Below are 144,179 nucleotides of genomic sequence, written 5' to 3'. Positions count from 1 at the left end.
GAAATTCAGGACATAGAACTGGAAGCTGAAGGAACAGGGGAAGCTCAAGGTCCCAAAACCCGCACTAGAGGCAAGAGGAAGGAAAAGAAACCGAACAAGGATCTGGAAGACCTGAAAGTTGTCGGGGCCACCTATGATGAGATGGTGATTAAGGCAGAGGATTTGTTGAAGAAAATTACTATGTAGTGCCTTCTCTGTTACTTTGTTGTTTTTTGTTGTTAAACTGTTCTTTCTGTCTGCTGGTCTTTTGGCCAGTGTTTTTGTATGCGAACTTTAAAGCACTACTCTTCTTAGTGCTTTTTCTCTTTCTATGTTGTAAAGGTTTTGGGTCCTGAAAACTTGTTTTTTAATTAATCAGAACAATAAATATTATGATTAAATAAACAATAAATGACTTAGAATTGAGAAATATAAGACCACCACCAACAATTTTTTAGGTAGTAGATAGATCTACTATATATCTAGGAGTAAGTGATAATTTGGTGATAACTCTAGATTCATGGGAATATCACGTTGATTTTGGGGTTTTGTAGCCCAAAGCCAATTTAGGAGGTTATCCATTAATCCTTGGGTGACTGTGGTTGGCAACCAATAATGCTTTCATTGGCTACAAGTACAACAATATGATCATCACTAATGGGAATGTGACCAAGAAATTGGTACTTTACCCTTCAGCTTGACTTCATGCTAATATAGAGCAATCTATATGGTCTACACTAGAGGATGAAGATCAATATTCCCTTCAAACTCTCATGATAATAGAAAGGAATCCTATGATGGAAAGTCAAGATGAATATTCAGTTCTTGTTTGCATTATGCAAAAATCTTACAGCTTGGACCCGCAACAATAAGAATTCTTATTGATGGGTTAAAAAGTTGTCCTTAATTATACCATGAAATTACTTAGTTTTGTGTTCACCTTAGCTTGCATATTGGACTTTCTCCTCCTAAGTTGCTATAATAATTGTAAAGAATTTGAATAATTGATGTGAATTATGTTGGAATCAGGGATCAGTGAGAGTGGGGGGGTGGGGGTGGTGGTGAATTAGTGATTTACTGGTTATCAGATTTTCAAACTTAACTTAGAACCACCAGAAGAAAATACTTGAAATTGAAATGCAAAAACATAAAATAAACATTCACAAGATCATACACTGATATTTTTATGTTGAAACCAAAATGGGAAAAACCACGGTGGGATTTGAACCCACAATATTATTCCACTCTGGCTAGTAGAAAAATAATATTATAATATGGTAATGCACAGGCGTTCAGGCACATTGCCTAGAGCTCACTTCTCATTTACAATAACCCAGAAGGCTACAACCCTCAGGGAAGGCTCACAGCCTTACAAGATAGTTACAATGATGAATAAAATCAGAAGTAGCATCTACAATGCCTGGATGAGTTCTGGTTGAGTTCTAAATACACTGACTGGAGATCAAGAGTATGGATGTGAAACTACACCAAAATGGATTCTCAATCACCTCTTGCTTGCATACAATTGTATCATTCACCAAAAAATCATCCACACCAAACTTATATACCAGCAACCACAAAGTAGGTCATTTGTCATGTCGACCTGCTAGTGTAATGTGTAGTCTCATGTCGGCTTGACCAGAACACCAAAGATAAATACAAATCACCAAAGCAATTATAAAATGATGTTTCTAAGTTGACAAAATCATCCCGAACATGATTCAATGCACCAAAATCTTTGGAAAGCTTCCAGCCCCAAAAATGTTCTGTTATTCCTGAATACCGGTTAACAAGCTAATGGTTAACACTTGCTTTTGGATAAGAAGAGTTATGATCACTAGATCGAGTCTCTATGAAGATTTTCCATCAATGACAACCCTAAACCAATAGTCAGCCACCAAAAACCACTGAATGAGTGTTAATTGCCAACAATCTCCCCCTTTGGCATTGATGGCAACACCCGTGAATAATGGCTAAGTGTTGAGCACTGTACACTGGTTCAAAAGAATCAAAATAATTTCTAAGGCTTCCCCTTAGACAAAGAATTCCACTCTTCAATACTGTACATTTTTCATGGTTCCTCTCCCCCTTTGACAACAATGCCAAACATGGGGTGTTGTCCAAAATTTATATACAAAGATATTTATAAATACTTGAAGATGTTAGCATAAATAGTCTTAAAAAATCCTAGGTGAGTATCTCACCCACTCTTCAAGTTATCTAAAACTGTGATGAATGTACTAAGTACAGTGACACGAATCTCTAGTTCCCTTAGATAAGATGGCACAGGCTGGGCCATTTCCTTCATACAATCTATCTTATTACTCAACATGTTGTCCAACTGGTGGAGCAATTAGGTTCCGGAGTTCATCAACTTTCTTCAAAATTTTGTCCTTGTTCACTTAAAGGCTTGAGATCTGATCATTTAGAGCTATAATCTGGCGTTTAACACTTCTGGTTAAAGTTACACTTGGATCAAAGGACTATGAAATACTAGAAAGATTTCCTTGGAAAATACCTATCTGTTTGTTGATATCTACAGTGAATTTAGGCAAAATTAGGAAAGACTTGTACAATTTACCGCCTTCTGATAATGTATCAGAAATAATCCGCAATCTCTTATTTAGTCTCACTCTATCATCCTCAATCATCTTCCAGAATGTTTGTATCCTAACATCCTTAAATTTATCCAAAACTTTCTGAGTAGCAGACTTCTCTAAAGAATCAAAACTGGTATTTACACTGTTAACTAATTGCAACAATTTACCAGAGGTGATTTTATTGGAATCTAGATGTACATTTGGATCCACCTTCTGCAAAACATCAACTGACATCAAAATGAGCTTTTTATCTTCAAATTCAAACTTCACCAGATCCTGGTTGTCTTGGGCTTGCACAACAGTTGTGAGCATACACTTTTCTATAGGAGACATCTACCCAAGATTCAATGGACCATCTAGATTGATAGGGATCTAAGGTGGGGTCCTTGTAACCGAAGGAGTGACAATCGCTGGATCAACTACTCCTTTGCCTTTGTCTACCTCAGTGACCTCTGTCTCTTGGTGTAGAAGCACCTAGTTTTGAGTGCAATTTCTTCATTTTAGTGTGGTTCTTCATAGTTTGGTTTGGGATGGTGAATAATAGTCTTGTATTAGGTCCTCATATGTTTTTGTAATGCTTTGGTAGGTTGAATGTCCATAGGACAATGCATTTGCTCAATTTTGGCTTGTAAGCCATTGTAAGCCTAAAATGGCATAATCTTGCATTTTGATGTAAAATGTCTTGAATAGCCTTGTTTAGAATTGGGATATGTTAATTTAGTGGTTTTTAGTCATTATAGATGGTTTGGAGGAGAAAACAAAGCATGTAAGGCAAAAATGCACTTTTTGGCAAAAGTTGTCAAAGTTGCTTGACAACTTTTTGCAACGTTGAGCAACTCTTTGCATTTTTGAGAAAAAGGGGTGGTTAGGAAACTGATGGAGAGTTATTTGGGCCAGAAATGGCATATAAATTCCTTGAGCATGAATGTAAGAAGGTTGGTGAATGCATGGAGAAGATTGGAATACAAATTAGAGACCATTTTTTTTTAGTTTTTACCTTGTGTTTTCCAAGAATAAGAGCAGCAGTCCGTACTTAATGGATTTATTGCATTGCTGTTCTTTTATTATTGTTTTGTACATGTTCTTGTAGTTCTCAGGAAGCATCTTGATTATTTTTGTGCAAGTTTGAATTGAGTTGTTAATTTTGGAAGCTCTCGGCCTGAGTAGGGGTTTGAGAGGCCAAAACATGGTTCCAACTTGAAGTCCTTTGAGTTCTTCTCAATAACCCTTGGGAATTGAGCCATGCAACCCTTTTATAGTTTATATAGTCTTTATTTTTCTTTGGAGGTCATTGAAAGGCCAATGAGCATCATTTTCTAGGCGAGCTCAGTCATAGCCCGGTTAGGAAATGAGTGAAATTATGCAAGTGATTGCATGGATGAGCAGGGTTAGAAGTGCAGAGTATTTGGAATGAACAAGTGGGGTGTGGAAGAGCATATGTGTGAGTTTGGAGGTGTGGAAGATCAAGGAAGACACCAAACCCTTGGAAAAAGACCAAAACAAGCCTAATACCCCCTAAAACAAGCATTTCTCAGGTTCCGTACCTGTATGGTTAGACTGATATTTCTCATTTCAAAAATTGTAAAGTACTTCCAAAAGGGTACTCGGATCACCAAAGAGTTTGTGTGGGTCTTTGGGGAAATTGTGAGAAAATCCATAAAAACCGGTTAGGTAGGGCTAATTGGGGCTCTAGGGTGAGTAGGCCTAGAAAATAGGGAAATGAAGGAGCGATGGGGAAATGAAACAAACCCATACTCAAAGTGAGTTGATTACCCTTGGAAAAAATCATGAACACTTAATACAACCTCTGCAAGCATTTGTTAGGAGTTTTAGAGTGAAAGGTTGGATTTACCCTTGTGAATCTCAACCATACTTGAGCAACCAGTGAACACATCTTGATTGGGAGCACTCCTAGAGAGTTGAGATGCCTAAGTTGAATAGTAGACTAGATGAAAAATGAAGGGATCCCACTAGGACAACTCTTGATTGCCTTTTGACAAAGGATTCACTCTCTTTGAGTACACCTCCCCATCATAGTGGTATCAAAGCAACCAAGATTTGGGAATTAGCTAGTACATGACAAACACTAAATCAGTAGGAGAGAATAGTCTAAGGATGGTGACCAATGGAGAGCTATCCAAGAAGGTAGAAGAACAAGAGGAAGAAAATAGGCTCCTCAGAGAAACATTACTACAACTGGAGAGCAAACTAGACGTAGTTGAAGATAAAACTGAGAAAGTGACAATCAAGGTCAATGAAGGGAAGGGTAAAGAAGTTGTAGAAGAGGATAGGACACCTGAAATAGACCATGTTCTACCTGAAGAACCTTTCCTTAAAGAAATCAAAGCCTTAGGAGGAAAATCCCTAGAAGGAGTGCCACTTTTTTGTGGAAAAATGGAGCGTGCGGTAGTCCTGGAATGGAGAGAGGGATTGGAGAATCATTTTGAATGTGATGGAATTAGTGAGGCACAAAAGGTGAAGGTGGCTAAGTCTAGATTGAGGGGAGAAGCATTGACTTGGTGAAAATTTATCCAAGAAGAGAGGCAAAAAGAGGGCAAGAACCCCATAGCTACTTGGAAGGGCATGTTAGCCAAGGTGAAAGAGGCATACATCCCTGAAGATTATGAGATCCAGTTGCACAAGAGGAGACACAATTTGAGACAAAGAGACTTAGATGTGAGTAGCTACACTGAGGAATTTCAAAAGTTGTGTCTGAGATCCAAGGTGGTAGAGGATGAGAGCATCAAGGTATTCAGATACTTGAATGGCTTGAGATGGAATATTCAAGAGGAATTAATCTTGTTATTCCCCAACACTATGCACAAGTGCTATTAGTTGGCACTAAAAGTGGAGGAAAAGAGCAAGAAGAAACAAAAACAAAGCAATAGAGGCAGAGGTAGGGGAAGAGATGGCAGAGGTCAGAGAGATAGTTTTGGTGGAAGAAGTGTAGACCAAATATCCCAAGGGGAATCCAAGTTTGTTGAGAAAAGTGGGGATTCCAATAGCAAGAGCAGCTATAGAGGAAGGGGATCTAGAAACTCTAGTAAAGGAAGGTCTAGTGGATTAGGAAGAGGGTCCTATTTTTCCACCATGAAGTGCTACAATTGCCATCAACTTGGACACCCGACCTATAGATGCTTTGAGAAATATTCTTCATCCCAAGGAGGTGAGAGGAGAATAAATTATGCTCAAGAGGATGCATAAAACATGGAAGCATCAGAATTAAGTTTGGATTCAGAGGTTGGAGAGAACCTCATGATAAGAAGAGTCTTGATTAAAGAACTGATTAAGGAGGAACCTAGCCAAAGGAGATCCTTGTTCAGAATAAAATGTAAGATCATGGGAATGGTATGTAGAGTGGTGGTGGATTCAGAATCCACAAACAACATAGTGTCAGAGGAAGTGGTGAGTAAGCTCAATTTGCCAAGAATACCACATAGTGACCCTTATAGAGTTACATGGCTCAACAAGGGGAAGCATGTTCTTGTAAATGAACAAACTTGGGTGGAATTCACTATAGGAGGCTACAAAGACAATATCTTGTGTGATATCTTGCCCATGGATGCTTGCCACCTACTCCTAGGTCAGCCATGGCAGTTTGAAAAGAAGACAATACACCATGGAGAGAAGAATGCTTATACCTTCCAAAAGGATGGAACCACCTACAAGATCCAGTCCATAGGAGACCAAGTAGAGGGTAGATCAAAGGTCCTAATGTGCTGCTAGTTGGTGAGAAAGAGTTCATCAACACACTCAAGGAGGGAGAAGGAGTGGGATTTGCCATTGTTGTAAAGCCAAAAGAGGACAACAAGGAGAAGAAGGTGAGCATTCCTAAAGAAGTGCAGCAGGTCCTAAATCAGTTTGAGGACATCATTAGTGATGGAACACTAGCTACATTGCCTCCTCAACATGCCATAAGTCATCAAATTGACTTTATACCCAAAGCTTCTTTTCCCAATAAGGCAGCTTATAAAATGACACCGGATTAGAACAAGGAGATAGCCAAGCAAATACAAGAACTCCTAGACAATGGAATAATTAGGAAGAGCATCAACCCATGTGCAATACCCACCATTTTGGCTGCAAAGAAGGGAGGTTCTTGGAGACTTTGTACTGACTCTAGAGCCATAAACCAGATTACTATCATATATAGATTTCCCATTCCAAGAATTGAAGACTTGATGGATTGTTTGGGAGGTGAAGAATACTTCACCAAGATAGATCTTAAGAGTGGTTACCAACAAATCAGAATAAAGGAAGTTGATGAATGGAAGACAACCTTCAAGACTACAAAAGGACTCTATGAATGGCTTGTTATGCCATTTGGACTCACAAATGCTCCTAGCACATTCATGAGACTCATGAATGAAGTACTCAAGGACTATATTGGTAAATTTGTTGTTGTTTACTTAAACAACATCTTAATTTTTAGTAAGGTTAAAGATGAACATATTAAGCATATAGAAATTGTATTGAGTAAACTATATGATGAGAAACTAACCATCAATTTGGAGAAATGTGAGTTTATGAAATAGGAGTTGGTATATCTTGGGTTTGTAGTCTGAAGAGGTGATGTGAAGATGGATACCTCTAAGGTGGAAGCCATAATAAATTGGCCCACACCTAGGACAACAAGAGAGGTTAGAAGTTTCCATGGCTTGGCTCAGTTTTATAGGAAGTTCATTAGAGGGTTCAGTGAAATATGTGCACCCATGCTTGAGACAATCAGGGGAGGTATGAGAACTAAGTTTGTATGGACAAAGAAAGCACAAAGAGGTTTTGATCTCTTGAAGACAAAGGTGGCTACTCAACCGGTTCTTATCCTACCAAGCTTTGACAAGCTCTTCACTGTTGAATGTGATGCAAGCAATATAGCGGTTGGAGCAGTTTTGAGTCAAGACAATAGACCGGTTGCCTTGTTCAGTGAGAAGCACAATGATGCAAGGAAAAGGTATTCCTCCTATGATTTGGAATTGTATACACTTTTCCAATCTCTTAGGAAATGGATGCATTATTTTTTTCCTAAGGAATTTGTGGTTTGCACTTATAATCAAGCTCTTAGCTTTCTTAATTCTCAAGAAAAGTTAAACCATAGGCATATTAAATGGGTAGAGTATTTGCAGTCATATACCTTTACCATTAAACACAAGAAGAGACAATGTAATAAAGTAGTTGATGCATTGAGTAGGAGGTTACTAACAGTGCAAGAAGTGCAGCTTAAAAGAATTGGAGTGGATAGCTTCAAAAATTTGTATGAAGAAGATGAAGACTTTGCTGTTGTCTACATGGTTTGCCAAGGGTTTGGAAACCATTTTCACAGTGAATATGCAAATTACACCTTGCAAGATGGCCTTTTGTTCAAAGGAGCACAAATATGTGTGCCTAAAGATTCCATGAGAGAAAACTTGATGCAAGAGAAGCATAATGGATGCTTGAGTGGACATTTTGGCTTGAACAAGAATTTGGAACTTGTCCAAAGGTTCTACTTTTGGCCTAAAATGCAAAGAGATATCAGAAGATATGTGGAGCAATGTGTGGTTTTCCAAAGAGCTAAGGGTATATCTTCTAATGCTAGTCTTTATCAACCTTTACCTATCCCCAACCGGCCATGGGAGTGTGTAAGTATGGACTTTGTTGTTGGTTTGCCTAAACCCAAATCAGGTTTTAATAGCATCTATGTTATGGTAGATAGGTTTAGTAAGATGGCTCATTTTATTCCATGCAAGTTTACTCATGATGCTAGCCACATTGCTCACTTGTTTTTCAAAGAGGTTATTAGAATTCATGGTTTACCTAACAACATTGTGTTAGATAGGGATGCAAAGTTTATTGGTCATTTTTGGAAGACTTTGTGGAAAATATTAGGTACGAATTTGTCTTTTAGTTCAACCTATCATCCTCAAACAGATGGCCAAACTAAGGTGGTCAATAGAATACTTGGAAATCTACTTAGATGCCTAACAAAAGAGTATGGTCAAGCTTGAGATCAGATCATCCATGAAATTGAATTTTCCTACAATGATAGTGTGAATAGGTCCACCGGTAAAAGCCCTTTTATAGGTGGTGTATGAAATTAATCCTAGAGGAGTTTTGGAGCTCAGAGATGTGAGAAAGATGGGACATCAGAGTGGACATGCTTTAGACATGGCTCAATCTATGCAAGCGATTCATGAGCAGGTTATGACAACCCTATTGGACACTAAAAGGATCATGGACAAAGTGGAGGAGAAAAGAAAGGATATCCAATTTGTTGTTGGTGACATGGTGATGGTGCATTTGAACAAGGCAAGACTTTAGAAAGGTGTCCCTAGAAAGCTTCAGACGAGGAGGATAGGTCCTTGCAAAGTTTTGGCCAAATATGGCAATAATGCATACAAGATAGACTTACCCAGTGATATGGCTTTATCACCCATTTTCAATGTGGCAGATTTGGTGCAATATGAGGGCACACTTACAACAAAAGATAGAAGAGTCTCAGAGGTCTCTCAAGCACTTTCAGACCTGCCCTTACTAGCTGCACCCATTCCCCAAGCTGAGAAGGTGTTAGATTCTAAAGTTTTGAAGAAAACAAGGCATACCACCTATATGGAGCACTTGATCAAGTGGAAATACCTTCCAACATCGCAGGCTACTTGGGTACCTGAGGCAGACTTATCTAAGCATGGAGTTCCACTTTCTTTGCTGCCTCAAGGAGTCACTTGACTTCTTTTCATTGGGGGAGTATGGTGCAGGAGCACCTAGTTTTGAGTGCAATTTCTTCATTTTGGTGTGTTTGTTCATAGTTTGGTTTGGGATGGTAAATAATAGTCTTCTATTAGGTCCTCATATGTTTTTTTAATGCTTTGATAGGTTGAAAGTCCATAGGACAATGCATTTTCTCAATTTTGGCTTGTAAGCCCTTGTAAGCCTAAAATGACATAATTTTGCATTTTGATGCAAAATGTCTTGAATAGCCTTGTTTGGCATTGGGACATGTTAATTTAGTGGTTTTTAGTCATTTTAGATGCTTTGGAGGAGAAAACAAAGCATGTAAGGCAAAAATGCACTTTTTGGCAAAAGTTGTCAAAGTTGCTTGACAACTTTTTGCAACGTTGAGCAACTCTTTGCATTTTTGAGAAAAAGGGGTGGTTAGGAAACCGATGGAGATTTATTTGGGCCAAAAATGGCATATATATTCCCTGAGCATGAATGTAAGAAGGCTGGTGAATGCATGGAGAAGATTGGAATACAAATTGGAAACCATTTTTCTTGAGTTTTTACCTTGTGTTTTCCAAGAATTAGAGTAGCAGTCCATACTTAATGGATTGATTGCATTTTTATTGTTTACTTATTGTTTTGTACATTTTCTTGTATTGTTCAAGAATCATATTTATTAGTTTTTGTGCGGGTTTGAATTGAGTTGTTAATTTTGCAAGCTCTTGGCCTAAGTAGGGGTTTGAGAGGCCAAAACATGGTTCCAACTTGAAGTCCTTTGAGTTCTTCTTAATTAACCTTGGTAATTGAGCCATGGAACCCTTTTATAGTTTATATAGTCTTTATTTTTCTTTTTAGGTCATTTAAAGGCCAATGAGCATCATTTTCTAGGCGAGCTCAGTCATAGCCCGGTTAGGAAATGAGTGAAATTATGCAAGTGTTTGCAGGGATGAGCAGGGTTAGAAGTGCAGAGTGTTTGGAATAAACAAGTGGGGTGTGGAAGAGCATATGTGTAAGTTTGGAGGTCTGGAAGATCAAGGAAGACACCAAACCCTTGGAAAAAGACCAAAACAAGCCTAAAACCCCCTAAAACAAGCATTTCTCAGGTTCCGTACCTGTACGGTCAGACTGAGATTTCTCATTTCACAAATTGGAAAGTAATTCCAAAAGGGTACTTGGATCAGTAAAGAGTTTGTGTGGGTATTTGGGGAAATTATGAGCTTATCCACAAAAACTAGTTAGGTATGGCTTATTGGGGCTCTAGGGCTACTAGGCCTAGAAAATAGGGAAAGGAAGGAGCGATGGGGAAATAGAAACAAACCCATACTCAAAACCAGTTGATTACACTTGGAAAACATCATGGAAACTTAATACAACCTCTGTAAGAATTTATTAGGAGTTTCAGAGTGAAAGGTTGGATTTACCCTTGTGAATCTCAACCATACCTGAGCAGCCAGTGAACACATCTTGATTGGGAGCACTCCTAGAGAGTTGAGATGTCTAAATTAACTAGTAGAATAGATGTAAAATGAAGGGAGCCCACTAGGAAAACTCTTGACTACCTTTTTGACAAAGGATTGACTCTCTTTGAGTACACCTCCCCATCACCTCTGCACACTTAGCACCCTTCTTCTTTTCTCCATCCCCTTTATCTTTTGCACCGGTGTTGCCACTTGGTGCAGTATCAACCTATTGGATCTCAAGGGTTGCAATGATATCCACCACTGGAGAGGGGTATCACCAGTCTCAACATCAAGTGTTGTGTTACCTTGATCTTCCAGATGTCCCTCAGTTTGAGTTTCATCCTTTTGACTACAGGAAACACTTTTCTTTTCTTCCAACTGAGAGGACTTAAATGCATCTTTGTAAAAGGGATCATTTTTAATGATTTCCCCATATATCCTTTGTTTATTTCCTCAATTATTCCACCTTCCCAATCATTAGTCTGTTAACCCCGTTCTTGCTTTTGAATTCTTTCTTATTAGCCTCCTCAATCATCCTCTTGGCTTCATCTTGAGTGATACAGGTACAAACATTTATTAGCTCTCTCTCCTTCATCTCATTGTCAATTTTGGTGGTTGTCATCCTCCTTGCATCAATAAGACTGTACAGATCCTTGGGAATTCTCTTCTGTAGCTTAATTAATGTTTTGCTAAAATTATGCAGATATAATACAACTGCTTCTTCTACCTTTCTTTGATCAGCCTCATTCAAATTCACATAACACACTCCAATATTATTTAGATTACTGTCTACAATTATCTCATCAATCAACTGATCTGCTAATAATTGAGGAACAAATGTAGATTTACCTTGTTTATTACCGAACTCAGGTTGAGTTTTAACCTTTCTTTCTCTCTTAGGTCTTCCAGTAGGGGCAGGACCAAATTTTGCCTTCTTGCTCTATTGACCTCCACCGGATTGCGGCTTCCTCACCACTCTGACAAATTATCCTTTCTTCTTCGCCTTTCCTACTTCCTCCTCAGACTCTATTTCAGAAGCTACTAGAGATAATGCAACATAGGTCCTTTTAGGCTTCCCCTTTTGCTTCAACACACCTTTCCTGGATGGACTAGGTCCTACAGATCGTGCCACCAGAGCAGGAGTAGACTTGGTCTTCTTAGGTTTGACCTTGGAGGGAATTGGATCAACCTTCATTATCTTCATTATGGAGAATGATGTAGGGTACTGATGAGAATGCACCTTCTGCATTATCCTCAAATGACTTTAAAAGGTGTTTCTTGAAAATAGGTCTAGCCTTGTCCTTAATCTTTACCACCAAAGGGGTAGCAACACCACAAATTGAAGCCATTTCGAATGCTAGGGTTTGTGGAGAACAAATAATCTGAACAGATAAATACCTTAATTCTCAACTGGGTGCTGAAATTCGCTTTAGAATCATTGAAACTACTGTTTGAAATTGGTAAATCACTTCACTTTGCTTCTCTGTACTATTCACTTGATCGCATTGTGACAAAAGAAACTTCAAAAGGCAATTTTATCCTTGAAAAACCTATTTTTTCACTGCAATAAATGTTGCAACCGGTTACCATGATTTTCACAGAGTCGCTTACTAGAGGATCGAACCCTTTCTAAAACTTCTCGATAACATCTGCACATATGATTCAATCCTTTTACAATATTTCAGAATCAACTGCAGATCACCGAAGAGGGGGTTCTTAGAATTTGCATGAAAAGCTCCCACTATTGCATAAAGCCCTAGTTACCGGATAAAGATCATGCACCGGATTTGGTTGTAGATCCATTTTCTACTTTAGATTCATCTTTTCTAACCCACATATTCTCATGTTTGTCTCTGATCTCTTCTACCTTTTCTTTTCTTTCTCATCTAATTTCCTTTTGTCTACCAGACCATTGTTCTTGCTTCTGTAGTACATTGCAATGTGACCCGTTTTGTTGCATGCATGATAAAAATTATTCTCTATAGGTCCAAAGTTCATCTGATTTGGTCTCATCCTGCACTAGTTAGAGATATGTCAAAACATCCCACACACATAACACTTCTTGTTTTGGAAGTTATTCATTACTTCTCTACACATATTTGACTTATGACCAAAATTATTGCATATGAAGCAGTGACCAGTAAAGGTAGGAACATTTTTCATGTTGTTCATTCTATTATTCATCCTACTTCTACATTGATTCACCATATGGCCAAATTTATTGCAAGTAAAGAATCTACCATTGAATTTATGAGCATTAAGTTGTCTTACCAGAGGATTCTTGCTCTTCTTTTGATCAGATTTTGCATTGCCTTGTCCAGATCTAGAGGATTCTCATTTCTCAAATCTAAGTCCTCGCATGTTCTTTCCATGTCTTCGACTTTCCAACATCTCATCAAGACTTGCTGAACTAGCTTTGAATTTATCTTTGTAGTCATTAGCAGTAGCAAGTTCATCTCTTAAGGTAGAAATCTATCTTTCAAGATATTGACCATTATTCCTTGATTGTGTCAACTCAAGTTTCAATTGATCATTCTCATAGGTAAGCCTGAAGCATTCATCAACTCTTTCCTTCAATGATTGTGCAAGATTATCTTCATTCTTCTTTCGGTCCTCAATCTCCTTAGTTAACCTCATCACAATAGATTTCATCTCATTCTTCAAGGCAACATTTTCTCTCTCAAGCTTGTTAAATTCATCAACTTTACCCTGATATTCCATGATATGATCTTCTTTATCCTTTGGCTTGTCCATCAATTCTTTCCTCTTGTCTCTTGAAGTGTTCGCTTGATCCTTCAAGTCATTGATGAAATCATCAGCAACATTCAAGTTTTTTTTCAAGGTACCTATCTTATTTCTAGTTGCATCAAGATCCTCAAGTGCTACACTGAGCTATCTCTACCAGTTATCATATTTTCAAACTTAACTTTAAACCGCCGGAAGGAAATACTTGAAACTGAAATGCAAAAACATAAAACAAACAACCACAAGATCATAACACCAGTATTTTTAGGTGGAAACCCAAATGGGAAAAACCACGGTGGGGTTTGAACCCACAATATTGTTCCACTATGGCCAATAGAAAAAAATATAATAATATGGGAATGCATAGGCATTCAGGCACACTTCCTAGAGCTCACTGCTCATTTACAATAACCTGGAAGGTTGCAACCCTCAGGGAAGGTTCACTACCTTACAAGATAGTTACAGTGATGAATTACAATGAATGAACTTTAAAGTAGAATCTACAATTCCTAGATAAGTTCCAGTTGAGTGCTAAATACATTGACTAGACCTCCTTCTTTGTTGTGCCTTGCTCTCTGTCTCAATCAGCTATCAGATCAAGAGTGCACACATGAAACTGCACCAAAATAGATTCTCGATCACCTCTCGCTCGTATACAACCACATCATTCACCAAAAATATCATCCACATGAAACTTATATACCGACAACCACCAAATAGTTTATTTGGCATGTCGGCCTACTAGTGTAATGTGCAATCTCATGTTGGCTTTAATTGATCACCAAAGATAAATGTGGATCACCAAAACAATAGTAAAATGATGTTTCTAAGTCAACCCAATCATCCCAAACACGATTCAATACACCACAATCTCTAGAAAGCTTCACCCAAAAATGCTTTGTTCTTCCTGAAATACCAGTTAACAAGCTATCAGTTAACACTTGCTTCCTGATAAGAAGAGTTAAGATCACTGGATCAAGTCTCTATGAAGTGTTTCCATCAACGACAACCCTAAACCAATAGTCAGCCACCGAAAACCACTAGAAACCACCAAATGAGTGTCAATTGAAAGCAAATTGAATAATATAAATTACTCTAACAATTAACCAATTACGAGGCATTAATTTAGGTGGTTATGTGAAATAGGGAACTTGTGATCACAAGGAGAGACCATGAAGACTTCTTGGGAGATTTCTGTGTTCTTTTGGTTTATTAGTTACTCCTTTCTTAGTATATGATTAGCATATAGTTAGTATAAAGTTAGCAGTGGTTAGTAATCGGTCTTCAGATCTAGAAAATATTGGTCGTAGGCCACTCCACTATTTTCAAACTCATTCTATATAATCTTAGCCATAAAATTGAAAACTATATGCATGCATATATTTAGATAGTCAATTTACTATTTGGATATATAAATATCTACTCTTTTCTATGGACATTAAATTTTGATTAGTAATCAATATAGACTTGAAAGTATTATCACTATGATTGAGTTACTATTGCGAATTATTTAAGATCTCTTCAATTGACTGTCTAGGAGGAGGACCCACTCCTTAGCCACTGATTGAATTTTCTCTTTGTTAGTTTTGTGTGAGGTATGAAATTTATTTGTTCAATAATTTTGTAAGACATTAGTTTATTAAGCATAAAATATATGTATTTAATTTACTGAAAGTATGATGTGATTATAAGTTTTGTTTATGTAGAATTAATGGACCATGAAAACATATCGTCACTATCCTGTCACCAGAATATTGCAGATCCTATCGCTAGGTTGTTGCAACTCCCATCACCTGAGAAATTCACTATAATCTTTGCATTATCTTTCTTCAATATTTATCACTATGTTGTGAATAGCTTTACAATTTTTTTGAGAATTAATTGTGTTTAATATAACAGAATTCAAAGTGTGAATATGTGTATTAGCTAGACTTTAAAAATGTGTGTTTTCACATTAGGACTCAAAGGTGTGTTGTGAAGATTGAAAGATTAAATTGTATTTTCAGAACTAGTATTGTATTTCATAATACTTTCCTTTCTACCTTCAACCATTAGGTATACATCTGTAGACATCTAAAAATGGTCAACGCTTGCGGAGTCATACTTTAACATTTGCGCATTGCCTTATTTTAGGGTTTGTGCGTCACATTAACATTTCTCCTATGTTGCGCACTTGGTCTTTATCATTTGCAAGCATCGAGTCCTTCTTCTGCATTCTTCATTTGTTTTGCTTTCGAATTTGGTCTTGTCGATAATAATCTTCAGTCATGATTTTGGTCGATCTTATCCTGTCGCATCAATGTGCGTGCTCATTTGTCATATTTTGGACATCGTCAATCCTAATCAATGATAGAATTAGGGTTTTGTCCTCTTGTCAATTTTGCGATCGATTTGTCATCGATCTTTGCTCTTTTCAATCTCGTCAATTTTGCGATTGATTTGTCATCGATCATTGTCCTTTTTCAATCTTATCATTTTGTGATCGATTTGTCATCAATCGTTGTCCTCTTGTCAATCTTGTCATTTTGTGATCGATTTGTCATCGATCGTCGTCCTTCTCAATCATGTCAATTTGGATCAATTAGTCATTGGTCCTCGTCAATTGGTGCATTTATCAATCAAATAGTTTGTCAGCATTGGTCCTTTGTTAATCAGAATCATGATCGAATCAACATCAATTATCTTTTGTCAAGACCTAATTGTCGTCCTTGCATTTCTAATTCATCTTTTAGGGTTTTATGATTTATTCATTTAACCTTGTTTGTCATTTTCCCTCTAGGTTAAATAATTTATTTATTTATCCTAAGTCTTCTTGTCACAATTAAATATTTATTTAATTGGCTAACTAATTCCTCCTCTCTTTGTGAATTAATTAATGAATGAAAAATTATTACCTAATTTTCCAATTTACTAATTTCTCCTAATTCCTAATTTTCTAATTTTCATCAATTTTCTAATTTCCTAATTTCTAATTCATCTAATTTTCTATTTTCTCTAATATTTCTCCTAATTTCATGGGAATGACATGTCAATTTTGTCGTAATTTGTCAATCAATCAATTTTGACATAGCAATTTGTCATAATTTGTCATAATTATCAATCAATCAATTTCGCATAGAAAGTGTCAATTTGTCATAATTTGTCATATTTGTCATTCTTGATTTGAAATTTCCTTTCAAATCTCTTCATGCTAATCTTGTCTTTTCTCCAATTTATCTATAAATTGGATGAATTTCTTCAATCATGACCCCCGATTGATCAATCAATCATGCTTCTAGTATCCTTATGCTATCTTGTCAATCTTGCTTTCATCTCATGCTCATGCACTTGTAGGTGAGATCCACAAACAAAGCAATTTGAAGGAGAAAGAAGGACAATGGAGAATCATGGAGGAGACATCCGCATTTGTGATGGTTTGCATTTGAATTGAATGTTTCATTTCCATATCTCTATTGAATGTTTGTAGGTTTTGTTATCATTGCAATCTGGTTTTGTGATTGAGCTAATTTAATGTTTCTATATTGCTTTGATGATTTCCAAATTCCTATCTACAACATCCATTACACTTTTCTAAAGATTATGATCCCAAATTGACATTAAAGAGCAAACTAAGGAAGACATTATGAGGTCTCTAAGGATAGTTTTACCCCAACTTTAATCCATAGTTTTGCCCTACATTTTGGCACTATTTTTGGGGAAAGGTGTTAAAATCTCAAAATTGTAGTGAGTTAAGTTAGGACCAGTGCACCAAAGCAAAAGTCTGTGTAATCATCGACCTTGCCTAGGTGATTAACTTTGGTTTCTGTTGTTATAGTGCATATAGGTGCATGAATTTCCATAGGGATAGTAAAGGAAGATTCATTAAGAAAGATATTGCAAGTATTCCCAAACAAGAAAAACCAAAATAAGAAAAAAGGTCATTGGTAGAGAAAGTGGTAGTTGAGCCTAATCTGGAAAAGTGTGTTGTAGAGCCTTCTAATATTTCCCCACCTCGCATATCAAACACAATTTTTGATTTCCCTCAAGAGCCCTTAATTACTCCATAGTTTTCTAGACAATTTGATAATTCCTTTAACCTACGCAGTGGAAATTTTGTTGACAAACTATTTTCAATCATTTACGCTCCTTGGGCATTTGAAGACAATATGGGTGTCAACAATAATAATGGGGCGATACTTGCACGTAATAATCTTGTAACTTTTGAGTTTTGTATAGTCGACCCTACTAAAGATGTTCCCATGGAAAATATCCCTTACTCTACCTTACCCAGTATTTAGAGGACTTACTATATAAGACCCTAACATGTTTTTGTTCAAAATTGACGTGTTGTTTCATATCTATCACTATCAGAGTGATGCATAAAAATTCAAGTTATTTATGACTACCTTGAAAGATGCAGCATTACGATGGTTCATGGGTCTTGGGTCACAGCCAGTCTATACATGAGAAAACATGAAGGGAAAGTTCCTTGCAAAATATCAAAAGTATTGCAAGACTAAAGTGGTAAGAGATTAAATCTTTCACATGATGAAACTTGAGGATGAAACAATGGAAGGTTATTTAGAGTGATTCTTGTTTAGTCTCGAATGAACCCGTCAAAATGGTTTGAATAACGAAACCACAAAAATGTTGTTTCTTAGAGGAATTCATGATAATTGTATGGATATTTTAAAATATTATGGCTAGAGGTGATGTTTCTAAATTATGGTTTGAAGACATTTCTAAAATTTGTAGGAACTACTCAAGGTCTGTTAGATCCATACAAAGTTATCCTAGAAAGAAAACCTCAAGAGGTGCAATAGGTATCATTAAGAGAGAATTAGGTGCATTACTTGGTGACTTAAAAATAGATCTCTTCAGTCATATGAGAAAACAACTAGACATGTTATATACATGTAAGAAATAAGAGGAGGATAAAAAGGCCCTAGCTGTGTTTTGTCTAATTTGTTGAAAGAAGCATAATAGTGTAGAGTTTCCCTACAATAAAACCAAGATTTCATCTTTAGAGCTTGCTAGTAGGAACACCACCTTGAGAACTCTTCCTATAGATATGGTTGATATAGAGTATTCTGAGGACCTGTCTATTTCATGGCTTGATGAAAGCCTTGGCCACCATGAGCAATGCATCCAGGTATAACAAGTGATTATCTTGCACCTAGATGTAGTCAACCTAATCCCTTTTCAAACCAATTTGGATGGTATGGAGGATGAAAACAACCTCCATCCTATTACCAACAATGACCAAACCAGTATGCTTCACAATCAAGGAAACAAGCATGGAGGCCACAATAATCACAATATCTAGAGTAACCATAGTATCCACGATAATATCCATCTTATCCACCACCACCAATAATTAATCTATATTAGCCCCCATAGGTTATAAAGGAGGTCTCTCCACTTGAATTTGATTTTATTAATGAATTAAAGAATGTTAACATTAAGATTCCTCTTTTGTAGGCTACAAAGGACATTCCTGTCTACACAAAAATAGTTTGAGAACCATGTACCTGAAGCAAAAAGAATAAACAAGATCCCAAGATAGTCGAAGTCATTGGATAAATTACAGATTTGATGTTGGGAAAAATTTATGCTCCTAAATATGTTGATCTGGGAAGTCGAATGGTGAAGGTACATACTGGAAATATTGTAATTCTTAATAAACTTGTTGATCTAGGAGCTGATATAAATGTAATGACAAGTAAAAATAAGGAGAAATTAGCTCTGCAAGGACTTAGGCCACACCAACAGTCCTTTAGATGGAAGATAGTTCCTTGGTCAAGCTTGAAGGTATGATAGAGGACATAGTTATTTTTTATTGGTTCTTGGGACTACCCTAGAGACTTTATAATCTTACAACCTAAAATTAAGCTGGGGGGATACCCCTTGATTTTGAGGAGACCATGGTTAGTTGTTACTGACGTCTTTATTAATTGTAGGTCTAGAAACATGGTCATCTCCAATGGTGAAGACAAAAAAACTAACGCTATACCCACCGTCACAACCTTTATTAAAGATAGAAGATCCTCTGTGGGTTGACAGTGACTTGGATGAGTCACTACTAGTGTTGATAATTGATCAAGGCCGAGATATTGCAAGACCATCAAAAGATAGTATTCTTGCAAACTTTTTTGAAAATCATTATTTGCTTAATATTGTTTTAGAATATTTGATCTCATATTAATAATGATTGTCCATTTGGAATTTTTCCTTCAGTATATGATAGATGTTTACTTTAGCATTTTATTACATTATATCGGTTGTTGCCACATGATTGTCTATACAACCAGTTCTTGATTTTTGAAAATTGTAATCCTTCATTGGCCATTGCACAAATGTTTTCTATAAGTTCACCTCTACAATCACAAGACATGGAAGTATTGGATGGTAAAACACTCAACATAAATCCAAGTTTAATTGTCTCTCAATTACATGATCTTGTTGCTATGTTGCGCTCCCATAAGGATTATTTTGCATAGGAATATCAGGATATGAGAGGCATACATCCTACCACTTGTATGCATCACATATATATTGAGGAAGGTATTTGGCTAGTAAGACAACCACAGAGGAGGATGAATCCAATCTTGAGAGACATTGTTAAAGAAGAGCTTCAAAAGATACTTAATGTGGGGTTTATTTACTCCATCTTTGATAGTCGATGGGTTTCTCCTCTTGTGGTAGTTCCCAAAAAGAATGGGAAATGGCAAATCTGTGTTGATTATAGAGCCCTTAACAAAGCCACAAAAAAAAGCCATTTTCCTTTACCATGTATATTAATCAAGTTCTAGATACTATTGTTGGGAAGAAATTTTTCTCCTTCCTCGATGGATTTAGCGAATATAATCAAATCTATATAGCCCCAAAAGACCAAGAAAAAATAACATTTACTTGTCCTTGGGAGACATTTTCTTATAATGTTTTACCTTTTGGGTTATGCAATGCTCCCACTACATTTCAGAGAAGAGTTTGGAGTATTCTCACTAACCTAATTCATGATTGTGTAGAAGTTTGCATGGATGATTTCATTATTTATGGTAACACATATGAGGAAGCTAAAGAAAATCTTGAGAAGGTGCTCCACTGATGCATTGAAACCAATCTATCTTTAAGTCATGAAAAATGTCACATTCTTATGACAAAAGATATAGTACTCGATCATTATATTTGTTCAAATGGTATTGAAGTGGATCCCAAGAAGGTACAAATACTTCAATATTTACCCACTCTAGCCAATCAAAATGATGTTTGTAGCTTTTCAAGACATACTGGATATTGTCATCAATTTATTCTAAATTTTAGTAAAATTGCTTCACCTCTTTTTGTATTGTTAAGTAAAGATGTTATTTTTTCATGGACATAAGAGTGTCAACAAGCCTTTGATGAAACCAAAAGGAAGCTCACTTCAAATCCAGTGTTACATAGACCAAATTGGGAGTTACCATTTCATATCCACATAGACACCTTAGATAATTCAATGGGGGTAGTGCTTGGATAGAAGGGGGATTCACTCTTTTACTCAATATATTATATTAGTAAGAATTTTACTAGTGCTGAGGTAAACTATACTATGACTAAAAAGGAATTTTTGGTTGGAGTATATGTAGTGAATAAATTTCATCATTAGATTACCAGTTATAAGATTTTTATTCATACTGATCACTCTGCAATAAACCTATAGTAATAAGAAGAGTGATCTGATGGTTATTATTATTGTAAGAACTTGGTATAACTATACTTGATAAGCCCGGTTGAGAAAATGTGGCTGTAGAATTTTTATCTAGGTTGCAACAACAAGATGAAACCATACCAGTTGATGATACTTTTCCAGATGAACATCTCTTTTCTATTTTAGTAAAGAGTCCATGGTTTGCAAACATTGCAAACTATTTAGTCACATGTTGATTTCCTATATTTTTTTCACCAAGGGAACATGGAAAGATTGTTTCCCTCAGTGGCCAATACATGTGGATCAATGGGATTCTCTTTCATATCACAATTGACAATGTCCTACGATAATGTGTAGCTAAGGATGACATCTTTGATATACTTCGTGCATGCCAAGATAAACCTTGTGAAGGTCATTTTATAGCCCAAAGGACCACCACCAAAATCTTTACTATAAAATATTATTGGCTTACGATCCACAAAGACTGCAAAAGATGTTTTTAGCATTGTGACAAGGGTCAATGCATGGGTTGTCCCATGTGTTCAAATAAAATTCCTTTGCATCCTTAGTTATCCATTAAGCCCTTTGAAAAATGGGGTCTCGATTTTGTGGGACGAACTAATCCTCCCTCTAGAAACAAAGAATATATCTTGGTTTGTATTGATTATGTAAATAATTGGGTAGAAGTTGTTGCACTAAAATATGCTTGGGATAATAAAGTAGCTGACTTTTTGTATTTCAAGATTTTTGCTAGGTTTGGTGTTTAGTAAGAGATTGTTACAAATCAGGAACCATAATTCACATTAGAACTCATCTCTGCTTTAGTACATGAATATGAAATCCGACATCGTAAGTCTTCACCATATCATCCTTAGGCCAATAGACAACTTGAAGTGACCAACCAGGAGCTTGAGAACATCATCACAAAAACTATGAAACTCCATAAGAGAGATTCAGGAGTCAAACTCTCTGAAGAAGTATGGGCATATCACATAATATGGAAGATCACCACAGGTCTTACACTATATGAGCTTGTTTATGGTAAGAAAGAAATTTTATCAATTGAATTTGAAGTGAAGACTCTTTATATTTCCCTTTAGATGGGTATGAATTTAAATGATGCTAAAAAAGATTGAGTTTATAGCTACACTCTTTGGATGAACTCTGACAACAAGGTCTCTTTCATGTTGAAGTTGTTCAGAAACAACATGCCCTCTAGAATGACCTCTTTATTTGCTAATGCTTATTCCAGCTAGTAGATTGGGCTCTACTTTATGATTCATGATTTCAAGACTTCAAAGGTAAATTTCACACTTGATGGCTTGGTCCCTGTGAGATAGAGATTATTTATGATAATGGTGTTGTCTAGAGATTTGTACTAGTATAACTTGAATGCATGGCTCTCATTGTCAACGAGCATCATCTCAAGCTCTATAAGCAACCTCTCTCTAAAGAAGCTTTTACCTCCACTATTACAAAGGAACTCACTATCATTAATCAAGCTCCCACCACCTCCATAGGCGCCTTTTAGGTACGTGAATAAAATAAAAAATGCAATAAAAGATCCAACAATGAAAACTTTCGGGCATTGTTGGCTAGTTATTACCTAAAAAACTAGATTTTTGACAGGTTAAAACTGTAAAATAAACCTAAATATGAAAACCAGTTTTTTCCAGCACCTATAGGAAATATTAGGGTTAAAATTAAGTACTTAGTGATCTAATGTTGGGAAAAAATAAAAAAACATCCTAAAATAAAAAACTCATCATGTCGCCAAAGCGACAAGATATCATCTTCCTCTTTCTTCGTGTCATTCAGCGCCACAAAGACCTCTATCTGTTGGCCTATGTGGCACCTTTTATGTGTTTTGGTGCTATAGGGCTTGATAATCTCACCCTCTTGTTAGTGCATCAACATTGACACCCACCTTTACACTTTCAATGCCAGTTGTCATTGCCTTCTCACACTGACCAATGACCATTTGTTTCATTCTACCTTTGATCGTCTCGATGACCTGCCATGTCACCAATCCTATCGACTGTTGACTTGTCACATCATCTTGACATGCACTTTATTACTAACCCATATTTTGTTGGAAATTGGAGGAATTGATTGTGTTGCATTGATGTTTTGTCATTGCTGGCAACACCGACTATTTTGGTTATTTTCCAGTTTTCGGTAGGTTTCGATAGAGAGATTAGATTATGATATTGATTTGATATGCTTTGATATGCTTCAGTTTGTGGGATTGGTTTGGATCCATCATTCATTCTATTCAGATGTGTATCACGATCTGTTGGTTCAGGATTTGATGACTCAGGAGCTATCATTTGTTCTAGTAAGCCTTTTGGTCATCGGTAAGGGTTTTAATGACAAAGATTTGTTGAAGATCTTTTGATGCACTTGATAAGTGGTGTTGGTGTTGCTTCTAGATGGATTTCAGGATGCTGTTGGTTATCTTGTTCGTGTTCTTGTTGATCGGTGATGTTGCATTTAGGACCAGACCTAATGCTGCTAGTTTATGGACCGGTTTATGTAATGTGTTGGTGGATGATCCCGATGCATTTCCAGTTGTATCTATTGATTGGATTATGTTATTTCAGTCTTAGGCCAACTTGGTTGATCATTGGATTGTGGGTTTATGTTATAAATTTGTTGTATTATATTTTAGGTGGCTAACCTAATTGTTTAGGTCCCGTGTCGGTATAAATATGATGTAAGAACTCTTTGTAGATCTTAGGTTTTTGGGACATAGGATTATCTATGTGCGAGTAAGGTTGTAATCATATGCAAAAATTTTGGTCAATTATAGGTTATCAAATTGGGTGGTGGATGAGGTTTAAGACCTCCAGTACTGAGCTTAACCAGAATTGTATTTAGGCATAGGATATGCTATTCTTGCAGTTCACTCTTCTTTCTAGATTGTAGTCTGGATTTATTTTGTAGTGAGTGAGGCTCCTTTTGTGATGAGCAGTGCATTATAGGTTGTTGGCCTTCCTGCATGTGCAGGCCCCTCTTTTTGTAATCACATACTTACTATAGAAGTATTATTTGACTATGGGTAGGCTTCCCACCGTGGTTTTTCCCTTTACTGAGTTTTCCACATACAAATCTTGGTGTTATCTTTTGTGGATGGTTGGTAAATGCTTCTGTGGTTTATATCTATGCTTAATTGTTATATCTGCTATTCTGGTATTTGGTTTATGTATTCCGATAATAAGGTTTTAATGCTTAAATTTCTATAATCTATTGACAACTGATTCACCCCCCTCTTAGTTGTCCACTGGTTATCTGAGTTGTCTAACAATTGGTATTAGAGCTGGGTCCTCTCTATAGAATCTTAACCATTTGAGGAATATCCTATGGCATCTAATAGTTCAAGTTCATCAAGTTTATCTACAACTATTTTCTGGAGAGAAATTCCTAGGCTTGATGGAACAAATTACAGAGTATGGAAGATTCAGATGGAGACTTATCTGAGATATCTTGGTAAGGAGATTTGGGAGATTACTGAGAAAGGATATACACCTCATAATCAGACATCTGAGAATCCTCCTCCAATAGGTTTGGATAAGGACATTGAAAATGATTGTAGAGCTAGAGAAGCCCTTTTGTGTGCACTTTCTAATCAGCAAGTTGTAGGACTAACTGTCAAATCAACTACAAAGGCTATATGGGATAAAATGGAGACTTTGAATGAAGGTGACCCTACTGTTTTGATTAAGTAAAAATAGGTATTTGAAAGGAACCCAAACCTTTTACATAACAGGAAATAGATAAAGCATTAAATCAGAATAGAACCATGCCTGATCACCCTAACAAAAAATAGTTCCCATCCAAACCAAAAAGGGAACTCAAAACACATAGAGCCTCATAAAGACAACAAAAGGATAGCAAAAGGACATCACAAAGACAAAGACAAAGACCAAGACAACTAAATATTTTTCATAATATCTTCTGCATGAACCACCATCTACTTCATGTTGTCCGCAGAGGTCCTCAAATCATCTAGCTCTCATCCTTTGATATCACCCTGATTCCTGGTGTTGGCCCTAGTTATCTTGTCATGACCTTTTTTATCCATCTAGTCCTTGTCGCCCTCTTTATCTTTAATTTTATCAAATCTGTTAATCATAATATTCATGTTGTCCACAGAGGCCTTAAGAATCTGGAAATTATGTTCAATAATCCTCTTCACAGTTAATTCCATCTTGTCGACTCTATTGACCAGGTTATTCATGGTAGTTTCTAACCACTTCGCCTCTCTATTCCCTTCCATTTCCTTAACCTTTTTTTTCTGTATCAAGAATTTTATCAACCATGGCTTCAATAGCTTCAACATTGTTGATTGCAACCACTAATTCTTTAACATTTTCAGAAAGAGGCTTCTCACCTATCGTTGCATTTTTGATAACATTAATATCATTCTTCAGGTTGCTGATATCTTTCACAATTTTACTGATAGTATCACAAAATCCCTTAATACTATCATTATCCCCATGATAGTCATTAGGATTTCCCCTTGATTCTCTTGGCCCTCATTCTGCAATCCTTGAGTACTCATATCCTCACCACAACCCACATCCAAAATCTCATCCTCTTCCTTACCCTTCACATTGTCATTTTTTTCCTCCTCTGCATCCTCATCATAAGCTATCAAAACCTATTTTTTAGCCTTGTTAGCTCCCCTGCTAGTATTCTTGTTCCTTTGGGTTTTTTTTCCCTTTCCCTTTCCTTTCTTACTTTTGATGAATTTTTCCTCAAAGGACTCATCCCTGGAGTCCGAAAGATCAAAATCAACCATAATCCTCTTTCTTTCCCCCTTATTCCTCCTCTTTTTGCTATTATCCTCCGATTCTCCTTTAGTTTCCAAATCAAATTTGAAACCACTATCCTCACTTTCTATGTCATCATCCCTAGTATTTTTACCTTTAATTGGTTTCTCTATGGATTTCCCTTTCAGCAATTTGTAAACTAAAACCATAAGACCCTGATGAAGAGAATGGTCCCCCTGAGGGTCTTTCTGAATCTCTTTAATGGTGTGATCCATGAAACAAGCTAAATAATAGGGCAAGCTGACCTTTTCACCATGGCGGAAGTGGCTGAGCAACACAAAATGGTACTTGTAAGCCCTTGTAAATCTTCCATCCAGCGTAACGTAGGTTATGGTAGCAAACAAAATGAACCTCCATGGCTTATAGATGCACTTGGGGGAGTGGTAGGAGTTATCCACCTTCACCATTTTCTTCTTTTCGCCATTCGTGATAGGAAATCTATCCGCTACCTTATCAGAGACACTACGATCTCTATAGAACTTAATACCATCTTTCACCATCCCCGTAGCTTCTACAATGATGTCTTCATCCACCATCATCATCTGGGTGCCCACCAAACCTTTTCCATTCTTCCAATTCTTTATAAAATGCTTGGTAACTGTTGGGTCTTTACCACAGAGCCTCTCCATGAAAACACTTAAGCCTCCCTCTTGTAGAATCTCCCAAACCTCTTTGTTCTTCTTCCAATCTGAACATGAGGTTGGTTCAAACCTCTTTTTGGTCCCTCCCATTTTTCCTTCAAAATCACTAGAATTCCTAATCTTTGCTATGATATTTCTTCTTTGGTTTCTATTCTTGCTCTGAAAAACAACCCAGTATCCATGCCCTGTTAATATGATAAGACTATTTAATAAATGCTCATTATCACTGTTGTGAACCTTCATCGAAAAAAGGGGAAAAAGCATTAGGAATTATGATTGATGATGCCACGTTGCCTCATCTAAATACGGTCCAGTTTGAACAATGATTTTGCCTCACACACAAGTTTACACTCCCCATTAATGGTAATGATTTTCTCAGATTGGAAGGCCAGGTTGGATGCCCAGTCAACACACGAGTTAGCTTCCCTGTAAACATGTGTGAAAATACACATATCGAAGGTTTCACTTATTTTCTTCGCTCCTTTGATAGTATTTTTTATAGACCATGAGGGCATGAACACGTTATTGAAACAATTTATGATATTCAAAGAGTTACCTTCACACCATACTCTGGTACAATTGGCTTCCTCTACTAGCACCATCCCATGATAACCCACCATGGACTCAGCAACATGATTAGTTTGACTACCAATAGGAATACATTTAATGGTTTTGCATTTTCCCCATTCATCCCTTAAAACCATACCACACCCCACATTGCCAGGGTTACCCTTTGGAGTGCCATCAAAGTTGATTTTCATCCAGCCATGAGGAGGGCTTTCCCATTTCACACCTTCTCTAGGATTAGCCTGAAAGATGTCTCTTCCCTTTAATCTCCAATTCTTGAAAATAATATGATCATCCTGATCTTTGGGGTTGGCTATTCCACCCATGATGTTGATATTCTCCACTACATTTCGTTTGATTTTTTCAAAAATTATTTGAGCCTTAGATGCCTTCTCTCTGAACACTCTTCATTTCTCTCTTTCCATATTCCCCAGCAAATATGAGGTAAAGCCAATCTCCATATCAAAATTATAGAATTATTCCTTGAGGGGTGATGCCAAGAATTAAAAAACCTCTTGGACAGATTCTAGAAAGAACCAACTGATATTGAAGTAGTCCAGACATCTAGCCCATATATCAGTAGAGAAGGGACAATGGATGAACAAGTGGTTAATGGTTTCCTCATTCTGCATGCAAAGAAGACAAACACTAGGCATACAAAATCCTCTAATTTTGAGATTGTCAATAGTAAAAATTTAATTTTTAAGGACAGTCCAGAAAAAAATATTAATTTTGGGAATTAGGCCTTTCACCCAAGCCTTAGCCCAACAAGGACTCTCCAAATTACAAAACTGCTGATTATAGAGAGAGGCAACTGAAAATTTACCATTTGTAGTGATTTTTTAGATTAGCTGATCATCATCATCCACCACCACCATGTAATTCATAATTTTGTTCAGATTACCAAGGGAGGGATCAACTGGGGACAATTCCTTCCACTGTCCATTATTCCAGTAGTCACCCAACATAGTGCCATATTTTTCCTTACACCGATTCTGAAATTTTCCCCAATAAGGACTATCACTCAACGGGGAGTCAAGCAACCAAGAATCTTCCCAGAATTTAATGAAATTACCTTTCCCCACCTTCCATTTCACACCTTTGGCAATTAGATCTCTAGTTCTAGTAACATTTTTCCAGATATTAGAGCCAATCAAGATATCTTTAGCATTGAGGAAACTTTGAAGGGTAGGAAATTATCTTTTATACTTGTTGTCCCATATCAATTTCCATTCTCCTTGAGTGTTATAACCTCTCCATATCTTCTTAGCCATGAGAAACTCATTCATGTCTCTGATTATTCTAAGGCCGAGACCTCCCTTTTTCATAGGTTTACAAACCTTATCCCATGCAATCAGATTCATTCTCTTCTTCTTGTCAACCCCTGTCCACAGAAAAGTTCTTTGAATTTTTTCAATAGCCTCCACAAACTTTGCTGGAATTCTAAAAAGGCTAATGGCATAAAGAAGAATACTCTAAAGAGTAGATTTCAAAAGCTGGACCTTACCAGCTTGGCTGAGTAGAGAGCCTTTCCATCCAGTTAACTTCCTATGAAATTTATCCACAAGAGCTCCTTAGAAAGTATCAGGAAGGACTTGAAATAAAGGAAGCCCAAGATAGGAAGCAGGAAAATTCCCCAATTGACATCCCAAAATGTTACTAATTTTTATCTATCTTCTTTCCGGAGTGTTGATGAAATAGACAAACTTTTAGACCAATTTATCAATTGACCGGTAGCTGTCCTATAACTATCTAGTGCTTTCTTTAAGATCCTAGAGTCTTTCATTGAAGCATTCCCCATAATAATAGAGTCATCCACAAATTATTGATGGGAGCAAATTTGGTCTGCCAAATAAGGTTTCAACCCACAAAACTCTCCCTTCTCAACAAGATTGCCAAGGTGAACCTACTGTTAAAATTGCTAAACTTGATGGTTACCCGAAGAGATATGAGAACCTGAAAAATAGAAGAAGATGAAAGGATTAATTATTTTATGGAGAGAGTTAATGATTTTGTTTTGGGAATTCAGTGTTGTGGTGGATCTCTCAGCAAAGATGAAATAGTTTATAAAGTATTGAGGGCTTTGTAATTGACTTATAAGATGAAGGCTACTACAATTACTGAGTTGAGAACAATGGAAAACACCTCTGTTAATAGGGATACCTTGGTTGGGAAGTTACCTTCTTTTGAGCTTGAGGAATTTGGTCCTTCTGGAGTTGCAAAATTTGAACCTGATTTTCATGCATCTATATCATCTATCGACAAGAGTGATTGGAAAGCCTTATATGCTAAGGAATTGGAGGAAATGAAGAAAGAAGATGAAGAATTTGAGAAACTTGAAGCCTTATTTTCTATAAGAGTACCTAAAGGTCTGACAAGAAGTAAGTATGAAGGAAAATCATTTTTTAAATGTTTTACATGTAATAAGATAGGTCATTTTGCATCTAGATGTCTTGAAAGGAATTCAAGATTTGAGAAACGAGCTAGAAGATATTTTAGGCCTAACCACGATTATCTAAAAAACCAAGCACAAGTATAGGAGGAACAAAGAAAAATCATGCTACTATGCGGATGAGGAAGGTGTTACTGATTCTGATGATGAATCGATACAAGATTTAGTTAGTGGATCCGACAATGGAAAGGAATGGGTATTCTTGGCTATCAAGGAAGATGATCCGGTACCTAAAGAAAAGGCCCTTGCTGCTAAAGTTGAAGACAAGGATGAATCAGTGATAGACAGTGGATGTTCACATCATATGACTGGAGATAAAAGGAAGTTTCCATCTTTGCAAAAATTTGATGGTAGTCTGGTTAGATTTGGAGATGACAAAGCATGCATGATCAAGGGAAGATGATCTATATCATTGGATGGTAAGCATGATACTGATAATGTTTATTATGTTGAAGGTTTAAGGAATATTATTATGAGTGTAGGACAGTTGGTGAATAAGGCATTTCAGTTATAGTTCAAGGATGGAAAATGCAAGATTATCAATAAATCTGGATTGGAGATTGCAACCGCTACTCAGACCAAAGGTAACATCTTTCATTTGAACTTCGATGAGAAGACATGTTTGATTGCACAAATTGATGAGAGTTGGCTATGGCATAAGAGGTTGTGCCATGTAAATTTTGATTGCATTGCAAAGATCAGTTCTACTAAGGAAGTTAGAGATATACCTAAGATTGTGAAGCCCTATAATTCGGTATGTAAGGAATGTCAAATGGGAAAGAAAGTCAGAACTTATTTTAAGAGTATACAAGACAAATATAATGATGTTCTTGGTCTTATTCATACTAATTTGTGTGGTCCTACTAGAATCAAAAGTTTTCAGGGTGATAGATAGTTTATGCTAATCATTGATGACTTCTAGAATGATATGGGTTACTTTTCTAAGGGAGAAATCTGAAGCATTTGAAAAGTTTAAAATCTTTAAAGATAAAGTTGAGACAAAGAAATGATTGATGATTAAATGCTTAAGGTCAGATCAGGGTGGAGAATTCACATTCGGTGAATTTAATAGTTATTGTGAAAAGAATGGGATAAGGAGACAGTTATATGCACCCTAGACACCTCAACAAAATGGATTTGTGGAAAGGAAGAACATAACTATCTTAGATGTGGCTATAACTATGATGATGGAAGCTAATTTGACTCATATCTACTGGAGAGAAGATATGAGTATGGAGGTATACACATTCAATAGAGTTCATATCAAAGGAGAAATTGGTAAGACACCTTATGAGTTATGGTTTGGTCATACACCTACAGTTAAGTATTTCATAATCTTTGGTAGTAAATTCTATATCAAAAGAGATGATTCCATTGGAAAGTTTGATCCTAAATGTGATAAAGGGATATTTATTGGTTATTATAATGAAAGCAAATCATATTGTTGTTATAACAAAATATTGCAGAGAATTGTGGAGAGAACTAATGTCAAAGTGGATGAAATGAACATAAGTCAAATAAGAACTTATGAGAGAGAAATGATAGTAGAAATAATCATAACTAAACCGATAGCGCCTACACCGGAAAAAAATGTTGAACCAGTTAATCTGATAGTATCAGAAAATTCAACAGTAACTGAAGATTAGAATAGAGGAACAAAAAATCAGAAGATCAGATTATTGAAGACAAGAATAAAGGAGTGATGATAAGAATAAGGTTGGCAGTTGATGAGGTATGTTTAATTTTTCAAATTGAACCGGCATCAGTAATTGAAGCATGTAAAGATGAAATTTGGATGAAAGCTATGGAAGAGGAATTATATCAGATAGAAATGAATAATACATGGACTTTAGTTCGTCAACCTAAAAATAAGTGTTATTGTGACTAAATGGGTTTGTAGGAATAAATTGAATGAAGATGGACAAGTTGTGAGGAATAAGGCTAGATTGGTTTGTAAAGGATATTCTTAGATGGAAGGAATTGATTATAATGAGACTTTTTCTCCAGTAGCTAGGATTGAAGCTGTGAGATTATTTCTTGCTTATGCTGCCCATAAGAACTACAAGGTTTATCAGATGGATGTTAAGTGTGAATTTATGAGTGGAGATCTTGAAGAGGAAGTTTACATTAAGTAACCTGATGGATTTTCACTTTCAGATGACGAAAACATGGTTTGCAAGTCAAGGAAAGCTTTATATGAATTGAAACAAGCCCCTAGAGCTTGGTATGCAAGATTGGATAAATATCGTTTGAAGCTTGGTTTCACTAAAGGTAATGCTGATAGTAATTTATATTATAAGATCACTGATGATGACATATTGATTGTTGAAGTCTTTGTTGATGATATCATTTTTGGAGGCGAGGATAAGTTTGTATGGGATTCTCTGATAATATGAAGAATGAATTTGAGATGTCTATGATTGGGGAGATGAAATTTTTATTAGGTTTGTAGATTACTCAGACTGATAAAGGTATTTTCACCTGTCAAACTAAGTATGCTAGGGAGTTGTTGAAGAAATTTGGTATGGAAAACTCTAAATTGGTTGGTACTCCTATGGTTACAAGTTAGAAATTGACAAAGAAAGATGCATCTACATCGGTAAATCCTACAAGGTACAAGTCTATGATTGGAGGTTTTTTATATCTGACTCAAACCAGACCGGATATAATGAATGCAATTTGTATTGTATCAAGATATTAGAGTGATCCTAGAGAGAATCATGAGAGTGCGACGAAAAGGATTTTTAGGTATTTGCAAGGAACAACTGAATATGGTTTGTGGTATCCTAAAGATGATGATTTTAGACTATGTACATATACAGATGCAGATTGGGCTGGAGATGTTGATGACCTGAAGAGCACATCTGGTGGAGCTTTCTTTCTTGGAAAGAATTTTTTTTCATGGATCAACAAGAAGCAATCATGTACCTCTTTATCTACTGCTGAAGCTGAGTATGTTGTTGTTGCTACTAACTATACACAAGTTCTATGGATGAAGCAAATGTTGAAGGATATAAGGGTGGATTGTAATGAACTGGTAGTTATTCACTGTGATAACTCTGATGCTATTGACATATCAAAGAATCTGGTATTTCATTCTAAGACAAAGAACATATCTATCAATTACAACTTTTTGAAGGAGAAGGTGGAAGTAAATGAACTCAGATTGGTTAATGTGAACACTAAAGAGAAGATTCTAGATATCTTCACTAAACCTTTGCCTAAGGAATCATTTCAGTACTTCAGAGATAGATTGGGGGTTTCTGCCCCTTTGGTAGAGACCTGAGTGATGCTGATTGACATCAGTCCGGTATGCATTTACAGAGCTACTATTCATTCCAGATTGATGTATTGTGCTACTACTCAGGGGGAGTAGTCAGCTGCATGGTTCAGTGTATTTATGATTTTTCTTTGATGTTTATGTCAGATTTTTGGCATTGATGTCAAAGGGGGAGATATATATATATGAAAAAAAGAGCTTAACAAAATATCAGTCAAGGGGAGAGATTAGAGCTTAACACAGATATCATTCATAGGGGAACTTTGTTAACTTCATTGTAATATCATCTTATGGGAGATTGTTGGCTATCTTCCTTTGGAGGAGACTTGTTTGGCATTTCTTGGCACTTGGATGTTTTTCATATCTAGTGTTACCATCAATGCCAAAGGTGGAGATTGTTGGAAATTGGAGGAATTGATTATGTGTTATATTGATATTTTTTCATTGATGGCAACACCGACTGTTTTGGTTTTTTACTGGTTTTCGGTAGGTTTCGGTAGAGAGGTTGGATTATCATATTGATTTGGTATACTCCAGTATGCTTTGGTTTGTGGAATTGGTTTGGATTTGTCATTCATGCTATTCAGATGTGTATCATGATCAATTAGTTCAGGATTTGATGACTTAGGAGCTATCATTTATTCTAGTAATCCTTTTGGTCACCAGTAAGGGTTTTACCAGTAGAGCTTTGTTGAATATCTTTTTATGCACTTGATAAGTGGTGTTGGTGCGGCTTCTAGATGGATTTTGAGATGATGTTGGTTATCTTGTTTGTGTTCCTATTGATTGGTGATGTTTCATTTAGGACTGGACCTAATGCTTCTAGGTTATCGACTGGTTTATGTAACGTGTTGGTGGATGATTCCGATGCATTTCTGGCTGGATCTATTGATTGGATTATATTGTTTCGGTCTTAGGCCGACTTGGTTGATCATTGGATTGCAGGTTTATGTTATGAATTTATTATATTATCTTTTAGGTGGCCAACCTAATTGTTTAGGTCCTAGGTTGGTATAAATATGATGTAAGATCTCTTTGTAGATCATGGGTTTCTAGGACATAGGATTATCTATGTGCGAGTAAGGTTGTAATCATATACAGAGGTTTTGGCTGATCATAGGTGATCAGATTTGGTTGGTGGAAGAGGTTTAAGACCTCTGGTACTGAGCTTAACTGAAACTGTATTCAGGCATAGGAGATGTTATTCTTGCAATTCACTCTTCTTTCTGAATTGTAGTCTGGATTTATTTTGTAGTCAGTGAGGCTCCTTTTGTGATGAGCAATGCGCTCTAGGCTATTGGCCTTCCTGCATGTGTAGGCCCCTCTTTTTGTAATCACATACTTACTGCAAAAGTATTATCTAACTATGGGTAGGCTTCCCACCGTGGTTTTTCCCTTTACCGAGTTTTCCACCTACAAATCTTGGTGTTATCTTTTGTGAATGGTTGGTAAATGTTATGTAGTTTATATATGTGCTTAACTGTTATATTTTCTATTCCAGTATTTGGTTTATGTATTCCAGTAATAAGGTTTTAATGCTTAAAGTTCTATAATTTGTTGACAACTGATTCACCCCCCTCTTAGTTGTCCACCGGTTATGTGAGCTGTCTAACATCTTTTGCCCGTCTGCCTCCTGCCACTTGTAGCTACATGGTATTCTTGTATAGTGGCCCCACTATTGTCCCATGGCACATTGGTCATGCTTATTCCTCCATGTCACCATGTTGGTTGTGGTTTTTGATAATTCTCTTCACACCATCTTGATCCTTGTCATTGGATGCCAACACCAGTGACCTTTAATGGTATAATTGTAGAGGTTTGTGTTATTTCTTTTCATGGTTTTTATTTATTCTTTCTAATTATTATTGTGACATTGAGGATGATGCCATATTCTTAGCTGGGGGGTGTCATGTCATGTTGATTGTTCATCATGTTAACCTTGTATTTTTCTAGTAACTTCTCATGTGAGCACATGTTTCTGCCATTTACACTAATTTGTTTTCCTTCCTTTTGAAGAAAACCTTAGTCTTTGTTTGTAAACCCCATTTCTTGTTGTTGTCACGGTAAATACCTACTTGTAACTATTTCTAACTGCCATGGGCGGCTCACATAATTTGCAAGAACCCACCAGTGTGATGAAGGTTGAAGCTGACCCAAAAGGTGTATCAAGTTTTTAAGGATTCTGGGTGGGATGTGTTCTTTAAAAGATTCTGTGGATACGATGACAATGTGGAATTTGAATTTTCCATGGGGTTCAATGGTGATGATAATTTAGTTACAATATGATGTCTTTTTTTCCCAATGAATGAGAAAATCATTGTCAAGGTTACAGGGTTACCAAAAATTGGTGAAGCTTAGTTTTCAAAAGTAGCAGGTAGAAAATCTAACCTCAAATTGTATTCTTAACGCTTTCTGGAACAAGGTGAAGTTCTATAGACAACTTTCAAATATGAAACCTTGAGGGATCATTGATAGAACACTAGATAGATGTAGCTAAAGTGGTAATTTAGTATATCACGGGGGAAGGTATGTATACATATTTGCACACTATTTTAGACTCTTATGTCATCTATGACATAAAGACCTAGTAAATCTTTCATTTTATTTCCTTTGGTCAATTAAACAAATGAGTTTAGAAGTGAAAAAGGGGCATAAAAATTTATTGGCACACCATGGGTTGATTAAATTGATTGTTATTGGGGGTTTAAAATAAAATGTACCTCCAATTTGTTGGGCGATGTTTTTCAGGAGAAGAAAAATCCTTAGCTCCAGAAGATGACCTAGAGGCTCATGGATCCAAGAGTGGTAACGATAATTCTAAAACCCAATTTGATGAAAACCTAAAAGAGGGCGATGAAAATGAGGATATTAAATACATTGAATTAAGAAACCATGGGGAAGGGAACCTTGAAAAGGAAACTGAGAATACACAAAAAGGCCATAAAATGTAAATAGAGGATAGTGGTGGATATCAGATTAAAATCAGGAGTAGGGTGAAAAAGGGTAAAGAAATTGAGGGTACTAGTACTGCTCCAATTAAACCCCCCTACAATACCAAGCTTAAGAAGAAAATTAAAGATTAGGGAACCCTTACACTAGAAACCCTAGCTAATGTCACCTATACGATGTTTCAAACACAACAAGAAGTATATGTTATCATTTTAGCTACTTCCAAGGGAAAATATAGATAGAGTTAGGAACAAAGGAGGTAAAATAGGGAAAAGAAAAATGAGAAAAAAGAAGGAATCAAATGGGGATTGAGAAGGATGATATGGAGAATCATTAAAAGGACATACCCAAGTCTCCTTCTAGCCTAGGAAAATAAAATGAATAAATAAATAAAGATTGTAATCAACAAGATTTTCCATCTGATAAACCCTCACAAGAATTACCTAGTGACTTCCTTGTTTCAAGGTGTGAACATATTTGATCAACACCCACTCAAGGAATCTTTACAAAGGAATGAACATGGAGTATTAATGCAACACATTGACATGTCACAACATATCTATGAATTTGATCAAACCACTAAAGGACACACAAGTCTTGGAAGCCCAATTAGGACCTTCCTTGTCCATGATCAGTTTCAAGATAATGCACAGGAAGGTCCACATGAAGACTCACAAACTGAAGAGGAATATTCTATAGGAGAAGTTGAAATACTACAAGAGAAGGTGCATTGATTGGAAAAATAGATGACATCCCTTTAACAACAATTGTAACAAATGTGTGACAAAAGTTAATAGCAGGCCGAGGAATTAAAGGATTTGAGTCATCAATTGGGGATATTGACTAAGGATCAAGGATAGGATATGGAACATTACATAAATTTGGAGGAGCATCAACAAATAGTGGAGAGTTTAAGAGGGATTCTATAAAGAGAAATCAAGGATACTCATATGACTATGGGAGAGCATGAACAAGGAATGAGTAATTTAGATGAATCTTGGGGATATAGAATTGTGGCAAAATACATACCCATAATGGAGCACCATAAGATAATTAAAGACTTGAGAACTTCATGGGAAGAGAATATTATTAAACAATGCATATCTATAGAAAATCATAAGGAAATACCCAGTAAATTGAAAGTTTCATTGGAACAGAAGGTTACCACAGATTACATCTCTATGGTAGAGCATCAATAGATAATTCAGTTAAAAGATAATTGGGGAAAGGAAATACTGACAACATTCCATAAGTTGACAACTGACTAGCTTGATACTTTAAGTAGATTAGTACATGAGGACATGCAATGTCTTGAGTTGGGGGATGGGTTAAAAACCCGTCCTTAATTCTTGCATGAATTACTTAATTTTGTGTTCACCTTAGCTTTCATATTGGTCTTTCTCCTCCTAAATTTCTATAATAATTGTAAAGAATTGAATAATTGATATGAATTGAAGAATACACATTACTCTACCAATTAACCAATTATGAGGCACTAATTTAGGTGGTTATGTGAAATAGGGAAATTATGATCATGAGGAGAAACCATGAAGACTTCTTGGGAGATTTCTATGTTCTTTTGGTTTATTAGTTATTCCTTTCTTAGTATATGGTTAACATATAGTTATTTTAAACTTAGTAATATTTGGTAAGTAATCAATTTTTAGATCTAGAAAATAGTGGCCATAGGCCACTTACTATTTTTAGACTCATTCTACATAATCTCATCCATAAACTTCAAAACTATATGTATGCATATATTTAGATAGTTGGTTTCCTATTTGGATATATAAATATGTAATCTCTACTATGGACATTAACTTTTGATTGAGAATCAATATAGACTTGAAAGTATTATCACTGTTTAAGCTCTCTTCAATCAACTTTCTAGGAGGAGGGTCCACTTGTTAGCCACCAATTGGATCTACTCTTTGCTAGTTTTGTGTGAGGTAGGGACTTTATTTGTTGAGTAATTTTGTGAGTAAGATATTAGTTTATTAAGCATGGAATTTTTATACTTAATTTACTGAAAGTTTGATGGGATTACAAGTTCTATAAAAGTTTCCTGTACACAAAATTAATAGACTGTTAAAACAAATCATCATTGTCCTGCCACCAAAATATTGCAGATCATGTTGCCAAGGTATAGCAGTTCTTGTTGCCTGAGTAATTCACTATAATCTCTGCGTTATATTTCTCCAATATTTTTCACTATGTTGTGAATAGCTTTAGAAATGTTCTGAGAATTAATTGTGTTTAATAAAGACAAAATTCAAAGTGTGAATATATATATATATATATATATATATATATATATATTTAGGGTAAGTGCTATCAAGTATGGGGATAGCGCCCTCTATTAAAATGCTGAAAATTACATCATCAAGTATCATCACCCACATATGAAAAAAGGCAGGTGAATCTCTTGTCCATACTACCTTAGGACCTGACATTACGATTGTTAACAACACCTAAATCAGAGACAAAGACCAAAGTAGATGACCCAAATGACTAACATATACAGGGACAGGACAATGACCAAGTGCAGAGCAGTTATTCACCGCGAATAGCTTGGAGAATCAAAGCTGCATATTCTCCAAGGCTAATAACATTCATAGTAGAGGCAGTAGGGAACCACCATTCATCAGAGTTAGTAACACGCCTGAAGGGATCTATGATCCCATTCAAGACCGTACACCTGAATATCTCCCAAATGTTTTCTATGAAGGTCTTCATTCACTCCCTTTCTTCCGCCTTCTCCAATTTTCTTGCATTGTGCTGCCCTAATCGCTATTCTTAGAATCTGACCCATCCACCATCTCTTCCTCTTCAGAGTCATTTTCATCCTCACTAGAATCAGAAGGAAAATAGTAGTCTGGCTGGAAATATGTTTTCAATAAGATGACCTTTGTGTTTTCATCTAAGCTGAGGATGCCATTGGCAACCGTATTTCCCATGGATGGCTTCAAAAAATTGCACATTAGCTCAACAAACTGCTCCCTTGAGTCGATGATGTCAACTATGTGAAGCACCATTGCTTCATAAACTAGTGCATCACACCAGTGCATGTTGAAATTTAGAGTAATCCCCATCAGTCCCTGGATTGTCTCATACACATACTCCTTTGTTATGAATATACTTCTGATTTGGGCGCTCCCATGCCTTTCATAGTTCACACAACTGATTTCTCCAAAGTGAGCCATTTTCCAAGCTCATCAATACTAGCGGCATCCAACTGTGAGGCATTTCTTTATAGAGCCAAATGTCTCTTGAAGTTCCTTTTTGAAAATCCTGAAAAAAATAGAGTTTTGATATTGTTTGCCCAATTTTCTCAGAGAAGTATAATGTGACTGTGCCGCCACTACTACAAGAAATCAAAATTGAATCTTCTTTTTGGGATATAGATTGCAGTGACATCCAATCACAGTACCATGTGACTGATCCAGAGTCTAGTCTAAAGCCACCTCCATCCCGGGTGCTTGTCTCAGCCGATACCATCACATGAAGCATCCATTTTAATGTGATTAATTATATCATTGCTTGCAGAATGCTGGTCAAAGATAGTCTTGTTATCATTGCATACCACACCCAAGTTTGCAAGGTAATTGGCCAAGTGATTCCATTCCCGGTACACATGCTTAATTTCAAAAGTGCCAATCAGTTCCAACAGATGTGTTATTCAAGGGAGCCATTTGCATAACTTCTAGCATTGGAACTTTGATTTGATAATTCCATTTATAATTATTTGGGAATCTCCCTCAATGAGTACCTTGGAGATGCCATTTTGAAGATAGAGATTCAATCTAGCCTCCAATGCTCTGATTTCAGCCTTGTTGTTAGTAGTCTTGCCTAGTCTACCATATATACCATGAATTATCTTACTTGAATTGTTCCTAATTATGGCTCCAAATCCAACATCTCCCGAGTTACCCTTGCTAGCTCCATCAAAGTTTAATTTAACCCAATCCTGCGGTGGGGCCATCCATTTGATATCCCTCCTTTTCACTTTGTTATTGTTGTATATGATTGTAGGAGGTTTGAAGAGCCATATCTTCTCCACGCTCCGGTCCCAATCATTATAGGATCTGATTCTCCTTGAGGTAGATTTATCATTTCCTCAACAACTCTTTTGATGTTCTCAATTATTTTGCCAACTCAGAGTGAGGTTTCTTTGAAGATCCTCCTGTTTCTTTCTTTCCAAATGTGCCAAACAATTAATGAAGGCCCTACTAGCCATAGGTCCCAACACCTTGAATTGTAGATCCTTGGCCAAGAAATAAGAAAGTCCTTGAGTACTTCATTTTTGACATTTCTAAGATTGGTATTGTCCAAGAAGCAATTCCAATAGGCCTTCGCCATGAAGAAATTGAAGAGTAGATAATTGGCAGATTCTTCATCTACCTTGCACATGACACACATGTTAGGTCCAGAGATACCTATTAATTTTAATCTGTCCCTAGTGAGGATCCTATTGTGAAGTGCCAACCAAAGAAATGCCCCCACTTTAGGGAGTAACATGTTGCTCCAATATAGCTTATATGGCCAGTCCGTGCACATACCCCTTTGTCTTTGTACCTCATACCCCAATTTGACAGAGTATTCTTTTGATTTGGCAACACTCCAAAATATCCTATCCTAATCATTAGACAGAGGGATACATCTACTTTTTAGCACATCTTTTAGAGACTCGCATAAAATCAGATTTCCAATGGATATCTGTTTCCACACCCTCTTCCCATCCAGTTCCTTATTCTGCTCAAAATAATCCTCAACAAACACACCATATTTAGACTCGATGAGCTCAATCCAATCATGACTAAAACTATCAGATAGTGCAGGAGCACCATCCCATGAGTCCCTCCAAAATTTTGCAGATTTGCCATTTCCAATGTACCACGAAATGTGATCTGTTATAATGAATCTACAATCCCAAAGAAAGTTCTAGGAGGTGGATCCTCGCTCAGTATTTTCCATAGTGAAGATTCGACAAGGGTTGTCAGAATCCAAATATTTCTTCCTGAATATTTTGCACCATAATTTCTATGGTTCTGTGTACATCTTCCAAGTTAATTTAGCACCCAATGCAATATTTTGAAGTGTCATTTTTGTAAGTCCAGCTCTACCATCTTCTTTCAATAAACAAATGGTGTCCCAGTTAATAAGTGGTATCTTTTTTTTTTCTTTTTCCCCCTCCTAAACAAATTTTCTGAGTAGGTTGTCAATGTTCTTACCAGCAGCAAAGGGAATTTTGAAGCATGGCATACTATAAATGGGAATGGATGATAGGACAAACTCAACCATTGTCAATCTGCCAACTTATGTAAGCCATCTATTCTTCCAAAGTGTTGTTTTGGTCGAGCAAGATTTCAACACATGTTCCCAAATCTGAGTTTGCCTACATCCTTTCTCAATTCTAACCCCCAAATATTTGATTGGAAGTTGAGAAATTTTAATTCTCAACAGGTTCAAGATCCTTTGCTGATCCTACATTTTAGTATTAAAGAAGAAAAGTTGTGGTTTGTTTTTGTTCATCACCTGCCCAGATTGCTCAGAGTATACATTCAGTGAGGTCATGATGTTCTTGGCTTCAATCAATAAGGCCTCCCTAAAGATTATTGTGTCATCAGAAAATTGGGAATGAGTAATAGTGTCCAATTGGTTGTGTAGTTTTATTCCTTTCCATTTTCTATCTGCATGTCTTTTTTCTATCAATTTCCCAAGAACTTTCGCCATAATCACAAACAGGGTAGGTGATAATGGGTCTCCCTGTCGCAGGCCATTCGTGGCTCCGAAGAAGCCACACACATTTCCATTGACTATAATCAAGAAGTTAACGATGGATATGAAAAATTTGATGCATTTGATCCATTTGATAGGAAAACCAAATTTTTCTAGTACGCATGTTAAAAAGCCCCATACGACCCAATCGTATGCTTTGGCAACATCTGGTTTAATGACCATACCTTTCTATTTCTCTTTGTAAATTGAGTGGATGACATCTGAGACCAGAATGATGCTATCAGAAATCTCCCGTTCGGGGGTGAACCCAATTTTGGTTCTCTAAGATGAGCTTTAGCAATAATTTATTAAGTCTTTCTGCCATTTCTTTGGAGATAAGCTTGTAAACTATGTTGCACAGTGAGATGGGGCGATAATCCATCATCGATTCATAGTCCTACTTCTTGGGAATTAGTGTTATCAGGGCATGGTTGATTTCTTTGATGAATTTCTATTTTTTCCTAAATTCTTTCACTACCAACCAAATGTCCTCTCCCATGAAATCCCAACATTTCTGAAAACATTCGACAGTTATACCATCTGGTTTGGGCACCTTATGTGGGTGGAGGGAAAAAGTTGCACTACTAATTTCTTCCAAGGTATATGGAGCTTGTAACATAGCACAATCTTTATCTGTTATGAGTGTTTCAATAACCTCATCAATTAATGAATATGTCAAGTTGATATCATTGTTTCTACTCCCCAACAACTTAGTGAAATATTTGATGGCAGCATGTTCAATTTTATTATTTAAAGTGCATACATTGCCATTTCCATTCTTTATGGACCCAATTTTATTGTTTATTCTTTTGGCCTTGGATGAGGTGTGGAAATTTTTTATGTTCAAGTCCCCATCTACAATCCATAATTCCCTAGATTTTTCTTTCCAATACAGCTCCTCTCTTTTAAGGATCTTCGAATACAGATCTTTTCAGGGTTTTTCAGCTTTGAACTCTTCATTTGTCATGCCCATTGCCATCACCTGATTATTGATGTCCTCCAATTCTTCCTCAATCCTCATTTTCTCCATGAAGATGTTTTTAAAGGATGATTTAATCCATGTTTTGAGCTTATTTTTCAAAAAGTGCACGCGTTTACTGAATCTGAAGCTTGGGAATCTAGAGAAGATATTGCTTTCGAGATACCATTCCCTTAGATTCCTCAACAATTTTGGATCCCGCCACCACATGTTAAGAATTTTGAAATAGTTTTTCTTACAAGGATTATCTTGAGCAATAGAAAATAAAATTGGAAAATGATCCGACCTAATCTGAGGTATGATGTTAGATTCCAATGAGAGGTTGCCATTCATCCACCGTTCACCAACCAAGAACCTGTCAAGTCTTTCAGAAATCTTGGAGAAATTGAGTCTTCTATTTGTCCAAGTGAATCTCTAATTTTGGGGAATTATATCAATCAATTTGTAGTTGAGAATAAAGTCCCAAAAGTCCTCCATTACCTTGGTAGGTTTCCTTAGACCACCCGCCTTATCATCAATATCCAGGATGGCATTGAAATCACCAAAAACTATCACCTTATCAGATGCTAACAAATTTATCTGAAGGGAATTCTCATTCCAAACTCTCTGCTTCTCCTCAGTTTTGGTAGGTCCATACATATTAAACAGGGGAAATCGAAGATCTGATCTCCTACATTGAATGATACAAGCCATCCAATGATCGGATGAGGAAATTGGGATAACATCAATGAGAGATGGATTCCATAGCAAGGCCAGACCACCAGCCAATCCCTTAGCATCTTGGAAAATTCCTTCCCATTTATAGAAATATTTTATAAAATCCACTACCTTCTCACCATTGAGCTTTGTCTCTTGCATCATTATTATTCCCAAATTGAGCTTGGTCAAAGATCTTTTGACCAAGCATTTTTTGTCAGGGGCAGATAAGCCCCTGACATTCCATGAGGAGATCTTCATTTTTCTCCAAGGGAGGGGTTCTCTCCCTTGGATACTTTCATGTAATTCAAGACACTGACAATTCCTTTTTCATTAGCTCTTTGTTCTCTAACCATTCTATTACTCTTCCTGCCCCTCATACCTTTGGATCGACCAAGGAGGATGTTGGTGGATTGGGTAATGCATCTGGGGTCAAGCGTATCCATATCTTCCATTTCCTCAAATGGTTCAGAGGTCTCTGAGCAGGAATCCACCAGATCATCCTCAATACCATGCTCATTCTGTTCCATCTCCTTTGGAGGATCTTCATGAATTGGCCTATCCAACTTGGACTGGATGTCATTTTCCCCCATATTGAGGAATGGAACCTAATTCTGCATATATGGGTTATCATTCGTATGTGTTATTGGGGGATTGGTTTCATTTTTTGGTGCTTCTAACATAAGTATGCCCTCATGTGAATTCTCCTTCTTTTTCCTCCATTCTTGTTTGGGTTTCCTTTGTGGTCTGTTAAATGCTCTTCTCACGAACATTTTGCATGTCATATAGGTGGAATTTACTACTGCATCTGTGACATGCCCTAATTTCTTTCTCAACCTCAACCTGCTGATTCCATTCACCATTCGATGTTATGATTGTGACAGAATGTGGAATGGTCTTAACTGCCATAATTTTTAACCTTGCGTATGTGTACAACTTGCTTTCAATAATATCCTCATCGATTTCTAGAAGTGTACGCAGAGTTCACCCAATTTTCTCCAAACTTGATTCACTGCAATATTCAATTAGGAGATTAAATAATTGGACCCAGACCGGTTCTTCATAGACTGCTAGCGTGGTGGGATCAAAGTTAGGGGTCCAGGGTTGGATGTATAATGGGTGATTATCTGAGTACCGATTTTCTTTTTCTAGGATATGATCCCTTTTAGTTTCTTCTGAGAAGACAATGACGAAGAAACATTTTGGGAGGAACTTAACTATAATATGTTTTCCCCATTTGTTATCAACCCAGTTGTGAATGGATTTCCTGGACATCTTTGGTCCTATGAATCTGGCGATGATCGCTTGTTTCTCAAAATAGACTCTTTCATCTGCTACCTCCTCTGTTAGGTCAATTTTGATATTGGATCCAGATCTTTTTGTGCCTATTTCCTCACAGTGTCTGTTTTCAACGGTTAGATTGCTGTTGCCCTCCTTAGGATCTTTCTATGTTGTAGTCTGCTCATCCCAATCAACCTCTAGGATCCTCCATTTGATGGGGTTTACAAACTGTTGCTTGTGCTCATGTGATTCCTTAGTGCGTCTGTCTATCTGATCTTCGGTGTTCGTCTACTCCTTTCAGCTCTTCTCCTCTTCGCTTGCCATTTAGAATTAATTAATTTTGTTTCAAAGTGTGAATATGTGTATTACATAGACAAAAAATATGTTTTCACCTTAGGACTTAAAGGTGTGTTGTGAAGATTGAAAGATTAAACTGTATTTTTAGAACTAGTGTTGTAATTCATAATACTTTCCTTGCTACCTTTATCCCCTAGGTATACAACCATTACACCCTTCTAAATATTACAACCCCAGATATACATTAAAGAGAAAACTAAGGAAGACATTCCAAGGTATTTAAGGGTAAATTTGCCCCAAATTTCATCCATAGTTTTGACCAACACTTATCTTATCTAACCTGTCCACTTCATATTCTCTTGACTATTGAAGATGCAACTTTAAAACACATGTTTTATGATGTTTTACCTCACAACTCCAACCTCAATATTTTTGGGCTAGACATTGCCTTACTCATAACAACAATCAGCCCCATAGAAATATATTTGGTAAAACACTCAACATAAGCAATGAACTAAGTGCATCCCAACATGATGACCTCTTGCAGATGCTCCAATCTAACACTTCAACATTTGCATAAAACTATCATGAGATGAAAGACATTGATCTCATCCTACGTGTACATAGGATATGGGTTGTAGACCAACAAGACAACCACAAAGAAGGATGAATCCAACACTCAAGGGCATACTAAAAATTGAACTCCAAAATCTTCTAGATGTATGGTTTATATATCTTATATCATATAGTGAACATGTGTCACCCCTAGTAAATATACCTAAAAAGGAAGGAAAACAATGAGTGTGTTTATATTATAGAGAGTTGAATGCAATAACCGAAAAGACCACTTTCATTTGCCTTTTATTGATCAAGTTTTGGATTCACTAGCTTGAACAAGGTATTCCTCCTTTTTGGATGGATTTAGTGGCTATAAAAAATTTAAGATAGCCCTCGAGGATCAAGAAAAGACTAGCTTCACCTACCCATGGGGCCAATACATCCATTCCGTACTACCTTTTAGAAAGTTTCCTTGAGAATCTTCTCAAACTTTGCCCACTATACAATGGAAATTTACACGAATGGTTTTAAAACTTATGGTAACTCTTATGAGGATGGATTATAAAAATTGGAGAAGGTACTTCAAAGGTGCTAGTACAATAACCTTTAACTTAGTAATGGAAAATATTTTATGATGATGGAAGAAGTTATGGTTGGATATTTTGTCTCAGCTAATAGAATTTAGGCTGACCCTACGAAGATTGAAATAATCTGAGAGCTTATAGTACCATAAAAACATAGAGATGTCAAAAATTTCCTTGGGCATGCTAGTTATTATAGGTGCTTCATCAAACACTTTAGTAAGACTTTTGCACCTCTTTTCACATTGCTCACAAAGGAAGTTGCGTTTTAGCAGATTGCAAGTTATCATCAATCATTTGAAGCACTCAAATTGGCCCTCACTCAAGCACCAATACTTCAAGGACCTAACTAGACTCTTCCCTTCCATACACACATAGATGTCTCTAACTTCTCAATTGGAGTAGTGCTGGGTCAAAAGGAAGGTAATGTAGAATATACAATTGATTACATAAGTAAGATTTTCCAAGGTGTTGAGTTTAAATATACGTTCATAGAGAAAGATATGCTTGTTGTCATCTATGCCATAAACAAATTTAGGTGCTATATGAATAGATTCTATATTTATTCACACTAACTATGCAACAATACACTATCTAATGAACAAACTAGTGGCAACTAGATGGCTTGTCAGATGACTACTCTTATTACAAGAGTTTGACATTACAATTGTTGACAAGTTTGGGAAAACAAATGTAGTAGTTGACTTTGTCTTAAGATTAACAACCTCCATAGTATATCAAGTAGTGGACGACTCCTTTATGGATGAACACCTCTTTGTATTATCAGTCTATATCCCATGGTATGAAAATATTTCTAATTACTTAGTTGTAGGGAAGATGCCTCCACATTTGTCACCTAGGGAGAAGAAGTAATTAGTTCACCATATCTCTTCCTACTCATGGATAGTGGTTACCTATTTTACATTGGGTGTGACAATATCATGAAAAAGGTGCCTGAAGGAAGATGAAACATTTGATATCCTCAAAGTATGTCATGATGAAGCATTTGGAGGACACCTTGTAGCTAAGATGACAACAATCAAAATACTCAATGCAGGTTACTATTGGCCTAATATACATAGAGATGTTATCCATTATACAAGGAGATACATTGTAGATGTTAGAGGATAGGTATACCTACAAGGAGTGATGAAATTCCTCTTTTACATCAGCTAGCAATCACACCATTTGATAAAGAAGGGCTTTCTTTTATTTCACCAACAAAAGCTACATCTAACAATACAAAATAGATATTGGCGTGTATTGAATATCTCAATAAATGAGTGGAAGTAAAGGCTCCAAGAAATGCAAGGGATACTAATGCTGCACAATTTTTTTATGATGAAATCTTTATAGTGTATGGAGTTCCATGGGAGATAGTAATAGACCAAGGTCAATAATTTACTTATGATTTGATTACATAATTGGTGAAAGAATTTGAGATCAAACATAAGAACTCCACACCTTACCATCCACAATCAAATTGATAGGTTGAGGTAACTAACAGGGAGCTTGAAGCCATCCTAACTAAGACAATTCAATTGCAGAAAAGAGATAAGGATGATAGATTTTTTGAAGAAGTTTGGGCTTACAAGATAACATGGAAGACAACCACAAAGTTTACAACCTATGAGATTTTCTATGGTAAAAAGGTAGTCCTTCCCATTGAATTTGAATATAAAACATTGAAAACAATAGTGGAACTGAACATGGATCTTAACAATGTATAGAAGGATTATTTACATCAGCTAAATGCACTTGATCAAATACAGATGGAAGTCATTGAACATAAAGAGATTATTTAAAAATAAAGGAGTAAATGGCATGATTAGTACATAAAGACAAACTAATTTAATAAAGGAAATTGGGCACTATTATATGATTTAAGATACAAGGACCATAAGGGAAAAGTATATACATGCTAGTTAGGGCTCAATGAAATTCAACAAGTGTTTCCAAATGGAGTTTTTCAACTCACAACCATAGATCCAGTCCATTTTCATTAATGATCAATGGGTTTAGGCTCAAATTCTATAAGAAACCACATAATAAAGATGGTTTTTTACTCAACACCTGCAATAACAATTCATGTCACCACCATAATCCCAATTGCCATCCACTCCATCTGATGATGCCATTCCAACACCAACACCATCACCCATTTATTCACCATAATTGTTATAATCTGAGTATGAACCATCTAGTTCACTCGTAGTTGTTTCGTCAGAATAAAATATCCTAGAGACATCACATGCACACATTGCATCATGATAATTCACTTTTCTTTTCCTTTTAGCAACATTGCGGTGCATGTAAGCACACATATTAGTCAAGACTTGAAGCATTGCACCATATTTGGTACCTAACTTTGTGCACACACAACCACTATAGCTAGCACACATATTAGTCAGGACTTGAAGCATTGCACCACAGTTGGTACCTAACTTTGTGTACACATATCCACTATAGCTCTTCAAGCATTTGTCAGTTTCGTCATAATGCATGCAACCAAATAAATAAAAAATTTACATGCAATCATTCACATATTGATGGACCCACATTAACACTTTTTATTCTTTTTCATGAAGCAATATTTTTGTTGCCAAATTTAAATTTTCTTCCATGTGGTGCAATCATAATCTTGCAACCCACTCCACTCCACAACTTTAGTCACATTAGTCACATCCAATTCACTTGTCATACCATCTACTTTGATTATCGCTAATTATTAGTGTGCCAACTATCAAATTTTAAATCTTACGTAGGTATTTGATGCATTATCTCATTTATTACATACTTTATTTTATATTGACTTACAAATTCACATGTTTATTTATTAATTCACTTGTCAATTATCATTACCATATCCCAAGTTCAAATCTTTTGTATCACTTTTTTCCTTCCAATTAATTTGAGGATAAATTAACACCTTAAGTTTGTGTGTGTGTGTGTGGGGGGGGGGTAGTTGTAATCATTATTTTTGTCTTCTGAATTGCTAAATTCATTTTCATGATTATTCAATGAGTCTGGTAAGTCTAGACCCTGTCTAAGTTGTACCACACAAACAAACTAGTCACAAACATCATATCCATATGATTACCTCATGATATGCATAACAAAAGAAATTGAAATAGTAAGTGAAGTTGATAGATATTAGTTATATACTTTGGTAATATGGAAGTATTGAGCTAAAAAAAAATCTATAGTGAAGTGTTGGTAGAACAAAATTTATTGGGAAGAAGCTCAATTGCAACCGCAAGAGAAGAAAGAACACAAGAAGAGAGTAAAGAAAAAAAAAAGGGTGGCAACCTTATCATACAAGAGCCTATAAATAATACTCTATTTCTTTGAAATGTAGAGTTCCTGTCAATTTTTGAAAGGTCCAAATTAATACATTACCATCTATTGTTAACAAATTACAATGATAAAATGACAAAATAGTTTGTAGAAATATTTCACAACAATTAGGCAATTATCAAGGGATTGGCATCGAAAGAAACCATATCAAATATTTTTGGCCTTTTGTTTACCATAGAAGAATACCCAACATCCCCTGTCACTATCTCTATAAGAGCACAATTTTCTAGACTTCAAGAAAGACTTGGTTGTATACTCAGGGTAATAGGTATGTTTCTCTACCTATTCTATTGAAGGATGTAGCATCTTAGATAATAAGGTATTTCACTTATGATGAACATCATTCTCTACTTTATACTATTCATTTAAAGATATTAAGCCATCTTTTTCATAATAGGTTAGTGACTATTCCCAATTATTTTCATCACATGTTAACAGGAATAGTTGTGGAATATAGAAGGAAGAGGACATCTTCCTCTTTGTCTCATCATCATTTAGTTGTTCTTCTACTTGAAAGGAATTTATTTTCCCAATTTCCAAACATTAGATGGGAATAATTTAAGGAATGGTATAATATCTAGAATAGGCTCCTAAGAAATATTCTAGAAAATATTAATGTTAGGGTTCAAGAGGAACTTGGTAGGGTTGAGGAAGAAATAGAGAAGACAATAGATGGGGAAGAAGTTGAAACTCTCACAAAAATGTGCCAATGAATAATGAGGATGATTTACCACCTTCTATATCACTTTCCCTATTCTCTAAGGAATGTAGAAATGAAGAACTCAGACAAGGAAATAATAGTGAAAATGTGCCACCAATCTCATATGCAACATTAGAGAGATCACTTGTAGATTTTTTTAAATCCTTGTTCCATATCTACCTGGGATACCTATACCTCGATCTGTAACAAAAACAAGAAAAAGGAGATATTTTTCCTCTTCCTCTTAAATACCCAAGAAAACTTGAAATAGAGGATTGGAGAGAGTATTGAAAAACATGAAATTAGGAAGGAATCAAAGAAGCTAAAGTTTGTGGAGAAGTCTTGGAGAACACCTGCAAAGGAGACAAGCAACCAAAAATTTAAAGAAAAACCAAGGACATTGAGGTTAGGATAAAAATACCAATAGAATAAGAAAAATAAAGGGAAACTTCATGAGAAACATAAACCAAAGAGATGTTCTCATTGCCTATGAGGAAAAGGGATTGCAAGCCAATAAGAAACCCTTGAACAAGATAACATTTTTTATCTTGCTATTGAATTTGAGAGAGAATATCTATTAAGGATACGTAAAATTTCAATAAGTATTATATGGAGAAACCATTGGAGAGGACATACAGAGGGGCCAAGAGAAATATGACTCAAAGAATGATATAAACATTGATGACCCCTTTGTGGTGAAGAAAAGAGCTAATCAAACATTGAGCCCAAAATAACAAGAAATAATCCCTCCAATGGGGACCTATTTTGATAATAAAGAGATTGATACAAGGTATGGAATTTTCATTAGGACACATAATGTCCTTGAAGAAAAATGAATGGATGATGAGCTATAGATATCTCTTAACAAGATCAAGGACTTGGAAGAAAAATCAGAAAGTTAGAAAGAAATAAAAATTAGTTTGCAAGAGTAAAGGATTTGTAAACATAGTCAACACTCCAACAACAAGAAGAGGGAGGTTTAGACATGTTAGCTAATTTGGCTATATTGGAATTAAAAATGAATGAACCCCTGACTGCTAAAGAAAAAGACACTCCAACACCTCTTATAGCACTTACCCTTGGCATTTCTTTGTGGTGGGCACACTTAAAATTTGAATGAAATAAGAAATAATGTGAAAGAGAAAAGGAAACACTCAAGGCTAACTATGAGGTCAAGGATATAAAAGTCAAGAAGTTGATAGAGAATCTTGAAAAGATAGTTGATTAAGGAAACTAGCTTAGAAGTTGTAGGCCTCCTGCTAGGGTGTACGCTTTATATTTGTAGGACAAATTCTTATACTTCCAAATACGTTAGATCCTTAATAGTGCACCAATTTATATCATGGCACCTAGGTAATTCCTAATTGCATATCCAAGGGCAACACATGAGACATAGGACCAAATATGTGAATCCTATCTCCATAACTCAGTTTTCCCTTATAATAAAAATTATAATCCTTTGATTAACATGGGAAATGTTTAGTTGAAAGTATTGACATATTACCCAAGGAATGCAAAAGAATGAGGGGAACTATACCAAGTATATTTAGAGAGGGAGAAAGCATATCCTTTGTAGATAAAAGACAAGACAACCTAGATTGAGAAAATTGTGGATAAATAGGTTGAGTTAATCAACAAACCAGATGTAGCTACAAAGGGTAATGAGTGTGGAAGATAGGACTATAACAACTTCATAATTTAAATGGCTAGATTAGATAAGGGAATTACAAAGGTACACTATCAAAAGAGATGGAAAAATTTGACCCCCGAGATTAAGAGAAGGGAACCACACTCCATTTATAGCTATATTTTCTGGAAGTTGAGAACAAGTACATCAAAGCCTCATAAAACATCAAATAATCATGGCTTCCAATAATGTTTCATCCTCCTCTCCTCCTATACCTAATTCCACACTAGGCAGGGAGGAAGGTGATGAATTTGGTCAAGTAAAGAGAACAATGGTAGTGGATCACAAAAGATAAGGGTTTTTATATGCGTAACAATATAGGTGTCACTAAGTCCATGGTGTTGGAATCTAAGAACATTGAGAGGGGGGGCGTGAATCAATGTTCTGCTAGTTAGAATATTTTTAGCCTTATTAACAAATCCACCTATTAACCAATATGCATAAAAGAAAGTAACATCAAGTAATATTAATGCAACTACATGAATCAACACCATAACACAAATTTATATGTGGAAAACCTCAAAGAGGAGAAGCCACGGTGGGATTGGTGACCAAAAATATCTATCCACTGGCCAACTAAATAAATATTACAAGAGGGGCCTACACATGCAGGAAGACACACTACCTAGAGCACACTGCTCATCACAAAAGGAGCCTCACTGACTACAAATCCGAAGTATTGGATTACAAACAAAAACTGAACTCAGAATGTGCATCTGCTATGCTAGATGAGTTTTGATTTAAGCACTATCTGTACTAGTTATACTGTAACCTTACTGGTAACTTAGATCGCCTCCCAAACCTCTAGACAAATAATCAAGACCAATTATAAATATTTACATGCACATTCTATTGATCAAGATGTTGTTCACATAACATGACATAACCTACTGCTTCCCTTATATGTCATATCCATAAAATGACCTAACCCAGATTGACTCATATACCCATTTATATGAATAAACACAAATGCCTTATGTCGGCTTACAATCATATTCTAAAATATAAGACACATGTCATCCCAAACAAAATATAAACATGAAATAATATGACCTTTGCCGCTCCACACTTGTCGGATCAATCTTCTATGTCGGCCTTCGAATACTGGTTCCAAGTTTGCTGGTTACATGCATGTCGGTTCCCTGAATGCTGGTGAAGTGAATGCTGGATCTACCATGAAGTGTGTTTCCATAAACGAAAACACCTATAACCCAGATGAGTGTCAATTTCCAACAATCTCCCCCTTTGGCATTGATGGCAACACTCATGTGAAAAATAGATCATTGAAGTGCTGTACCAATTCCTGTCCAAAATTTGATCTCCCAAAATTGATATTAGAAGGCTGCTCCCCCTGAGCTATACATTACTTCTTATGTACCTTAACATTTTTCACATCCACCTCTCCCCCTTTGACAACAATGCCAAAGGCCGAGGCAAAAAATAAGAAATCAATAAAATTCTATACAAAGCAAAATTGTGATTACCGGATCTAAATGTACTTGAAAATATCTGGATAAGCACCCTTCAAAAATGCCAAATAAGTATCCTAGCCTGATTTTAAAGTTCCCAAAATTAATATAGACCCATTTAGAATGTAAGTTTGTAGTTCTTCTTCTGTTAGGGTTGCCAGTGTGGGCATATTCATCTGGTCCATACATTCCCACTTATGAAGTAACAAAGTATTAAGCCGAGGACTTACCAAACCTCTCAATTCTCTGGCCCGTCGGATTAACTTGTCCTTTTCCTTCTTCAGGGCTGAAATTTCAGACTAAAAAAGAAAAATTTGACCATCGACAGAGCTGGTCAAAGATTCAGTACCATCAAAAGTGACTACAAGTTGTTCTAACTTGTCCTTATCTACCTTAACTTTATTATCCAGGTTTGCTGTAAGTTTTGTCATGTTAGTGTAATACCGGTATATGTGACTACATTGATGAAGAGCTTCATCAATCCTTGTGATTTCCTCTATTAGCTTATCTTTGTCGGATGTGGTCACATTATCATAGGTGACCTTCCTAGCTATATTGTACCTTTCCACCAACTGCTAGTTTGACACTTGTTGAAGAGTTTTATACTCTTTTTCAATGTGCCCAGTCAAACCTTTCAACTTACCAGATGGACTAGCAACCTGATCTATCTTGCATTCTGGTGCAAAATCAGAATAACCACTCAATAACCTGCTTATCCTTCGATCCTTCCTTCCTCAATTTATGAGCCACAAAAAACATCAATTCAAAACTGCTCAGTTGCTCAATATTCTTATTCCCAAAACGACCAAAATCTTCTTGAATGGATGAGTCAAGTGCTAACAATGAGGGACCAACATCTATGAGGGTGCCGGTACCTTGAATTCAGTCTGTTCAACTTGATATTTCTCCTCTGCCTTCTATTCAACTGCATCCTTTACCTTCTCCTTAGTACTGGTGGCTTCACCACTTGGTGCAGTTATTTTTGTAGCCTCTACCTCATGAATTTAAATTGTGTCAATATCAATTACCAGAGGAGGATTGTCTTCTACCAGTATGTAGATCTCTACATCTTGTACATGTGTTACTACCGAAGGAATGTCAGTTAGTTTTTGTTCCAAAACCAGTGGATCTCCACCTAGTATACCTCTACCCTTAGCATCAACCAGGATGTCTGGAATATCAGACTTAGGCGGTGTATCCGGTGATGTAAAGAAACTTGGTTTATCAACAAATAATTTAACCCAATCATCATGAGTGTCCTTGATAATTTTATTTACTCTACCCAATATAAGACTTATATGCCGATGTCTACTCTGGAAAATTGTTTTGTTAGCAAAATCTAGACACTGCTGCATCTCATCTCCAGTAATAGCACCACAAATAGTTAATAATTCCTGAACCTTTATGTGTTTGTCTTCCTCAATAGCAGACAATCTCCTAGCATCTAACTTATTATACAAATCTTTTGGTATTTGCTTCTCAATCTCAAGTAAAGCTTTCTTATATATGTCTAAGTATAATTAAACTGATTCCTCTATTTCTTTTTGCTATTTATCATCCATATCGACATAATAATGTTGTATGTTACTCAAAATACCATCCTTTGTAATTTGATCAATTAGTTCAGCAACAGAAAGAGGACCAATAACCTCAACACTTCTACTAGATTCGAAAGTTTTATCTATATTTGATTTATTTTTCTTACTGGGGGTGGGAGCAGACTCCTTGACCGATTTCCTTTTCTTAGTAGGCTTCCTCTCCTTCAAAAGTTTCTTCTGTGCTACCAGAGGGGTGACTTTGGTTTTCTACAGCTTCCCTTCCTCGGGCTTCTTCCTCTGAATTCTCACGTAGATCTTATGAATTTTCAGGGGTTCTTCCTCAGTCTCAGAATCAGATTCAACATGAGCAATAAAGGTCTCCAATTTCTTCCTCTTTGTTACACCTTTGCTGGTTCTTTCTTTTGGAGAAGCTTGTATAGCTTCCAGAGGAGATGTCTCTACTAAACCAATGATTTGTTTGATCTTAGAGGACATCTTCTGGACATCTTGTCCAACCTTCTTTATTTGTCCTTCCCTTTTCTTCTTACTAAAACCTATATTCACTTTGGATTCCTTTTTCTTTGTAGTACCAAAAGTTTTCTCCTTCTCATCAATTGGGGCATCTATAAGCATCTTGGAAAAAAGATCCAAGATTTGTACATCAACTTCATAGCCCATTTCAGTAACCCAAATAGTTCTAGGTTGCACTGCCTCCATTAAGGTTTCATCCTTCTTCATCATAAAGCATATGTCGGTAAAATATTTATCAACTATATGCTTAGATATCCTTTCCCTCTTCTTCATTACTTTCTAAAATGCTTTGGAATAATCCCACATAATGGAGTCTTTTCCCTGTCCCAAATTCCTCAAGACATCCTTAATCTGTTTTCCTACCGGTATATCAAAGGCCCATTTCCTCTTACCAGATCCTGGTATCTCATTTAAAAAGAAAATCATTAAACATACAACGAGATTCCCATACCGAAATGTACCTTTCTTTTTTCCCTTAATATTTCCCAAATTTGAAATCAATTCATCACACATCCACTGGCATAGATCATATTTTGCATTTTCCTTGACCATCTTGTGTGCACAGTAGATACAAGAACTAGAAATAGAGTTCAACCGGTTGGATTAAGTTACCTTGTATCCGATTACCATGCTTGTAAATTGAACATCTTTATCTCTGATGGTGCTAATTTGCATCGACTGGTTGTCAAAGGTGGCACCGGTTAGCTTGTTCACTTCATTGTTCAGAATCTTCTTCCTACCCAACGTCTTTTTGACTTGGGGTAAACCGGTGATAGCACGAATCACCTCCTTGGTGATTTTGTAGGGTCGGTCAAGCCACATGAACTCACCATGGACTCAGCTCAACACATACTGAATCATCTCATCCTCAAACTTGGGCATCTCCAGAATATCCATGAAACCCTTATCCTTCAAAATTAAAATTTTTGGTTTGATCAATCCATTCTTGTTCAAAAAATTGGACAAGTACATTTATTTAATCTCTGATGATCCCAGATCCTCCAGAGTACAGTGAATATATGCTCTCACATCTTCCACATAGAGAACTCCGTTAGGAACCCTAGAAAATGTGCTGATTGAGTCATCGACCTTTGCAATTTGAGAGCATTGCTTGAATTCTGGACATGGACGATCCTTAATGTCCACCATAATAGGGGTAGCCACATCTACTGGAGTGGGAGCAGATCCATAAGCCATCATAATTTTAGAAAAGTAGCGTGAAAAACAGAGAAACCACCTCTCAATCTAAGCTGGTGAAAACCTTTGAAAATCCACTCAGACAATACTGGAAATCATTGGAAAATGCTCTTAATCGCCTTGATCTCCTTAAAATTGCTCTACTTCACTTTGAGTGCTATGAGATCAGAAATGAAGCAACTTATTCTTTTTAATCCTGTGAAACCCTAATTTCTTATTGGCGTTAATGCATGCCGACATATCATATTGGATTCAAAATCCAATATCTCAGCACCGATTATCCTTCAGACTAACTTCACCAAGATCTGAAACAAGCTTTCAGACCTCTACTGAGGGTAATGTAGAATTTATCATTAATTTTCCTCCCCCTAAGGCTAATGCCTTAGTTATCAGATGTATTTCCTATCGGTGCATGAACAGTCAGCTCTGCCGGTTGAGTAACTAGTGAATTTGCCTTTGCCAATCGATCATCAAACTTCCTAACCCACTATTTAGCATGAGCTTTCTGGATTTCATCAACCTTTTTCTTTTCCTTCTCATTGGATGTGTCATTCCCTTCCAGTGTATTCTTGCTTCTGTAATATTTAGCAATGTGTCCTATTTTTTTGTATGCATAGCAAGTGACATTGTTCTTCTAAATTGCCTTGTTGAGTCCTTGACCATTATTTGACCTACATTGATTAGCCATATGTCCAAAATTTCCACATGCATGACACCTCACATTCATTCTACAATCTTCTATCCTATGACCATACTTTTTACAATTTGAACACTGACCGAGAACTACATTATGATTCTGATTTGGTCTATTCTTACATTGAATTGCTCTATAACCAAAATTATTACAAACAAAGTATCTACCATTAAAATTGTGTGCATTGGGTTGCCTTATCGATAATTTCTGATTCCGGTTGTCTGGTAGATTCCCCTGATTTGTAGTACTAGATCTTTCTCCATACTCAAATCCAAGACCTCTAGTGTCTCAAGTGTCTCTTTGATTCTTCAATAATTCATTAAGCTTTGCAGAACTGACCCTGAACTTTTCTTTGTAATCATTTGTAGCATCCATATCACTTCTTAGGACTGTCACCATTCTTTCCAACTCTTGCTCATTGTTCTGTGATTGCACCAACTCAGTTCTCAACACATCATTCTCATGCATCAACCTAATACATTCCTTAGATATATCTTTCATAGATATAGCAAGATTTTCTTCATTCTTCTTCCGGTCTTGAATCTCCTTGGATATCCTCATGGTCATGGCTTGCATTTCATTCTTCATAACATTATTCTCCTAACTCAGCTTCTGACATAATTCTTTAAGGGAATTCTTCTCTTCATCATCCAAACATTATAAGAGTTCCTTCCTTTTAGCTTGAGTAGATGATAACCTCTCCTGTAGGGTAAGGATGAATTCCTTTGCAGAATTCAACTCATCTTGCAACTTCAAGTTCTTCAACCTTTCCACATCATAGTCTTCAAGTGCTACTTCAAGTTCCTTATGTAGACTCATCTCCATGGATTCCAGATACACAATCTTCCTCAAATTGTTAGACTTATTCTGAGGCACCATGCTCTGAAACCAATTGTTGCAATCCAAGAACACTAAGAGGGGGGTTGAATTAGTGTTCTGTCGGTTACAATATTTTTAGCCTTATTAACAAATCCACTTATTAACCAGTATGCATAAAAGAAAGTAAAAAGTAATACTAATGCAACCACATGAATCAACACCATAACACATAGATTTATATGTGAAAAACCTAAAAGAGGAAAAATCACAGTGGGATGATTGGTGACCCACAATATCTATCTACTGGCCAACTAGATAAATATTACAAGAGGGGCCTGCATATGCAGGAAGGCACACTACCCAGAGCACACTGCTCATCACAAAAGAAGCCTCACTAACTACAAATCCAAAGTGATGGATTACAAACAAAAATTGAACTCAGAATATGCATCTGCTATGCTAGATGTGTTTCGGTTTAAGCACTATCTCTACTAGTTATACTGTAACCTTCCTTACTGGTAACTTAGATCGCCTCCCAAACCTCTAGACAAATAATCAAGACCGATTACAAATCTTTACATTCACATTCTATCGATGAAGATATCGCTCACATAACATCACATGACCTATCATATCCCTTATCTGTCATATCTACAAAATGACCTAACCTGGACTGACTTATATACCCATTTACATGAATAAACACAAATGCCTTATGTCAACTTACAATCATATTCTAAAAGATAAGACACATGTCAGCCCAAACAAAATATAAACATGAAATAATATGACTGTTGCTGCTACCATGCTTGCCGGATCAATCTTCTATGTTGACCTTAGAATACTGGTTCCAAGTTTTCCGGTTACATGTCTGCTGGTTCCCTGAATGCGGGTAAAGTGAATGTCGGTTACCATGATTTCCAGATCTACCATGAAGTGTGTTGTCATCAATGATAACACCTATAACTTGGATGAGTGTCAATTACCAACACAAGGATTATAAGATTGATGTCTTAAGATGTAATATTAGGCCCTAGTTTGTTTGAGTACAGGAAAAGGTATAGTTAGGGGGGGGTGACGAGTCCTATAATTTCCACTATTTCACTTGCTTTATTTCTACTTTTATTAAAATTTTATGTATTTTAAACTATATCTTGAACTATACTTTTACCTAGTTAATGATATATGTGACAAGTGGATATATGAATATGTTATGAGAATTTATATGGATGATATATTTTTAATGTGTTGTTAATTATGCTAAAGTGAAACATGCTTATCTTGAGAAACTAACATGCACCTTAAGAATTTACAATCAACCTAAAGCCAAAGCAGGTCATGCCCTGTTGTTCATGTGGAAGAAGTTAGAGGGATATCAACCATAATGTAGCTATAACAAAGTTGTCCACATGCATTAATTCTTGCACATTCTTGTCTTGTCATTACCATTTTGAATAAAGAGTTCAATTTGGATTGGGACTCATGCTAGAGTTAGTTGTTATTTCAATTTATCTTTTGAATAAGTCATTCTCAATACTAGGGAGGATCAAAACATGTTCTTGGTAGGATTAAGTAATTTCTCCACTCTCACCAGTTATACCTGAGTTGAGGATCTTCTTGAAAACACATACATATGTAATCCATAATAGATTTCCATTTAGATTTCTAAGTCTCTTCTAATACTGATGTTATGCATTGATCAATGTGAATAAAGTGAATGATTAGCAACATTTTGAGTTAAGGGTTGTTTGTAATTCGAGGTTACATCTCCTCAAGCAAGGACCACTTAAGGTAGTGTAATCCTCCCTTAGGTTAGTTTCATTTGTTTAAAGCATTAGTTAGATTGTTATTACCTTTCTAGATGCATTGCCATGGTTTATTCAATTTATATAATCTATTTATGTAATCCGTTAACATGTTAACAATTAGAGTCTAGGCTGGAACTGAGGCATTACATTGATTACCCACAACCACTATTGAATAAAATTACCAAGTTACTTGTAGCTAATACTATACATATATAATTTCTATTAAGTATTTTTTATGCTTTTATTAGTTTGTAGTTCCCATTACGCAACTAATAGATAACTTAAGAGTTTTTTTCTACACATATAGTGCCAACATGATCCGAGTATATATGTCCCTGGTCGATAAGTAAACAAGCCTCTACTAGGAGATTAGGTAACTCCATGTGGGATTAGTTTCCAATCTAGAGAGTGCATTGAGTTTTTTGCATCAATCTTGTGTGCTTAGTAGAGACCACTCAAGGAGAAGGTTGTTCACAATGCTAAATAAACTAATTTCCAACAACAACAAGATGAGTTTGCATGTTTTACGAATAAATAAGTTGAAATGATAAAAAACCTGACATCCTTAGCATGACAAAAAAACTCAGTGGTAAAGATCAAATAGTTAGGTAAATATTGGAACAAGCAAAAACAAGTTAATCAAATTTAGAAGACCAAATTTAGAAAAATAGTCCATTGTTGATAAATGTCCATGTAAATGACCATAAAGTAAAATATGTTATGGTTGACCTTGGAGAAAATTTTGAATATTATACAGGCAAGAGCTTTGGAGAAATTGGGGAAACCAAAACTAGTTAAAATAACAAAAAATATCAGTCTTGCAAAAGGTTCAAAAATAGAAACTCTTGGAACTTGGAAAATCGTGGAAGTTAATGTGAAGGCCATAAAATAGTTTGTTGATTTTGAGGTTATAGAAATGGGGGAACCCTTTAATAATTTCATAGCCTTAATTAGTTTGAGATGGGTTTAAATTCTAATGATCTTATAGATTCCAAAAAAGAAGAAATTTCTTTTGTCGATGAAAAAATTAAAGTACACATGTCACTTAGCATTGAAGATAGATCCTTCATAGAATAAGTGTAGCATAATCAAACCCAACCACTATGGATGGTGTCTAAAAATTCCATCCCCACCCTAGCCCCATAGCATACATTATTTGGGTTATGACAAATATTTATGTTTCAAAGTCATTCTATGAAATCGTTAGAGAATAGGGAATCATTACTAAAGACACAAGACATCAAACAAATAATTTTACACATAAAACTACCATGATTTTTTTAGAGTGGGAGATGTTTTTTATTACATTTTTGATATGGAGAAAATATTAATGGAGGAATAAATAAGGATAGTCACACTATAGGACAATTTAGCTTGAAATGTTGCTTGTTGGTGGAACAATCATAGGCACACTATTATAGATTGACCCGCTTTCATAATTCTAATCAAATCCCAATACATACAAATAGAAGGAGAATATCCCACTATCCCTAACTATACAAGAACAATCACTCTAGAGGATCATATTTACACTTGTGTAACCATATGGAGAAAATATAGGGAGTACAATCAATACCTTTATATACAACCATTCCACTAGACTTTAACACCCATCATCCAGACTTGGTACATAAACCAAGAGAGGAGAGTAGAAGATAAAGGAAATTAATAAGGATTTCATTCATACTTTTTCATTCTAGGATAATAACATACACATTCATAGTAAACTAGGCAAAAAAAAGAGATTATATTCATACCATACTATAGAACATTTATTTAGAACCTAATCCTCCACCTTGAAGTCAAGGAGTATGGAAACTAGTCGAATGGTTGGATAAGAAAACAAAACCAATTGAAAATAGGTGTTATAAAGTACACAAAGATGATGAGGAATTAGACACAAAATTAGAAATCATGGTGGCATAGGGAGAATGAGTGTTGGAATTTCATAAGGATTCCAAACATTATTATTATAACCAATCACATAAACTCTAGGAAGAGAATACAACTATTGTTGATAGCCTAAAAATGGCCAAAATAGGAGACTATTGGGAAGAACTAGTTGTTGCATTAGTGATTGAATTACTTATTGAGTACGCAGAGTTATTTTCCTAAACCTTCACAAAAATGAAAGGTATTGATGATCCTTAAAGCTTACACCTCAATTAAACAGTCTTCTAGGAAGCTGTGCATATGGGGGACTAATTGCACTATGTAGAGCAACCTCCAGGATTTTAGAAGCCAACTCTTTATTTTTCTTTCTAGGAGGAGAAAAGGGATAGTAAGAAACAACATAAACAAACCTAAACCTAAGGGATATTCCAGCGATTGTAAACACTTTAAATTCCTCTTCAAGATAATAAAAAACATCTCAAAAGAGCACATGGTAATACAAACATCATTGCTAGGAGAACAAAATTCTTGAGTTCAAAAGATGCCGAGCATAGCTTTCAAATATTTTTGTGAGAAGCAGCCACTAAGGCTCACTAAAATGTAAACAAGCATAATATGATTATTGAACATAAAATATTAAAACCTTTAATATTTATGAATATTTATAACCAACAAGCATAATATGAAGACTGAACATAAACTATTGCAAACATTGAAAGATTGCAAGATATCTAGTTCAAAATCTACAACAATATGCTAGGAATCACACAAGCTTAAACTTAACACATAGTAATCACCTTCATATCATTATACCACATAACATTTAACAAAACATGGTACTAAGACCAAACTCACAAAAGGTAAGCTAGGCACAATCTACTTTGTTTGATTTTAGTTCTACAAAAGTACAATGATAAGGTTTGAAATGAGTTGACAATTACCGAATATTCAAAGTATTTTTTTTTACAAAATATTATGAACCCTTATTGAATTGTGTCCACAAACTTATATAGAAAAAATTCTTTGAATTGAATACAAGTGCTATAACTAAAATAGTCTTTGCATATTTTTCATGTGTCCATCATCATCATGGCAGTTTTTATAACTAATTTGCAGGTGATGATTCTTGCTACCTCCTGAAGAGGGGAAAATAGATTGGAAAGGTAAACTGATCAAAACATAACGAAATAAACATGCAAAATGCTAAAATACCATGAAAAGACCATTTCACCTTGCTATTTTACCTTCTCCTTTGGATTGAGCTTGATGAAGTGAAGGTGCCCCTTTGATAATGCTCCACTTGATGTGCTCCTTTGATTGCTGGATGTGGATGGCTCTCCAATATTGTGCACAAATGATAGGGATGAATGATAAGGATGAGATGATAAAGTTGCCAAGATGATTTCCTGGGCTCAAAAGGGCAGTATAAACTTATTGGATTTCAAGATGTTTTGAATGAAGGGATGGAGCCCTATTTTATAGGAAGAAGAGAGGAAAATGAATGGCTAGGATGAATTCGAGATGAAGGGCTAAGATTTACTTGTGAGCTCACACAAGGTCCAAGAGAGGGTGTGGAGACCAAGAAATATGCCTTAAAGGCATTTCGTATCTCCACACTCCACAAGATGCATTGGAGGAATTAAAAATTCTCCAAAAAAGGATATCATGGGGATTGGAGGAACAAAAAGGAATTAAAAATTCCTTGGGAGAGGGGATGCCTAGAGGAATGTGTGATTTTGAAAATCTTACATTCACCTAGGAAAAGAGCATTTAAAGCTAGTGGCTGGATGAAAAAGACAAAGAGTTGACTTTGTGGCTAATCATGATGATTAACCATTAACGACTCATTAGGAGAGGGATTAGAGGAAATGTTAGTTGGGATTAATATTTGTAGGAGAATTTGACTAGGAGAGAGAATGAGTGGAGGGAATAAAAAATTAGAAGAATAATGTAAAGTGAGTTTAGGGAGTTTCTAGAAGAATTTATTAGGTTAATGATGAATTAAGAAGATGATTTGTAGGAATCATGTAGGTTAACTAATTAATTGAAATTAATTAGCTAAGAAGAAGATTTGTGAGGATTTGATTTTTTAGAAGAATAAAGAAAGGGATTGATTTATTAAATAAATCAATCACATGCTATAGTGACAATATTAATTATATTTAATTAATATTGAGAGGAATTTGAATTAACATGATTAATTAATTAATTATGCGAGGAATTAAAAATAATTAAAATAATTATTTTTAAGTGTCTACATTTTGCCCCTCTTTGAAGCGAGGTGTGATGACACATTGATTCAAAGAATAATCTTGTTTTGATGCTGATATTGGTTTGATAGGATGCCCCAACTCTTGATTGATAGATTATGGTATGGTGATGCCCCCTCGGGAGATCAATTGAGGTATTTGATCTTTGGAGTTTTTGTGAAATTGATATCCCGATAGATTTGATTCGATTTGATTGATAAGATCTAGATTCAGTCTGGTTTCAAGAAGAATTCATCCTATATAAGACAAAGATGATCAAAGTGTCTGGTTTCAGGAAGGATTCATCCTGTATAAGACATGATTGATCACAATATCTGGTTTCAGGAAGGATTTATCCTGTATAAGACATGATCGAAGTGTCTGGTTTCAGGAAGGATACATCCTGTATAAGACATGACTGATCACAATGTCTGGTTTCAGGAAGGATTCATCCTATATAAGACATGATCGAAGTGTCTGGTTTCAGGAAGGATACATCTTGTATAAGACATGACTGATCACAACGTCTGGTTTTAGGAAGGATTCATCTTGTATAAGACATGATCAGATCACAACGTCTGGTTTCAGGAAGAATTCATCTTGTATAAGACATGATTGATCACAACGTCTGGTTTCAGGAAGGATTCATCCTGTATAAGACATGATTGATCACAACATCTGGTTTCAGGAAGGATTCATCTTGTATAAGACATGATCAGATCACAACGTCTGGTTTCAAGAATGATTCATCCTGTATAAGACATGACTGATCACAATGTCTGGTTTCAGGAAGGATTCATCCTGTATAAGACATGATCAGATCACAACATCTGGTTTCAGGAAGGATTCATCCTATATAAGACATGATTAGATGGTCTGGTTGCAGGAAGGATACATCCTGTATAAGACATGAATCAGGATCAGAATTGATTGTGAGGAAAAAAAAAAAATAGAGGAAGAAAAATTAAGGTGGAAGGGATAGATGAGGAACAAATATGAAGCAGTCATGAGGTATTTGGAAAGAAGAATACGAGATGCGAGACTGCGGACAAAAATGGGGGCAATTGAGAACTCCATGGGATTATTGAGTTTAGGATTTGATGGAATGATGGTGAGATTTTGTGCACAACAAATGTGGAGAGCCAACCTAGTTTGATGTTGCCCTGAGTGACTTGCACCATTGATTATAGAAATCAGGATGCCATGAGAAACACAGGGCGTGGACTGACTCTGCAGACAAACGGGAATTTTTTGCACACAACAATGCAAGTGTTAAGAAACACTAATACAAAGTTGTGGGTTCGTGCAAGGAAACCCTCAAACACACCGATACCTCTTGTACACGAGAAGGTAAGTGTTGATAAACACTAGTACTAGGTCACCGGTTTATACAAGAAGGATCCAAAACATGCCATACTATGAAATATGCCCCAATATGCACCTATCATAACATACTTGGATATGGAAGAATCAAGGTAGTCGTAAATAGTGGCAGTCGTAGGGCAAAAGATGCAAGCCTATATGAAAAGATCTAACAAAATCTAACAAGTCTCTTCCTTTCAAGCAAATGATACCTCTTGCCAAGAGTAGAACTAGGATGGACTTGGGATTGTTTCTCAAGACTTCTTGAAGCTTACATAGAGGCATAAAAGCTTAGTTTCACTAGGACATTTCTTGTTCATGACTCAGGCGAAGACTCATCATCATACGCATGTTTTATTGGGAGGTGGAAAAGAAGGAATGTTGTGCATGGGTGGGCTGGATGGTAGATGATTTGTAGTATCGACATGATAGTTCGTGGATCCGGTTATTTACCTTGGCACCTACATAGAGGTTTTCACCAAGATACTTGCCCATAGCGCCACGAATTGTTTTTCTTTCTTTTTCTTTCTTTTTTTTTTGTATCATAAGGTGCCTGTTTGCCAGGTTTGCACCAAAGTGACGATTTTTTCAGGATCTTTTTTTTTCATTTTTTTATTTTTTTGTCAATTTAAAACTTTTTGAGGACTAAGCATAAAACCTTTTGAGGTGCATGATATTCATTGGATCATCCAAAAGATCACCTTCAAGAGTAGCCAACTGATAAGCTCCTGATCCATATTTCACTGTGATTACATATGGTCCAAGCCAATTAGGCTCAAACTTGCCTTTATTTTCTCTTTCTTGTAGATTTTTCTGATTCTCCATGAGGACAAGATCACCAACTTGGAATTCTTGGGTTTTGACTTTTTTATGATAACTCATGAGCAGATGGTTTTGATATACCCGGAGATGATTCAAGGCCTTGAGGTGCCTTTCATCTAACAATTCTAGCTCTTGTAAGCAGGCAATTCTGTATTCTTCCTCTGGTAGGATGTTTTGCAATGATACACTTAGAGAGGGGATCTTGATCTCAAGGGGAAGGATGGCTTCGGAGCCAAAGACCAGGGAATAAGGAGTGGCGCCTGTGGGGGTGCGGATGGAGGTGCAGTAGGCCCACAATGCAGGATGGATTTGGAGGTGCCAATCACGGCCCGCTTCATTGACTGTCTTTTTGAGGATTTTTATTAGGGTTTTATTAGAAGCCTCAGCTTGGCCATTGCCTTGGGGATAATATGGAGTGGAGAAGCGGTGTTGGATGTTGAATTTTTGGCAGAGTTCTTTGACATCCTGGTTTTTAAATTGTTTACCATTATCTGTGATGATAACTTTTGGGATGCCATATCAACAGATTAGGTAGTTCAGGATGAATTTGGATATTTGCTTGCCGGTGGTGAAAGTAAGAGGGATATCCTCTACCCACTTGGTGAAGTATTCGGTGGCAGTGATAATGAATTTATGTCCGTTGGAAGATGAAGGGTGGATTTTCCCAATGAGATCAAGCCCCCACTGCGAGAAGGGCCATGGTGTAATGAATGGCTGCAATTCTTGTGATGGTGCATGAATCTTGTCACCATGTTGCTGGCAAGGGATGCATTTCTTCACATAATTGTATGTATCTTCTTCCATTTTAGGCCAATAGTATCCTATTCTCAAAAGTTTTTTAGCCAATGTGAGTCCACTTGAGTGTGCCCCACAGATACCCTCATGTACTTCGCGTAATGCCCATTCTGTTTCTTGTTTATCTAAACACCTTAGGAGGGAACCATCAAAATGCCTTTTGAACAAGGTGTCTGCAAGGATGGTGTAACGGGCACATCGGCGGATGAAGGTTTGTTGTTGGGTTTTGATGAGATGTGGGGAAATGGTGTTGTCTTTGAGGAAAGCGAAGGTTTCTTGGTACCAAGGGGACTCGAGACCAACAAGAACACACACCATTTCAGACTCTGGTAGGTTGTATGCCGGTATAAATAATTGCTCGACCAAGAACTCACACTTCTGACTGTGTGCTGGCATTTGAAGGAGGGAGCCAATGGTGGCCATTGCATCTGCAACCCTGCTGTTTGTTCGTGGGATTTGGTCAAACTTGATTGCCATGAAATTTTGCTTAAGATCTTCAACCATGGTATGGTAGGGAAGGAGTTTATCATCTTTTGTCTAGTATTCATCATTGACTTGTTTTATGATGAGTTGGGAATTGCCATAGACTTGTAATTCCTTTATTTTCTAGTGGATAGCCAAGCGTAAACCTGTGATGAGGGCCTCGTATTCTTCTATGTTGTTGGTACATGCAAAGGCTATCTTGTATGATTTTGGGATGCCATCTCCTTGAGGTTTGACCAATAATATTCCTACCCCTGATCCATTTTGAGTATAGGAGCCATCAAAATACAATTTCCATGTGGAGGATGTGGTAACAGTCATAATGAACTCATCTGGTAATTCTGTGAGAAGAGGATGATCGCCTAGAAGTGGAGCTTCAGCCAACTGATCTGCAATGACTTGTCCCTTGATTGCCTTTCTGTCCACATATTCAGTTTCAAACTCACTTAAGAGCATGACCCATTTGGCGGTTCTGCCAGTGAGAGCAGCTTTGGACAAGAGATATTTAAGTGGATCAATTTTAGCAATTAATTTTGTCTTATTATTTAGCATATAGTGTTGTAGTTTCTGTGTGCTGAACACTAATGCCAAACATGCTCTTTCAATGGGGGTGTAATTGAGTTCATATCCTACCAATGTCCGACTAATGTAGTAAATGGAGTGTGCCTTCCCTTGATCATCTGTTTGCACCAATAATGCCCCTAATGCCACTACAGTAGCACATATATACAAAATAAGGGGTTTTCCTGGAGTAGGAGGCATCAATATGGGAGGTGATGCTAGATATTCTTTTAATTTCTCAAAGGCCTTTTGACATAGGCAATCCCATTTAAATTTTGTGTCTTTACGCAATAGGTGTGCAAATGGATGGCACTTGTCTGCTAGTTGTGAAATGAAATGCCTAACAGACCGAAGTTTTCCCTAGAGACTGTGCAATTGTTTGAGAGTTTTTGGTGGAGGCATTTCCATAATAGCTTTTACCTTTGCGGGATCAACCTCAATGCCTCTGCGGGAAACAATGAATCCTAGTAGTTTTCCCGATGTGACACCAAACACACACTTTTTGGGATTTAGGCACAACTTGTATTTTTCCAATCTTTCGAAGATCTGTTTTAGAATAGGGATGTGTTCTTGTCTTGTCTTGGATTTTCCTAGCAGATCATCCACATAGTCCTCCATAATTTTGTGCAAGAGGTCATGAAAAATTGTTGTCATTGCCTGTTGATACATAGCTCCAGCATTTTTAAGGCCAAAAGGCATGACCCGGTAATAGAAAGTACCCCATGGTGTTGTGAATGCAGTTTTATGCTGATCCTCATCTGCTATCCTAATTTGGTTGTATCCAGAAAACCCATCCATTAGCGATAACATTTCATGTCCTGCTGTAAGGTCCACAATCATGTCTATATTGGGGAGTGGGAAATCATCTTTAGGACAAGCTATATTTAGATCTTAGAAATCTGTGCAGATGCGGATGCCCCCAGTAGGTTTTCCGACAGGTACAATGTTGGAGACCCATTCAGCATAATCTATTGGTTTGATAAATTATGCGTCTAACAACTTTTGGAGTTCCGCCTTGACCAGGAGTGCAATATGCGGGTGCATTTTGTGTAATTTTTGTTTTACAGGTTTTGCATCTGGGCGGACGGTGAGATTGTGAACCACCAAGGCAGGATCCAACCCTGGCATATCAGAATAGGACCATGCAAAATTGATTTTTACCTCTGTAAGGAAGTTGATGAAGTCTTGTTTCTCGATTTCTGTGAGGGATTTGGCAATGAGCACATTTTTCAGAATGACTTCGGTGCCCATGTTGATGCTGTCTGTTTCTTCTATCAACAAATTTTATTTGTCCTGTGGAAGGTAACCAATGGTAGGGAGGTCAAATCCCTCATCGTCAAGTGCCTTTTCTAGGTTTTCACTTTCAGATATGCCCTCTGTTTTTATTTCTTGTTCATCCAAAGGCGCCTCAGGGAGGTTTTCACCTAGGGAATCATATCTTTTTCTTTTATTATCTTTTTTGTGGCTAAGGGAATTGACTTGACTACCAAAGTATCCCTTTTCATGTAGTTGAATACCCTTGATTCGGCTACAATCTTCCATATTATGCGCTGTTAGGAGAGCAATGAGAGCATTATCGTCGGCGCAGATATCTAAAGTGGGTTTGTCTCATTGGCCCCAGTCAATGAATTCAGGATGGACAAGATGTAGCTCATGTGAAGTGGGAGGGGTTGTGGGGGTGATGGTATTGATGTAAGGGTCCAAGAAGATATCTTTCTCATATTTATAAGGCATTTTGTGGAATTCCTTTTTGTCAGCGCTTTCGATATCCGAAGAAGGACTAGAAGGGGCACCAAAGATAGTAATCTTAGTCACCAGGGTGTACCCCAAGCCTCTGTTGTATTTGTAGGAGATAGGATTTATGGGTGTTTTTCTTCCTTTCTCCTCTGGTCCTAGGTCGTGTCCTTTGTAACTCATTTTTTCAACTATGGCAGATGCTTTTGGGTACATTTCTTTGGATATTCTTGCTGGCTCTTCATCCTCTTCCCTATACAGCCATGAAGAGATATCTACTTCAAGGCTCTCGTTATCAAGTGGGCCCCATTGCTAGAAGATGGTCTTTTGGCTTTGCATGACTAGTTTTGGGTCCTTTTTGAGCTCTTTTGATTTGCTAAATGACTTAGGAGAGAGAGGGAGGTTGCCTATTAATAAGACATCCTCCAATTTGTATTCTCCATAGCCATTGTCCAAGATCTTGATTTGATTATCTGGTTGGGATGATGTGGAGGCAACATTTGATGTGTTAGATGGAGGCATTGGTGAGGGTCTATTTAGTGGGCAATGATACAGATGCTTCCCCTCTAATAGTTTGCAATATTGAAAAGGTTGGGGATCACCTTTGATAGTGATCTCTCTTCCGTTATAGGGGAATTTGATGCATTGGTGATAGGTCCAGAGGGTACGGCCTGCAAGGAATGAATCCATGGCCTCCTGAGGAGAATGTTGTAGGGGAGATCAAGATCTAGTACTTGGCAAGGGGTTTTAATTATAATAGGGCCCACTTGAAGAGGTAAGGTGATCACGCCCTTTGAAATTCTTTCTGCATCATCATATGCCTTTATTGTGATCCTTCCTGATGTGTCTATCAGATCCTTAGAAAGTCCCAATTGTTTTATTAATTTGTATGTGCACAAATTGAGCCTGGACCCACCATCTATTAGGATACGTTTGACCTTGTGCTTGTGGATAAGAGCTTCGATCTGTAAAGGTTTGTTATGGTCTTCATCTATGGGAGCATCTTTGGAGTTAAATACAATGTGCTGCTGGGCAGCAAGGTTTCCAATGAGGGCTTGGAATTGGGTGGCGTTGATGTTATCTGGAACGCGTGATTGGAGAAGGGCTTGTTCCAAAATTTCTTTATGGACTAGGGAGGTTTTGAGAAGTTCCAAAATGGAGATCTGCGCGGGTGTCTTCCCAAGTTGATCAAGAAGGTCATATCGGCAGGTGGAAGACATGGGTGGGGGGTTTGGTGGGGGAGGGACTCCTTGGATGGTGACTCTTCCTTGGTGTGTAGTTGCATTGTAGTCATTCTGGAAATGGGAGGTGGAAGGCATGGCACCTTGAATGACTATCTGAGCAGGGTTTGGTTTGCTTTGGGAAGAAGGAGGATTAACTCCTTGGATGGTTATGACATTGACATTATTGTCTGCAGGTTCAATGTGACCTACCAAAAAATCAAAACCGGTTACATGATTAGCATAGTCCAAACCCATTGCATTAGATGATGAGCCTTTTCCTTTATCATGCTTCAGGAAGGGTTCCTGGTACATTTTGAGTTTGTCATTGTTATTACTAGGTTTTGTATTTGCTATCTCAATCTCCCCTCTATCAATAAGATCTTGTATTTAGATCTTCAGTTTCATACACTTTCATGTATCATGTCCCTTGATACGATGGTATTCACAATACTCATTTTCATTATGCCATCTTGGTTTAGGTTGATTGGGGTCAAACAGGCAAGTGATTGGAAAAACCACTATACCTGCTTGGAAAAGTTTTTGAAACACCACTTCAATAGGCTCAGCCAGAGGAGTGAAATCTCTTGGAGTCTTGTTTTTCGATCGGGGTGGTCATCCTTGGATTGAGACATTGTTGTGAGGTTTTTGGGATTGATTTTGGTTGTTGAATTGATGATTATTGGTGGTGGATTTTGGGGGAGCGGCCACGGTTTGGACCCGCTTTGCATCACTTACACCATCATTGACCACATTTTTGTTTTTGGAACAGAATTTTGGCTTGTCATTATAATAAGAGGAAGAACTTTGTGTTGATTTCTAGTAATGTTTCAAGGTTCCTTCCTCTAACAAGACACGTTCGAGGGCGAGGCCCTTATCTGTCAATTTTTGGAAGGATTTGATACATTGAGATATTAAAGGTCTTGAAAGTTCAGGCACTAAGTTCTTTTGGAATAGCTCAATTTGATGTTGTTCTGGCATGTCCCACTAGAATTTCTTGATAATATGTCACCATCTTTGTAGGAAATTGGTGAAGGTTTCTCCGGGCCTTTGTTTTGTATTACATAAGTCCATCATAGAAACATCATTACCCATGTTGTATGCATAGTGGGCCACAAATTTTTTTGCCAAGTCTGGAAAAGAGACAATGGAACCTCATGGTAAAGATGAGAACCATGCCAAGGTGTCTCCCGTGAGACTCTTGGGAAAGAGTCTGTGAAGATAAAGGTCACTATAGGAGACTTCTTGGCATAAGATGTGGAATTCTCGGACATGGTCGTGGGGATCTCCTTTGCCTTCATACTTGGTGAATTTAGGGATCTCAAATCCTGGGGGATATGGTGCAACTGATATAGATGGGTCATAAGGACAAGGGAAAAACTCTTTGAATGATTAAGCTTTCCTTTTATTAGTCCTTTCTTTCATGTTCTTGATGATATTCTTCATGTCTTGAATTTCCTTGAGGAGGTCTTGTTGTGGACTTTGATATTGATGAATTGTATTTTCCCCAAGAATTGGATGAACCAAAGAAGGTGCACCACCACCAATATATTGATATGATGAGGAGGTGGGAATGTGGGATGTGATGACCGATGTCATTGGGGTTTGAGTGACAGTTGGTTGCGGTCCGCCAACTGTTGTGACGGGATTGAATACGGCCCAGATAAAATTTGCGACATTGTTGGGAGGAAGGGAAGTTTGTGGAATAGAAATTTGTGGTTGAATAGAAGGAGGTGGTATAGAAGTTTGTTGGAGAATGGATGAGATCGGATTTGATAGTGGTATGGATGGTAAGGAGGAAGAAGGTGGGATGGAGACCACGGTGGGAGGTACCGTGGGTGGCATTGATTGAGCCCGGATGATTGATGGGGCTGTAATTGATTGAGTTCGAATAGTAGGTGCAACACTTTGTGTGGGAGCGAGGTCTCCTTGTGGTTGTTGGGTGATAGCGGATCTATTAAATTCAGGTGGAAGTTGAGCTCCATGTTCAAGGAGAGTTTTCAGAAGTGCAGTAGGTGTTTAATAAACTTTTCCATCATCTCTTGGTTATAAGAATCCGCTAGGAAAGTTTGCACTTCTGGACAAAGTTCATCTTGGTTAACCATGTCAAGATTTTGACTTTGATCTTGATCGCTAGGTTGCCCACTTTGTGTATGATCTTGCGTGGGATCTTCATATAGGACACCAATTTCTGGCATGCCATATTGTTGTTCAACCATCTTTTTCTTTTGGGATCGAGTTGCGACCATACATGATATTTGTGATGAAAAGACTTAGGAAAAATGTGATGAAAGGACTTAAGAAATTTGTGATGAAAGGATTTAAGAAATTTGAGGATGAAAGGACTTAAGAAATTTGTGATGAAAGGATTTAAGAAATTTGAGGATGAAAAGACTTGAGAAATTTGTGATGAAAGGATTTAAGAAATTTGTGATGAAAGGATTTAAGAAATTTGAGGATGATTGATGAAGAAGGTATGGTAGTGATGGTTTAGAAGAAATTTGATGACTAGGTTGTCTTTGGTATGAACATGAAGGATCAATTCGAATGGCAAGTTGTATGGAGGGATATGACCTCCTTGATTTGGATGATAGTTGGTGTTTCAAAGGACAAACTTGAATGTTGATGGAGATGACGAACTCTTAGCTTCTCTCTTAGGCTTATGAAAAATGGGATAGACAGAGTTTTGATGCAAATTTTGGACTTTGTGTGGGTAATGACTTGGACAATTGTTTATGTCTTGACAAATATTTTTGCAAAGTGTTTGGGGATAGTGATGTGTTTTTAGTCTACTCTTGGCAAGTATGTATCAAACAAAGCAAACACAATGATCAAATGCATATTATATCAAAGACACTCATGCTCATATACAACATTCTTAAGGCGGGCAAGGACAATAGTCATTGAATCCCAATTGGTTTCCCATCTACGCTAACCCAGAGTGAACACTTAGATGCTTGACCCCACTAGCTCCCCTCCACGACACTCACTTCCTGGGGCAACCAAGCATCAATTCCCATGAAAACTCCTCATGGCGAACTTTGTGTCTCTACTAAGGGCCGTAAGAATATGGGCCACTTTAGAGGTCTGACCTCCTGCACCAATGACTAGAAGGTTTTTGGCCACTACGAACAAGGTGTTTAGTAAGTCTTCCTATTAGAAGCTACCCTTCGAAGTTGCGCAAGTGAAATTGAGGCCTATAGCCCAATGAAGCACCAAGAACTTAGTAGTCACACAAGCATGATTGAGATCTCTAGGATCCTACTAAGCACCCAATGTGAGAGTGAACTCTCATATAGCCCCAACCATTAACCCTTTCGTAGTCAATGGCCTATTTATTATAGTGAGTTGGGAACCCCAGGTCCGGGTGTACTCACTTGGGTCATTCCCCTCTTACCTTCTCAAAGAGCAAGTTGGGAGGGCAAGCCCGCTAGAGTTAAACACACAATCAAACAAGAAAAGGTTGGAGGGTCTGGATTCTTGATCGTCTAGTAAGACGAGAGCATACTTTCCTACCTTTACGCTTTTCTTAAAGACACATAAGACAATGGTTCATTCCATTTTAATTAATATCTAGGTGCCTAATTTAAATAAATGCACAATATTTGGTTGAATCAGCTAGGCAACCTGCAAAACCACTTGATTAGTAGTTTGAAAAATGGAGTCTTCAAAAAGCGTCCTGCAAAACAACTTGATTAGTAGTTTGGAAAAATGGAGTCTTCAACAAGCGTCCTGCAAAAAATAACAAAATGACAAAAATATTAATTTTTTTATTTTTTGGGAATGAATAGAAAAACATGAATAAAAACTTTTTTACTAATGACAAATGTGGATTTGAAGAAAGCTTTGATGGGTAAATGGGGTTTGACTAGGTTTTTGCCACTTTCCAAGGGATAGGCAAGCGAAAAAATGGGGATTTTGGAGGAGAGATGAAGGAATGGGAAAATTTGTCAAAGAGGGGCAAAGAAGCAAAAGTTGGAGATGGATAATATGGGAAAAATTTGGAGGTGATTGGATAAAAGGGGAAGAAGTTATGGCAAACCCTAAAAGTAGAGAAATATGGGATTTAGGCTTCAAGAAGTGGATTTTTGGGATAAGGCCCCCAAGGAAGAAAATGTGGAAAATGGCAATGCGGAGAATCTGGTGGAGTTTGGAGGAAGATGGAAAAATAAAATAAAGAAATGCAGACTACAGTTAGCGCCTAAAATTTTCAGACAAATTAACAAAGCAGACAGTAGCACTAAACAGATAGAAAAGTGTCAAAGGTCTGGATTTCTGATTGTCTAGATAGACAAGAGCATACTCTCCTATTTTCACACTTTCCTACGGTCAGAGTATACAGTCGCGCTAAACAGAATAGAAAAGTGAAAGGTCTAGATTTCTGATTGTCTATATAAACAAGAGAATACTCTCCTACTTTCACATAGATTATAATTAAACAGAGCAGATAACAGAGCAAATAAAAGATCGGATAACAGGAATTCAAATTCCCACAGAACGCTCACGCTAATCGCAGAGCTATCATGATGAAACTAAAACTGAAATAGAAAAAGAACAGAAACAAAATGAAATAGAATCAGAAAAGAAGCTGTTGCGTAGAAATATAGAGCCGCTATTCTGGAACCTGCAAAAAAGATTTTTTTTTTTTGCAGTCGCGCTATTCTGGAACCTACGTCTCACAACTCACAAAAACCTAAAAAAAAATATTAGTTCTTAGGGATGTGGGTCCCACCGGGCATGCCAAAATGAAGAGGGGAAAACAGATTGGAAAGGTAAACTGATCAAAACATAACAAAATAAACATGCAAAATGCTAAAATACCATGAAAAGACCATTTCACCTTGCTATTTTACCTTCTCCTTCGGATTGAGCTTGATGAAGTGAAGGCGCCCCTTTGATAATGCTCCACTTGATGTGCTCCTTTGATTGTTGGATGTGGATGGCTCTCCAATATTGTGCACAAATGATAAGGATGAATGATAAGGATGAGATGATCAAGTTGCCAAGATGATTTCCTGGGCTCAAAAGGGCAGCATAAATTTATTGGATTTCAAGATGTTTTGAATGAAGGGATGGAGCCCTATTTTATAGGAAGAGGAGAGGAAAATGAATGGCTAGGATGAATTCGAGTTGAAGGGCTAAGATTTACTTGTGAGCTCACACAAGGTCCAAGAGAGGGTGTGGAGACCAAGAAATATGCCTTAAAGGCATTTCATATCTCCACACTCCACAAGATGCATTGGAGGAATTAAAAATTCTCCAAAAGAGGATATCATGGGGATTGGAGGAATAAAAAGGAATTAAAAATTCCTTGGGAGAGGGGATGCCTAGAGGAATGTGTGATTTTGAAAATCTTACATTCACCTAGGAAAAGAGCATTTAAAGCTAGTGGCTAGATGAAAAAGACAAAGAGTTGACTTTGTGGCTAATCATGATGATTAACCATTAATGACTCATTAGGAGAGGGATTAGAGGAAATGTTAGGTGGGATTAATATTTGTAGGAGAATTTGACTAGGAGAGAGAATGAGTGGAGGGAATAAAAAATTAGAAGAATAATGTAAAGTGAGTTTAGGGAGTTTCTAGAAGAATTTATTAGGTTAATGATGAATTAAGAAGATGATTTGTAGGAATCATGTAGGTTAACTAATTAATTGAAATTAATTAGCTAAGAGGAAGATTTGTGAGGATTTGATTTTTAGAAGAATAAAGAAAGGGATTGATTTATTAAATAAATCAATCACATGCTATAGTGACAATATTAATTATATTTAATTAATATTGAGAGGAATTTGAATTAACATGATTAATTAATTAATTATGCGAGGAATTAAAAATAATTAAAATAATTATTTTTAAGTGTCTACACCTCCTACATGTGATGGCATCTTTAGTTGATCTACCATTAATTCCTATTGCAATTTCTTGAACATGCCAAGGCTTTCATTTTTTTTACATTTGTGCCCTTTGGTTCAACAATACCTCACTCTCTAGTGTCTTTCTATTTTCCCAATAGCCAATGGCACGGTTTTATTCATCTCTAGGCACACACAATCTCCAGGATTTCATGTTGCTAACAAGTGGTGTTCTCTGCTCACACTACAAGTTCATTTGACTTCCTTTTAGAAAGCCTATACCTTAGACACGTGGCACACTGATGAATATTTTTGGAGTCTTCCCTTTTTCCTTCTCTCAAAACTTTGCAGTGCCAACACATGGCATTTGTAGCTCCTTATTTTTGATCTGACTAGAAATTGTGTCTTGTTGGCACTTAGCTCATTCCATGATGAACTTATTACTTAAAGAATATAAAGGCCCATATATTACTTAATCATATGAAATAAAAAATAAAACTATAAGGCTTTCTTTAAACTATGAATCAAATAATATATGGAAGAATTAAGCTTGTGCTTAGGCCATTATGGATGAATCTACAAATTTGGTGACTCTTAGGGGGCTTGTGCTTGTAGAGGCATGGACACCAAAATATCTAATTTTGCATCAAAGAATGAGAGGAAAAAACAAAAACTATGAAACATTATATCTTGGAGAGTATGGATTACAAAAGTGTCCAATCTACCTCAAAGGGTTGTACCTACACTTGCAAATCCCTAAATACCTAATCTAACTCGATCATTTCCTTGAAGGAGACATCACTCAAAATAATCGAAGCAACCTCTAGATGAAACTCTAATTGCAGCAAGGGATGCAAAACTACCTCAATCTCCATGGCTCTTAGGGTTGGACTAAGGGATTGAAAAGCTAATTGACCTCTTATAGTTATTGTATGGCTTTCTATTGCAACCATGCAATATAAAAAGAACAAAGATGGGAGCCCTAAGTACACAAATTGCTCAAAATATTCTTTCATCTACTTTACTGTAGCCTCCGAGGTGTAGTGACATTATTTACCTTTCAATGCTACTTTACTGAAATTAATGAACTCATTGGTCTTCTTTATGGCTTCTCTCCTATCACTAATTCTTGTGGCTAAACATCATCATATAGTATATAATTTTCTAATCAAGCATTCAGATTCTACCCTTTTCAAGGTGATATTCGGCAAAATTTTCTCGAGTGTTGACCCTATGTTTGCACTCAAATCATAAGCACCCAAAATTAATTGAATGTCTGACCTCAATAAGGCAACGATAGCTTTTATTTGTCCCAATAGGAGACATATATCTATTGGAGCATGGGGAGAAAAATTGCTTGTTGAGTGAGAATTGACACTATAATTTGCAGTTGTTAAATTTGTAGCTCCTTGTTTTTGTATTCTTCTTGCAATTTATTAAATTCAATCAAACAATTAATTCTCTTAGCGCAAAGGCACTAGCTCTTGATCTTTTGCCTATAGTGCAAACACCACTATTTGTTTGGCCCATTTTTTAGTATTTGCCAAAACTTGAGCTTCCTTGAGCTCTTTTTGAAATTAAGCCTCCTTATATTACAAATCCTATTCCTTTTTATTTTCTTTCTCCATCATCCTCATCAAAGTGTCTTCACAGAGATTCTTGAGACATTTCTCCTATGATTCGCACTTGGTCTTTATCATTTGCGAGCATCGAGTCCTTCTTCTGCATTCTTCATTTGTCTCACTTTCGAATTTGGTCTTGTCGATAGCAATCTTCAGTCATGATTTTGGTTGATCTTATCTTGTCGCATCAATGTGCGTGTTCATTTGTCATAATTTTGGACATCGTCAATCCTAATTAGGGTTTTGTCCTCTTTTTAATCTTGTCATTTTGCGATCGATTTATCATCGATCGTTGTCATTTTCAATCTTGTCATCTGGTGATCTATTTTGTCATCGATCCTTGTCCTCTTGTCAATTTTGTTATTTTGCGATCGATTTGTCATCAATCGTCGTCTTTCTCAATCATGTCAATTTAGATCAATTAGTCATTGTTCCTCGTCAATTGGCACATTTATCAATCAAATAATTTGTGAGCATTGGTCCTTTGTCAGTCAGAATCATGATCAAATTGAATCGATATCAATTATCTTTTGTCAAGACCTAATTGTCATTCTTGCATTTTCTAATTCATCTTCTAGGGTTTCATGATTTATTCATTTAACCTTGTTTGTCATTTCTCCCTCTAGGTTAAATAATTTATTTATTTATCCTAAGTCTTCTTGTCACAATTAAATGTTTATTTAATTGGTTAACTAATTCCTCCCTTTTTGTGAATTAAATTAATAAATGAAAAATTGTTAATTAATTCACTTAATTCCTAATTTCCCCATTTTCTAATTTTCCTAATTCCTAATTTCCTAATTTTCATCAATTTTCTAATTTCCTAATTTCTATTTCATCTATTTTTCAATTCTCTCCTATTTTTCTCCTAATTTCATGGGAATGACATTTCAAGTTGTCATAATTTGTCATAATTGACAATCAATCAGTTTTGACATAGAAATTTGTCATAAATTTGTCATAATTATCAATCAATCAATCTTGCATAGAAAGTGTCAATTTGTCATAATTTGTCATGTTTGTTATTCTTGATTTGAAATTTCTATTCGAATCAAATTCATGCTAATCTTGTCATCTCTCCAATTTGTCTATAAATTGGATGAATTTCTTCAATCCCAACTAATCACTTTTTTGAATCGATCCCCGAATCAATCACGCTTTGAGTATTCTTGCGCTACTATCTTGTCTACTTGCTTTCACATCATGCTTATGCACTAGTAGGTGAGATCCACAAACAAAGCTATTTGAATGAGAAAGAAGGACAATGGAGCCACATGAAGGAGACATTCAAGTCTGCATTTGGTTTGCTTAGTTTTCAATCTTGAATGTCTTGTTTTCATGTCTTTATTGAGTGTTTTTAGGATTGTTGTCATTGCATTTTAGTTTTTGTGATTGAGCTAGCTTAATATTGATTTTCTTTGATGATTTCCAGATTTCCTAGCTACATTAATTGGTGAACCTGACGTGAACTAACCCCCTAATCATGCTTTTGAGTGCTTTTGAGTTGATTTGCAAGTGAAAAACCCAAGAAACAGGGTAATGCAGGGTTTTCTAAGAACTTCTGCGCCTGTGTGAGACAATCTGCACCTGTGTCAAGCATTCTGCGCCTGTGTCAAGCATTCTGCGCCTGTGTCAAGGACAATTTGCGCCTGTGTAGGGCCAGAAACAGAGGTAAAAGGCAGTGTTTTTTACTTGCAAATTGTTTTGTTTTGCATTCTATTTCTACTTTTTGGTTTTTGGTACTGATTCTCTGTGCAGCACCTTGGCATACACATGACAAAGACAACAAATGAAACTACTAACACATTGTATGCAGGTTCGCTAGTCAAAGACTAAGAAAATCAAACTTCTGACTTGGTGGTTTTGCAGGTTGCCTTATACTCCAACTAAACTTGGTGTTTATAATTCATAATTAGGCACTTAGTATTATTGCTAAATAGGATGGAATGAATGTGTGTTTGCTTTGAGTGTTGAGTTTGACATCAGAGTAGGAGAGTATGCTCTCATCCTTCTTAGGGTGATCAGAAATCCAGATCTTCGATACCATTCTCTTGGTTCAGATTGTGTGTCACCTTTAGAGGGCCTGCCTTCCCGACCATTTGCTTTTGCAAGCAAGTGACAATCGTGAGAAGGGAACGACCCAAAGTGAGTACGGCTAGAATACCTTGTCATTCTAACTCACTATAAATAAATACCTGATGAGAGAAAGCTTTGAAGGAAGGGTTACGTGGGAATTGTAGTTACTTGGGAAGTGATGACCCTTGAACTCTTCCTCATATCAACATCTAAGTAGGGCCTCATGGTCTAAATCATGCTTGCGCGACTACATTTGTTTAGTATCTTGGTGGGCTTAATGTCTCAATCACGCTTGCATGACACCAAGGAGTAACACTTAATAGAAATGCTTACTAAACACCTTGTATTTAGAGGCCAAAAATCCTTCTAGTTGCTTGAGAAGGACAAGTTTGGATACTTGGAAGAGATACTAAGTTTGCCATGGGGAGATTTCCATGGGGACTGATGCTTGGCTGCCCTGAGAAGTGAGTGCCGTGGAGGGGAGCCCGTGGGGTCAAGCATCTATGTATTCTCCTTGAATCTCATAACGAGTCTACCTCTCAAGTACCTAATGTCCTTGCCTACCATAAGAAATGTGTGAATGAGCATGATTGTCTTGAGTCTAAGTTGAAATATCTTGTCTTCTTTGTTTGTCAAAAGTTGAATTGTATCTCATTTCAAAAACAAGAAAAATTGATTCAAAACAAGGTTAAACACAAGAACATTTCATCCAACAAAGTTCAAAACATCTTCAAACATGGTTGTCAAACATTTTTCTAAATCTTGTCTCAACATTCATGTCACTTAGATTTAGGTTCATCTTAGGTTTGCATTTTGCAAATTCATTGTCAATTACCAGGGTTAAGTTTCACCTAGGTCATACTCCTTTGCATATCAATAAGGGTCATCCATTTGCATGTGTCCTCTTGCATTAGAGTAATACCATTTCATAATTCAAACTTAGGTTGACATTGTCATACATTTGCATTTGTATACCCTAGGTCTCTTCATTAAGTTTAGATCATTATCATATCATATTAGGGTCATTTGCATAGAAATTGTCCCTTTGCATATAGTGTCAAAACTAGGTTTTGTCATACTTGAGTAATCCAAATCTTTGATAAACCCTAAGTCATTGTTAAGAAGTCTAGACCTTATCAAACCTTCTGTCTTCTGTCATCAATGTCATTTTGTCAAACCTAGCTTAGTATCCAAGCATATAGGGGAGACATTGTCACTTTGTCCTTTGTCACTTGGTCCTTTTGTCCTTTGAGGTCTAGACATCATTTCAATTTCCTAAGGGTCTCTTTTAGATTTGCATTCCAAAAAGTTTGTCAAAATCTTGAAAAAAAACCAAAAACATAGGTTGCATTCTTGCCATAGATTGCATTCTCATCTATTTAGTTTGCATTTAGTTGCATATCATACATTATCCTTGAAAAATTCCAAAAATATTGCATTTGCATAAGTGACATGCTTGATGAGACAAGATCAAAACCTAAAAAGATGGGCGAACCAATGTATCAACCCATTGACAACATATCAAATTCACAGTTTCTAACTAGTCAAATAGTACAAATTGAAGGTTCATCAAACACATCATTACCACCATATGGAATGGTTCAACTTGGACCACCTCCATTATATGAACTAGTATTTGTACCTATGAAACCAGGATATGGGAGTGTTCCACCAACACCAAGAGGAAACACACCTTTCAATTGGAATCAACCAAACCTGCAACATGAAATTCAAACATTACATGAGGAACAAACTCTTTCACAAGGATTTGGTTCAGATCAAGGTATTCAACAGGAGGAAAATCCAAATGTCCAACTAGATTATTCATCAGATTCTGATGCTTCTGACGATGTTGATATGTTCCTTCAAGATCCAAAGTTAACAAAAAAGATGGATAAATAATTGAACAAGGTCTTTAAGATGTTCCCACAGAAATACCTTGACATGATGAGTAATGTAACCTCCTCAAGTGAGCAAATCAATGTGCAAAAACAACAAGGCGGTGAGATGTTAAGTTTCTCTCCGCATCCAAATGAAGAACATGTGCAACAAGAAACTCAACCTACTTTGATGAGTAAACGTGCTTCAAAGGCATTGACAGTGACTATTCCTCAAAAGTCACCATTTGAGACAATAAATAATCCATTATTTAACACAACACCTGTAACACAAGATCAAATGAAGACCACACAAATATTGACAGCTATCCCTCAACAAGAAGTGGTTCCTCACATGCATAAAATTGGATCAAAATCTAAGATGCAAGAAAGCTTCACGACTAGAATGCCTGATCTCACCAATGTCCAAAACAATTCCACAATGCAACAAAGTTCCTATGTCCCACTAAGTTCAATATATTTTCCAAACACTCACGTACTTGTTATGCAGACTATTGTGATAGATCCTTCGATAATGGTGACACAAAGAGCTACAGATAGTGGTTTGCACCAACAACAAATGTTGCAACAATTGAGTAATACACAAAAGGTACAATCAAATGTGCAAACAAGCAATGTACAACAACAACAATACCACATTCGACAACAAATTGCAGCGCCTTCTGCACCATTACAAATTAATGCAAACTTACAACCATCACAATGGATTGGACAAACAACACAGCAAGTTAATGCAAGTGCCATACCCCATCTTAAGGAGAAACAACAAAAACCACTCAAACAAAGTTTTTTGCAAATGATGGGATTTACACCGTGACAACAATTAGCACAAAGTCAACAAATTCCGATTCGTCAGCATCAACAACAACATGTGCCTCAATACGTGCCAAGACAAACAAGCTATCATACTTCACAACCGCAATTGACATCTGTGCAATATCAACAACACCCTCAATTGGAATATCAACCTAGACTACAAACGATAATTCAACCACAAGAAGCACAACAACAAGGTCAATATCAAGGCATGGCACAACCACAACAACAAGAGGTGTACCAAGAACATTATATGCCAGAGACACCAAAGATGACAATTTCAGAGCATCAACAACCAATCGGAAACATGATGTATGGACACAGAGTACCCACCAGGATTAATGATGGACCTCCAAAATCTGACACAATTGCGCAACAACTTGAGAAGTTGCAATGACAAGTTGACGCATTGGAAACCAAAGGAACAAAGAAGTTGTACATAGATCAAGATTTATGTCCTAATCCATTTGACAAGAGCTTATACATGCCTCCATTCCCTAAGCATTTTGAGGCACCTAATTTTGAGAAATATAAAGGGAATGGTAATCCAAAAGATCACATTCGGGCATTTTTTGCGGCATGTACTGAAGTGAGTTATGAGGAAACATATTTAATGCACTTATTTGCACGAAGTCTCACGGGACAAGCCATGGATTGGTATTCGCATCTGCCAGGAAATATAAAGACTTGGTCAGAACTGGCTCAAAAGTTTATATCTCACTTTGCGTTCAACATCGACAGTGACGTGACCATGTCAGATTTATGCAACACCAAGCAAAAGCAAGGTGAACCATTAGTGACTTTCTTGCAACGATGGCGAAGCTTGTATAGTCGTTCTTCCCTAGATATACCTGAAGAACAACAAGTGAATTTGTTTATCCAAAATTTGGTCCCAGAAATGATGTATGAACTCAAATTGAAAAGTCCCAGTACTATTGAGAAACTCATTAAGAAAGGGATGAACATTGAAACTGCTCTTGTAGCCAAGGGAATCATTAAGCTCAATAAAGACAGTGACAACACAAACAATTCAGGGGACAGAAATAGATTTTGGTATAAAAACAAGAATGTCACTAATGATGGAGTTGTTGATGCAAGAACGGTGAATGCAAATCAACCCCTATTCACAATCAAGAAATTGAGTGTTCCTAATATGTCAACTATAAAACAAAATCAAACACCAGCGAGCAATGTTACTCAATAGCCGCAATACCAACAACATACTCAACAATACACTCAACAATATAATCAACAACAAGGTCAGCCACAAAATCAGCAACGCAAACCTTTTCGATCGAGGGATGGGCCTCCGAGAAAATTTACGCCATTGGGAGAGCCTATTGAGTAAGGAATGAAATAATTAATACAAGCAAAATTTATCAAGCTACCAGATATCAAGGCAGAACCAGTCGTAAAGCCACATAGGTGGAATGATAATGCATATTGTGAGTACCATCGGTCAAAAGGACATAAAACTGCGTCATGTTTTCAATTGAAACATATGATTCAAGACTTGTTAGAGCAAGGAGTAATTGAGGTAGATCTGCCCAACGTGACCTCTAACACTGATCATACAATTTTCAAAACTCCTTTGCTTGATCATGACAAGGGTAAAGCATCTTCTTCAAACTCTACCCAAACAACAAATTATGCAAACACTCGTTATAACAATGTCAACAATTGCTTTCGAGCGTCAAATGAGTATGTTTCCACCCTAAGAGTAAAGGGACAAGATCCTTCTTGCGCAGTCACCACTCGTCGATCCAAAATAGTCCTGAAAGGAGCTCCTGCAGTTCCTCCCAAACCAACTCCTGCAAGTCAGTATAATCTCTTGGATCATCTGGGAAAGACACCTGCACAAATATTGATCCTTGAGTTGTTGAAAATTTCCCCCTTGCATCGCGTAGTTCTAGATAAAGCTTTAATTGAGTCCACTATCCCGACAGATATTGATGTTGACCAGTTTCAAGCCCGAATTGGACATCTAGCTGTTTCCCAAAATGTTGCATTTTCTGATAATGATATTTCACCTGATAAGCTCCCTCATAATGATCCTTTACATCTTGAAGTCTTTGTCCATAATTGCAAAATCCGACGAGTCTTGATAGATGGCGGAGCAGGTCTTAATATTTGTACCTTGAGAGTGGTCATTGGCCTTGGTTATACAGAAAATGACATTGATACTTCCAGAAGAATAACAATCAAAGCATATGATGATGCTGAGTGCCCATCTAAAGGGATAATTACATTTCCTATCAGAGTTGGTCCAGTAATAGAAAACACTTTCCTACAGGTCTTAGACCTTGATCTCCCTTACAATATGATTCTTGGCCATCCATGGATCCACGCAATGAAAGCAGTTCCATCCACCTATCATCAATGTTTAAAATATCCTTACAATGGAACTGAGATAACAATTCCAGGAGATCCTAATCCATTTCAATTTTGTGCTACCCTAAAGGACTCCCCTCAGCAGCAAGTCCCAGTCAATAGAGAGGCCCATTCACATAGTTATGTGGATCCTAAAGAATTGTTAGATGCTGTCAAAGGAAAATTGAAGATACAGGACCAAGGATGCGGAGAATATTCAATGGATCAAACCTTCCTCATCGGGAATTTACCAATATCTCCAAAATCATATGGCAAACCACATTTGTTGCAAAAGGAACCCAAGGTAGTTATTCAATATCAGCCTCCCACTATATTTACAAGATGGGGTGAACTTGACAAAGAAACTTTAGATGATGATGTCATAGATTGTCTTTATAAAGATCCAACTGAGACCCCACCTATCAAGTTGCCCATGGAACAGTACGGCAAAGGATTTACTATGCTGCAGTGGCTTAGGCCCGAACAAGAATGGAAGGCTAGAACCTATTATACCTGAGATACGACCTCCAACTTTAGGGTTAGGTTTTGTACCATTGCGAATTGGATCCTCATCTACCAAAGTGACCACGTGTGGAAAGGGGCATGACTCTGATGATGAAATAACACCGGAGGATACCCGACCCAAAACTGATTCCAATGAATAGGAGTGGAGTTCTTTTTCTTCTAGCTTCTATGCCCTTGACAATGTTTTCCTTGACCCTGAGGATTTGCCTATGAAAGACAAACATGAAATAACTCCCCCTCCTAAAACATGTCCTAATGCTTGGATAGAGTCATTCTGGGACCCAAGCTCTGAATCAGATACAAGCAGTTTAGACAGTGATACCACAGATGTTTACATCTTTACCATCTCAATCCTCTCCCTCCTTAAAACCGATGATGACATGCCCCTCGTCTATCCCTAGCTTATCCAACATGACCAACAAGAACCACTCACATTGGATTGTTTTCAAAATGACGAAGCAATTGCAGAATTCTTTGGACTACGGGAAGGCATACCACAAGGTGATCATAAGGCAGGATTTGCTATTGATCTAGATTCCACAACATATTTTGGGGAGTCAACTCCATCTTCTAGTCATCCAAATGAAAAAAGAAAAGAAAAAGTAAAAAATCAAAAGAATAGGTCTTTGAGTGAAAACCGTAAGGCATTCTCTGATCATGCAAAAGTAAAAATAAAAGACGTACCTGCGGGTGAAAACCTCTCTGAGGCACCCAAAGGTGGAAGAGTGGACATACCCCTATCAAGTCAGGATAAATCAACATTGCTTGTGGAAATGACCGAAGAGATAAATTTGGGTACACCTGACAACCCTAAGGTCATTCATTTTGCTGCTTCTCTATCAAAATAGGAAAAGATAGATTTTGTCAACTTCTTTCTTGAGAAGAAGATCAGCTTTGCATGGTCCTATGCAGATATGCCTGGCCTTGATCCAGAATTAGTCCTTCATCACTTGCCATTAAAAGCAGACGCCAAGCCTGTCAAACAAAAACTCAGAAAGATGCATCCCGAGGTGGCTCTTTTGGTCAAGGTGGAACTGAAAAAATTACTAGATGTGGGCTTTATTAGACCCATTGATTATGCAGAATGGATTTCAAATTTAGTACCAGTTAGCAAGGTAACTGGGGGCATCAGAATCTATACAGATTTTAGGGATCTCAATAAAGCATGCCCTAAAGATGATTTTCCACTGCCAAATATAGACATTATAGTTGACATGACTGCTGGATATGAGATGCTCTCATTGATGGATGGTTTCTTCGGCTATAACCAAATTTGCATTGCTCCTGAAGACCAACATAAGACTACATTCACCTATGCTTGGGGTACCTACTGTTGGAATGTGATGCCCTTTGGTCTTAAAAATGCAGGCGCAACATATCAAAGAGCGATGACGACAATTTTCCATGATTTCATGCATACTTTGATGGAGGACTATGTTGATGACTTATTATGCAAATTTGTCACAAGAGATAGTCATCTAGCCATCCTGGGCCCAATCTTTGACCGAATGGAGACCTACAAGCTCAGACTCAATCCAAAGAAGTGTGTCTTTGGTGTCACAACCGACAAATTACTAGGGTACATTGTTTCTCACCGAGGCATCGAAGTCGACCCAACCAAGGTTAAAGCAATAATGGACATGCCTCCTCCTTCTAAGCTCCATCAACTAAGAAGTCTGCAAGAAAAGCTACAGTCAATCCGCCGCTTTATAGCTCAATTGGCAGACAAATGTCATCCATTCCAGCATCTATTGCATAAAGGAGTCGCTTTTAAATGGACTGAGCAATGTCAATCAGCATTTCAAGCTCTCAAGGACTATTTGCTGTCGCCGCCTTTTCTAATGCCTCCTATAGAAGGAAAGCCATTTATATTGTATATTTCTGTAACTGAAATGGCACTAGGAGTTCTCTTGGCCCAACAAGATGAGAACGACAAAGAGCGAGCTATTTATTATATCAGCCGGACACTAGTAGGCTATGAGCTGAATTATTCAACTATTGAATGGGCATGCTTAGCAGTGGTCTGTGCAACACAGAAACTTCGACACTATATGTTAAATCACCAAACATTGCTGGTTGCAAAAATTGATCCCTTAAAATACTTGCTTAGCAGAGCAGCTTTGACGGGTCACCTAGCAAAGTGGGTTATGATCCTCAGTGAATTTGATATTGAGTATATGGAGCGAAAGGCAATAAAAGGGAAAGTCATAGAGGATCAACTTGCAGAGGCTCCTATTTACGATGATCATCCCATGTTGACAGATTTTCTGGATGAATCAGTCTTTGCTCTTACATCTTCTAATGAATGGAAGTTATACTTTGATGGATCCCATACCAAGTTCGGCTCTGGAGTAGGCATATTGTTTGTCACCCCTCAAGGTGATGCTATTCCCAAGTCCTATAGAATAACTTTTCATTGTACCAATAACATTGCAAAGTATGAAGCACTGGTCACAGGACTCTGAGTAGCGGTCCACTGGAACATCACACATTTACAAGTCTATGGAGATTCTCAGTTAGTCATCCGACAAGTGAATGATGACTACGAAACAAAAGATGAAAAGCTTATTCCCTACAAGCATATGGTAGATTTCTTCAAGACAAAATTCATGGCTATCCATTTCAGTCAAGTTCCAAGAATGCAAAACAAGTCGGCAGATGCGATGGCTACGATCGCTTCCATGTTAAATATGCCCCACAATATGGACAAATGTGAATTTTTGGTCGAGCAGTTGCTTGTCCCTTCTTTTGACATTTCGACAGCAGATGTGATGTGTGTTCTTGTTGGTCCTAACTTCGTGTGGTACAATGATGTATATCAATATTTGAAATCCCAAACCTTACCACCTAACCTTTCCACTAACCAATGATGAGCCTTCATCCGACAGATGGCTAAATATGTCATCATTGCTGACACCCTTTACCGTCGTTCCTTTGACCATACCCTCCTTAGGTGTTTGGATTCTGACGAAGCACAAATGGCTTTACACGAGGTTCACGATGGTATATGTGGGGGCCATTTCAATGGTCTGAGCTTAGCCACAAAGTTGATTCGTGCTGGGTATTATTGGCCCACTCTGGAAAAAGATGTTCACGATTTTGTTAAGAAGTGCTACAAATGCCAGATCCATGGAAATTACATTCATGCACCAGCCCAAGAGCTTCATTCTGTCATATCTCCGTGGCCCTTTTCTCAATGGGGATTGGATCTTATAGTGCAAACACCACTATTTGTTTGGCCCATTTTTTAGTATTTGCCAAAACTTGAGCTTCCTTGAGCTCTTTTTGAAATTAAGCCTCCTTATATTACAAATCCTATTCCTTCTTATTTTCTTTCTCCATCATCCTCATCAAAGTGTCTTCACAAATATTCTCGAGGTTTTTATGCAATTCTAGTTCATAAATATTATTGGCATTATCTATTACTAAAATCGTATCCTTGTGGTTTGTCTACTTTGGAGAATTGGTATTCTCCATGATTGGCTTATGAGGAATTTGGGTGGAGGCATAGGATTTGTTGTTGAAGACATCTACTAACTAGGGTGGAGCCTATGCCTCTCAAGAATCCACATCAGAGCTTGTTCCTTCTACACCCATGGTTTAACCTTGTTTGAAAACACTGCTTCTGCTCTGCTCTATTTCTCTTTCTTGACAAACTCATGATCTTGCTCAACTTCTTCTCCTTAAAAATTATCTACAAATTTTCTCTTATCTCTCTATTTTCTATCATTTTCTTCTTTAGTTTATAAGGTGAATGTAAATGATCGACAAAGTTAGTATTTCTATTGTGGTTGAAAATATCTCTTGTGCGAATTAACGACTTGCCTTTTCGAAAATGCCTACCATTAAGTAGGACATACATACAATGCATTATGCCACTACTTTAAGAATCATGTAGCCTAAAAGATGGTGTGAGAGTGAATTGCAAGATCTGCATTAAATTAAGCTAAAAAATAGTCAATAAGGGTGACTTCTTTCCATGAATCCCATTAAATGGAATCCTCAATAGATTTCCCTTCAAATCCTCTAATTCACATGTGTTTGTTTCTTTGCCATTAATAATGCAGAACGAACCTTTCTAGAGGGAATCAAATTTTGTGTGTTGGCCTAGCTTAGCAGCGTGTTCGTCATATGTGAGGACGAGGTCACTCTCTTTAAATTCAAGATTGAATGCTTTTTTTGTCAAACCATTTCTTCATGAACTGTTGGTGATTTGTTAGGGCATCAAAAGATTTCTGTCAAGATTCTCTTCACGAACCTTACTTCATGAACTATTAGTGATTTGTTAGGGAATCAAAAACCTTTTTTGTCAAACCATGTTTTCATGAACCTTACTTCCATGGCCCCATTCTCTTCAACCTCTAATGAATTAAGCAATTGTAGTATTAGGGTTTCTATAGATATTTGCAACACAACCTCTTTTCCATATACCAACTCATAAGGAGATGCTTTTAGTACTTGTTTTAACATGATGTGGTCAACCCCCAATACTATTTGTAGGTTATTATGCCATTCTCTTTGATGCTTTGAGCCTATCCACTTGATCAATTTGATTAGATTGTTGTTTGTGGACTCTGTGAGCCTATTTCCTTGTAGATAGTAATTCGATAAATTTTTGAGGAATACCCTTAATGAAAAATCTAACATGTTAAATACTATAAAGGCCCACATATTATAAAAAATGATGGTTTTGAAAGAACTGGACCTTGCTACTAGCTCTTCAAGAAAACATCACAATTTCGTTCTCAGTGGCATTCCTCAATAGTGGATCATGACCATCTGGTGAAATAGCCTATTGTGGTCAAGATGAAATTTTGTCTAGCACTGCATGTTGGATTGATCATTTCAATGAAGTCTAACCCCCACTAAGCAAAGGGCTCTTCAAATACAATTGAACTCAAAGGCATGACAAAATTCTTGCATTTTTTGACAAAGAACTGATAATTTTGGTATTTTTTAACCAAATGATGGCAATCATTGAATGTAGGCCAGAAGTAACCTACCCATATGATATTTAGGGTGGTGGTATTTTTTGAGAAACAACCACCTGCGAAGTTGTTCTATAATTAATCTAGTATCATTTACAATTGTTCCTTGTCCATATAATAGAGGATAACACCATCAAATTTTATTTTGAAAAACATACCTTCAACCAAGGCATATATGGTGCACTGCAATATATAAAATCTCCTTTTATATGAAGGAGTGCCAGCTAGGTACATTTGTGTTTACATAAAATTGATTCTATCCGCTTTCCAATCCTTGGTGGATTCAAATTGGATAACCAAAACCAATTCTGGGGATTGTTATTCTATTGGAGCTTTGTTTTCTTTTGCTAGGTACTCACAGAGTCCCTTCCTATGAATTAACTTGGTGGGTCATACTTGCACATCATATTCAAGGATATTTATGATTCTATTAGCCCTCTTTTGTGTAATTTCTCCTTCCATTATGTACTCATGCACACTTGAATGTGCTACATAAACCATTACTTTTTTTCTCGTTATTGTGTTGAAACTTCTTAAGGCCTTTGAAAATGGTGGAGGCTTGTTTTTCAACAAAGTTGTATTTATCTTCATATCCTTTCAAGGTCCTTAAATGAAAGGCAATTGGATGCTCTTCTTTTGAGTTTTCATTCTTCTATGTAAGCACCAAAATAATGTTGTGCTCGTTACCATAGATGCACATAGTAAAATATTTTGAAAAATCTAAATTGATCGATATCAAAGTTAATGGAACAACTTGGTTAATTTTATAAAATGCTTTTCTTCCCTTTGGATTCCACTTGAATGCTTGATATTTCTACTTAATGAGAGTGATTGGCTTGACCAATCTAGTGAAATCAGATATAAATTTTCTTATAATTTTTTTTCAAAAGAAGGATTGCACTCCCTTATCATTTATAGCCAAAGGTATTTCTTTAATAGTTTTCACCCTTTGGGATCAATGAATATCCCTTCCTTGGACACAATGTATGCAAACAAGTTTCCTTTCCGGACTCCAATTACACATTTCTTGGGGTTCAAGGATACTCCAAAATCTTTGCACCTTTGAAGGCCTTCTCAAGATGATTGAAATGATCCTCTTTTGATATAGAAAATATTGTAAGATCATCTAGATAGATAAGGATTATCAAGTTTATTAAATCCTTAAAAGAAATTACCTTTGCATGTTGGAAAGTAGCTCCAACATTTTAAAGGTCGAAATGCATCTTGGCATATGCAAGGGTTCCCTACTTCATGATGAACATTATTTTATGTTGATCTTCCCCCTTTACCAAAAATTGATTACACCTTAAGAAACCATCAAGAAATGAGAACATCTCAGATCTTTCAACTATTTGTAAGATTTAATCCATGGAAGGCAATGGATAATGATCTTTTAGAGATTCTCTGTTGAGGTCATGAAAGTCTATGCATAAGTCGATATCTCCATTCTTCTTTCAGGCTGAGACTAGGTTATACACCCATGTACTATATTTGATCTGGTATATAATCCAAGTATCAATAAGATTTTTCAGTTATCGAGCCACAAGAGACTCTACTTCTAGGTTGAATGACCTTTTCTTTTGTCCAATCAACTTAGCTCCTTCAACTAGCTCAAAATTATGTCGAATGATACTATGGTCATATCCTTTGATATCATCATAGGTCTAAGTATTACTCCTTTATACTTATCATAAAAGAATATCAATCTATCCTTGTCCCTTTGGGGAACATCTTTTCTGACCTTTAGCTTTTTTCTATTCCCAACATCATAGATCAATATAGTATCCTCTATTTACAACATACTTTTGTTTGTTATTTCTTGCATCATCATAGTAAAAAATATTTTCAAGGGTAATTATCCCTTTCTAAAGCTTGTTGATCTTAAGTTGGATGATTTAATCTTTGTAAGATTCCTCAATATTGGGCTACCATTTCTCTACAAATATGTGGGCTTGTTGAATGAACATGAAGATTTTAGCATCACTCTCAAATACTTGCTAATTCTGGTAATTTTCTGGAATCTTTAGCCCGACAATTACTTGGATTGAGAGTTTATTTTTTATGAAGTCTTTTATAGGATCAAATTGAGAACCAATTGTTTCCGATTGGTCCACTTCAAAAATTTTCTTTTGGGGAAGCACTTGGATATTGAAAGTGTAAAAGCCCTTGATCAAGTCCCAGACTCCATGTCTATAAGATTACATTCAACCATTATTTGTATCTAAAGTACCTCACACTTGTTTGATCACCAACTCAGGATATCTGAAAACCTTTAGTTGTTTCATTCCCATCAGCTTCGTGAGGTTTAATCCTCAGAATAGACCTTTGTATTTAGTTTCATTGTTCATACAAGAATAGTGGAAGTGGAAATCCATTAGAGTTTGTTCTTTGGTCAAGGATGTTAAATAAACTCTAGCTCTGGAGCCAAATATACATCTCACACCACCAAAGTACAAGGTCCATAATTAGATGCACAATCATTATTGCTCCTAGGAACATTTCTTATGTTCCTAAGTGATCTGGGGAATGGCTTGATCTTCATCATATATCACATATGTTCCTAAGCAAGTAGCATGATAATTCTTGAAAGAATCACTATCTATGAATTGGTTTGGAAAAATCTCTTATTCAAAACTTCTATCTCTAGTCACATCTTCATCTTCTAGCATCTCAACACAACACATCTCGTTCTTAGTGAAGGAAGTATGGGTAGGCTCATGGCATCTCATAGTTGGTTCTCATGATCAAATGGGACCAGTCTAAAGACACATATAATCCTATTTTTATAGTGAAATCCTAAGATAGGCAAAGGCCAAAATGGGTAGGATATCAATTACCACTACTTCTCGTGGAACAACGATGTTAGGACATATATACAAATTAAGTGAGAGATATTTAAATAAACTTGTGGCTTGGACCTTCTTCCCATCTAATTTCATGACTCCTCTATCTAGAGGCTCATATTATAATATAAGGGCCTCAACTATTTTTTAGGCATGACTGTTGTACTAGCCCCATAATCAATAATAGAATTATGTAACAATTTATCTCTTACAATAACTTTTTGGTGCAAAAGTAGTTTCTTATTTTTACAAATTTTAGCTTGTACTGACCCTAGCCAAGTTATTAGTAAATAAGGACTCCAGGAGGGTCCAAGAGTGTGTAATTTGTCCATGTAGGCCTAGGTGGAGTTCATTTTACCTAGGTTTGCATTTTTGTGTAAATAGTGAGTTTGAGTAGGTATTTGGCCTTTTTGTTGGTCAACAGTGTCAATAGTTGGTAAAAGAATTAGGGAGGGTTAAATAGGTCTTAGACATGTTTGAAATGTCATATGTGATGACTGGACATAGGTCTCTTAGGTTGGAGAGGTCAAAAGTGCAAAAAACATAAAGTTGCAAAAAGTTGTCATGACAACTTTTGTCCTGAAATTGGTTAGCGGTGGATTTAGGGATTTCCCAACACCATGAAAGGACTCCACACATGGGGAATATATATAAACCCCCTCTTGCATGTTTATCAAGGTTGGTGTACTTGGATTTTGAAAGCAATAATCAAAATACAATATTTTGGACTGCACTTTTCATTGTTTTTGTCAATTTTTACATTCTTTGAAGGTTTAATGGATTGAATCCAATGATGGATTGAGATTTAGTAGTTTGTTTTAGGGTAGGATTTTCATTTTCAAGCTTTGTATTTAGTATTTACTACTATTTAGGTGATTTGATTCACAAGTAGCCAATTTTGGCTTGTAATTAGCAATTTCCTTGTAAATATGGTTGCCCCATGACTCCCACACATGCTGCCATCACAGCTAGTTGGCGAATGGTTGACAACCTCTTGTAAATTGTAAATATGTAGGTTCAAGTTCTGGATAAGTGTTTGGATATGACTGTCACCTCACTCTAGGTGTGTCCAGGAGCAACGCGGCTAGAGAAGAAGAAGTGAAAAAGTGGTGAAGAGTGCAGGGGTGAATGCAAGATCACCATTTCTGAGTTTGGAGGAGTCCATGGGGTTGGGGCAGACTTGTATGTACAAGGAGGAGCCTTGATAAATCCATTTGGTAGAAAAAACCCAACTTGCCTACTCTCTTCTGGTTAAAGGCCATTAAAACCCCACAAACCCTCATTTTTGGGGTTCATACCTTGTACGGTTAGACCAGGGCCTAAAACCACAAAAAATTATTAGGGATGGGTGTATCATTGAAGAAAAGATAAACTTTTTTGGGGGTTCTTTGAGACATTTTCCTCGAAGCCCTAGAAAACCGGTCTTGGAGGCCTAATTAGGCCTAATTCCTTGTAGCTCTTTTCCGAGCAAGATTGTGAAACTGGTAAGAAACATAAAGGTTGCAGCGCATTAATGTACTCCATATGAACAAAAAACATGTTAGAAGACCTCACTACACCTCTACAACATCTCACAACAATTGGAGGTCATTATGAGAAGTTGAGGCCAAGAGGCCAGAATTGAGCACCTGAGAAGCATAGTGAATTGATAGGGTTCCTATCCAAAACACCTAAAGAAAACACCCTAGTAAGGACAAGATTCAAGCCCTAGAAGAGATTGAGAGGGACTTGGAGGTCTAGAAAGCAACTAGGCCTGGTGAGTTGGTGGAATTGAGCAACATCAACTTAGTGAAGTGTTGAGCAGGCTAGGTGAATCCCATCAAATTGGTATCAGAGCCTACAAGATTTGGGCTGGTAAGGTTGATGTCCTTGTTGTCAAGAGAGTTAGTTGGAGACAACATGGTGACCAATGCAGAGTTGGCTAGGAAAGTGATGATCAGGAGGAAGAGAATAGACTCCTGAAAGAGAAATTGATTGAGTTCGAGAGTAAGCTTGGTGCAATTGAAACCAAGCTGGATGAAGTGTTGATAAAGGTGGAAGGAGCATAAAGGAAGGGTAAAGAAGTGGCAGAGGTAGAAAAAAATACCTGCACCTGACCCTATCCTAGAGCAAGAAATTTTCTTGAAGGCATTGAAGGCCTTGAGTGGCAAATCACTAGAAGGATTGCCATTGTTCATTGGCAAGATGGAGGCAGAAGTGGTCCTAGAATGGATAGAAGGTATGGAGAACCGGTTTGAGTGTGAAGGCATAACTGAAGCCCAAAGAGTCAAGGTAGCCAAGTCTAGAATGAGAGGAGCTACTCTCACATGGTGGAAATTTGTACAAGATGAGAGGAAGAAAATGGGCAAAGCACCCATCTCTTCTTGGAAAGGGATGTTAGTCAAAATCAAAGAAGTCTATCTCCTTGATGACTATGAAGTGCAAATTCATAGGAAGAGGCAAAACTTAAGGCAAAAAGATCTTGATGTCAGTAGCCACACGGAGGAGTTTCACAAACTTAGCCTTAGATCTCATGTGGTAGAAGAGGAGAGTCTCAAGGTTGCTAGGTACCTAAATGGTCTATGGTGGAACATCCAAGAAGAAATCAGTTTGATGAGCCCAAAAATAGTCCATCAAACCTTTCAAATTTCCCTTAAGGTGGAGGAAAAACTAAAAAGAAGACATGACTCAAGCAATAATAGGGGCAGAGGTAGAGGAAAAGGCAATAGAGGCCATAGAGGAGGCTGTGGTGGAAAAAGTTCTAAACAAAGAACACAAGAAGAGTCTAAACTCATTGAGCAGCAAGATAGTGGTAGTAGTAGAGGAGGATTCAATAGAGGAAGGGGATCAAATAGTGGTTCCAGAGGAAGATCTAGTGGCCAAGGTAGAGGTTCCTCATACTTTGCAACAATGAAGTATTACCATTGTAACATACTTGGTCACCCAGCATATAGGTGTCCAGAGAAGGGATCATCATCACATGGTGGTGAAAGAAGAGTGAGCTATCTTCAAGAAGAGTCTTCAAGAAACAAGAATTTAGAAGTTTCCTTAGAGTCAGAAGTAGGTGACAACTTGATGATAAGGAGAACTTTGATCAAAGAACCGGTCAGAGAAGAGCCTAGCCAAAGAATATCCTTGTTTAGGATCAAATGAAATTTTTTGGATAAAGTGTGCAAAGTTATCATTGATTCAGGGTCTACAGACAACATTGTGTTAGAAGAGGCAGTGAGAAAACTCAGATTGCAAAGGATTCCTCACAACAACCCTTATAGAGTCACTTGGTTGAACAAAGGACAACATGTTCTTGTTAATGAGCAAGCATGGGTGGATTTTACCATTGGAAGGTATAAGGACAAGGTGTTATGTGATGTCTTACCCATGGATGCATGCCATCTTCTATTAGGAAGACCATGACAATTTGATATACAATCTATCCATGATGGAGCCAAGAATGCATACTCATTCAAGAAAGAGGGAGTCACATTCAAGATTCAGTCTATGTTTGAGGAAGGTGAAAAAAAGGCAGCAGGTCCTAATGTTCTTTTGGTGAGTGAAAAATGGTTCTTAAAGACACTTGAGGAAGGTGAAGGTATAGGGTTTGCACTTGTGATGAAGCCCAAAGAAGAAGACAAGAAAGAGCAGAAAGATTTACCATTAGAGGTGCAATAACTATTGAAGAAATTGAAAGGTATAGTAAGTGAAGGACAACCAGCCACATTACCTCCTAAAAGAACCATAAGCCATCAAATAGACTTCATTCCTGGAGTATCCTTTCCTAATAAGGCAACCTATAAAATGATTCCTCAAGAAAATGTTGAGATTTACAAGAAAATCCAAGAGCTCTTAGACCAAGGCCTAATTAGGAAGAGTATTAGCCCTTGTACTGTCCCTACCATGTTGGCACCAAAAAAAGGTGGTACTTGGAGATTCTGTACTGATTCTAGAGCCATAAATAGGATCACCATCAGATATAGGTTCCCTATTCCTAGAATAGAAGACCTAATGGATTGTTTAGGGGAAGCGAAGTACTTTACCAAGATTGACCTTAAGAGTGGCTATCATCAAATTAGAATTAAGGAGGGTGATGAATGGAAGACTACATTTAAGAATACTGAAGGTCTTTATGAGTGGCTTGTAAAGCCATTTGGCTTATTCAATGCTCCAAGCACCTTCATGAGACTCATGAATGAGGTGATGAAGGACTTCATAGGTAAATTTGTGGTAGTATATCTTGATGATATTCTCATTTTTAGTAAGGATAGAGCAACACATATTAGTCATTTGCAAGATGTATTGCAAAGATTGTATGATGAAAAGCTAACCATGAATTTGGATAAGTGTGAGTTTGTCAGGAAGAAGTTGGTTTATCTTGGGTTTGTGTTGTCTCAAGGAAACCTCAAGATGGACCCAAGCAAGGTGGAAGCCATTGTAAATTGGCCTACTCCTAAAACATCAACAGAGGTGAGAAGCTTCCATGGACTAGCTCAGTACTACAGGAAGTTCATTAGGCAATTCAGTGCTATATGTGCACCCATGTTAGACACCATTAGAGGTGGAGTAAAGGCAAAGTTTCAGTGGGGTGAAGCAGCAAACAAAGGTTTTGAAACCTTGAAGGAGAAGATAGCTACCCAACCGGTACTAGTGTTGCCTAGTTTTGAGAAACTTTTTATTGTAGAGTGTGATGCAAGCAATGTTGCAGTAGGGGCTATCCTAAGCCAAGAGGGAAGACTAGTAGCCTTCCATAGTGAGAAGCTAAGTGATGCCAAGAGGAAATACTCCTCTTATGACCTTGAGTTGTATGCTTTGGTGCAAGCATTGAGAAAATGGAGACACTATCTCTTACCCAAAGAATTTGTGGTGTACACGGATAACCAAGCATTGAGTTTTCTGAATTCCCAAGACAAACTCAGTCACAAACACATAAAATGGGTGGAGTATATGTAGGCCTATACATTCACCACTAAGCACAAGAAAGGGTAGCTAAACCAGGTAGCTGATGGACTAAGTAGGAGGCTCTTGACAGTCCAAGAAATTCAATTGAGAAGCATAGGTGTGGACAGTTTTAAAGACTTGTATGCAAAAGATGAAGACTTCTCAAGTGCCTACCAAGTGTGCAAGGAGTATCAAAATAATTTCCATAGTGAGTACTCAGATTTTACTTTGCAAAATGGGCTATTGTTCAAAGGTGGACAACTTTGTGTGCCTAAGGGCTCAATGAGGGAAAATATTATACAAGAGAAACACAATGGCAACCTTAATGGTCATTTTAGAGTCAATAAGACTCAATAGTTGGTTTAGAGATTCTATTATTTGCCAACGTTGAATCAAGATGTGAAGAGGCATGTGGAGACTTGTATAGTTTGCCAAAAAGCCAAGGGTAGTTCAACAAATGTCAGTTTGTATCAACCACTTCCCATACCAAGTAGACCTTGGGAATTCATTACCATGGACTTTGTGGTAGGTTTGCCAAAGACAAAGCAAGGATATGACAACATTTATGTCATTGTGGACAGATTTAGCAAAATGGGTCACTTTGTGCCCTACAAGACCACTCATGATGCATGCCACATAGCTCAGTTGTTTTTCAAGGAAATAGTAAGGATACATGGTTTACCATTGAGCATAGTTTCAGATAGGGACTCCAAATTTATGAGTCATTTTTGGAAAAGATTATGGCAAAAGCTTGGCACAAGCCTCTCTTTTGGATCAACCTACCATCCTCAAATAGATGGGCAGACCAAGGTGGTGAATAGAAGTTTGGGAAAATTATTGAGGTGCCTTACCAAGGAGTATGGGCAGACATGGGATTAAGTACTTGCTCAATATGAATATGCATACAATGACACCATAAATAGAACTATCGGTAAAAACCCTTTTGAAGTAGTCTATGGTGTGCACACAAGAGGCATCTTTGAGTTGAGGGATTTAGGAAGTGGAACAATCAGAAGTGGATATGCAGAGGACTTTGCTCAGTCCATAAAGGAGGTCCATGAATCAGTTAGGCAAGCTTTGAAGGAGAACAAAAGCAAAATCAAACAAAAAGTTGATGAAAAGAGGAGAAACCTACAATTTCAAATGGGGGATCTTGTTATGGTGCATTTGAACAAAGAAAGGCTGCAACAAGGAGTGCCAAACAAGTTGCAGATGAGGAGGATAGGTCCATGTGCCATTCTAGCTAAGTATGGTGAAAATGCATACAAAGTGGATCTACCTAGTGACATTGGCTTGTCACCATTTTTTAACATAGTAGATTTGATTGCATACAAGGGGCCAATCCAAGGTGTAGAATTCATTCACTTAGAGGTTTTAGATGATGTGAATAACCTTCAGTTACCATCCAAGCCTAATCCTAAGGCCGAGAAGGTGTTAAGTTCAAGAATTGCCAAGAAGACTAGGCATCAAGCCTATTGGGAGCACCTCATTAAATGGTAGGGTATGGATGATGCTGAGGCTACATGGGTGATGGAGTCAGAGTTTCAAAATCTAGGAATTAATCCAACATTGATTCCTCAAGGGGTGACATGATATTTTTTTTGTTAGGGAGAATGGTGCAGGAGCACCTAGGTCCTAGTTTCTTGTTTTTACAAATTTTGGCTTGTACTGACCCTAGCCAAGTTAGTAATAAATAAGGACTCCAAGAGGGTCCATGAGTGTGTAATTTTTCAATGTAGGCCTAGGTGGAGTTCATTTTACCTAGGTTTGCATTTTTGTGTAAATAGTGAGTTTGAGTAGGTATTTGGCCTTTTTGTTGGTCAAAAGTGTTAAAAGTTGGTAAAAGCATTAGAGAGAGTTAAATAGGTCTTAGAAATGTTTGAAATGTCATATGTGATGACTGGACATAGGTCTCTTAGGTTGGAGAGGTCAAAAGTGCAAAAAACATAAAGTTGCAAAAAGTTGTCATGACAACTTTTGTCCCGAAATTGGTTAGCAGTGGATTTAGGGATTTACCAACGCCATGAAAGGACTCCACACATGGGAAATCTATATAAACCCCCTATTTCATGTTTATCAAGGTTGGTGTACTTGTATTTTGAAAGCAATAATCAAAATACAAGATTTTGTACTGCACTTTTCATTGTTTTTGTCAATTTTTGCATTCTTTGAAGGTTTAATGGATTGAATCCATGAATCCAATGATGGATTGAGATTTAGTAGTGTTTTTCAGGGTAGGATTTTCATTTTCAATCTTTGTATTTAGCATTTACTACTTTTTAGGTTATTTGATTCACAAGTAGCCAGTTTTGGCTTGTAATTAGCAATTTCCTTTTAAATATGGTTGCCCCATGAGTCCCACATGTGTTGCCATCACGAATAGTTGGGGCATGGTTGGCAACCTCCTGCACATTGTAAATATGTAGGTTCAAGTTCTGGAGAAGTGTTTGGATATGGCTATCACCTCATTCTAGGCGAGTCTAGGAGCAACCTTATTAGATAAGAAGGGGTGAAAAAGTGGCGAAGAGTGCAGGGGTGAATGCAAGATCACCATTTATGAGTTTGGATGTAATGCCCACCAAATTAAACTATTGAAATATAGCTAAAAACATACTAATTTAATTTTTTTTTAAACAATACAACACATAAAATCACTTAAGAAATGTAGTAAGCACACAACAACAATTAAGTGTTATGAACATAGAATAATTCACTCAAGCTATTCAAACAATTACACAAGCGGAATACAATAAATAATTACTATTGCCTCCCTAGGGTATCTCAAAAACATTACTTAAGCTACCTACATAAGAAATAAGCATTTACTTTCTTCCAGTTCAATACCTCATAATCTTAATCATTATACACACATAGGTGCAGCATAGAAATACCTAACACTCATGATATGCAACCTTCTTAATCTTTCATTTAATATGAGATTCTATCTTTCAATGCACTACTATTTCCTTTTTCACTTAGATTCATTTTATACACCAAGTCCAAATGTTCCTATTACCATTAACCAACCTTTTACTATGAACATTTCCATACACATACCAAGAGTAATCCCTTACATTGCATTAACATGATTTCCATTTACAATTAACTTCTACATAGTCATTTATAATTCTATGCTCCTAGCATACTCATTACTTCATCATGATTCTAAAAGCACATAATGCAATACTCACAAAGTCTCCTTAAACATTTAACCCATAGCTCATTTAATACTCATAAAATCTCTTACACTATATCAATTAACCAACAGTCATCTTATTAAAAATCAGGTAACTACACAAATTCATCTTAACACAAACTATGATACAATATCCTAATTCCATTACCACTAATAGCATCCACCAAATGGAGATATAACCTTAAACCATAACACATGATACATTATAATTCTTTTCTAAAAGATAAGCATTCATTTTACCATCTACCCATACACTTACTAGTAATTTCCATTAATAATATTAGCAATTCATTCACTAAGAAGATCCATACAATATTTCATAAGGAACCTTCAATCACACCCCAATCATTATAAGATTTCAATTCAATCATTAGGTCACTGTCTAAGAAGTATGATACTATAATTTCAAATTATTTAATCACAACTCATAAACATGTCCTAAGACATCTTCCAACATTACTCAAACTCACACATCCTATCAAGACATAACATTTCTTCTACTTAAATCATTAGTTAAAGACATCATTTCAAATCTAATACCATTATCATAATATTTACCCGATTTACTTTTAACATGGCTCATTAAGAATACAAAATACATCATTTCATTTTAAACAACAATACTTATCCACATCTCATGCATCCATTTCATTTAATATAAATATGTTACAATACAACTCAAGGTTCATCATTATAATCACATACCATAACCAAAAGCTATTACTATAACTAGAGCAACATAATCATTTCTCATAAGCATGGCTTCTTTTACAACCGTTACATAAGAATTTCATTACATAAATCACATCATCATTTACATTCTTGCTACAATTATTATCCATGAACAATCTGAAGAAGCATCCTCATCCACGCAAGAAGAATCCAAAGACAGGAACATCCCAATGGTTTGAAAGCACCAACCACCTGACCATGTGGAACCAAAGGAACCACCCCCCGTGCTAGGAGATGACACAAGGTCCCAACACACACTCTACATCTAGGCTGACACTCAAAACCAAAGAGTTTAACCAACAAGGACTCTCAAGCAAGAACTCACATAGAGCCACAAGAATAAACTCCCAGAGGCATAAAACTCATCAGGACATAAATGCATCCAATAAGCATAATCATAAATCATAAAGGGAGAACACATGTAGGATTGGAGTGTCATCACATGCCATCCTCATAACATAATAACACAAGGCACTAGCCTGATGGACATGTGGAGCCATCTCAACCTATGAGAGACCAAAGGAGATTAGCTTACCGTCTTCACGGCCTTCTCATGCTTATCCTAAAACATCCTCCCTAGGACATAAGTCATGAGGCTCAAAACTATTCATTATATTGTTTAAGTGAGTTATAATTTTCCCATCCCAATTAATTTATTATCAATGTTATCACTTGCTTACAAATCATGGAAAACTCCAATGTGCCCTGGTGGTCTAGACTTCATGCATCCTTACAAGGAACCTCATGCCAATCTATCTCTCATGACCCCGGTCATCACAAGGAAGCCCACTCCTCCTAACATGGCCCAACAACACATCACAAGAGGCTCTACCAACATAAATACATTAAAATAATACTCAATGCAGCCAATAACTTCCACACATACTCTCACAACATATGCAAGGCTACAACAACGTCAATATAACAAAATGAGCCTCTTGGATAGCAATCAACAAAGGCATATCAAGCCATTAAATTTTCTCTCATTAATGAAAGTAAAACCACAACAAGGCCAACTCACTTGCTGCTCCAAAACAACAACACTTCCAACTCACCAACCATAGCACATCAATGTGGATGAAAGCACAATTCTTTCCCCAATAACATAGGAAGGTAAATATGCTTGAAACCAACAAAATACATCAAATAAAATCAGATATAAAACTATAAATCATCAACACCCTCAACAATGCCTCCGGTACAAGATTTAATTTGAAAAGTACCACAAAATCAAGCAACTAGCAAATGAAGGCCTATTTATTAAAAAAAAAAAAACAAAAAAAACCAAGCAAAACCATGCTCCAATCAAAATATTTCAAAAATATTATATTCCATACCTACCTTCCCAAAGTTCAAGAAAATAAAATATATTTTCTACCTACCATAAACTTCCAGCCAATCAATTCCAAGGGTAGGTAAAATAAATTAAACCATTGACCTGGGGTGAAAATAACTTTTAAATAAAAGAATACAAATTACCCCCTTTTAAATTACTTAATGGGTAAAATAATATTACCCAATAAATAAAATTCACTTCAACATTAAATAAATAATACACACTTGAAGGCCAATATTAAATCAAAAATCCATGCACGACACAGACTCAGAAAGACAAACCCAAAAATACAAATATTTCCCACAAACTATAGAATAAAACCTTACAACAAATTTATGCCTTCATATATTTCCTTCCTCACTATACAAATTTTAGATTCATTTCCCCAAGCTCACACATTCAATCTACAGACACGGAGCATATAAGAAAACTGTAAAATAAAATATAAAAAAAGTAGAATACATCTCCAACTTGTAACCCGTGCTATGGAAGAAGCTAAAGAAGAGATCCCACAAGCCAAACCAAATCAAATCCAAGCTCTAGCCAAAATCCAAGAGAGAAGAAAACCAAAACCAAGAAGAAAACTTGCTGGAGAAAATTTTCTAAGACCAAAAACCCTAGCCTCAATCTTAGCCAATCAAAATATTCCAATCTATAATATATTTTACCAACTCCACCATATAATATAATTTTACCTCCCTTTTTAAATTCAACCAATAAGAGAAGAGGGTAGGTAAGGTAAATATAAATCATGTTTTTTTACAATTTGGTGGGAATGTTTTATCATTTTATTATATATACAACCCACTTAATATAAAAGTCAAACTAATAAATAAAACATGAGCCACAATTAAATAAATTAAATGGGGAAATTAAATTAAATAAACCAAAGGCTCATAAATGAATTAATGAACTAGATAAACATTAAAATCCAAATAAATATTAAACCATAGGCGATTAAATAAATAAATAAATACCAATAAAGGTCAAATTACAAATAAATATAAAACACATCATAAGCTAAACAATAAAAATTAAATAAATATTAAATCATCATTAAAATAAATAAACATTTAAATATCAAATAATCAAATAACCAAAAAGGCAAGAATCCAATAAATTAAATTAAACATTAGATAACTAGATAATCAAATCGCTATTAATCAAAATAATTAAAATAAACATCATTAATTATTTAATCTCACATCAATAATCAAATAGTCAATCTCAACACAAAAGGAATAATCAGCCAATACTAACATACTCACAACACAGAAGAAACCCAGCTTACTAACTATCATGACGACTTGCGCCAAGACAATGACGACTCACAGTGAACAACTTAGACCTAGAGTATGTGAGGGGAAATTGTGCCAACTCTGAACCACATACCATTGGGATTTAAAGACACGCTCAGACCTGTGGAGCCAGGTGGAGTCGATGTCTGGTACCTGCAAATCCTGCATCCACAAAGCAACGATACGACATATGCATATATATATTATAAGAGACAAGGGTGAGAGAGTCGCAATGACACATCCCGTTCGCAATGAGTGATGTGGCATTGTCTCTATCCCAAGGACAGTCAGACAACAATCAAACATAGCATACGATCAACTCATCATAGATAATCATTAAATATGGTCAGTACATAAAAACATCATCAAGTGCATGATTAGTATAGTTCATGATTATAGTAAGGCATGTAAAATTCATCAACACTTATGCTCATCGAATCACATGATCAATATAATCTTTCGGTAATCAATCACATAATAAGTATATATATTGTCTAATAAATCACGTGATCAATAATGATAGTATCAACATCATATAAATCATCTGAAATAGTCTATGCCCAATAATTCCTATCATGCATGAATTAAAAGTCAACTCTAGTCAAAACAAGTCAAGTCACGGGTGGACACTACATTGGAGGAGTCCATTGTTAGGATTCCCAAAGATACTGAGAGGGTGGGGGGGGAGGGGGTGGGTGAATCAATATCTAACCGGTTAATGAATTTTCTTAACTTATAACATGTAAAGCATTTCAAAACTGTGTACTGGTAAAGAAAAATTAATGCACCAAATAAGAACAATAAGCACAACATGAAAAACACACCATAACACAATATTTTAACGAGGACACCCAGTGTGGAAAAAACCTTGGTGGGATTTGTGACCCATAATATTCGCTTACTGGCCAATAAGAGAATATTACTATTACAATAGGGGCTTGCACATGCAGGAAGGCCAACTGCCTAAAGCTCACTGCTTACATACAAAAAGAGAAGTCTACTGACTTAAAAAATGGATTATGAAAATCCAATGTCATGTACTGCTACAAAAGGGCATCTGCTATGCCAGATCCAGTACCGGTTTAAGCTCTGCAACTTCCAAAACCTTACACCAAATTATGCCTTAATATTCGCACATTAGGTCTGTAATAATCTAACCATTTCCACTTCATATATCCTACTTGAAAATATTCTCTAAGATCTCATACTTATATATGAGCCTTATTACAATATGCCTTGTCATCTTACAAAAATATTTTACAATTAAATACAAAATATAATTAAACAAAATTCCTGTCGGCCATGGTGCCGATAATCAATCTTTTCGATGTTGGTGAACTGTATGCTGGTGTAGAGTCTGTTGGTGCCGGTGCCTGCTAGTATCATATGATTGTAAGGTTGACATCAATGAAAAGACCTTCAATCACCTACAATTTCTCATTGGAGTGTACATTTTCCAACAATCTCCCCCTTTGGCATTGATGGCAACACTCATGAGAAAAATCCAAAAAGGTGTCCAAAAAAAATGTTGTTCAAAAGAATCTGCCAGAAACTGTCAAAACTGTGTTACCAAAATGTGCGCTCCCCCTAAGTTGATGATGTATTTCTTCTGATCATTTACATCTCATTTTTCTCATCTCCACTACTCCCCCTTTGGCATCAATGACAGAGGTTGTCATTCACTGTCAATGGAGTGTGGTTCCTGCCTAGATCCTTGTAACTGGTGGGTTAGAATCTAATAGATGTCCGCCAATGCAAAATTTTGACTGTCGCTAAACCTTTTGCTGTCCTTTAATGCCTCTTCTGTTCTTTTAATTGTACCGGTGAGGTGATGCATTTTCTCTTCCAGTGTCTTCAGCCCTGGAACAAGTGCCTCTGAGATTTCTTTTCTCAAATAAATGAGGTAATCCAGTTTAGGGCCTAGTTTGCATTTTAAATCCTTTGCCTTAAACTTTATCTTTTTCTAACTTTTCAATTTTCTCCCTAAGAACTGCAATATTCTTTTCAACTTCTAAAATGAATATGATGTTCCTATTAAGTTGTCAGCAATATTGTTGATGTCTTTTTATGCTTTGCTGATCTCTGAATCTATGTCCTCTGTCAAAATATCAGTTTTGCAGGTATCTCTATATAGTTTCTTGAAATCCAAAATTGTTTTTCCTAGTGTCGGTAATAAGGTTTCCATTTGTTTCTTATTCTTCTTCACTGTTTCCTCAAATAATTTTTCTTTCTCCTTATTCATTTTCTCCTTGAATGTATCTTCATTTATCTGGTCCAGTGTTATTAGGTTGCCGGTTATATACTTAGACGATGTGTCTAATTGGCTCAAAGAATCTTTATTGTCTATGTTACACTTTGGAGAAATCAACTTCAAAATTGGTAAAGTGTCATCTATAGCCTTATAAGCTTGTGCATTACACTTTGCTATTTTGTTTATTGAGTCCAAGAGTACCTCTGTTACATTTGTAGGCCTGAATTCAGTCATTGATGTGCCGAATGACTATCCAACTATTCTCACAATCTTTTGTCCGTCGGTTGTAGTGATAGCTTTGCTTTCCTCTTTCTCTGGAGGGTTATTTTGTATTTGCATTTCAGCTACCAAAGGCTTAGGCTTGTTAGATGTAGTTGATGGTATAATATGAGTAGGTATCTGAGAAGGAGCCTGTTGCTATACCTGTTTCTCTGCAGTGATCTTATGGATGGAATCCAACCAAAATAACTCTCCATGAACTCTACTCAAGACTATTCTTATCACATCTTTAGGAAAATTAGGAATACTAAGAATGTCCATAAAGCCTAGGGTTTCCACTATCTTGTGTTCCGCTTTAACATTACCATTTTCATCACAAATTTCAGTTCTATACATGTTCATTATTTATTCAGCTCCTAGTTCCTCAATATGACAATGTATATACATTCTAGGTACCTCTGCATAAACTACTCCCTTAGGTATTTGCGAAAATGCTCCTAGGGTATCATCTTTCTTTGCAATTTTATGAATAAGTTTGAACACAGGTCTAGGGCACTTGATAAATTCAATTAGAGTAGGGTTTGCAATGAATTTAGGTGTGGATGAGGAAGCCATAGTTATAAATACCTAAATCTACCTTTAGTATGAGTGCTTGGATGAACTGCTTCACTTTTCGCTGTGGATGCCTTCACTCAGGATTTTCGCGCTCTCTGGAGATTTGAATGCTCGGTGAATGAAAAAAGAGCCAAAACACTTGCTTTATAATGTTATTTCTTTCAACTGCAACATTTAATGCCTGCCAGTTAAGTCAAAACTTAACTCATTTGCCGGTAAGGAAGTAATTCAACTTCTCACCATCAATCGAGGGTAAATTAGCATGTTTATCAATTCCTTGCCAAACCCCCAAAGGATTTTCCTTCAATTAGATGAAAAGTCTCCTGCCAGTGGAGTGATACTCTGTTCTACTGGTGGAGGAGTGTTCCCATCAAAATTTTGATCTGACTTTCTGATCCATTGTTTTGAGAATTCTTGCTTTACCTCTTCAACTTTTTCTTTACCTTTCAAGCTGGGTCCTTTGTTATTTGTCGGTGATGTCTTACTTCTATAAAATTTTGCAATATGTCCAATCTTGCTACAAGCATAGCAAGTCACATTGTTTTTCTGAATAGTTTTCCATTATCCTATGTCGGTATGTGTTCTGCATTGATTAGATAAGTGTCCAAATCTTCCACAAACATAACATCTTACATTCATTCTGCAATTTTATGAATTATGACCAACATTTTTGCATTTAGGACATTGACCGGTGGGTGTATTAGTGTTCTGATAATTTCTAGATCTACACAGATTTTCTCTATGACCATACTTGTTACAGGTTAAAGCATTTCCCATTAAATTTGTAAGCATTAGGTTGTCTTACCAGTTTGCTGTGATCATGATTGTTTGCAGTACCAGAGCTTTCACCAATCTCAAAGCCAAGGCTATTTGTATCACCATTTGGTTTCTGATTCTTCAACATGTCATCAAGTTCTTCTGATCTTTTCTTGAATTTCTCCTTGTGTTGATTTGCAGTATTCAATTCATTTTCCAATATTCCTTTCTATCTCATGAGCTCAGATTGGTCATTTTGTGTATGTATCAAATCTTTTTTTAACATATCATTCTCATGACTGAGTCTTGTGTTTTCATTTCCAACATCATTTAGTCTTCTAACCAAGTCATCTTCATTCTTCTTTCTATCTTCAATGTCTTTACGAAATCTCATAGTCATTTCTTGCATCTCATTCTTCATTATACTATTTTCTTGTCTCAGTTTGTTCACCAAATCATTAAGAGTTTCTTTCTCATCATCATCACTCTGCATCTTCTCGGAAAGTTCTCTTCTTTTGTTCCTAGCAATAGTGATATTTTTCTAAAGTCCTTGAATGATTTCCTGTGCAGCCTTCAGATCATCTTCAAGTTTGATATTCTTCACTTTTTCTGCATCATAGTCTGCAAGAGATGTTTCAAGTTGCTTCCTCAAGTTATCCATCTCTAAAAGTGTCAGAATCTTCCTCAAGTTGTTAGGATTTTGAAAATAGAGGACCAGGCTCTAATACCAATTGTTAGGATTCCTAAAGATACTAAGAGGGGGGGTGAATTAGTATCTGACTGGTTAATGATTTTTCTTAACTTATAACATGTAAAGCATTTCAAAACTGTGTACCGGTAAACCAAAATTAATGCAGCAAATAAGAACAATAAGCACAACATGAAAAACACACCATAACACAATATTTTAACAAGGAAACCCAGTGTGGGAAAAACCTCTATGGGATTTGTGACCCACAATATTCGCTTATTGGCCAATAAGAGAATATTACTGTTACAATAGGGGCCTGCACATGCAAGAAGGCCAACAACCTAAAGCTCACTACTTACATACAAAAAGAGAAGTCTCACTGACTTACAAAAGTGGATTATGAAAATCCAATGTCATGTACTACTACAAAAGGGCATCTGCTATGCTAGATCCAGTACCGGTTTAAGCTCTGCAACTTCCAAAACCTTATACCAAATTTTGCCTTAATATTCACACATTAGGTTTGCAATAATCTAACCATTTCCACTTCATATATCCTACTTGCAAATGTTCTCTAAGATCTCATACTTATATATGAGCCTTATTACAATATACCTTGCTGGCTTACAAAAAGATTTTACAATTAAATACAAAATATAATTAAACAAAATTCTTGTCGGTCATGGTGCCAGTAATCAATCTTTTTAGTGTCGGTAAATTGTATGCCGGTGTAGAGTCTGCTGGTGCTAGTGCCCGTCGGTATCATATGATTGTAAGGTTGCCATCAATGACAATACCTTCAATCACCTACAATTTCTCATTGGAGTGTGTATTTGCCAACATCCATGGGGTTGGGGCAAACTTGTATGTACAAGGAGGAGCCTTGACAAATCCATTTGATAGCAAAACCCCAACTTGCCTATTCCCTGCCGGTTAAAGGCCATTAAAACCCTACAAAACCTCATTTTGGGGGTTCATACCTTGTACGATCAAACCAAGGCCTAAAACCACAAAAATATATTAGGGATGGGTGTATCATTAAAGAAAAGGTAAACTTGTTTGGGGGTTATTTGAGTCATTTTCCTCCAAGCCCTAGAAAACCGGTCTTGGAGGCCTAATTAGGCCTATTTCCTTGTAGTCGTTTTCCATGCAAGATTGTGAAACCGGTAAGAAACCTAAAGGTTGCAACCCACTAATGGACTCCATATGCACTAAAATCATGTTAGAAGACCTCACTACATCTCTGCAACATCTCACAACAATTGGAGGTTATTATGACAAGTTGAGGCCAAGAGGGCAAAATTGAGCACCTGAGAAGCACAGTGAATTGATAGGGTTCCTAACCAAAACACCTGAAGCAAACACCCTAGTAAGGACAAGAATCAAGCCCTAGAAGAGATTGAGAGGGACTTGAAGGTCTAGAAAGAAACTAGGCCTGGTGAGTTGGTGGAATTGAGCAACATCAACTTAGTGAAGTGTTGAGCAGGCTAGGTGAATCCCATCAGTGTTAGGAAGAAGGGCATATATTTTGACTTACCCACATATTCTTTCTCATAATAATTAGTTGAATTTATTAATACTACAACTTTTTTCCCCTAAATCCCAGCAGATGGTTCTTTACCCTTTTCTTGATTATGCTACACAACCACTTCCTCTTGTGCCAGCTTGTCACGACCCTCCAAGGCTTCACACAACATAGTCTTTTATTATGGAATGGCTAAGATGTCCTAAAGGGACATTCTAGTTGGAACCTTCTTTAATTTCTTGACCACATTAAGCGATATAGAGGTAAGAATTTATCCTCTTTTGGTTTATAAGGAACAAATTTTCTTGGTTTTTGGAGTGGTTGTAACACCATGGAAAGGCTATAATTCTTCTCAAAAGTAACTTTGGGCTGTTGCACTTGAGTTACAAGCTCTTAAATGAGACTCCACTTCAAATGGGTATTGTAGTGAGATTAAACTCGTAAGGATTTTCATGTGGGTGCTTTATTTGAAAACATACCATCTTCACCCTTAATCAAAGAGAAGAGTGCATGATCCAGGACAATTTCAGCTTCTTTCTCTAAAGACATGCCCTACATCTAAGCAGATAGCATAGAATTATCTATGCAAGGGGAAGAATAAGCATAAAATTTAGAGTCTGGTGTAACACGTTGGCTATGTTTGTCTACAACCTTTTGCTGAAGGTTACCTTGTGGACAATTTTGAGGTATGCGTGCGTCATTGCATGAAAAATACAAAGAATTTGATTCATTTTCTAGATTGTTTTCAACCACAATCATCTCTCTATTTTGATTGGGTGCCATAGCTTGAAGGGGTGTAGGAACCAATATAATTTGGTTCAAGTCTTGTTGTTGATTGCTCACTCTAGCACCTCCTTGGTATTTGTTGTGTGAAAATATAATATGCCCCATTTAGGATACAAAATGGGGACCCACCAAAATTTTTGTCTAGTGGGCCTTTTGATTTGAAAGAAAGGAATACCGTTCCGTGGGAAAAAAATGATTGCGAGAATAAATAGATAGTGGGTAATATGCCATAAAAAAAGTAAATTTTAAGGTCCTCGAAGATACATTTCCCCATAAAATAGTAATCATGGAGAATATCACGTGGCGGGATTAAAAAGGTAGAAGCGACAAAAAAATCAAAATGTCTCCGCAGCTCGATGCTCCATAGAATTGGGTTATTTACCGTGAACGAAAGTGCGGGTATCAAGTAAAGAATTTCTAAATGTTTAACCAAAACCCAAGAGACAAAATAAGTAAGATCACCCCCAAAAAGGTTTAGACAAGCTGATAAGGTAGTAGAAGAAGATAGAATCAACAACGGATAAAAGACCAAAGTGCCATCGACAGTGTCGAAGAGGATTGTGGAGAGATTGTCGTCAAAGATTATGGAATAATAAAAAAGCTTGTGTAAGTTCTTTCAAAGGATGAAACATGTGTCAAACATCCTCAAAAAGAGGTACTCTGACCCAAGAACGAGGAAGTGCCATGGGGACCGTTAGATATATGTTTTACCAAATTTCCCTCCAAGTAGGTGCCTTTATAGGGTCAATGGCTTAGCGTGTGCTGAATTTAACGTAGGACATGACTTGTTCTTAAATAGAAGTAATAGTATTCACATAAATTATGCAATGCTACACTTTGAAATGTTATAAGCTACAGGTAATACATGAGTGGATACATGAGCAAGTCGAGGGCATCCGAGCGGGTAGTATACTCAGAATCCTCTAGTGATTCAACCATCGAAGCAGGTAAGTACCTTAACTTAGCCCAGTGAATTTATACAAAAGATTTGTCAAGAAATAGAGTAAGGCTAAGCAAAAATCAAGGTTAAAATGTTAAAGGTTTAGAATGTAAAATCCATAGTAATAACACAGGAAATATAGCAGGGAGAATGAAAACATGGTAATGGGTATCAGGAAAGCGGAGATGAAGAGGGAATTTGAGTGGAAATTTTCCCAAATATTATCCAATACTAGGTTCTATGTGGATACCCACCTGGGAGAATGCAACCTCACTGACCTCATTGGCAGGATGAGAGAACCAATCACCACAGAGGAGATGAAAAGCATGAGAGAAAGCAGCTTAATACAGGCAACAGGGTTTCCAGTCGCAACATATGCTTATGATTTGGTCAAGCAATGCATCCAACATTATGACACATGCAAAAGACATGTCATTTACAATCACAAAGCATATGCAGAACTATCACCTAGAGGTATAAAAAGACTTTTGGGGATTCCCACCCCAACAAGATGGATAAAAAGAAGTAGAGCACAAGCAGAGAAAGAATTTCAGGAGTCCAGGTCAGCATGCAAGAAAATTATATGCAAAGAGTGGTATATTAAGAAACAGGGAAGAGCACTGGCTTAGTTACCCACTCTGGTATTATGGAATGAAATGCACCCAGATGTGTACATTAGGATCACCTATCTCAGTAGGATAGCTAGATTGGAAATCAATGGCATATTTCATGAGTGGATGTTCACTTACATCCAAAGCTTGAGGCAGAATGAGAGAACTTATGACTGGGCTCAATTTATTAGTGATTCAACAGATCATGCCATAGAAGAAACATCAAGAAGATTCTACATGTCTTCATACATAGTATATGCATGCACAATAAAAGAAAACATTCAAGGGTTGAACACTCTAGGACTCCTGGGAATAGAGCCAGGCCACAACCCAATATATATATATATTTTCACAGTTGGAAAAGAATGAATCGATGTTGTATTGCAAAGAAGTCAATGACCACTTCATCATGAAGCTTGCTCGTGAATTAGAAGGGATACTTGGTGAAAGAGTACCAAAAGAAGTAAGAAAAGTTCTCCAGTGCTATGGAGTTTGGTATATACAGTTTCCCACATGGTCATACTTAAGGGCACAAAGATTTTCAGGAGAGCACTTCAAACTGCCAAGGTATCCTTCAGTTTGGGCATGGCTAACTAAATTCTGCAGACAGATGGTAGAATTCCATGACACTTACCCTAGTTCTCACCAAAAGTTAGGGTTTAAATTCCCTATACAAATAGGAGAATTTGGATGTGAATCACTACAAAATGCAAAGAAGGCAAAGGATGATTTACTAGTCAGGCATCTAAAATACTTCCAATACACAAGGAAGGATTACGATCTGTTGCATAGAATAGAGATGTATATTTCCAGAAGAGTCAAACATATCCGAGACATAGAAGATTACTGGATGGATTGCAAGGATGAAATAGAAGTTAGAAAGAGAAAGTATTACCAAAGGTTGACACTAGCACATATAAAGTGATTAGGGCCAAACAAGACACGGATTGAAGTTACCCCAGAGATAACTAAAGATGATGAAGAAATCTTGAGGCTAGACTACATGGCATAAAATGTGGAGAAAAGATCAGTGATAGAACCCACACCAAATGAACCAGAAATGATCTCGATGGAATAAGTAAATCAACCGCTCCTAGAAGCGATGAGGAAATGACTAGAATCATATAAGGCGGATCTAGTGCAGAAAGGAACAAAACTCACTATAAGGAGGAAGAGGAAAAAGAAGCTATTGATGAGAATGCAAATTTCCTGGTGCACAAAAGGAGTATAGATATGGCTAAAATCATAGAACTAGGTACCATGGAAGTAGAAGAGCTGGAGCAAGGAGGTGTCGAGGTAGTCACTACAGATGTATAGTTGAACATGCTAGCTAGGAGCAAAAGGAAGGAGCCACAAGACCATGGCAGAAAAATAGTGCAAACCCTCGCTCAAGGAGAAAGGGTTGAGATGTGGGAAGAAATGTTCCGAGAACAATCATTGCAGGCCATTCCCATAAACATGTCTCTATCCACTGCACAACTATTTGCATCCCCTCTATCAATCAACAATACTTTCAGTGATATAGTTAGGCTAGTTGGTGTTGGACTTGAGGAAGACCCAGGATTATACGATGATTTGAATTAGATGCTAGAAAAACACTGAAAAGGAAACTTAGAAGAATTGTAGAAGAAGATGGAGTAGGGGAAGTCACCACAAAAATCAGCGCATGGAGCATAAGATTCAACTAGAAAGAGCATGATGGACCAAGTAATAAACCTGGAAGGCTCGAGAGAATCTGAGGAAGACAACTAGAAAAAAGGACATACAACATGGAGCAGAGGAAACTCGCACTACGGAGCAAAGGAGAGTAGAAGAAAACCCAACACTTTGTGAGGAAGATCATCAAAAGACAATGGAAGAGAACGCGAGGATGCGAGCAACGAAAAAAATTAATAATAGTTAAGGAGTGGAAATGAAGAAGTACAAGAACCCCCACACCAAGAAGAACCAAAAGATTTTGAAGTTTCACTTTCAGAAATTTGTCATGTTACATCCCTGTAGAAAGAATTCTCATCAAGGAAGGAAAAAACGAAGCCCGAGAGTTGAATGAAGCAGTAAATGTACCTGGTAGCAGGGAAAAACAACAAAAGGAAATGGAACAAGATAAAAGGAAATCCCCACATGTAGAAACAAAAGATAGCTCTGATAAAAGAGAAGGGAGAGATCAGGGTTCAAAAAGGTCAGAAATGAATAAAGAAGCAGAAAAGGAGAGAGACATTTTGAAAGGAGCTAGTATAGTAAATGTAAAAGCCAGAAACATGCCGTAATGCTTAAAACAATAGAAAAATCCTAGTAGACCGATAGAGGTGATTCCATTAGATTTCAACAACCTACTGTCAGGTACACCTCGCACGAAGAAGAGAAAAGTGGTCAAAGCCTGATACACAACTCAAGTGAATCCTGAAGGAGAAAGGGAATTACATATTGAAAAGCCAATGATCAGAGAGGGTGAGAAAGAACCAGCTAATCAAGAGTACCGAATAGCTACAATTCAGTTGGGAAAACCATCAAGGGCAGAAACAATGAGAGTTACAAAAGGAGTCACCCTGATGGAGGAAAGGATGTAGATGGATGAAAGAAAGATAAAAGAGTAGAAGATGCAAATAGACCAATTGGTAAAATATATAAAAGGGATTACCAAAAGAGGATAAACTCCATAGAAAATCCCAGCACATCCAGTCCTGGTGTCTCAAGAAGAAGCTAAAGCAGTGGATGTGCTGAGAAGAAAGGCCGAATTAATGGATGACTGGACTGAGAAAGTACTAGAGTAGGGAAAAGATTCACTAAAAAAGAAAATAGATAGATATACCACTTGGGGAAAATTAATGTAGAGGATTGATAGAATCCACAAGGCACACGGGGAACTATTAGGGCATGTTACTGTAGACACCTAAAATTGTCATGTCTAATTAAATAAATATCTTTATTTATTTAATTATTTTAGTCTAATTCTTCTATTAATTAAATAAATCTTTATTTATTTAATTAATTCATTTATCCTCTTCTAGCCTTATTTCTCATTTAAAAAAATACATTTATTTATTTAAATTATCCTTTTCTTAAATTAAATAAATATTTTATTTATTTAATTGATCCCACTTCTTCTATTAATTAAATAAATCTTTATTTATTTAATTAATTCATTAGCCTTTTCTACCTATGACACATGTCATTCATCTCTTAATTCATACACTACCTACCCCTTTCATTATTTTATTATTTCCTCTACCTACCCTCTAATCATAGCCGACCTCTTTTTACACCTCTCAATCTTATCCCTCCATTTCTTATAGTGTCTTCTATATAAAGAGATGCTTCCTTCATTATCAAACCCTGACTAATTTAATTATGCATTTGACTACACTACGCTTTTCATATGAGATTCTACTTGCAACCACATTTCGTTCTTTGTTGAGTTCTTGTGCACATAAAATCTAAGAGCAAATATATCAAGCAAGATCAATGGAGATAGGAAGAATGGAGATTCAAACCCTATTGGACATGTGATGGTATAATCTTTGTGATTTGATTTGATTTGCATTGTCTTAGGTAATCTTCATATATTATGGTGGATCTTTGTTGTTGTTAGGCTAGGGTTTTGTGGTTGAATTCATTTAGTCTTTCAATATTGTCATTGTTGTTTCCATTTTCACCATATACATTTTGGCACGCCCGGTGGGACTCTTGTCCCTTTTTGCATTTAACATCTGTGTTGCAGATTTTGTGTTTTGAAGTTGCAGATCTGACATTTTTGACGGCATTTTGATATTTTCGCGTTTGCGTGCTTTCGGATCACGTTTTTGATTTTTTGTCGCGTCTGCGTCTTCGATATTATTTCACATTTTTTGCTGATTGCAGGTTCGCATCTGTGTTTCCAAATCATGTCTGTGAACCTCTGAACTGCGTCTATGTTTCTGACAGTATTTTCATTTTCCAGATTGTAGGTTTTCATTATAGGCGCGTCTGTGGGCACTTTAATCGCGTTTGTGAGATCTAATCGCGTTTGTGATCATTTTAATCGCGTCTGTGTCTTGCAGGATTTTTCTGTTTTGCATTTTTTTTGCAAAAGTGCATCTGTGAGGTGTTAAAACACATCTGTGTTGTGGAATCACATCTGTGTAGGGCAGAATTGCGTCTGTGTAGGGTAAAATCGCGTCTATGTTTTCAAAAAAAAATAAAAAATAAAGATTATTATTATTATTTTTTTTCTCATTTAAGGTTTTCATTTTTCACCATTTTGTCTTGCATTTAATGTTTTAGATCTGGTTTATTTTGAGCTAACATCTTTAGATCTAGCTAACGAAATTGGTGCAACTTGTCTTGAAAGCAAAATCATTTTGTCGAAGGCCCCTATTTCACAAAGTCTTTTGGATCTAGAATTTACCTAACTTGTGTGCTTACAGGAAGGGGTGATCGTTTGAAACAATCCAAACTACTAACAAATCTTTGTTGCAGGACCTTGGCAAGGGTTTTTGATCTTTATTATGTGCCTTGTTTTCATAGACTAGCAAACACTTCAATTGGTGCTTTAAAATTGAATCATTGTCTATTGTGTCTTGAGCAATAGGCTCTTTTTGTTTAATCTTTAGAGGGCCTGTCTCCCCATGTGGTCATTAGGACTACTAGTGAGGAGAGAACGGCCCAAGTGGTAGCAAAAGAAAAGCCATCTTCTTCCAAACCACTATAAATAACTGTATTCATGGTGAAAACTATGAATAACGTGTGCTGATTAGTTCACACTGACACTATGTCTCCCCATAAACCCATTTGATCAAATTTATTTGATCATTTGTAGGGCGTAACCCTACTAGCTGGGAGCCTTCTGGTAGTGACCCACACACATAGGATTCTTAGTAGAGATACAAAGTTTGCCACGAGGAGTTTTCATGGGGACTGATGCTTGGCTGCCCCGAGAAGTGAGTGCTGAGGGTGGAGCCAGTAGGGTCAAGCATCTAAGTATCCGCTTTGAATAGCATAGCCTTGGGGGAAACTCCATGTGGGATCAACAACTATTGTCTTGGCCAGCCAGAAGAATTGTGCTTGACTTATTTTAAACATTTAAACATTCAAGACCAAACATCAAAACATTGTGTCTTTTGTGTCTTCAAGTGTATGCAAAACAATTTTACATCAGACATCACACTTTTCTTTGAGTCATTTTTGAGTCTAAAAATTGCAAACATTGAGTCCTCATCAACACTGTGTCCTCTTGTCATGAAAAACAGTCAAACATTCAGATTTGGTCACAACAAAGCAACTTCATAGATTGGCAAAAATTGCACAAATTTTGCAGAAACGCGTCTGTGTCTGACAGAATAGCGTCTGTGTCGTATAACCACGTCTGTGAAGGGCAGAAACGCGTCTGTGTTTTGAGCAACTTCACATTTACAACATCTCAAAAATGTGTCTGTGTCTATCGGAATAGTGTCTATGTCATTTAAGTGCGTCTATGAAGTATACAGACACATCTGTGTTCAGGATTGAGAACTTTCATAATTCAGCAAACAAGAACAGTCAGTTTCGGACTTATTGAGCTTCCTAGGTTATCTCTTCAGGTTTTCATCAAGCATTCAACCTGTCTTTAGGTCTCACAAAGTCCATCATTTCTTGACACCTTACATTACATTCACATTTGTCTAAACTTGAGTCAAAAGGTCACTTGCTTGTCCTCATCATACTTTGTCAACACACTACATACAACAACATTTTTCTAAGTGGTCCCTCATCAAGGTCTATCACCTTTGGATCTCATTTGGTCTCACTTAGAGTCAAGGTCAACTTACCTCATCAAGAGAAACTATCCTCTCTTTGGAAGTCACACCTACTCTACTACATACATACTTGGTCTTACACTTTGGACATTGCAAGTACACCTCAGATTCATTTACATTCCATCCAACTCTTGGTCTTCCATACTCTTTCCATTTTCATCTAGTCTTAGACATCTTGGTCAGTACCTAGTTCATGGTTGAAACCCATTCCCAAAAATCTAGGAGAGAAACTAAAGAGGCTCAAGAGTCCACAAACATGAGCTCCTATGAGTATGACAATGATATCTTTTTCAATTCTAATCATACTACATTACCTGACATGGATGCCTATAGAAACATTCCAAATGTTGAGCACATGGACACTACAAACAACAATGATACACATAATGACAATATGGACGACTTTTCTGTACATTCAGCAGAAGTGGAAGACACCATTATGAATCCTCATTTTAATCGATTGGTTGAGGGAATAATGAGGAGAGATAGACAATATTTTCTACAAGTGATGGCACAAAGTGGAGCCAAGATACCTCATGATTTTGACATGTCTCAAATAATGGAAAATCGACCGTTGCAAAAATATCACTCCAACATGGAACAAAGGAGACCTAATAGTGGAGGCAATAGAGGACCACATATGGTGCCTGAATCACCATCATCTTTGTTTCAAAAACTAGAGGTCCCATACACACATGGTCAAGCATATGATACTCACCTTTGCAGACCATTATGGAAGTCCTATGCAGAAAAATATACTCAATCACATACCAATGCTAAGGATCAACCACCAAAGCAATTGGATATTCAAAGGCATGCTCAAAATTTGGACACAAGGAAACCCCACGTCAAATTTGGGGGCAACACACTAGAAAAAACTCATGACATGCCTATAGATTATGGTATACATGGACAAAGAAGATATTCCATTCCTCAACATGACTCTATACCAAGTGGTCCATATATGCAACATCATTATAGACCTCCTCCATATGAACATGTGTATGATCAATATCATCCATATATGCAACATGCTCCTCCTCCAATTGGTGCCTCAAGCATGGGGTATGGTCCAAGAAGTTGATCTCCACCTAAGAACAATTTGGAACAACAAATCAGGGACTTACAAAAGAAAATGGAGGACATAAATACACCGAAGCCAACATACACAATGAGAGACATATGTCCTTATCCATTTGACAAGAGCATTCCAATGCCTCCTTTTCCTACACACTTTGTGACACCTAAGTTTGATAAGTATAGAGGAAAAGGGGATCCTAAGGCACACATAAGACATTTTTTCACAGCTTGCATTGAGGTAGCAGCAGAAGAGACATATTTGATGAGATTATTCCCACAGAGCTTAGGCGATCAAGCTATGGAATGGTTCTCCCAACTTCCACCTAGAATTAAGTCATGGGGTGACTTAGCAGAGGCATTTATCCAACATTTCTCATACAAAATAGAGACAGACATATCAATCACTACTTTGTGTAACACCAAGCAAAGGGATGGAGAGTCTTTTTCATCATTTTTACAAAGATGGAGGAATCTAGCTAATAGATGCTCTTGTGAAATTCCACAAAAACAAATGGTAGAGATGTTCATGCAAAATGTTAACAAAGACATTGGCTATGATCTAAGGAAAGCTTGTTTTTCCACCTTCAAGGACGTCATTGAAAAAGGCTTAGCAACAGAAAAGGTCCTAATTGAACAAGGAGTCATTAAGATATTCAAGGAAAACAAAGACGACTTTAAAGGAAAAGACAAGCCAAGATTTTGGAATAAAAACAAGAACATAGTCAATGATGGTGTTGTTGATGCCAATACAATACGACCAAAAATCATTTTTTTGGGATCAAGCTCTACAAACAATCAAGTGAATACTCAAACAACTTCTAGATCACGAAGGAAGTACACCCCATTGGGAGAACCACTTGAGTCAGTTTTCAAGAAGCTAGTGGCAAACAAAGTAATCACAATTCCAGATTTTCCTCCATATGAGCCAAAGGTCAAACCAAATTGGTGGAATGATGATGAGTATTGCGAATTTCACAAAAGCAAGGGTCATAAGACAGGAAATTGCCATCGACTGAAGAACATCATACAAGATCTCATTGATAGAGGTGCCATTGAGATTGAAGGACACTCATCCAATCAAGAACATGAAATGTTTAAGGAACCATTCCCAAAGCATGACAAGGGAAAAGCTGCAGCCATAGATGACCAGACCAACTATACCAGAGCATCCTATAACTATGATTCAAGTATCAATCACATTTAAATGGATAATTATGTCTCTACTATTATCATCAAGGACAAAACCCTTGAGAATTCTACCTAGAGACCCAAGATTGTCCTAAAAGGCATTGGATCTTCTTCCGAACCTACCTCTGAATGTAATGTCACAACTTGTTGAGGTAAATTTACTTTGCAAGGTGCTCCAGCTAAAAACACCGCTTCTTCATCAACCAAGCCTAAATACGACCTTGTAGAATAGTTAGGGAAGACACCTGCGCTTATCTCCATCCTTAAGCTCTTACACATATCCCACGCACATAAAGCTATTCTTGACAAAATCTTGAGAGACACTGTTGTTCCTACTGATCTGAACGTGGACCAGTTTCAAGCCATTGGTGGGATACCTTTCCATTCCACACTCTCTTACATTCACAGAAGCCGATGACACCTTCATAAGTTAGCCACATAATGCACCACTACACATTGAAGCCTTCATACACAAACATCGAATAAAATGAGTCCTGATAGATGGAGGAGCAGGTCTAAACATTTGTACATTGAGCACTATTAAACAATTGGGATATTCTAATAAAGCTGTGAATTCTACAAACAAAATCACCATTAAGGCATATGATGATGAAGAGCGTTCATCCAAAGGCACAGTCACCTTACCTCTTCAAGTTGGGCCAGTTACAAAGGATGTGGTTTGTCAAGTCCTTGATTTAGATCACACATACAACATACTTTTGGGACATCCTTGGATTCATGAGATGAGCGTAGTACCATCTACATATCATCGATGCATCAAGTTTCCACACAATAGAGTTGAAGTGATCGTCAAAGCTGACCCAGATCCATTTATATATTGCAACAATTTGTGACCTAGATTAGAAATAACAATCCCAGTCAATCGAGAAGCTATTCCTTCATCAGCATATGTGGATCTGGAATCATTGAAAGCTTCTACATCAAAGCAAACAGAGCTAAAAGAAAAGTTCAAGATTAAAGACATGGGATGTGGTGAGTATATCTTTCATGTTGATCAATTACCACCATCTCCTAAGGTATTTAGTTAACAAGAAAAATCTATAAACAATTTGCAATGCCAAGGAATTGGGTGTGAACCACCTAGTGTTGTGGCTACTAAGTCTAAATGCAAATCTCCTCTAGTGGTGCAAGCATCTCTTGATATCAATAATCCTAAGAGTGGTTCCAGTGAAGAATCTATTGAGCGTATTGTCAGCCCTCTTGAGAACTCACATAGCCTTACCATTTCATCCACTCATTCCATTTCCACTCCCCTTCCAGACTTGGATCAACAAGAATCACAAAAGCCCTTACTAATTGGGGATCAAAAATCAAGCTATGAAAAGAAAAATCTAAAAGTAAAAAATAAAGAAAAGTCCTTCAGTCCAAATCAAAATCAAAAGATATTGGACTCTGCAAAAATCAAAGTCAAGGATAAAAATCCTATGAAGCAAAAAGAAAAAGAGTTGATCTCCCCTAATACCAAAATAACTGGGGGCAAAAGTTCTAAAATTTCAAGTCAAAAAGCACACTTGTTGATCCTAAGTCTCCATCATGCTATCCTACTTTCACTTCTTTTCACAATCATAAGCCTTCATAACTCATCCACTTGTTCCACACATCTTTTCCCTTCTAGCGATACATCATAGACCTTTAATGGAGCTTCCTCGAAGGACTTTGTTTTCAGGGATGCCCAAACTTCTTTAGGTGACACGTATATGGGCCTACATAGTCCACACATTGGAAATTCTATCCCAGTTCCTTTATCAAGGAAGATAGTCACTTGAGCTACACATAATTCAGTCAAGGAAAAATGCAGCTACAATCATAAGGTTTAGCCTCATACACTTGAGGTGGGTGACCTAGTTCTCAGATAAAATCCTAAAAATCAGCAAGATAGAGAGAAGAAGGGCAAGTTTGAACCAAACTGGCTTGGTCCTTACATCATTACAGCAACATATGGATCTGGTGGATATCAGCTCTCAACCACAGAGGGTGAACCTTTGGAGGATCCTATCAATAGCATGCACCTTTGTAGGTTCTACACATAGCTCTTCATAATATCCTAATTCAAAAATACAAAAAAATCATAAAACACAATAAAATAAAATAAAATAAATAATAATAATAAAAATCATAAAAACATAAAAAAAATCGTTACTTGGTGAAAACCTGGCAAACAGGTGCCTTGTGACAACAAAAAAAATAAAAAAATAAAAAAAGTAAAGAGAAATAATTTCGTCCAACAGTGAAAACCACTTCGATGGCACCCTAGGAAAGTACCATGGTGAAAACTGGGTCACCAGCGCCATGCGTAGAGACATTGCTCCTCCCTCCTTCAGGATTCCATTTCATCCTTTCACTTTGCACACACTCATGACCTATCCATTCATAATAAACTTACCCATTCCCATCATGGCTTTTTATTGATCTACCCAAGATTGGTTAGCCATTCATAATAAACATTCCTTTTTCACCCCTTCTCATCCATAATAAATCAGCTCCTATCTGTGGCTAAGGCAAATCCTACGTCTAGTGATGGGTGTGGAACTAAGAACATCACACGTTCTGAGGAGTACAGTTTCTTCCAATTTTCTTCAGTCTATCCGCACACAATCCGCAATAAAGCAACACTTGCATCGCCAATCCACAATAAAGTTCTGTCTTCTCTGCAATAAAGTATCAGTTTCAGATGAGACACAGCAGCAACAATGGGCTTCAACAAATCAAATCTTTCAACAGACTCAGACAACATTATGGTTCAGTGCTATCTATCCTTTTTGTGAAAGTACAAATTGTGACCACAATCAAAAAAGACTTATACAAGTGACAAGAGACACTAAACTTGAGGACTATAGTGGATGTTGGTGTCGAGTCTTGGTTTTCTTTTGATTTTGTCTTTTTGGTGACATGTCTTTTAGCTTTTTCGGGATGTCTTTGACTAGAGATTCTATCTCCAGGATGTCTTTGACTAGAAATGCGAGGATGGGGTATCGTCGCCTATTTTTCTTTGTTGTTTGTGGATTGTCTCTTAGTAATGATATGACTCGTCCAAGGATATGAGGACACTGAGAGTCTAGTGTGAATTGGGGCATTCCTTGTTTGTGACTATCTTATCTCCATGCAAGCGGGTACAATAACTTTCTGGGTCGAACATATGCCTCGATTGTCATAACCTATTTTGCCATAATAAAGCTCAATGATGATAACGCACAAGAAGCTCTTTTCACTTTCATATCTTCTATCTTCCATCCCCCTTTCTTGATTGACTTCCATAGTCCTTCTTGAATCCGTGTAGCCTGCTATCACATGAATGAGTATAATGACACACCAAAAATATTTGCATTTCATGTAGTTGCACCTGCATTACCACATATCTCATTTCATACATACATATAGATATCACAATTGCACCATATCCTACACACAACACATGTTAGAACATTTTACATTCTCATCATGTAAATAGTCATTTGCATTATCATATTCATCCGCATTTCATACATTCACATTCACATATGCATAACATATAAAACATAAAAGAACAAAAATATGGCATTTCATCATGTACATATTTGCATCCATATCATAATCATCACATAGAAACATATATCATGAAACATCTCATCACATAGGTACGCATGCATATAGCTGCCACAAAGATGAATCATCTCATATATATAATCATAAGTGTCATGATACAATGATGTCAAAATACATATGGCTACAAAATCACTCGAAGGTGTCTACATCATCATAAAAAATGGTACAAAACTGATACATAAGAACCCACTGATCACTCCTGCCAGTACTGTTGGTAGTGCTAATCATGTCTATGTCATGATATCCCACACCACATGTCCAACCCTCATCTTTAGTCCCTAATCCTAAAACACTCGTCTCAGGGCCTCCCTGTCTCCATCTCGATCATAGGGAATCAACGCCCCATCGATCGGTATCCTCAGAATCCTGTAAACATCCTCCAAGGTGACTGTCATCTCACCCATCGACAAATGGAAAGTGCATGTCTTTGAGTGCCATCTCTCAACTAGCGCAGTTAGCAACCCCATGTTTTCCTGAAACTTAGGCACATACATAATATATCGCAGACCGATACCCTCAATGGCAGCCCTGTCCTCGAATTTCAACTCTGGTCGCAACCTCTAAGTCAACGAGAATCTCTCCCGTGACTCTAGCATAGGCAAATACTCCTGCAGTCAAGCAAATCAATCATGTCAGTCATAGTGGCATTCCCTGTTCATCACAAAATGCTACTTTTTATCTTAAGTGCTTATGATACTATATCCTAGTGACACTCACTGTTCATCACAAAGTGTTGCTTCTATCCTAATGACACTCACTATTCATCACAAAGTGTTGCTTTTATCCTAGTGACACTCACTGTTCATCACAAAGTGTTGCTTCTATCCTAGTGACACTCACTGTTCATCACAAAGTGTTGCTATTTATCCTAGTGGTACTCCCTGTTCATCACAAAGTACTACGTGTTTTACACTCCCTGTTCATCACAAAGTGCTGCTCACATTTGCACTCACTGTTCATCACAAAGTGCTGCTCATATTTTAGTACTCCCTATTTATCACAAAGTACTATATCTTGGTACTCACTATTCATCACAAAGTGCCTTGATCTATCCTATCCCAGGGCCTCTTCTTGAGTGAATCCTCTTGAGTAGTTTCCTAATTGGCAATGTATGTTCTATCACATAATTGTCAATCCTAGCCCTATTTGCTATCCTAGTCTTCCCTAGAGGACCTGCTTGAGTGTATCCTCTCAGCAGCTTATCCAATTGACAGCGTATGTCCATCACAGAACTGCCGATTTGACCTTCATGACATAAACATGCTTAGAGACTACATAAATGCGCCTGCTCTACATAGACATGCCTGAAATACACAGACATGCCTATGCTCTGCACAGATGCACCTGTCCTGCACAAATGTGCCTAAACAACGTAGACACGCTCGCATTTGGCATAGACGCGCCTCGACGTTTTGACATTTTTTGGACATTATTCTAACATGAATTAAATGTGCTACCTAGCATACATTAATGACAACATTTATTGCAACAAAGTACAAGGAGGTTTTGCGGTACTTACCAGCTCTCCTGCATCTGCTGGCCTTTGAGATCGGCAAACGCGATCGAATCTGTGAACCAATGCCATCACTGCTGACTGCTGTTGCTCTATCTCACTCTGCACTCTAATCTCTTGGATGTGTGGATGACAATAAGGATGTATTTCCCTCGTGGTCTATCTTATAGACTTCCCTCTCCCTAGCCCTAGCCCTAGTCTCCCGAGTCAGTCTTCTTTATCTCGTGACTCTGTCACTCTATCCTATCTGGTCAGTTCATTCTAGCCTTTCTTTCTTATCGAGAGATTGTCTGTGATTTTTTAGACATTTTCATCCAATCTCTCTAGGGGGCATATCATTCCCATCTTGGGGCAACTTTGTATTAGTTCATATTATCTTCTTTGAAACAACGCGACAAGCTGCATTGTCTCAAAGAGGGGCAAAATGTAGACACCTGAAATTGTCATGTCTAATTAAATAAATATCTTTATTTATTTAATTAATTCATTTATCCTCTTCTAGCCTTATTTCTCATTTAAATAAATATATTTATTTATTTAAATTATCCTTTTCTTAAATTAAATAAATATCTTATTTATTTAATTGATCCCACTTCTTCTATTAATTAAATAAATCTTTATTTATTTAGTTAATTCATTAGCCTTTTCTACCCACGACACATGTCATTCATCTCTTAATTCATACACTACCTACACCTTTCATTATTTTATTATTTCCTCTACCTACCCTCTAATCATAGCCGACCTCTTTTTTACACCTCTCAATCTTATCCCTCCATTTCTTATAGTGTCTTCTATATAAAGAGATGCTTCCTTCATTATCAAACCCTGGCTAATTCAATTATGCATTTGACTACACTACGCTTTTCATATGAGATCCTACTTGCAACCACATTCTGTTCTTTGTTGAGCTCTTGTGCACCTAAAATTTGAGAGCAAATATATCAAGCAAGATCAATGGAGATAGGAAGAATGGAGATTCAAACCCTATTGGACATGTGATGGTATAATCTTTGTGATTTGATTTGATTTGCATTGTCTTAGGTAATCATCATATGTTATGGTGGATCTTTGTTGTTGTTAGGCTAGGGTTTTGTGGTTGAATTCATTTAGTCTTTCAATATTGTCATTGTTGTGTCCATTTTCACCATATACAGTTACGGTAAAAACATCGTATATACAGATAGCGGAAGAAATGACTGCAGAAGAGATAATTAATCATCATATATTGACTGCGGAGCAATTGCCTAATGTGAAAATTGGATCCAACGGAGGCCCAACATCAAAATGCTAAACTCATTGAAATGTTGATGGGAGGGCCGATAGAAGACATAATTGAGACAGGTGAAGATGCAATATTAGAACAATTCAAAGATGAGCATAACAAGAGAGCGACAAAGTTAGGCAGGGATGCTGATGCACAGGTCCTAGGAGACATGGGACAAATCCAAAGCTAGTCAAGGCAATATGAAGACAAAGTTTCTGGAGAAGATCAGAATATAGAACCACTGCGGGCAAAATGTCGAGTGTAAGAATACAACTTGTTCGCTATAAAGTAATCTAAAAGTAAAGAGATGACCCAAGTTTTGGAAAGCCTTCAACAGTACTGGGAGCAACAATAGGATGCGACAGACAAGAGAGAAAAGTCAAACGTTGCTGAAGAGCAAGAATGATGCTGAGCTGTCAATATTTTGTCTTTTTGTGGAGAAATTTTCTATAAAGGTAGAATAATGTTCATTTGAAAAATAGTTTGAGATTTGTAGACTTGTGAGATCTCTGACAAGTTCAAGCCTCTTTTCTTGTTTCTCTTATGAAATAGTTATTTCAATAGCGTCAATTCTTTGCAAGTAGCAGTGATGATAAATTTTGAAGGACTTATAGCTGATGACATGTGATTGTACTTTGTTGTTTTGTATGAAGTGAAATATAACTCTGTGTAGATTTTTAGGTGTGTTATATCCCTGGCTTTGTTAATTCAGTGTTTTATTTTGCGAATCACATAGTTGTATAAATAATTGAGAGTATTTCTGATTGTTTGTAAGACTGTTCTTTATCATTACTTATTATTTCAGAAAGGCATATATTGGGATACTAGCCTAGGATGTTAGAATTTATTTCAGCATTTAATTTCATGTTGTCTGTTTTCATTGCAAAATATCTTGAGAATTACGAGCTGTAATAGAATAATCCTCTAGGGAGTAAAAGAACTAGGTTATCTTAAAGGAACTAATTGGAATCCCCTCGTATAAAAATAGTTGATGTATGCTACTGAGAAAAACCACAGGGTCTTACAAGACATCTCAAACCTTGAGGTCTAGGTCCCCTAAACCTTTCAAGAACATATACTTACATTTGAGAGAAAGAGTTTATGAATGTTGAGCAAACTCAAAACTCACATCAACAGTTGTATGCGAGAAAAGTGGGCGAATAAAACTTAATATATGAAAATATTATAGAATACTAGTCCACACACACACACAGGACTTCTTGATGCAAGCTATGGAGTAACGTAGTGTTACTCAGCTTCCCAAGGAGCGTCCCATGGTTCTCTATCTCACAATGTCCCTCAAACCAATGTTTTTGCTCTCAGATCATTGAGCAAAATGGTTTAGGGATGGCAAATATGAGAACGAGAGATGCTTTTGATTGATTTTAGTATGAAATGGAGATTAAGCTATGTATGATTCTAAAATGCAATAAACTAGATGATAAGATGACGAGGTTAGTATGAATACTATCCTAACATGATATATTTAGTCTATGATTGAGCTATAATGATAAAGAAAGTATTCTAGCATGCATATTTAGTCTAATTCCTGATCTAAAAGAGGCTAAATGATGAACATATATGAAATGAAAAAGCTTGAAAGTATTTGGGCATAAGTATAATGCTTCAAATTTGAAAGATGATTGTTTAGAATGGAGGATTGAGAGCTCTATTTATAGCACAAACAGGGCAATGGATGGTCAGGATTGAAAGGTTTAATCAAGGGCCAAGTTTGAAAGTTGAGGATCCATGTGCACAATTGGCACCAATGACATGGTGACAAATGTCCACATAGGATTGGGTTGAAAGAAGAGGTTGGAGGCATTAAAGGCCTGAGAAGACCTCATGGTTATCTAAAGGCTAAGGGTCAAGTCTAAGTTAGGTTTACCCAATGGATTAAGATTTAATCTAAGGATAAACCTTTGTGCAAATGATTAAGAGATAATCATGGTCAAAGCATTAATGGCCTGATGAGACCCTTGGGTTGGATAGAGGTTGAGTCAAAACAAATGTTTTAACCATGTGGGAAGGTTTGAATTAACCATTAATGGTTATTGGAGACTTTAGGGATTAAGTGGTTGAAGGTTGGAAGCCTTTAATGGTTTTCAAAGACTTTAAGGGTTTTAGTGGTTGAAGGTTGAAAACCTTCAATGGTTATCCAAGACTTTGGGTCATTTGAGAAGTGACCTCCCTTTGCTTAGGGATGTGACAAAGTTTAGAGGAGGGTTAGGTTAATTAGAATCGATTAGAAGATTCTAGAAGGGATTAGGAAGGGGTTTGGGATTTTGCAAGTGGATGGAGGGATAATAGGATTTAATTGAATTAAATGATTTAATTCAATTTGGTTGTAATTTGGAGAAATTAAATAAATTAGATTTATTCAATTTTAGGATAACTATTTAATTTGAATTTAATTAAAAGTGGCTAGGGGGATTTAATTGAATAAAATGATTTATTCATTAAATGGTATAGTGAATTTTATTTAAATAAATTGAATAATTTATTTAATAAAATAGAAGAATGTGGATAATTTAATTAAATTGGATTTAATTAAATAGAGAAATGAACATAAAATATTCATTTAGGAATATGGTCATTTTTATACGTCTACAACAGTATTGACCTAGAAGGCCTTATAGTTTTTTCTTTTATTCCGACTAATTAAGTAGTCCATGGGCTGTTATATTTTTTAAGTAATAACTTCACTATGAAGTGAGCCACGTGGCAACATGGCATGGTTTCTAGTGAAACCATGACACTTAATTTTTGTAAATATGTGCAAGTGCACCGTGTTGTGGCCCCATGTGGTGTTGATAAAAGTTTTTTGTTTTAAGGAGTGTTCACAATAGAAAATGTCATGTGTTGGCATTGTAGAGTTTTGAGAGAAGGAAAAAGGAAGACTCCAAAAAGCTCCACCAACATGCCACATCTCTAAGGCATAATATTTCTAAAAGGAAGGAAAATGAGCTCACAGTGGAAGAAAATAATGCCACTTGTCAGTAGGGAAAAAGCTCAGAGATGCTTTGTGCCTAGAGATGAATAAAAGTGTGCCATTGACTATCAACAAAATAGAAAGGCACCATAAATTAACTCATGGCTAAACCAAAGGGAATGAATGAAAACAAAATTAAAGGCTTGTGAATCCAAGGAGTTGCAATGGGAATTGATGTCAAATAAACTAAAGATGCCATCATGCACAAGATGGAGAAATAATCATCACATGCAAAGGATTTATTAAACTATCATTATGATGATGATGGACATATGACAAATATGTAAAGACTCTTTCAGTTACAACATCTATATTCAGTTCAAAGAAATTTTTCTATGTAAACCCGTGGGTGCAATGTAATAAGGGTTAACCATCTTTCATAAACAAACACTTAGAATATTCAGTAATAGGAAAATTATTTCAAACCTTAGCATTGCACTTTTGCGGAATTGAAATCAAACAAAGCATATTGTTCCTACCTTGCCTTTTTGTGTGTTTGGTCTTATTACCATATTTTGTTAAATGTTTTGTGTTACTATAATATGAAGGTGATTATTGTGTGTTAAATTTAAGTTTTTGTGATTCCTCTAGCATATTGTTATATATTTTAGACCATATCTTGCACTCTTTCAATGTTTACAATGGTTTATGTTTAGCCATCATATTATGCTTGTTAGTGAGCAATATTAAGAACTATTAAAGGTTTTAATAAGATAATCGAGGCATATTACATTTTAGTGATCCTTAGTGGGCACTTCCCGTGAAAAGATTTGAAAGCTATGATCGATGTCTTTTGACTTCAAACATTTCATTCTCCTTCCAATAATGAAGAGTCTACAATACTCTATGCACTTTTGAGATGTTTCTGATTATCTTGAGGAGGAATTTAAACTAGTGTAAAATCTTTGGCATATCACCTTGGATTTAGGTTTGTTTATGTTGTTTTTTTCTATCATGTTTTACCTCTCACAAAGACAAAAAAATATTTGGCATCTAAAATCCTAGAGGTCACTTTGCATAGCACAATTAGTCCCCCATGTGCAAAGCTTCCCATAAGGCTATTTACTTGAGGTGTAAGCTTTAAGGATCAACAGGTATTAAGGAAGTAGTGGTCACAATAAAAATTCAATTGAAAGAAGGCACTAAACCATACCAGAAGAGATCATACTAGCTCAATCCTAATATGAAGAAAATGGTGAAAACAAAATTAGATAAAATGTTAGCAGTAGGAATCATAAAAATAGTTGAAGATTAAAAATGGTTTAGTCCCATGGTCATGAAAAACAAGAAGACAAAAGAAATTTGAGTATGCATAGACTTTCGAGAACTCAAAAAAATGTGCATACATTATCCATTCCCTACTCCTTTTATAAAAATATATTATAATCAATTACTGAGAGGGAGATGTATTCTTTCACTAATGGGTTATCTGGATACCACCAACTAGAGATTAGAGAATGGGACCAACCAAAGACCACTTTTATTGTAAAAATAGGTTCATTTATGTATAAAGTCACATCATATCATGGGATCAAGAGCCCCTATCATTTTAGCCAGATCATGCAAAACACTTAAATTTATCCATGACTTCTTTGAAGTACATCTAGATGTCTGGATGGTATATGGTCTTATCAAGAATCACATTCAAGTACTCAAGACTATGCTAGAGAAATTTATAAGTATGAATATCTCACTTACTATCAAGGAGTGCATCTCTATATTTCCCTTCAAAACATTACTCAGACACATTATTTGTAAGGAATGATTAATGGTGGATCCCATGAAGATTGCATTAATTATGAACCTACCACCTCTAAATTTTAATTCTTAATTCTAACTCAAGGTACACTAGGTATCATGGAAAATTCATTAACGAATATGCCGCTATAGTTGTACCCCTAGAAGAATTTATTAGGAAAAAAACTAATAAAATAATCGCATAGACTAATCATTTCCAACAATGTTTTGATACTCTAAAATATAAAATAGAAGAAGCCCCCATCCTTATCTTTGTAGAATGGTTAGTACCATTCCACATCCATGTGGATGCATTGATAATAGATATAGGTGTAGTTATTGATCATCCAAGGGGAAATAAGGACCATTCGGTAGCTTTTGACAATAGAAAGTTATCACAAGCGAAGAAAAAATATACAACCAATGAAAAAGAAGCCTTGGCCATGGTTTATGCCTTAATAAATTTTCATACTACTTGTTATCTACTCCATTTACAATATATATCAATCATGAGCCCCTAAATTTCCTACTAAAGAAATTGATGATACAAGGACACACATGCAAATGGATCTTATTATTTAAGGAAATTTATTTCACTATGATAATCAAACCTAGGTGTAATAATCAAGGGTTGGGTTACTTATCTACAATTGACATAGGCTAATAGACCAAATAGTTTGAGACCAAAGATCTACCTGAAACTTGTATCTTCCAGATAACAAAAATACCTGAGGAATTACATGATGTTGTCGAATTAGTCTCTACACAAACATACTCATCAGACATGTTTGCACATCAGAAAAATTGTTGCTACAAAAATCCCTACCATTTACACTAATTAAAGGAGCTCTATACAAGAAAGGGTGGGAGGATGTATACTTCATAGAGTGGTTTATGAACATGAAATATATCATATTCTAAGAGAAACATATGAGGGAATTGCAAGAGGGCACAATTGTGGAGATGCCATAGCCTGCAAAATATTGCTATTTGGATTATGGTGGCATGACATATACAAAGATATAAAATATATACAAATAATTATGGTATCTATTAGAGAAGGGATGTCCTACTACTCAAGATGAAATTCAATTACACCTAGTCCTAGCACAAAACCCCTTTGAAAAATCGTTGATTAATTTCATCGGCCCTAGCGATCCTTCAGCTAAGCTTTCTAAAGATAGATTCATTATTACTGGAATTGACTACCTAACTAAATGGATAGAATATGAGCCCACAAACAATTTTACCACATAGATTCTTGCTAAATTCTTATATAATAACATCATCACAAGGTTGGGGTGCCCCTAAGTATCACAAGTGACCAAGGAAAACAATTTATCAATAAAACCATAAATGATCTAATAGCTAATTTTATGATCACACATAACCAAAGTACTCCTTACCATTCACAAGAAAATGGGATAAGTGAAGCATTAAATAGTATCTTCGACACTAGCCTAACGAAGATGTGCAATTCTAACAGGACGAACCTTGATATCAAGATACCTATGATACTCTAGTCCTACCAGACAACATACAAAAGAGCTATCTCACACACACCTTTTGACTTATTTTATGGATCAGAAGCTATCATATTGCTAAATTTAATATTTAATAATCTCTATATAGACCTAAAATTAAGACTAATTGATGAGGAATCCATTAAGAATAGACTAGAAAAATTGGATAAATTACATGAAGAAAAAAACTAGTAGAATCACACTTGTGGGAAGAAAGAAGAAGGTAGAAAGATAGAAATGATAGGATCCTTAGAATGAAATAATTTTAGCTTAGAGGCATGGTAATTTTATATGATAGCAAGTTCAAAAAATTTAGTAAACTTAAAGTTCATTGGCAATGACCCTACAAAATCGACGATTTTCTTGATTTTGGAGAAATTTATTTGGAGACTTTAGATGGAAATATCCTACAATTCTATGTTAATAGAGAATATTTGAAGAACTATCACCAATATTTTGAACAAGGTTGACTTGAGGACAAGTTAAAGTTTTGAAGTGGGGATGATGTTAGCAGGGAAACAAGTGTAGAGATAGATTTAGAGAACTTGTCACATCTCACTGCATGATGTTCGTGGAAGCTAAGAATTGGACCATAAGAAGTATACTAGGGACACTATCTAAAGATTTCATATCATCTATTATATATAATTATATTGTAAGATCCGTTCACCAGAATAAGTATGTAGAACAATGAAGAAAACAGTGAATATAATAAAATAGGAAAAGTAGATAAGGAATGTATATATGAATACAACGAGTTATAAGGATATGTAATCTATACCTATTGACTATAATGAATACAAATAATATCAAGATTGTATCTATCATGTTGCTATTAGACAGTTCAAATAACTAGAAGACAACTAAGAGGGGGGGGGGGTGAATCAGTTGTCACAGATTACCATAATATTTAGCAATTAAAACTTTAATACTGGAACCCAAAACATTAATACTAGAATGCTTAAACCAAATACCAGAATAGAAGTTAAACCAATTAAGAATAAACAATAATCAGAGAATAAATACCATCCACATGACACCAAGATTTATACGTGGAAAACCTGATAAAGGGAAAAACCATGGTGGGAAGCCTACCCACAGTCAGATAATACTTTTGCACTAAGTATGTGAATTACAATTGAGGGGCCTGCACTTGCAAGAAGGCCAACAACCTATAGTGCACTGCTCATCACAAAAGGTGTCTCACTCACTACATAGAAATCTAGACTACAATCCAGAAGAATGAATGAACCGCAAAAATAGCATCTCCTATGCCTGAGTATAGTTTTGGTTAATCTCAATACCAGAGGAATAAATCCTCCTACATAAACCCAACTTGATCTCCAATGATCAACCAATTCCTCTGCCTGAATGATATTGCATTATTCACACATTACATATCCATATCCTATTCCCTGACAATATCCCCTTGATATACAATAAAATCTTACATCATATATATACAAACCCTCGATCATAAACAATCAGGTCGGCCACCAGACAATAAACCAACTACGTAATTACATAACATGTCAGCTTTTGACCAAATAAACAATATCCAACACATAAGACATCCCAAAAACACATTGAGAAGTCCAATCCACACGCTACATTAAGTCAGTCCATAACCTAGATCAACCGGGACCCAATATAGGTCCACACTCTAAAGCAATGATCTCCATCCACCAAGTCTCAAACATGATTACCATCAGCATCCTAAATCCATACCAGAAGCTGCACCAACACCACTTATGCATATCATCAAAGATCTTCATTAAAGCTCTACCGGTGAAACCCTCACCAAAACCACAAACCAAGCTTCCAAGCAAATATGATAGCATCCGATCACGAGACCAAAACCAACTTATTGAATATGAACATGAGTATCATAAATAAGCCAATTCCATGATAAAACCATAATGAAGCATACCAGATCATGTCATATCCAAACCAACCAGAAACCACACATCCTACTCGGACCAGAAGGGTGTTGGTAAAGCATCCAAAATGACTAGTGTTGACATCAATGACAAAACATCAATGCAACACATAATCAATTCCTCCAAATGGCCAACAGTTGCGCAAGTTTTTATTCTAAGTTACAACTAATCTTAGATCCAAATATAATTCCCTATACCCTCAATAGGAATGATTCTGGGGTATAAAGACTACAACACAAAGAGATCACTAGGGCTTAAAACTTTTGTCTATGTCCCTCATATTTCTTGGTAACAAGTGTTGGCAATTTTTTTCATTAATGACTAAGTGTTGTCATTGATGTCAACCCTCTATTCTATTGAGGATTTGGAGATTGTAGTGTAGTCATGGTGTTGTCCATTGGTGTCGACCCTTTGTTGACGAAAGTGTATGTTGTCGATGTGTTGTGTTGTGCCTGATGGAGATTATTGTAGTTTGTGATTAGTGTAGTTTGCTCCTTATTGTGAATGTCCACCTTCTTGGTTATAATGTTTATATTCAATATATTGTGATGATATTATTGATGTGCTCATAGAATAGATGATATCATGGTAATATCATGGTTAGATGAGAATTAGAAAAACTAAGATCAGAATTAGAAGTATTAAGATGAGGATTAGAAACATGATGATGAAATGATGTTTTCTTGATGATCTTGTTCATACTAAAAGTTGTTGTAGAATCTCTTTTTTTGCTCATGATTCAGCATATATTATTTCAAAGTGCTCTAGTTTCTAGAAGTTGATGAAGTGTGAATATGTAGGAAAGTATATTGAAGTTAGTCTAGAAGAACACTCTGCATTCCTCTACATTTGGTGCTATGGTCTTATGGTTCTAGATATAATGTGTATGCTCTGTGAACATTGCACTTCTATCTTTTAGGTCTCTAGTATCAAATGATAAGTCTAATAATGACACTATGTTGACAATTTGATGATTGATTAGAACTAGTCCAAAGAATGCTCCATGTTTCTCCACATTTATGTTTCTATTGTTGTGGCTTGGAGGACACAATTATAATGTTTGTGCAATGTCTTAAAGTTCAAATTTCAGATGATGAAGTGTTCTTGAATTGTCTTTATCTATGTCTTTTCTTCTGAATGTATTTCCTAAAATTTTGATAATAAAGAATTCTATATTAGTTTGGTTTTGTGAATTTTTTTTGGCTTGATGGTGTAGAATAAGTGTATGAGGATGTTGTTGAATGTTCATGGAATTACTATATATCATTTGCATGGGGTTGGATGATCTATTTGGTGTTGCGTTGTGTCCAATATTGGTTTTCAAGGTAATTTATAGTTATTTGATTGGCAAGCTTGTTCTCTTTCTTGAGGTGTAACTTTGGGGGTCTTCAATAGTATTTGAGTTTCTGTTGGGTTGTATTCGCATCCTACTATATCATTTGGAGATATGAATTGTGTATATTCATCTGGAATAATATTTTTAGCCATATTAATTATGTGCTACACATTTCTCCTATACGTTACACTATTGCTAACCTTGGAGGATGTGCACCAACGTGTGTGATATTTGGGATTGCATTGGAAGATCTAATAAGATATTTTTAGGTCTTCTATATCTCTTAGATATTACTATTTTCATTGCAATTATGTTTTGTGGCCAACTTAGTGGAATCATTTCTTGTCCCCCATTTTGGTCAACCTAATTTATGTTTTTTAGATCCCACATATGGTATAAATAACATATAATTTTATTTTTTATTATGTGTATTGGTATGGATCAAAGTGGAATGAAGAATATGTGAATGTGATACACTAGGAGTGTGTGGTGGAGGTATTGGAGCTAAATTACCTAATGGTTGTTTGAGGCAGTGATTCCTGAGTAGCTACATTCAAGGGATATTGATGGATGTAGTGATGTTAAAGGCTTATTCATTGTAGTTCAAATATTCATGTATCTTGCTTGAAGATAGTGGTCTCCCTATCAAGTACTTCGTATCTAGTCAACCTTAGCTTGAAAGTCCTAGGAGTAGTGAGCTTCCTTGGGTAGTGTCCCCTAAAATAAATTATAATATTATTCATATAATATTAGTTAACTCAACTTATGGTTTTTACCTTAAATTTTCCATGTAAATCTGGTGTTCTTTTGTTCATGTATGCTCATTGGTTTATCTTTCATTGTTGTTGATCATATTAAAGGTTTACAGTTGAATTTGAATTGTGTTGTAAAGTGTTACAATAATTTCAATATAGATTCACCCCCACCTCTTAATCTTGGGGTGTGTTCAATAATTGTTGTTAGAGAAAGGTTTCTTTGAAGTAAGCTTAACCAATTGAGGAAGCTTCAAAATGGCACAAGATGGATCCTAGAAGATTCCCAAGTTAGATGCCACAAACTACACCTTTTAGAAGCTAAGAATGGAAGCATATTTGACATCCTTAGGATTTGGAATTTGGAACTCAATCAAAGATGGTTATACTTTTCCTCCCACTCCTTCAATAGATGTGAATGAGATTAAGTTGTATGAAAATAACGACAAAGAAATAAATGCAATCATAAGTTGATTAGTAGATTCAAAATTTGTTAAAATAATGCACTACAGTACTACTAAAGATGTTTGGGAGAATCTTAGGAAAATCTATGAAGGAGATGATAGAGTAAAATAGACCAGGATGCAAAAGTTCATGTACAAATTTGAGAATTTGAGGATTTCAAAAGAAGAAGACATTGTTAGTTACATGTTTTGGGTTACTAAAGTGGTAAATGCAATCAAAGGTATTGATGGACAATTGAAGGAAGATGAGGTGGTTAAAAATGTACTTAGATCCCTTCTTAAATATTATAGATGTAGTGTTTATTATTAAGGAACATAAGGACATAGATACGTACTCAATGGATTAACTATATTGTGTTCTTGTCAGAAATACTTGTCTTAGTTGTCGTTGATGTTAAACCTGGTAATCCGGATTGGTCCGAATGTGTTATAGTGGAAGACATGTATGTATGATGTGTTACAGTGGAAGATAGGTATGTATGTTGCAAATGGAAATTTTTAGTTGCTAATATATTTATTGCTCCAGAAATATCTTTTTGTTAGTATGAAGACACTAATAAACTTATAAGGCACTAAAAGTGGCGGTGGGGGGTGAATGAATGCAAGCAAAAACAATAACACAAATCTGATCACCACTTTGAATAACTTAAAGCTTAATAAACATAAAAGAAATATCACCACATAAGCTAACACCCAATATATCAAGCTCCACATAACACAAATATTTATATGTGGAAACCCAAAAGGGAAAAACCATGGTGGGAGTTAATACCCACAAGATTCATTATCTGCAAAGTAGAAATCTTTGACCGGTTAAGGTCTTACAAATATGCTCAGTTAGGAGAAGACCCTGTTAGGAGTCACCTTGTTAAGGGATTTACCTTAGCCCTGTTAAAAGCTTTTCCCTATTAGGAGAAACCTTGCAAGAGGATTTAGACTCAAGTTAATGAGCTACCCTATTACGAGATTTACAATTTAAGGCCTATTGGGACTTGCCCGGTTAGGGGATTTGACTGCTACAACTATTAGGAAAACATTACTAAAATGATCCGCATGTAGCACCTTTGTGCCTAATAAGGTAAACTTCAGTTCCAATCAATACAGAGCTTCTCATATTACCGCACAATCAAACTTTCAATATTCGCTCACGTTCTCATACTTCATCTCATAAATCATCACACTTTTTATAAGCATCAACTCGGTCGACTACTAACCTTGGAACAATTTCCTAGGTTCAATGAATCTGGACAATCTTTCACTACACACTTTACTTATGTTAGCCACTGACATAACAACTCAAAAATAAAACATTATGTGTACCGGTTTATTGATCTTAGTGACTTTGTTCTATTGGTTAGTCATTCTTCATGGTTGTCTTCTCTGTACAACATAACTTGCTCATCCTGTTGAATCTTCTGCTATGGTATGAAACATAGCTACCTGATACAATCTCCAACACTCCTCCAAAACCGCATCACCTAACTCTTCATTGATCGCTCACACCGGTTGCTTTGAATACAACTCTATTCCTGTTTACCAGTTGAAGTCCTATTTTTTGGTTCATTGATAAACTGTCTCCTCTACCGGTTGGCCTACAAGACTTATATGAATATCAAAATATAGTTCCCATCAATGACAACATAAAACAAGTCATCATTAAACCTATTACATCAAAACATCATCATCAAGCCAACAATCTCCCCCTTTGGCATTGATGACAACACTTAGGAAATGTTTTGTCTAAGTGTCCAATACAAAAATTGACTCAACTCATGACACATACTCCCCCTTAGCAATTACAACATTTTACAAGAATTATCTACTACTCCCCATTACAATTCAAAATTTTACCTCATACTACTACTCCCCCTTTGACAACAATGGCAAAGGTAAGCAAATACATGAAAGATAAATGCAATATACATCAAAATTTGCATTATCATATATAGATATAAAAGTTTAAAATATTTTACAATGCCATCTTAGAAAATGCATCTTTAAAATGTAACTTTAATTGCTTCACTTCATTGTGCAAAGTCTCCAAAAGAGTGTCAGTTATCTCAATATGTGTTCTTATCTGGAAAGCCACCTCCTCCATGGCATAAATTATACTCATCTTAGGTGTAGCTAGAATAGATTTAGTTTCCTTGTAGACTCTCTGCAAGATTTCAACCTTAGGGATCAAAAGTGTTTGTAGCTCCTGCAGTGACTTAGTCCTTTTGACCTGATCATTCTGATAAGCTTTTAGCTTATGTTGAAGTTCAACAATTGATCTACCATAAGTTATAGCAGAATCATTTTGGGGACTAAATGGTTCACTTCGAACTTCAAGTTCCTTTTTAGCTTCCTATTTCCTTTTCATTAGATCATCACAAAATAAATTAAAACTTTGTAACAATGGATAGGATTTTACCTCCGATTTCAATTACATCTTTAATATGATCTTTATTAACCGTTAGAGCAACTTTATCTTTATCAATATCATTCATCAACTATTCTATTCTTTTCTTCTTAAATTCCTTTACCACTTTCAAATATGCTGCATCTTCAAAAAAAATTATCTGTTCACCAGCATCAACAACCAATTGACCTAACTTATCAATCAGTGTAGACAGTCTATTAGTGTCCATCTCTGGTAACAGACTAGACAAAATATCAACTGCACATTGTATAGTTTGAGCTTCCTTTTGTTGTTCCTTCATTCTTTTCTTCTTAGCTCTAGATTGCATGGCAGTTGCAATCTCCATTAGTTTTGTAGAACTCAATGCATCCATATTGATGGGTCCTTGTATACTTAATGCATCATCATCCTCATCATCATCAAATGTCTTTTTGGAAGTAAGTGACAAGGGTGTCACTTTAGGTTCTGGTTTCAATGATTTTAATTCTTCCTCTTGTTTCTTTTCTTCCATCTTCTACTCTTCCTTCTCCTTGTCCTTTATCAGTGGTGTCTGTGTATCAACTATTTGAGTGATTACCGGTGGCTCTTGCTCAGTCTGCTTTTCTTCTCCTCTCTTCGGTTCCTATTCCTATTGTTCAGTCATCTAAACATCTTCATCTTGTATATCCTCAGTGTGATCTTTAATTTCCTCCTCATTACTGGTTGCATCAATTTCTTCATCATCATCAAGAATTACAACTGTCTCATTCTATACATTAATCGGTTTATCATCTTCCGGTTGATTAGTAAAAACAATCTCATTAGGTGTAAAATCATTGATATCAACATTGTCTGGAATATCTTCTTCCTTAAGCTTCTCTGGTTGCTCTTCTTCCTCATTAGGTATAAAACCCAGTATCTTCTTCAATATCTACTCAGTTTCCATATGAACTGATTGGGTCTCACCAATTAACAGTCTTGTCAACCTTTTCTTAGATCTAAAAGATGATTTAGCCTTTGCAAGAATTTCATCTATCTCCTCCTTTGTGGCTTCAGGTTGCAAGTTTTTAAGAATAAATTCAATAAATTCTCTATCCTATTTTATGGATGCCTGTCATCTAGCATCAAGCTTATCATATCATACAATTTAACCAAACCCTTAAGAACACCATATTCCTTAATATGCATTAACATATTTTAAAAAGATGTAGGTTTAGTTGTCGGTTTCTTGATGGATTTGACAGTATATGCTCCTACAACCTTTGACATTTTGCCACTAGCTCTTAGAGATTTTTTCTCACCTTTTGATTTAGTTTCTTCTTCATCATCAGCTACCGGTTTATTTGCTTGCTCCTTTTCTCTCTTCCCTATAGTTACCAGTGCTTTAAATGCAGGGGGCTCAATGACTTTACCTTTTATCTTGAATTGTATCTTGGAAGGTTTCTCCTTCTTTGCCTCTGTAGGTTTCTCCTTCTTAACCTCAACACTTGTCTTCATACCGGTGATGGTACCGGTTGGGGCACTCTATGCTCCTGCTTGTTTAGATTCATATTTTTCTCTAGCCTCTGCTATTGCCTCCTTGGTAAAACCTTGTTGCTCAAAAAATTGCTCAACTTCCTTTCTCACTTTCTTAGCAATCACTGGTTTGCTTAACTCAAAGTGCACTTGTAAAGATTTCTCTTTATAGGTTCCAAACCTCTCAGCAGTAGTATCTACTGGTTGTTCTAGCAAATGTTCAGCATAAGCAACCAAAAGATATTCTTCAACTTCATAGCCCATAGGCATCACCCAAGTTGTCCTGGGATCAACTTCCTCCATCTGACATTTTTTCTGTGTCAACCAAAAAACAGATGGTATCCTCATATCTACTGACAACCTGTGCCAGTATCCTTTCTATTGCATGCATCTTTTTATGAAAATATTTGAAATAACCCCAAGAAATCTTACCAAAATCATTACCTAACATCTTGATGTTGTTCTTCATCTATAATAATTCCAATGTGTCCTTAGACCACTGAACATCACTGATACTTGGAAAAAAATTCTGAAAAATAGAAAAACAATCCAACAATCAGTTGTCTAAATTTTAACTTTAGTCTTTTGTCTTTCTTGATGGATTCAAGACTGAGCACCAAATGACTTCTAAATTCCTTAGACAAATCATAATCAACATTTTCTTTGATCATCCGGTAAGCAGTATGGATGGATGTAGCAGGGATGTTGTCCATCTTGCTAGAGTGATATACCCGATATCCTATGACAATTGAAGAAAATTTTACTACGTGATCATCAATCTCATTAATAGTCATAACTCTTCCATCCCATCGTGACTTGGTTATCTTGGCAACATCATTCTTAGGAACTGATTGTAGTACTGGAACTTCATCAGTGGAACACAATCTAGTTATTGCATGAATCTCTTCTTTGGTGATCTTATGTGGTCGATCAAGCCACATAAATTGGTCATGCACACGACTCAAAACATATCTTACATGATCATATTCAAAATCATCAATAGAATTGATTGCATGGTAAAAACCTTTATTGATAACCCTCCTATACTATTCTTTCAATACTCCATTCTTGTCACACATTACCCTATATTGATCAAATATAGCAAAAATTCCAAGATCTTCCAACTTATAGTGAATGTATGATCGAATATCCTCTACATGCAAAATTCCATATGGGACTCTGGATAAGGCTTCGACGGGATCTGTTTCAATGGATTTAAAAGGGTGCCTCTTAAACTCTGGATGAGGCCAGACTATAACATCTACTAGATATGGTGCATCCATCTTCAGAGATTCAG

This window comes from Cryptomeria japonica, chromosome 8 (genome assembly GCF_030272615.1).
Source record: "Cryptomeria japonica chromosome 8, Sugi_1.0, whole genome shotgun sequence".
Classification (NCBI taxonomy): Eukaryota; Viridiplantae; Streptophyta; class Pinopsida; order Cupressales; family Cupressaceae; genus Cryptomeria; species Cryptomeria japonica.
The sequence above is the reverse complement of the archived record's forward strand: the minus strand, read 5'-3'. Positions refer to the sequence as shown.